Here is a 113,450-nt window from a genome sequence, read left to right as displayed (position 1 = left end):
AAAATTTTGCGAGAGTCGCAAACAATCCACCATTTATTTCTACTGTTTTTTACATAAAATTTTTCTTTTCTTTTCTTTTCTTTTTTTTAAGGAAAAACTTTAAATGTCACCCACATGATTTCACATTTTCTCATTTTAGTACTATGTGGTTTAAAATGTATCACTTTCGTACCCTGTGATTTTATTTTTTTATTTTTATTATCCCCACTACTAATTTTTTCGTTAAATCAGTAACAAAATTAAACTAAATGGTACTAAAATAAATATTCGATAAACCTAGGTGGAGTATTTAAAGCTTTTTGTACATGATTTAATGAAATATTAACGGAGGGGTTGACGAAAAGAAAAAAATGAAACCATAGGTCCACAGGGTACTAAATCGATACGCTTTAAACCACAATATAATAAAGTGAAAAATGCGAAACCATAGAGGTATTCGAAGTTTAACCTTTTTTTAATGAGCACAGTGTAATATTCTATTAGACAAAGCCCAAATGGAGAGCTAGATGGGGACCAAACCATGGCCCGTAGACCTACAATGAGGCCGAGCAATTAGATAACCCATTCAACCTGGTCCAAAAAAAATAAAAGTGTTTTTTTATTCGTAAACGAAATAAGTAAAAACATAGGGAACTAATCCGAGCTTGAGTAATTTAAAGTAACTATCTAATCTGTAAAATTTTAATTTTATCTTCCAACTTTTCAATTTATTTGATATGATTTATTTTTTCGCTCTTTCGTTTGTTTTTTCCTATGTGCCTGGTGCATCTACGCATTCCTGTACCACGCCTTCGTCTGTGCTTTGACCCATCTGCTTAATTAGTTATAACTTTCTATATTACCGAATTGAATGGTTGAAATAAAATAAAAAGAAAAAAATGCATGAGGGATAAACAAAATTAAGCAAAAGCATGATGCATACACAATAATTTTTTAGAAACCAAATCAAAAAAACGTGATAATATAGGTAGTAAAATCAAAAGTTTCAAAACGTAGATTTTCATTTCCAAATGTCTCCAAATCTCCAATAGGTTCGTTCTATACATTTTTATCAACAAAAATGATGACTAGCTCAATACACTGATAATACCATAAATGAGGCGCAATATAATGATACCATATAAGTATAATGATGACTAGTTCAATACCATGGTAATCCAATGATGAAAGCTAATATGCGCATCTAGTTTGAAAAGCACTTTGGTTTTTCAAAAAAAAAGAATGAAAATTTTGAAAACTACTAATTAAGTGTTTGCAATTGAATGTCTCTAAGGCAGATTCTAAACAATATTATAGCAACAATGAGTAGAAAGTTCGTAGATTTGAATTCAAAATTTTCTACTTAATTTTATGTCAAAACAACTAATTAATCTGTCCAATAAAAACCTGTTATGAAAAGGTCTAGGATACACTATACTTAACATTGTCACCTAAAAGATTTTTTAAAAAAAAGTCTTATGATGACCCAACAATTTTGTACATTATTTTTTTTCTTAACCGATGAGTAGTATGTATTGAATCTGATCATAATGTGCTTGATACGAATCACTGAGCTCGACATGAATGATCCAAACCCTGCAGCGGATGCAACGAACGCACCTCGAATTACAAGTAAAATGACCAGAGATATTTGCTACTATGAACTATAGATATTTGCAACAAAGGGGCCGGAATGCATGGGTCATTGTCCATCCATTTGAGAGTATATTCTTGATGCACCATTTGCTCTATCATTGGTAGAGTTGTTAATCATATAGTACCATTCTATTGATAGACCAAGATTGAAGACAAGGAGCAACCATTGCTGTCCCTGTTGAGTCCCTCTCAAGCACTAAGCTATGATGGCCTCAATTTCATGGACCACTTATTTATAAGTGATCACTAAAGTATGACCATGTTTATGTGTCTTAGGCTTTATTTAGTTGTCTGAATAAGTTATTTCATGATCTGGTTGAATAATATATCTTACATGTAAGATAATGTATCTTATTCTAAAAATATGGTTGAATAATATATCTTACATGTAAGATAATGTATCTTATTCTAAAAATATGACTTGAAGGCTGAATGTGTTACCTAATCGAGACGGTTGATCATACTCCTCCTCTATTAAATACTACTGTTTTTTGATTAAATCGAAGAGATGTATCAAATAAAATATTCATGTAATATCCAAAAAGAGTTTTAATTTTTTCATAAACCTTTCCTTATGCGTCTTTTTCAGATAGGAATGAGAGTGAGGAAAGGTTTTTTGAGAGATTAGATAGCACGCTACCCGCTTCATTTATTTCATTTAGAAATAAACTTAGCTTGAAATGTGAATCAACTAGAATTCGAATTTAGGACCGCAGGTACCAACCACCAAACCCTTTGCCACTTGCTCTAGGGACGGTCGGTGAGTGAGTGAGGGAAGTTCAAAGCAAGAATAATATACATTTGCCTCTTCGGCACACCCGAAAAAAAAGAAAAAAGAAAAAGGGTTCTAGTACTAAATTACTAAAATATCCCCAAATATCTTGTAGCTGCTATCCTTATATCTTAGTCTTTCATCATCACCCAATTTTGTTGCACTCTTTCATAACTACCAATTATGAGCAAATGGCAACATGCGCACCATCCAAGCCTTATCCAACTCTTATCCATTTCAAACCCAATCCTTAAAATGTTCATTTAATGCATTGTTGTCCATAAACTTGCGGCTTATGACATGTATGGTTTATGTGGCCTATCACAACAGAAGAAATTTTAGAAAAAAAAAAAAACCACCATATGGTAGTCTGATTAGTAGGTATTTTTCCACTCAGGCATTAAGTTTGAGTTCAAATCACGCTACAAGCGGAGGTCACGTCTGTACATATAGTCTGCAAGCTAGTTTCCCCCAAAAAATAAGACGGAAACAATAAAACGTAAAACTCTGGAAGAGCTTCAAAATGTCCTCAATTGGTATAGCGCACTTACAGTTTATTATTCTCTTATTTGAATAACCGCACCATGCTCTCTTTAAAATTTTATTGTAACTCTCGGTAAAAACTTTTCTCAAAATAAAGTACTTACTTTATAAACCAAAACATAATGAATTGTAGATGACAAAATTAATGATAAAGTGCAACACATTACGACCGTACCATTTAATATGCTATATTTTACTTTTTTTATGAATAACAAATTCTCACGACAAAATAAACTGAAAATTGTAGAAGAATAAAGCGTTATGCTTTGATTGCATGATAATAAACTATAAATGCACACGCTACGTGCTGATGTCACTAGGAGCTTTTTAAAAAAATTAAAAAGCTTATAATATTATTCATTTCTAAGATCCCCATTAGATGCTAGAAAAGGAAAAGTTTTAGAAATTGCTAAGAAAATATTTTGAGAAGGACCAAAAAATTTCTCAGAACCTTATGGTCTTTAAAAGTTGTGAGCTCAAAGACCACACAATATGATTTAAATTATTAATATTTTAAAACTAATTTTTTTTAGTAGATGTAATTAATAATATCTAAAAATTATATGTAGAACAAATTTATTCTTTTATAATATATAGGATTTGGAAATGTCACTGAACACGTCCTTATTTGAGGACTCTAATAGGAGTTTTTGCTTTTATACTAATAACAATTATACCCTATATCATATAAGATATATTTTTAATTTTATTTTATTTTTCATATATGATGATAAAAGTTTAATAAAAATAATAAAAACATAATTTTATATTCAAAGAATCGTTTGAGTATGAAAAAAAGAAGAAAAAAGGAAAAAGTTTGGATTGTGGGGCCCAGTTAATTCCATTCGGGCCACTTGGACCATCATCATAACAAAATAAAATAACATTTACAGTTAACACAGGTATAATAATTTTTTTAAATATCAATTCACTATAAAAGTATTATTTTATTCATAATTAGAGTTTTGATTAGATTTTTGCCCATTGACATTGCACTGAAGAACAATTTGATTAGATATAATTATAAATACAATATAGTTGAAAATACATACAATTAAAAATCCACTATTTATAATTATTAAATCTTATTTGATCTAATAGAAAGAGCTTTAGCTATAAATAAATTGTTTAACTATAATATCTATAAAATTTTATTATTTTATATATTAGATTGTGAGATTACTCTCTAACTGTTGTGTCTAAATTTACGATTAGCTCGAATGTACTTTCAACTACTGTGCATTTGAGTTACCTTATATTAAATATATTAAATTAAACAATAATTTTAAAATTATATTAAATTAAACATTTGTGTATAGTTATTTATGTAATTAAATGGTATCTGAAATTGATTGTATTCTCTAATAAACTGTTACAAAGTTTTACAATAAAGACATTTTCGAAAAGGCCATGGGAGACCGATCGTCCCTAGAGCAAGTGCCAAAGGGCTTGGTGGTTGGTATTCGAGACCCAAGTTCGAATACTAGTTGATTCATATTTCCAGCTAAATTTATTTCTAAATGAAATAAACGAAGCGGGTAGCATGCTATCTTTCTCTCTCTCTCTCAAAAAAAAAAAAAACGAAAAAAAAAAAAGAGGGAGGCCATGGAGGTGATGTTCGAACTTTGGAAGATTCGGTCCACCTGGGAGGTATTTAATGCCGACACCTGTTGCTGATTCGTTGCGGTGTACGGCGGATGGGATGCGGTGGACGTATTTCCGTTGCCGTAGAGTCTTACGTTGCAGGGGCGTTGTGGCGGTTAGATTCGTTTGACGTGGCGGCATGCGAGATGCCACCTCCCTTATCTTCGGACAACAAGTTTGCGAGGAAACGTTCATTCCGTCTCTTACGGAGTTTTTTTTTTTTTGTAGAGTTTTTAAATCCGAATTAAGAGCATAGTAATGTTCTTAAAACGGGTCAAACAGAGATTCAAAAGTATTACTAATCAAGAATCACTAACTCCAGTAAGTGAGTCGACCACTTAAATTGAACAGCGACGAAAGCATAACTTTATAAATATTTAATTAGATTTATCTTTTATTGTATAAAAAAATATGTATGTATATTGTTATTAAATATCCTACAATATACTTAATAATAAATAACGAAGCGTCAGCTTGGTGGTGGTACCGAGGTCCAAAGCTTCGAATTCTATTGATTCACATTTCCAGCTAAGTTTATTTCTAAATGAAATAACGAAACGGTGGATCAGCTACCTATCTACTCAAAATATATATATATAATATTATATATATATATAATATATAACTATAGATACTACCAGTATACTGATTTCAAACAAAGTAAAGTGGATATAGGTTTTTAAGTTTTACTTTTTATAAGACTAATTTGTGCTAATAGAAGCCATTAGATTTTAATACGACTTGATAAAAAAAAAAAATAGGCTGGCCGGTTTGATTAATCGGACCGGTTAATTGGTTCGATGGTTGAACTGCCGGTTTGAATGGTTCAAAATGATTTTTTGTCTTATCTAGTTCAAATGATTGAATCGAACTATTTTATAGACTTGGTCACTGTCAGACCGGCCCATTCGTCCTGATTTTTAAATCATTGGATAATGGTACTGAATAAACGTCTTAGCCAATAGCACTAGAGCACCTGAGATGTACTAATGGCCATCTTAAATGGACTCGGGACTTCTTGTTTCGTTAAAGGCGCAGATCGGATTGAAGTAAATTTTGGAGATGAACTATAGTTCAGAAAAAGAAAAAAAAAATACTTCTCTTCTGCTCTTGTTTGTATATCTGTGGAACTGAATAATTTTCAGTCTGAATGACTAAAAACTGGCAGTGTGAGAGGTGAATTAATAGTTATTATTTTTTTCTCACTTTTCTCTTTTACTTAATAGACTTTAATTTGGGGTGGGTCAAAATCAATTACGGTATTTTAAAAAATTTAAATTTCAACACAACATAAAGTCTGATCACATAAATGTACGTATTGATACTGTTTGTTTTATACAGAAACAAACAGGATAGGTTCTTTTCCTTACTACACTTTGTTAATGCATATTACACAATCTTTTCACACAATTCGGAATCTAGGACTCATTGGTACGAGACAAATATTCTTTCGGTGACTAAAAATTCTTTTGCCTGATGTGGTACGCAACACTCTTGCCAGGTGGTTTGGCGGGCGTTTATGTGCGTGATGCTTTTAATGACCTCTGCATCGGAAGCCTTTTCGAGTAGACGAGGGGTGTAGTGATCTGGAAGGGCCACACATATAATTAAACAGCTATGTGTCAAATGTCGAGTATTGATATAAAAGTGAGAATACCAAGACAAAAGTCAAAAAGAATGGTGGGTTGCGGACAAACATGATTACGTGAGATCGATCTCAAACTAATGCGGTTTGAGACAGGATATCTGCCGTACACGTCGACTTGCAGTAAAGTCGTGAGGCACAATCATGCATGAAGATTCAGTTTGGAACCGATCCGGTATCGTTGTTGTTACAGTCTCGGTTCGTGTTTCACTTATTAAATTTTAAACTGAAAAATTCAGCTCAGATTTAACTTATTTATTAAACGAACGATCGATTTCGAATTTATTTCGAGCTAAATGTAAGCTGACTTGCAGACAACGAACTAGATTGTAAGTCCTAAGTGTGACTAGTAAAGACACCCCATTCATTAGATGAGTGAAAAGTAAAATAACATTTAGATGAATGGAGCATATGGTCTGCATTAAAAAATTAAATGTATAAGTAGTATTTATCTTTTAATATTCTACAAAATATTAGCCAGACGCTTGATTAAAAATATATATATATATATATATATAGCTTTTGATATCCTAATTAAAAAGCTATCAACGTGTCTTAGTTCTCGCGGTTGGGTACCTACTTTATTGATTATTCAAGTAAAAAGGGTAGTCCCCAGTCCCCTTGATTTGTAAGGGGGTGACCTAATTACTTTTTTTAAGTATATATCTTTGCTGGATGATTATTTGTATATGTACATGGCCAATCCATTCGATCCTCATGAGCTGATTTAGTCGAATCAATATTTCTTAGCTACCTCTCTATTGTGAATGAAAGTGCGGACGTTAGATGGCAAAATGTTTATTTATAACATTTTCTCTAGAGCAAGTGGTAAAGGATTTGGTAGTTGGTATTCGAAATTCAAGTTCGAATCCTAATTAATTCACATTTCTAGCTAAGTTTATTTCTAAATGAAATAAACGAAGCAGATAACGTGTTACCTATCTCTCAAAAAAAAAAAAAATATTTTCAAAGAGAGCGATAGTATGTTACCAGCTTCTAAAATAAAAAATAATTAGATTTTAAATTTAGAATCTCAAATACTAATCATCAAATTTTTTGTTACTTGTATTAGAGCCGGTCGATAGGCAATAATAAGTTTTAAGTTCAAATGAAGAAGATCAAATAACTGCACGATGAAAATATTAGTTAGTGAGCATTTTAGTACCAGTGACATTAGAATTTGGCACATCTGGCTCATGTGATGAAATTGGAGTGACCATCACGTACAGAAATGTGGGGGAATCGTTAGAAATGCAACTTTCTACTAACCGACTGTCCCTAAAGCAAGTGGCAAAGGGCTTGGTGGTTGGTATCCGAGGTCCCAAGTTCGAATCCTAGTTGATTCACATTTCCAGCTAAATTTATTTCTAAATGAAATAAACGAAACTGGTAGCATGCTATCTATCTCTAAAAAAAAAAAACAAAAAAACTAGTGTATCTTCCGGACCTTAAATAAGATAAATTACACTCTTGATTTTTGAAAATCATAATCAGGCTAAAATTTGAGCCACTTATTAGGATGTGTTTGGCTCGTAGTCGGAATCGACATTGAAATTGAAGAGAGAATAAGCTGAGAATGGAATCGGAATAATTCATTACCTGCATTCTGTTTAATTCGCCACCTGAATCGAAATCGGAATCAGAATAAATTATTTTTATTGTCAGTGTTTGATTTATATAGATATCAAAAACATAATCAAATTAATATGCTAATTTTATCTTTCTAATATATTAGTTTAAATTCAGAATGAAAATTAAATAATAAAAAGTTACTTCAAAATTTTTAAAAAATGTTAAAATTTTAAATATACTTTTTAAGAAAATTAAAATTTGAAATTGAACAGATAATTCAAAATATAAAACCAAATTTCGATTTATTCAAATTCAAACTTAAAATATAATTTCAATTTCAATTTGAATCCATAAATTTAATTTAAATTTCAAATGAAATTTGAAAAAACTTTAAATTTTAAATTAAATTTAAATGTAAATTTAAATTTATTAATTAGATTCAAAATGCTCGATTGAATTTTAATTTTTAATTTAAGTTTAAATTTAAATTTAAATTTAAATTTAAATTTATAAATATAATTTTTAAACTTAGACTTATATTTTAATTAAAAAATAAACTTAAAAAAAATAAATTTAATTTAAAAAATTTTATTTCGTCCGAATTCAATTTCTAATCTGATCTTCTATACCGGATTGAAAAAATGGGTAATTGAAAAGATTCCAATTTCGCTGGGAATTGAAATCAGAATAAAAATTTCGCATATAATTTCAGAGTGAAAAGTGGGCTAACCAAACATTCCCGTAATTCACGTGTAAATATGTGAATTAGATTTTTTTTTTCTTTTTTTTTATGAAATTATGGAAATTCACAAGGTCATTAATCCCACGTGAACCGGGAGAACCGGTCACACACGCTTGCGAATTGCCGCCAAAAAATCGGCCCCGGTCCGACCAATCTCCCGCCTCACACGTGCGAGCCGACCGGTTCCCCCCACCCGGGGGCACGTGGGAACACCTCCCCGGGGATCTCTCCCCGATATTTGTGGCGCTCCATTTAATTAATTATTAAACTAAAAAAAAATTAAATAAAAAACACGTGATTTTTCATGTGGAGACGAATCCTCCGATACCTTTACTCCCCAATTTCCGTTATCCACTCCTCGGAGAAGCGCTACCCCGCCTTATATTTGGCCCGTACTGAGTAGTGCACCGAAAAAATCCGGAGTGTAAATATCAAAAAATCGGCCATAAAAACACGACACAAGTCAACTCAAAATCCAATCACTTTTTGACACGTAATCCTAGGTAGTTTGAAGAAATTGTTGGTTGGACCATGTTTAATATAAAATTTTAAACCAATGTTTGTAGTTTTTTTTTTTTTTCTTTTTTTTTTTCTTTTGTAGTCTATAACATGTAAAAGATTACAATACATAATTTATAAATTGACCACTTTTCCATGAATGATGAACAATACTTGTTTTAACACAAAAAAAAAATTATGTACAGATTAGTTATTCGATATAGCATAATTAAACCAATATTCATAGTTATAAATACAGCATTAAAAAATATTTATTTATATTGTATTTATTTGACAATATATTTTTAAGCATACTGTAGTCTAATAATTCTTTTTTCCTCTTTGTTTAAAACTATAGCATTTCTAATTAAGTTCAATTTGGATATAGATCAAAATGCATTAGTTGAGCCTTTATTTGCAAATTGTGCAACAAAATTTAACTTGCATCAGACCGAAAAAAAAAAACTTGTTGATAATTATAGTTACATTGTCTCAACAATTATAGTTACATTGTAGCTTGAAGAGTACAAAACGAAAGAAAAAAAAAATCTGTTTTTTTATAAATATTTCAATCCTGAAAACCTGACCAAATTTTTATTGCCATTAAATTTCTAACATTTATTATTACTTTAATTAAGTCCTATCATCAATAATGATGAAAACTCTAACTAATAGCAAGATTTTGTACATAATAAATATCTGTTGACTCTAATTAATATGACTAGTTGAGTATACATGCAAATGTACGCAAAAATTATTTAATTTATTCCAAATCAATATAACCTTTTTACATCATATTTATCAAAAATGTACAATAAAAATTATATTTTATAAATTTATATGTTATATATTATTAGAAAATATGTTATATTCTATTAAAAAAATATTTGTAATAATTCTATATTATTTTTTCAATATATACATTGAATATTTTTATATATTTTTTGAAGTATGATAAATTTAAAATAAATTATATTATTTAAACTAAAAGTGTCAAAATTTAATTCACATTTACTTTGAAATTTAAAATTTAATTTTGATTCACTGTAAGTAAATATTTTAATTGTTAATTCAAATTTGATATCCAAATTTCTAAATTTTAATTTGTTAAAAATTAATTTTGATCCACTGTAATTAAAATTTGTTAATTGTTAATTCAAATTTAAAATTCAAAATTAAATTCAATTATGATTTAAACTCAAATTATAATTTTACTGTAAACCTATGGATTGGAATGCTATTTTTTAACAAATTGATCATAACCGTTCGTTTTTATTTGAAATATTTTTTAACAAATTAATCATAATCGTTGGTAGAAAATATTCTTTGAATTTCTATATACTTTTATATATAGTATATATAAGTATGAAGTGTAAAGTGAATTATTGTTAGATAAAGTATTAGATAAGATAAAATATTATTAAATTAGAAGATAGGATACAGGTATAAAAGGTGGAATGCAATTTAGGTAAAAAAAAATGACAGATACTTAATTTATCTTAGATCAAATAACTAAGAATTAATATATTTTATAATAATTTGAAAATAAAATAAAAATTTTATGGTTGTGATTTGTACCCATAAAAGTTGAATAAATGATATTGTTAGTACATAATTGAAATTATATTAATAGATAGTGGCATTTTGGAAAAAAAATAATAAATCTTAGTATGGATAATTTTCATTAGCATTAGTGATGTTAACTCTAATAACAACTTTAACATGGGCATTACTCAATATTCACTACTATGTAATGATAGCATATTATCATGCTTTCAAAAAAAATATTTACCAATCAGTGAAATGTCCATGTCAAACCTTACCACATAATAATTTTTATTAAAATTAATGACATATATTAGCAGCAAAAAATTAATTAAAATAAATAATAAAAATTGGGAACCTCATGGCAAGAGCCAAAAAAAAAAAAAAAAAAGTGGCGAGTAAACGGTGCAATTAAAGTATCCCTGAAAAATATTAAAAAAGGAAAAAAAAAAAAAGACCGGTTCAGGACTAATGTGGTGGACCGGGTCTAACGAGTAAAGATTAATCCTAGTCCAACTCGGATTTGACTCGGCCTAAAAGTTGGCTCGAACTCGGAGGGTTCTCCAAATCCTCCTTTTATATGCTTCCTCTTCTTTTATGTTTCATTTGCTTTTCTCTCTCTCTCTCTCTCTCTCTCCCCCCTCTTGCACACGTATACACTCTCTCTCTTCTCTCTCTCTCTCTCTCTCTCTCTCGGAACAACGACATGGGTAGCTGCTACATAGCTTATCGCGATGTGGATGAAGGAGATGAATACGCAAAGCTCATTAGGAGGATGAACCCACCCAGGTATGTTTATGGCTTCTTCTGTTTTTCCTTTTTTTTATTTCTTTTTTTGTTGTTCTTTGGGTGATTTATTGGGTCTATTGATCTTTTCTTGCAGTTTTTTTAATCTGGGTTTTCTTTAATTTTGCTGTTAAAGTTGGTTCTTTTTTCGTTTCTTTTTGGAGTTTTTTGGTTTCATGTGTGGCATGTTTCCTGTAATATTGGATTTGGGCACTCCCCTGTTTTGGTTTTTTTTTAATTTTCTTTTCTTGGTGTTTGATTTGGGTTTATGATGCATGGGATAGAAATATTTTTCTAAATTTCTGCAGTACTTTTTTTTCTTTACTCTGTTTTTTGTATGAGATAGATATTTCGTTTCATCTGATCTTTAGAATTTGCAGTTTTTCTATGTACCTTAGGTTTCTTTACACTGGGATTGGTTTTTATAATTAATTTACTGAAGAAAATAGGGAAAAAAAAACAATCTGAAATTAATGTTCAATTCCTTTGAGTTCTTGCCCAATTTTATTTAACAACCTCTAATTCTTTTTGTTTTCTCCCTTTTTCGCAGGGTTGTGATTGACAATGATGCTTCTGATAATGCAACAGTAATCAGGGTAACTCAAGCTTCTTCTTCAATAATTTCTACTTATTCCTTTTTCTTTTCTTTTTTTTTTGGCCCCAGTAATTTTTCTTTCTTGAAAAAACAAAAATTTACGAAGAAAAGATGGTACCTTTTTATAGAATTATTACTAATTTCATTTTAATTTTCTCTTCAATTAGGTGGTTAGTTCCAACATGCATGGGACTCTTCTTGAAGTAGTCCAAGTGATTACTGATTTGAATCTTATCATCACCAAAGCTTACATTTCCTCAGATTGTGGTTGGTTTATGGATGGTAAGGATATTAAATAACTTAATTCAAAAAAAAAGTATATATAAATATATACAATTCAAACATGAAATGCAATACAATTAACATAATTTTTCCTTGGTATTTTTTGTTCTTTAGTGTTCAATGTGACGGATCAGGAAGGGAATAAAATTCGGGACAAAACAATCATTTCGCAAATACAAGAGGTAACATATTTACCGAAGTTTGCTTGTGACATATTTAAGTGATCAGTAATAATCTAAGCACATCTCAATTCATGTCGAATTTGCAGACACTGGAATCAGATTCTTACTTCTTCCCCGCAATCTGTAACTCGGTCGGCGTGATACCCTCGAAAGAACACACGTCGATCGAGCTAACCGGCACCGACCGGCCCGGGCTATTCTCCGACATAACCGCCGTGCTCACCGATCTCGACTGCAACGTGGTGAACGCCGAGGTGTGGACCCACAATGCCAGGGTTGCGGCGGTGGTGCACGTGACCGATAACCGCACCGCGGAGCCCATCAAAGACCCTGCTAGGCTCTCCACAATCAAAAGGCTCCTCAAAAACGTTCTCGAGGGGGACAGCGAATCTGAAGCCGCGAAAACTTCGGTCTCGATGGACTTGACCCACACTGAGAGGAGGCTGCATCAGATGATGTTCGATGACAGGGACTACGAGAGGGTTTGCGTGGCAGATGATGATCAGAGCTCCTCCACTAGGCCTCAAGTGTTGGCACTGGATTGCCCCGAGAGGGATTATACGGTGATCATACTGAACTCGAAGGATCGACCGAAGCTGTTGTTCGACACGGTTTGTACTCTCACTGATATGAAGTATGTCGTGTTCCACGGAACGGTCGGCACGACAAGTGAAGGAGCATATCAGGTGTTGTGACATGTTCTATATGTGTGTATTGAATGATCAGTAAATTTGATCTTGAAATTGAAATTTGTATCCTTCTTGTTTTCAGGAATACTATATCAGGCATGTTGATGGGCACCCGATAAGTTCTGAGGCCGAAAGGCAGCGCGTGATTCAGTGTCTTGAGGCGGCGATCGAGCGGCGGACTTCAGAGGTATGTAATTTATTTGAGCAACACATCATCTGTTAAGTAGTCAGAACAATAAATTTTGAAAATGTGAACTATATTCTCCGCTGTTTCTCGAAAAATCTTAGCACTACAATAAATTTTTTTTCCAGGAAAGAATGTTACTAAAAGTAGTAATCTTTTGCTGCTGCAGGGATTAGAACTAGAGCTGAGAACCGAGGATCGGGTCGGGCTTCTTTCGGACATCACCAGAATATTCAGAGAGAATGGCCTCACCATAAAAAGAGCTGAGATATCCACAGAATCTGGCAAAGCAGTGGACACATTCTACGTCTCTGATATGTCGGGGAGCCCGGTTGAGTCCAAGACGGTGGAGTCGATTCGGACCCAGATCGGCGAGACCGTCCTAAAAGTGAAGAAAAACTCTGCTTCACCCCCACGATCACCCGATGAATCGACTAACGTGGGCTCTCTCTTCACCAGCTTCTTCAAGGGCCACTCGTTTCAGATTTTTCGGCTGATTCGATCACACTTTTGAGGCCTTTGGAATTATAACATGGCATAGATAATATGTAGAGAATCATTTTGTCATTATACATTACATTCATTACCTGTGTACATACATAAAGAAATAGGATAGGGTAGGTGTCTTATTACTAAAAGCTCTGGAGCTTCTCAAACTGTAAACATATGCTGCAGATTGTGCATTACTTGGTTATCCATTGATGCCATTTTGTTACTTTCAGAACTATTGCAATAAATTCTACATTATACAGTATGTTGACATTTGATTGTTTTTATTGTACTTTTACCACCTGCATCTCTTAACTAAATTGGACCAGATTCACAATTATTGTACTTTAATTTTACACTAAAAAAGAGATCTTATTTCAACAAATGAAAAAGAAGTTGATTAGTAAGATGACCATAATCTTCAAGTGTCCAACTATGTATATACATATTCTACATTTTTCTACACAGATTGTCAAACTTTGGACTTGATAAAGGAAAATAAGATAGCCAACAGTATAATGAAATATGAGGAGTTCTCATTCAAAGAGAATTCCAAATGCACAAGTCAGAGGTCAATGAGGTCACATTCAAAGAAAGAAAATTCAAAGTCCACAAAGGCTTGACAGCTGATTCCCACAGGGCACATAAGAAATGACCTTTTATGTACATGATGATGATGATGATGGATTGGTTTCTGAAACTGCTTGAACATTAATACTTGAGAGTTTGACAACAAATTGTAGGAAACTTTTATTATCGCAAAAAGTTGAAACGAACTTTTTTTCGGAAGTTTCTGTTTTTTCTACGATTTGAAAGATCTGATGAAAATATAAAGTTCTTAGTTGGTACCGTTGTCATCTTTCTAATTTTGAAAACGCAAACTCAGTATGATTGGATGTGTTGACGGATGAAGTTCTCTATTCTTTTTATTGTTGGCCAGCTTTCCCAGCAATCCAGCTGCACATGGAACAACAACATCATAATCATCATCTTCTCTTATTCAGATTAAGAAACTAAAGAAAGTTGCAAATAAGTTTTTCTTTTCTTTTTTTAGTGCCAAATGAAGACACTTCATCGCGTGGAATTTTAGTGTTCTTTAAAAAAGAAAAGGCCAACAATATCAAATGAGGCCTACACTTGCTCATTTGAACAGGTTAATTAATCGTATAGTATTTAGAAAAGCTCAAGCGTGATCAAATAAACTCTTAAACTGGCATATTTCAAGCCCATCCGCCTAAACCGGTTTCAGGCAGAGTTTCTACTGGGCTTATATTTCATCATATGGCCTGGCCCAGCCCATATTTTGGGCCGGGCCCAAACCCTAACTGGACCTATTATTAGGTCAGGCCTTGTTCTTGTCCATATTAACCCAAGTCGAATTCTAATGTCTGGTTTGCAAGTGGCTTTACTTTATCCATAAAAGTTTTCAAGTATTTTCCTGGAACCTCTTTCTAGTGTCTCCACACCCTCACACATTTGGTTTGCATGATGTTGTCCCATGAACTACCAAAGCTTTTCTCTTTTTTTTTTTTTTCTTTTTCTTTTCTTTTGTTTTTCTGATTTTTTTTATATTATTATGTCAAATATTATATTTTTTAAGTTTGCCTGTAGGCTCTACCGCGCGAATCCCCTAGTACACCATATGATTATTTTTTTTTTCACCGAAATTTTTTTTCATAGTTTTACGTGGAACCAAACACACTCTAAACCATTAAGTGTAGGCTTCTTCTAGAGATAAAAAATTGAGTAATGCTTCTATACGTGTTATTTTTCAACACCATTCATTCATTTTTATTTAAAGGCTCAGATTAATTTTTTAAAAATTGTAACATACAATAACATATCACTTTGAGAAAAGTACTGATTATCATGTACCCCAAAAGTATTATCAAATCTCTCCACCTTCCTTGTTTCCTTTTTCTCCCTCTACCTTTCCTCTTTATCCATAGTAAAGATGTAAAGAGGTTGGATTCGGGATGTATTTTTAAAAACCTGAACTTGAATCTAACTTTTCAAACCTGAAACCCGAACCCAAACCCAAATATGAGGAATTTTAGAAAATCATATTAACACTTGTACCCGTCGTAAAATCCAAAATCCAAACCCCTAACCCAAACCCCGAAAATTCGAACCCGAAACATTATTTCTCTTCGGGTTTGGATTTGGTTTTAAGTTTCAAATTTTTGGTCAGATATGGATTTTTGAAACCTGTCAATTTTGAAAAAAGGTTTGCGAACGATAGTTGGGTTCGAATTTGGGTCTTTAACCATTTTTTTTTCAGACCAATAATCTTAATCTTTTTAATCATTACATCTAAAATTTTGTTTTAAAATTTTTATCATCTCGAACAGTTAAAATATCATTATATTTAAAACGTCTATTATCTCTAACGGTTCTAAATTATTATTAATATCATTCACTTTAGTGTGTTGAACTACGAAACTTGACAGAACAGATTACGATCTGGTCGATTGAATCAATTATCTCAATCTAATTTTTAAACTATTGATACTAATTTAATTAAAATGAATAATACAAATTAATAAGCTAATTACAAACCAAAAGGTAATAAACTAAAATTTTAAAAATCGACTAAAAGTTGAAAAATTTTAAGGGTAAAAGTCAAAATCAACTTAATAAATCCAATCAATTAGACTGATCAATTTTATAACATATACAAATAGCCTAGATTTATTCCATATAAATTTGTTTAATTTATCTACATTTCAAATTTTGTTTATTATGATAAAACTTTATGGTGGAGATTTGTATAAGCTTAAATTTTAAATTATATAGTCTATTTTTATTTATTAATAAGTTCCAATTGTACTATACTATTTATATTTATAGAAGGTTTTTATATACTTTTTAGATTCTGAACATCAAATTTGTTTTCATTAAATTATAATACATGATTTAATTATTTAAAAAAATCAGTTTTTACTATTAAAATTAGAATTAATTATGTCCATACAATTCTATTCTAAGATAAATTTGAATTTATACCCTATATTCCTAATCAATTACCCACATTCATTTTTTTAAAAAAAATTGTAATACAAAATTAATCTCTAAACTAGAAAAGTTCTAAAATATTTTTAAACGTATTAATATGTTGAATTTAAATACTTACCCGCATTCAATTTTTTTTCAAAATTAGTGATACAAAATTAATGTCTAAATTAGAGGAATTCAAAATTTTCTTAAGCATATTAAATATGTTGAATTTAAATATTTACCAATATTATAAATTTTTTAAAGAATGATACCAAATTAATGTCTAAAGTAGAGGATTTAAAATTTTTTTTAAAATATATTAAATGCGTTGAATTTAAATTTTTAGCTTGTATAATTCTATTCTAGGAATAAATTTGAATTATACCCCATATTCCTAATCAGTTACCACATTCAAACTTTTTTAAATAGTGATACAAAATTAATATCTAAATTAGAAAAATTCTAAATTTTTTTAATCATATTAAATATGCTGAATTTAAATATTTACCCACGTTCAAATATGTTTAAATTAGTGATACAAAATTAATGTCTAAACTAGTTGAATTTAAATATTAATTACCAACATTACAAGTTCTTTTAAACAGCGGTACATAATTAATGTCTACAGTAGAAAATTTCTAAATTTACAACACATTAAATACGTTAAATTTAAATAGTGCTAAAAAAAATTATAATATATTAAATACATTGAATTTAAATAGTGCTACAAAACATTAAAATTTTTTTTTACCAACATTCAATTTTTTTTATTTTTGTGACACAAAATTAATATCTAAACTAGAAGAATTTAAAGTTTCTTAAACAAATTAAATATGTTGAGATCACTATTATCAACATTAAATTTGTCAAAATAGTAATACAAACTTTCTCTTATTTAAATTTAAATTCAACATATTTAATATTAAATATTTAAATTCAACATATTTAGAAATATTACTATTTCTAAAATTTCTAAAATTTAAATTAATGCCTAAATTAAAAGATTTCTAAAATTCCTAGAATTAATNAATAATATTAATATATATAATAAAAAATATATTAAATATTTTTTTTTTTTTCCTTTCAACCAAACAACCGTCACGGAAAACTATTTTTTTTTCCTATAAACAAAAAAAAAACAACGTAAAACTTTTTTCCTACCGAAAATTTTTTTTTCACCGAAAATTTTTTTTCCACAGTTTTACGTGGAACCAAACACACCCTAAGTAACTTTAGTAAGAATCTTTGCAAGAATGGAAAAGGTGAAGAAATGTGGAGCATACTCGGGGCACTTCTAGAGATAAAAAATTGAGTAGTGCTTCCATACATGTTATTTTTTCGATACCATTTATTTATTTTTATTTAACAGCTTAGATAATTATTTTAAAAATTATGACATACAATAGCAGGTCACTTAATTTGAGAAAAGTACCGATTACCAGGTACCCCAAAGAGAAATATTTTAATCTTTTAATACATAAATAATTTAGTAATCTATCTTTACTGTATTATCAAATCTCTCTACTTTTTTGTTTTCTTTTTTCCCTCTACCTTTCCACTTTATCCATAGTAGAGATGTAAAGAGGTTGGATTCGGGATGTATTTTCAAAAACCTGAACCTGAATCCGACTTTTCAAATCCGAAACTCAAACCCAAACCCAAATATGAGGAATTTTAAAATATCATATTAACACTTGTATCCGACTTAAAATCTAAAACCCAAACCCCTAACCCGAACCCCGAAAATCCGAACCCGAAACATTATTTCTCTTCAGGTTTGGATTTGGTTTTGAGTTTCGAATTTTTGGTCATATATGAATTTTTCAAACCTGTCAATTTTGAAAAAGTTTTGTGAACGATAGTTGGGTTCGAATTTGGGTCTTTAACCAATTTTTTTAGACCAATAATCTTAATCTTTTTAATCTTTACATCTAAAATTTTGTTTTAAATTTCTATCATCTTGAACAGTTAAAGTATTATTATATTTAAAACGTCTATTATCTCTAACGGTTCTAAATTATTCTTAACATCATTCATTTTAGTGGGTTGAACTAAGAAACTTGACAGAACAGATTACGGTCTAGTCAATTGAATAAATTATTTCAATCTAATTTTTAAATTATTGATACTAATTTAATTAAAATGAATAATACAAATTAATAAGCTAACTACAAACCAAAAGGTAATAAACTAAAATTTTAAAAATCGACTAAAAGTTGAAATATTTTAAGGGTAAAAGTCAAAATCAACTTAATAAATCCAATCAATTAGACTGATCAATTTTATAACATATACAAATAGTCTAGATTTATTCCATATAAATTTGTTTAATTTATATACATTTCAAATTTTGTTTATTATAATAAAACTTTATGGTGGAGATTTGTATAAGCTTAAAATTTAAATTATATAGTCTATTTTTATTTATTAATAAGTTCCAATTGTACTATACTATTTATATTTATAGGAGGTTTTTAAATACTTTTTAGGTTTTGAGCATCAAATTTATTTTTCATTAAATTATAATACATGATTTAATTATTTAAAAAATCAGTTTTTACTATTAAAATTAGAATTAATTTAGTCCATACAATTCTATTCTAAGATAAATTTGAATTTATACCCTATATTCCTAAATTTGTGGGGTACTCCACCTGTACCAATTATAGAAATTAACTAGTAAGAAAAATTCACATTAATTCCTCTTTATAATAAGCTTTAAATTTGTCATTAATCTTTCAATATTTGTTGATGGATTGAATATAGTATATATATACACCAAAAAATGCTTGGATGATAAGTTGTCTTAACAAATAAAGGGTATATAGAATATTGTACTACAAAATTTGTTTTCCAAGTTTAGTAAATTAGATTTTCTGCCACACCATTGAGAGAACAATACATTCCCCTATGAAAAAATAAATAGAAACAAAATATTGTGATATATTGCTATAGATTATGTTTCCTTCTGATACAAAATTTAAGTACCTTCCATAAAAGTAGATGAATTAGTGGGCTAATATTTTCCTATATAAACTTTTCATATCCCATGTAACACAAGGCAAATAATAAATCGAAAATATGACAATCATTGCCAAGCTATTTTCTGCTTCTCTTATTCTTTTTTGCATTTTTACAACAGGTTCTCCCTCCTTCTCCTATATGCATGTTTATTCTCTCTCTTAGATCTTCTGATATAAAATATACCCCAAAGATAAGAGGGTTTGTGAATATTAAAAATTGGAGCTCCATTTTAAGCTTCTGTTTTTGCTACAATAAAAACTCGTTTAAAAATATTTTTGTAAAAAATAAACATATATTACTATTTATTTGGAATAATTCTCTATATTAAATCAACAGACTCCAACTAGACCAAACTGCCTAATAATCATCTACTAAGTTATAATCCTAAATGCAAATAAACACCCTTTTCTTTTTAATGTTTTTTTTTTTCAGGTTTTGCGCAATGCACACTATCAAACATCATAGTATCTCAATCCAAAACTGGGAAAATAGTGGAGGGAAAACCTGAATATGAAGTGGTGGTGAGCAACAACTGCATATGCTCTCAATCAGAGGTACGGGTGGATTGTAAAGGATTCAGCATTCGTCGAGGACGTCGATCCGAACGTGTTCCGTCAGGACGGTGATGATCGGTGCACCGTTCACAACGGCCTACCGGTGTTTGAGGACGATCCGATCAAGTTTAACTACGCTTGGGAGAATCCATACCCGTTGAAACCTGCGAGTTCGCAGATCAATTGTTCTTGAGATTGAAATATGGATTTTGTTTTTAGTTATTGAATGGAAAAGAATAATGTTATCTTTGCATGAACTCTCTCCTTATGTTAAGACTAGAAAAATTTATTCGCTTGCACATTTAATTATAAAATGTGTAAAACTCGTCAGAATTATGGATCATTTTGATTTCACTGTTTAATTCTTCAAAGTATTTTATTTTAATACCATACCTTTCATTCATTTAATGATGCTTTTGATACAATATTTCAATTGATATTTTAATAAATTTATAGTTATATAAATTGTATAAATATACTAATTAAATTCATAAATATAAACGAATTATTCAAAATTTGGCATTTAAAAATTATTTTTTTTGAGAGAGAAAGGTAGCACGTTACCCGCTTCATTCATATAGAAAATGAATTCAGCTACAGAAGTTGAGACAACTCGGCCTCGAGTAAGATACAAGCCACTATACTGAAAAATAAAATAAAAAAATTAATAATAACAAATTAAAAAATAAAATAAAGAAAGTAAATAAAATTAAAAAGTAAAACTAAAAAAGAGTTCACTTAGTGAAAATCAGCATTTAGAAATTATTAACATGCCCAAATCAAATAAATTAAAAGATTAGAAGACAAAATCAAACATTTCAAAGATTGGATAGTTGTGCAAACTGGGAGATTGTTAAATAAAATCTATACATATCTTACCCCTGAAACTATTATTAAAAATATTAATAAAATTTTTTAAAAACCAACAAGCTCAAAGGATGTGTTTGTTTTATCAAAAACTGACAGCACGTAAGTGGTTTCAATCATAAATACTCATTTCGTTGTTTGATTTTAATGGAATTTCACTTTCAATAAAAAATCAAAATTTTTGGAGTATCGTAATTAATTTTTACTAGTTCCAAACCTAAATAAATTATAAGAAAAATGATAAAAAAATATAAAGTATTATTTATTTTTTTGCTCCTTGGGCTTTCAAAGTCACTCGTTTTTATTTACTTTCTACGAAATAAAAAACAGAATTAAAAAAGCTTCGGTTCTACAGTTAAAATACAAACAAGTAATAAAAAAAAACTACTTTTTGTCCGAATTCTAGTTCAGAGGTCCGAACGTCCACTTCAAGCTCAACCTGACCTACACAACCTTCATGGCCGCTAGAAATTCTACACTGTCGTACTTGCACGGCTTCATTAATAACAAATCACTCGTATTTTTTTTTTTCCAAATAAAAGCATAATAAAATTATTTTCTTACAATTATGATGGAATATATATAAATATATTTTAAAATAAGATATTTGATTGATTTGGTACGCCACGTCAGTAATATACTCCGTTGCATCAGTTGTATTCTAGAATATTTCCAAGGCCGCCGCTGCGCGCCGCCTCGCCGGCACCGTCCTCGCAGCGTCCAAGCCCTCGCGCTCCTCCCCCTTCCCCTCCCTCGACCAAACCCTCCGCCACCTCCTCCCCCCGGACCTCTCCCCCTCTCTCGTCGCCGCCGCGATCGACCCGCATCTCCTCCGCCGCCGCCCCCTCGCCGCCGCGCTCTTCCGCTGCGCCGTGCGCCGCCCCGGCTTCGCCCCGGACCCCGACCCCTACCACGCCCTCCTCAGCTCCCTCTCCCTCCCCCCTCCGCGCCCCCGCGCCCGCCCCATCCTCTCCCTCCTCGCCCACGCGCGCGCGCGCCGCGTCCCCCTCCTCCCCGCCTCCTACCACCTCGCCGTCGCCGCGCTCCTCGCCTCCGACGCGCCCCGCGAGGCCCTCGCCCTCTTCGACCTCGCCACTTCCGACGCCGCCGCCGACCTCCCCGGCGACCTCTACAACTCCCTGCTCGCCGCCGCAAGCGACTCCCTAGCGATCGCCCGCAAGGTGTTCGACAGAATGCTTGAAAGAGGCGTCGCGTTTAAAGATGTCGGCTTTGGTTGTTTTATTGGTAAATTATGTAGATCGGAGGTATTAGGTGAGGTTTTAGGTTTGGTGGATAAAATTAAAGCACGAACCGAAGGGATTAATGGGTCGATTATGGCCGCTTTGATTGTGGACGGGCTTTGTCGCACGGGACGGATAGAAGAGGCATGGAGGGCTCTAGGGGAGCTGAGGATGAGAGGGTGGAAACCTGATTTTATCGCGTATAGGATTGTTTCGGAAGGGTTTAGGTTGGCGGATAGGAAGGACGAAACGGCGACCATACTGAAGCAAAAGAGGAAGTTGGGGGTGGCGCCAAGGGAAAATGATTACAAGGATTTCATTCTTTCGTTGGTGTCTGAGAGCAGGATTCATGAGGCGAAGGATATCGGCGAAGCCATTGTTTTGGGCGATTTTCCAATCGAGGTTGATGTGCTTAATGCATTGATCGGATCGGTCTCGGCCGTTGATGTTGACTCTGCATTGTTGTTTTGCAATTACATGATCGAAAAGGAGAAATTTCCGAGCCTTAAAGCGCTAGGTAACTTTAGTAAGAATCTTTGCAAGAATGGAAAAGGTGAAGAAATGTGGAGCATACTTGGGGCACTTTTAGATGAGGGGTTTTTCGCAAGTGTTGACCAGTACCATGTGGCGGTATCATTCTTATGCGAAGCCGGAAAAGTTAGGGAGGCATATGATGTACTTAAGGAGATGAAAAAGAAAGGTTTAGATCCAGATATTTCGTCTTATAATTCTTTGATCGAAGCTTGTTGTAGAGACGACCTTCTTCGACCGGCTAAGAAGTTGTGGGATGAGATGTTCATCAATGGCTGCTGTGCAAATTTACAAACTTATAACATACTTATTGGGAAGTTTTTGGAAGTAGGCGAGGTTGAAGAGGCCCTGCGCCTATTTCACCTCATGTTCGGGAGGGGAGTGAGTCCAGATAAAGTCACATACACAATGCTCATTTCTATGCTGTGCCGAGAAAAGAGGTCACAGCAGGCTATTGAGATCTTTAACAAGTCCGTGGATCAAGATGCGAAGCTTGCTAGTGTAATTTTGAGTACATTAATCCTTTCACTTTGCAAAGAAGGTATGCCCTTCAACATGGATAGTTTATCATTGTTTTTTCGCGTTATACTTTCCTCATTAGGAATTCTATAGCAAAATTGGGTAATTCAGTTTGTGTTAATATACTATTGTGTATCTGCTATTTTTGTTCTTTTGCTTTCTCTATCAATTTCTTTGCTACCCCAAAAGGAAAAACTATTGTAACCATAATTCTGCATACCAAATCAGTTTCACTTGCACAAGTTATTACATTCTATTGTATTACTAACTACCTGAGTATTTAAATTGTTTTTCTGATCATGTATCAAAAGTTAAAGCTTTACCTTGAGTCAAATTTACCTTTTTTAACTAATGATTCAGATATGAAAAAAAAAAAAAAAAAAAACTCCCCAAGTCAACAGTTTTGACCTTTCATTCTAGTCTGATATCACAACCAAAAATTTTGATTATTTTAATGACTGACTGGTCTTATAACTTTCATGGCAAGTCTCTCTCTCACTCTCCCTCTCCCTCTCTCTCTCTCTCTCATCTGATTTTGTTGTGGGCAAGAATTGGAACCAATTTGTGGAGGGCTGAAACCAACTTGATAGGTATTCAATGATAATAATGATTTTCAAATCCCTAGAATGTTAGACCAAGTCATTGTCGAACATGATTCTAGGTATCATATGCAAGACATAGTTATGGACTTATCGGTTTTGATTACTTAATAGTACAGCTAACTTGAAGGCATGAGATGTATAGAGGATAGGTTAAATTTATAGATGGCCGCTACATACATATGACATAGTAATGTCCTGCAAATTTGATATGTAAATCTAAAATTCTCTCAATTTTTTTTTACGGATTTATTCTATTTTACCATCCAGGAAATTTGGTGGCAGCTTCTGATGTTCTATCTAGTGTTCCTTCACATATTGAGAACTGTGATTCACATGTCATTCTGTTAAAGAGCCGAACAGATGCCGGAGAAGTTGAGATGGCTATTGAACACATAAAATGGATCAGAAATAACTGTGGCTTTAAACTACAGAAGACATTAAGCGAACTTATGGCTTCTCTTTCTACCACTCCCAACTTTGAATCAGTTCTGAAATTGCTTCAAGGGATGCATGCTGAGGGCCTCCTTTTTGATGATGGTCCATGGATGAATTTGTTGGGAGATCATTATGCATGAACAATATATTTTATATTCAGCTTCCTGATATCATCAGCCAGGTAATATAGACGAGTACTCACACACCTTAATTATTCATCATACCAAAATCTTAAGGTTACATCTGTCAATTACTCAACTATGCTTATTATGTTGAAATCTTTGTTGGATACATAATGGTATGCTTGCTTTTCATATCTGTTGATCCTATAATTGCTATACTATTCTCTTTGTATTATCTTACCATTTTGTAGCATTTTATCCCCGTTTTTGGAGTTTGTCATCCATGTTCTATAAAAAAGGTGCTTTATTGTTCCCATAGAAACAATCATGAGTTCTGAATGTCAAAATAATAAACAGAAGTGTAAGTTACCTTACTTTTGCTCTTTTACCTGAATGTCATATCTAATTTACAGCAGTTATGTAGAGCTCTAGCTTGGAGTTTCTTCTCTATGTTCTTACCCTATACACAATGAACTGCCTTGCTTACTGAAATAGATTACCCGACTTGTACCCTTGGACATGATACGGACATCACCACCCTGAAATAGTGTGAATTAAGTCATATTAAGTTTCATCCATATTTTTCTCTGAATATAGTGCATGATAATTTCAGCTATTCCCTATTATCATCCTTATCCTTTTTAATTTTTTTTTTAAAATTTTTTCCTGAAGGGCTGCAGCACGAGGAGTTCTGAAAAGGTCACCCTCCCATAGTGTTCTTGCCCAAGCACAACGAATTCAGAGTTCTGATCGGCTCTGTTGCTTCAATGCTGTTACGAGGACACTCAATCACTTTCATTTGGAATACAACTTCGACTTGCAAATAATTCGGTGTTCCGATAAGCTTTGTTGCTTCATGTGCTGGTATGTGGACATTCAATCACTTTCATTTGGAATACAACTTCGACTTTTGACTGTGTAATGAAAGTTAGTTTTTTTTTTCCAAATGGTCTATTATGACATTATGACTGCTCTATCTTTCAGTGCGTCAATCTCCACCTAGAAATGGTAATCAGATAGCCTGAATATCTCGTCGGTGTCGGCATAACAAGATGAGACAGGTTTCATCTAGGCTTGCCACCACAACATTTAACTGGTGCTCTTCTTATGTACAATATCATTTTGCAGTTTGGCTGGTAACTACATTATTTATGTATTTTTGGTTAGCATACAATTTATGAATCTTGAGATATTTTGTCTAACAAATCCACTTTTAACTTTTAATGTGGACAAATTATGGTTGAAAGCTTAGTTTACTGATCCTGGGTTGGTTAGTACTACTGTAATCATCTATTTGTTGGCTTGTGACTGCTTTCTGCCTTGTTAGCTCATGCTCATATTCCCAAGGACTCGTGATACATGGGTTAGGTCTAACCAATGACAATTAGATTTAGCAATAATGTTTTCAAATGTGTCAATTAATTTATAATTAATAATAATGCTTTTAAATATGTCAATTAATTTAAATATCGTAGTCTAGTGCTAGGGCTTATTAAATACTGCATTGACTTATTAAATACTGCATTGACTTATTAAATAATTGGCTAGATCAATTTTTTCTTGACTCCATAGAATTTGATTTGTTAGTTATGTCCAAAGATTGCTAAACAGGAAAAGTTATCGCTCAGGAAAAATGAATTAGCATGGCCACCTTAATCATATTCTTGTGAAAATCTTCATATTCCCTGTTGATCCATAATATTCATAATCCCATGTGAATCACCATTTTGTTGGAATCATTTTAGTGTTGGTATTTGTCTCAATATTTGTCGAAGAACTTTAGTCACCTGACTGAACTTATTCATGCTTTTTGACCCAACATTTGTCATTCTCTCTCCTTTCCTCCCTCACTCTCTCTCATGAACAAGATTCATTTTGAACAGTTTTTATAAAATTACTCTCTTAGCAGCTCTCTGGTAGTGGGTACTCCAATTGAGATGTAGACTTAGGTATGAAAACGATGATGGAAATTAATAATTTAGAAAGACTAACTAGCTTTTGGGAAAGAAGACTTAAGTTTGTTGGTGGAGGAGGTAAAGAGAGTGGAAAGGGAGTTCAAACATGAATGAGACAAGATGAGTGGACTGACTTAAAGACTTCAGTTGTGGTCTGAGTTCTAGGAAGTGTCATTTTCTTTGTGTTTCCTTTGTATGGGCCCAGATTTAATTCGTTGGCATGTTCCTTTCAAAATTCTTAATTTCATTTAGACTTGGAATAATTGTTTTGGGAAAAAGATATTTTGTACATGACCTGCAAGGAAATTTCTGTTTATCTTCTTAGAGAAATGTAAGGCATGGGTCTAATACAAAAGGGAAAGTTACTTTCAAATGGGAACTTATAGGAAACTAAGGAGTAGGTACTCTTTTAGGAGGTTTGGTAGTTGTTAGTGGGAACATTTCTGCAGAGAATATTCCATGTCTCATGTCTATACCGATAACACTGTAGGCGTTAATAGGTTGGATTATATCCATATCCATAGAGGATCTGAAATCATATTTGATAAATTATCGGGTGCAAGTATCCAACTAAGAAACTCATTAAACCAAAGATATAGAATCAGGTTTAGGTCTAGTGAGTTTTAGCAAATCCAAAAACCAGACTTAGTCCGAATTGATAAGCTATTAAATCCAATTTGTTAAGATCGGGACAAGAAATTTTGGGTCAGATATAATCTGTTCATCGGGTTATGAGGCCTGATCACACCCTTAACCAAGATGTGTAGGGTGCAAAAAGAAGGAAATGATTTGTACTGTAGAGCAAATAATATGTGCTTATCTTTGAGCTCCAATTTCCTTGATGTTACATGGAGATTCTGGACGTTGACTAGTCCTCCTTTTGTAATGTAAACATTTCTCGATTTGACTAATCAGTCAAAAAATCCAAACAGATTCCTATCTCCATAACTACGAAGGATAAGAGCCACATCAACATCTATGTAGGACATGCATCTTGTATAAATACCTAGTAGAAGAGGCTCCAGTAAGCACCTAGAAATTAAGAAGCCACATATTAACCATGGCACATGCTCTTAAACTCCTCTTTGCTCTCCTCCTCTGCATCTTTGTACAAGGTATCCCTCATAACTTATCTCCATTTTATTGATGCTCGGTTCAATTTCCATAAAAACTTCTCTATTTTGAGAAGCAGCTGTCAAGTTTCTTAGCAATAGAAGCTCGAAAGTGACACTTTTGCTTTTGATGTAGTAGGAGGCTCAAATAGAAGTTGTGCATGAACTTATTTGTTATTCGTCTTTTTGTTTTTGTTTTTGTTTTTGTTTTTTTTTGTTAAGCTCTTTTGTCATAAGGTATAATTGCGTTTGTTTTAAATTTTGAACTAGGTAAGAGCGACCCTTGTGCTCTCTCGAGCATTGAGGTTCAGCAGACGAACACGGGACAGATGGCAGGCTATGATCCGGTATTTGAGGTGGAGGTGAAGAATGGATGCAGATGCTCAGTGGCACACGTTTACCTGTACTCTCTGGGATTTGCGAGCTCAACGCCCGTCGACCCATCACTATTCCGGCAGGACGGGGTCGGCTACCTCGTGAACAATGGGCAGAGCATCGCGAGTGGTGCATCCGTGAAGTTCCGTTATGCATGGGATAGGGCTTTTCAGATGGGTCCTGTGAAGATGCAGGTTGAATGCTGATGAAGAATAATAGTAAAGACGACGACAACGACGACGACGATGATTATGATAATTGCAGTAGCTGTTGTTAGAAGTAACTAGAGTTGCAGTAGAAAGTTGAAAAGTCTGGTGTGCAAGGTTTTCGGATGCAATATAGTCTCATTAATGGTATAAGTGGGTCATGGCATCTTATGTTCTACATAATAACTAGAGTTGCAATATAGTCTTATTAACTAGAGTTGCAATATAGTCTTATTAACTAGAGTTGCAATATAGTCTTATTAATGCAATATCATGGCATCTTATGTTCTACATAATCGAATGAATATGAGAACAAAACTTGGGTTACGTATCATAGTCTTTTTTGGTTTTGTAATTAATGGTATAAGTGGGTCATTATGTAAAAAAGAAAAATTGTGAATGATAACTCCAGGGAGATTGAGATGTCGTATAAACGCTTTATTCCTTCGGAATTTCGGTCTCTCCTCTCTCTTTCTATTCTGCAAGATTGGATGCCAAACAGTCGTAGCACATGCGTTGAAGATTCATAGTATGAACGTCGTGATATGTTAGCTCCAGATTAGTGTTATGCTCGCGTATTCGGATATATGATATATTTTTAGAATTTGAAAGCCAAAAATTTTGGATTTTTTTCTTTTTCTCAAGAAAAAATAAAAGAGAGGAAATTTGTTTGCTATGGGGGGTATCAAGCAGGAGCAAACATGAGCAATGTAACAAACAATGCCGAATTAATTAATGGAAAGTTGAAAATTACTAATTTTTTTTTTTTTTTAAGAGAGATAGGATGCCATCATTTTATACATTTAGAAAATAAACTTCGCAATAAGTTGAGGCAATCAGGCCTCCTCGGGACACACACACACACAATCATGTTTCCTTCTATTTTCGGTTCGGCGAGCCGAATGCCTTTTCTGTGGTGACTGTTGGATGTTGATTATTTTAAAAGTAAACTTAAATTTATCTCGCTGTGATTTAGCTTATTTTTTAATTTTACCCATGTGATTCCAAAAGTTATACTTATAAGTCTCATTACGTAGACTTGAATTAAATGGCAAGAAGTTAATAATCTACGTCATGAGCCTGGCAAACAATCTCGAGTCCAGACGTAAGAAAAAATGTTAAATATAAAATATATAAACACTGTTCTTTAATAGCTTAACTTTTTATAGTACAACGGTTGTTTCCCAAGCTGCAACCGGGCTTCTTTACTTTTTCATCATTCGCCTAATTTCCGCAGCATCCTCATATATACCTATTAGCTTTAGAGTATATACACGCTAGCACATTATATAATTTGCGCAACTCCGTGGTTCGAGCTTTATCAGATGGAGAGCCACCTTCTCTCCTAGCTTATGGCTTCCATGTATCAGACAAGCGCTAAGCAAAGATGTCCAAACTAAAGAGTAGGTATTCTTTTAGGAGGTTTAATTGGTAGTTGTTAGTGGGAATGTTTCTGCAGAGATTTTTTTTTTTTTTTTTTTGAGAGAGATAGGTAGTACGTTATCCGCTTCGTTTATTTCATTTAGAAATAAACTTAGCTGGAAATGTGAATCAACTAGGATTCGAACTTGGGTCTCGGATATCAATCACTAAGCCCTTTGCCACTTGCTCTAGGGACAGTCGGTTGCAGAGAATATTCCATTCTCCTGTCTATACCGATAACACTGTAGGTGTTAATAGGTTGGATTATGTCCATGTCCATAGAGGATCTGCAATCATATTTGATAAGTTATCGGGTGCAAGTATCCAACTAAGAAACCCATTAAACCAAAGATATCGAATCAGGTTTAGGTCTAGCGAGTGTTAGCAAATCCAAAAATCAGACTTAATCCGAATTGGTAAGCTATTAAATCCAATTTGTTTAGATCGAGACAAGAAATTTTGGGTCAGATTCTAATATGTTCATCGGGTTATGAGGCCCGATCACACCTTTAGATAAAGAAGGAAATGATTTGTACTGTGGAGTAAATAATATATGAGCTTATCTTTGAGCTCCAAATTTCCTTGATGTTATATGGAGATTCTGGACGTTGACTAGTCCTCCTTTTGTAATGTAAACATTTCTCGATTTAACTAATCAATCAAAAAACCCAAGCAGATTCCTATCTCCATAACTACGTTCGAAGGATAAGAGCCACATCAACATCGATCTACGTAGGACATCTTGTATAAATACCTAGTAGAGCAGGCTCCAATAAGCACCTAGAAATTAAGAAGCCGCATATTCACCATGGCGCATGCTCTCAAACTCCTCTTTGCTCTCCTCCTCTGCATCTTTGTACAAGGTATCCCCCGTAACTTACCTCAACTTTATTATTACTCTATTCAATTTTCATGAGAACTTCTCTACTTTGAGAAGCAGTTGTCAAGTTTCTTAGTAATAGAAGCTCGAATTTGACGTTTTTTTCTTTTGATGTAGTAGGAGACTCATAGAAGTTGTGCACATGAACTTAGTTGTTATTCTTTTATCTTTCGTTAAGCTCGATCTGACCTAGGTAAGAGCGACCCTTGTGCTCTCTCGAGCATTGAGGTTCAGCAGATGAACACGGGACTGATGGCCGGCTACGATCCGGTATTCGAGGTGGAGGTGAAGAACGGATGCGGATGCTCAGTGGCACGCGTTTATTTGTACTCTAGAGGATTTGCGAGCTCAACGCCCGTCGACCCATCACTATTTCGGCGGGACGGGGTCGGCTACCTCGCGAACGAGGGCCAGAGCATCGCCAGTGGCGCATCCGTGAAGTTCCGTTATGCGTGGGATAGGCCTTTCCAGATGGGTCCTGAGAACAGGCATGTTGAATGCTGATGAAAAATTATAGTAAAGACGACGACGATGACGACGACGACGACTATTATGATAATTGCTGTAGCTGTTGTTAGAAGTGAGAAACTAGGGTTGTAGTAGAAAGTTGGAAAGTTTAGTGTACATGTAAGGTTTTTCGATGCTGTCAACTCCTATAATATCATGGCATCTCATGTTCCACATTATCAAATGAATTTGATAACAAACCTATGGTTATATGTCATTTTCTTGTTTTGGTTTTGTAATTAAAGGTAAGGATTAAAGTGCGGTGGCATAGAAATGTGTCGCTATTTGTCTGGTACGGTACAGTATATATATGTTTTCGTGCCGACATGTGGCAAATTTGTGTACCGATGAATATGCATTGCCTACTAATGACACATTTTGATATTGACTTATTTTAATTTTTTTTATTCTAATAAGCTCTTATAATATTATTTTGAAAGATTTAGTCAAATAATTATAAATATTAATTATATATAGCTTGTTAAACTTACCAATTAATATATTATTTAGCTTTTTTATATGTAAAGTACAATTATATTGGATAGAGAATAAAAATTAAAATACAATTAATAATAAAACTCATAAGTACAATTGCTAAATTGATCAATATTAATTCGATGAGAGACTGCATGATAATTAGATTAACTATAATAGAACCGCATTTCGATAACTCCTTTCATTTGAATTTTTAAAAATATTTATTAAACATTTGAAGAAAATTATTTTTTTATTAATATTTTTTTAAAAAATGATTAAATTTATCCATAAAAATTTAGGAATAAATTATATAACAAATAAATTAAATAAATTTAAGTATCAGTTGATTTAATTTAATTGTTAATTAATCAGTATTTTTAATCTTTTAATTCAAAATTAGAATTTTATATTAGATGTATCTAGAAATTTGATTATCGAGTTCAATTTTGTGCCTCTTATTAGCCGCAAGTTTCGCGGTGCGATAAATTTTGAAAAATAATTTATGAAAAAAAAAAATGCTTGTGGTGGAAGTGAGGGGTGCAGGGAGCAGAGCCCCCCGTGGTGCAGATCAGATATATAAATTAAAACTTGCCCTTATAATAATTAAACCAAGTAGATATATTTTCAACTTTTTATAAACTATAAGTTGTCTAATTTTATATTTTTTTCAAAAAAAAAGCTTTACAAATTAGAAATATTCAAAAAATATAAACAAAAAATTAAATTATAATTTTATATACTTATCTAATAAGTAAATGTTTAATTTGCAATTTCTTTACATCTTCTTTAAGGGACTGTTTGATTGTATGAATTTTCAACTTTAGTACAGTTGGAAATGTATGTATCTATTAAATTTTTTTTTGGTTTGGTGTAGTTAGACCCAACTGCTGCAAGTGCATCCGCATAAGAAGGCCTACCTGCAACAGTTGGTACTGTAGCCAAATTGTCTGCAGTATCAACTGTAGCAGTTGGGCCGGAGTCGACTCACCTATTAAAAAATATAAAGTGTGTTTTATTTTTCATACGCNCACGAAAGTTGCTAGGGTTCAATAATATCTGCTAGGGTTCAATAAATTTTCTTCATATGCTTTTTTTTTTTTTTCAATCTGCTAGTTCAATAATATTTTAATTTTTGTTTTGACCAAATCTATAATATGTTTATATTTAAAATTTATTAAATTCATACATAATTTTAGAATATGTAAATTATATATATATATATATATATATATATATATATATATATATATATATTAATAATTAAAAGATTTCATGATTATGTTATATTCAGAAGAGGTAATCTCATCTTTCTATCTAAAAAGTGACAGGATTTACAAATACAAATTTTAACTGCAGCCTACCAAATATAAAAAATCTAACTGCAGTAGTTGCGACTGTATAAAACCAAACAGATTGAGTGTAGTTACAACTACAGCATTTATAACTATATGTACTTCCAACTATATTGTTTCTATAATTACATCCAACCAAACGGTCCCTAAGTGATGAAAATAGTAAAAAATAGGAAAAGCTCCGGCCCAATACAGTGCCGTAGTACCCCTGCTGTACCCCTGCAGGTATTGTGTGGTCTCACACGACGACACGATACCCGCAGAGGTACCGCGACACGGGAGGTCCTGCGAGACTCCCCTTTTACCATCTTGGGGGTATGGTACCTATCACCCGGTACCATATGGCACGGGCGGCACTTAAAATCTCAATTAAAGATATTATGCACAACCCTATGTGGCACTTAAAATCTTGATTAATTAAAGGTATTACGTATGGCACGGGTCGGCATTTAAAATCTTGATTAATGGTATTACTGGGTCATTATCTAAAGAGAAAATTTGTGAATGATTAATGACTCGGGCGAGATTGAGATAGCATAGAAATGCTTTTCTCCTACGGAATTTTGGTCTCTGCTCTCTCTTTCTATTTTGCTAGATTGGATGCCAAAAGGTCGTCCAAGTCAATAAAGGCATGCACGTGCAATTCTCATTAATGTAGACACGTGGCGATACTATGTTAATTTGAAGAATTAAGATCACCCAAATACCATGTAAACCGGAAAAAAAAGGAAATTATTAGTTAGTATAAATGAATTCTCATTAATATTGTAGACACGTGGCGATACCGTGTTAATTTGAAGACTTAAGATCACTTAAATGCCATGTAAACCGAAAAAAAAAGTATTAAATTCTAGATCTCTAAAATATAATAATAATATTTTATTTTTTTTCAAAAAAATTATAATAATCTTAAGATAACAAATTAGTTATCAATAACTAAAAAAAAACAGTGCTACCTATGCACCCCTTATAGGAAGTGTAAATCTTACACTTATAAATCCAAAGGTCATATAGCTATTTGAAATTTTAGAAAAAATAATAATTATAGAACGCAGCGAAAATATTCGTTTGAATGTAGAACGCAGCAAAAATATTTGTTTGTATCTTTTTCGAAATGACTCGTGTTAGAACGCGACAGTTCCGAATCGTAATGGTTGATTCACGTGTTTTCAGATCGTCCACGAAGGTCTCCTAATACTCCAAAGCCGTGACAAATCGAGCTACGAACAAGCTAGACATATAATTCACCGTTCAAGACCCTCTAGAAGTAGTAGGTTAATGAAAGCGGCTCGTGTTAGAACGCGACAATCCTGAATCGTAGATGTTGATTCACGTGTTCTCGAATCGTCCACGAAAATTTTTTAATGCTCCAAACCCATGATAGATCGAGCTACGAACAAGCTAGACCTATAATGTACCGTTCAAAACCTTTAGAAGTAATAGGTTAATAAAAAATGTGGTTTTACTTTTTCACAAAATAGTTCACAAATTTCTCACAAACTTAAGAGTATTTTTTTCTATTTCTTCTTATATCTCTTTATGAGAGAATCGTCCGTATATTTATAAGAAATCTCAACACCCTAATCGATAAGTAAAAAATAAGATCGACTCGATTTATAATTATTATTCTAATATGGCTTAGCCCCAAGCCACTGCGTGGATGCTGATCTTCGTGAGCGAAAAACAAAAGAACATGACCGAACTCTTCTCTTTTCTTTTTTTTAAACTTACATTTTGTATCATTCTCTTCAATATGAATTTAGAGCGACTTACAAACCACACTTGACCTATACCCGTAAGTTTGAAAATAAAGATTTCGCTTATCTTGGTCGAGAAAAAACTCTTTGTACTAATTTTTTGCCAGATATAAATTATTAACTTATTATTATTATTTTAATTATTATATCTATTTAATTATTTGCTTCTATTAAATTAATCCGCTGCAACGTATGGATAACTACACTAATGAGTTCATGATATGTTAGTTATAGAGCAGAACAGTGATATGCTCGCGGATTCGGATATATGATACATATTGCAACTTTAGGTCGTGAATTTTGGATTTTTTTTTTCTCAAGAGAGAAAAGGAAATTTGTTTGAGAAATGATTCGGTACTTTTTTTTAAAAAAAATAAAAAAGATCTTAACCGTTGATTAATAGAGGGTAAAAATGTAACTTTAATACTTAGCAGGTAAAAAAATTATTTTATTCAAGGTTAGTTTGGTAATTAAATAATACAATATTTAAAGAAACTTTTAATTGAGGTCCTAAATTTATGCATTAATTAGCACTAATTTAGAAAATTAATTGATTAACCAAATTTATGCAATTATTAGCCATTAATTTAGGAATCTACTTTAAATGTTTTAGTGTTTCTCAAATTATGCATTAATTTAAATTATAGAAATTTTAGAAATAGTTTTATTTCTAATATTATGAATTTAAATTTTAAAATTAAATATTTAAAATTAAAAGTGAAATTTAAATTAGAGGAGTTTTATATTACTATTAAAAACTAAAATTCTACCAAATTTAAAATACAGTTTATTGCACCAGTTTAAAACATAATGCATAAAAAACTTAGAGAGTAAGATTTCTACAACTAGATTTCTCTAGAGGAATTCATATTACTATTTAATTTTAAATTCAATGACTTAAAAACTAGATTGAACCGATTGATTTGACTGATCAGACTTTGACCTATTCTATCAAGAATCTGATTTTAATCTATTGAACTGAATAACATTAAGAACAATTCGAACGGGTAAAGATAATAAATATTTTAAACAGAATGATAATTTAACTGTTAGAGCTAATAAAGATTTTAAATATAATTTTAAACATATAAATTAAAAAGATTAGAATTATTGGTGAGAAAAAAAAAAGTTAGGAATTTGAATTCGAATCTGACTAATAATCATAAAACTTATTTCCAACTCGACGGATTTCAAAAATCCATATCAAATTCCAAACTGACCAATTTTTCGAAACCCAAAACCAACCTAAACCAGAAGACTAGAATTCAAACAATTATTTCTGTTTACCATATTTCAAAGTATTTATATGAAACTTAAATTTTTAAAATATAAATTTGAATATAATATTAAATTTAAATTTAAAAGTGAAATTTAAATTAGAGGAATTTCATATTTACTATTTAAATTTAATATTCAATGATCATATTGCCAAATCATTGAAAATTTTCTTATATGAAATGCCAAATTATGAAAGAAAAGATAGAGAGAGAAAAGGGAAACAAGAAAATAAATAAATTTGAAAATATAGTAGATGTAAAATGACTATATTACTCATATATTAAAAGACAAAAATATCCTTTTTTGAGTACCTGGTAACGGTACCTCTCCCAAAGTGACCTACTATTGCAGTCACAATTTTAAAAACTAAATCTGAGCCTTGAATACGCGTGAATGAACGGTAACAAAAAAAAAAAAAGAGTATAGAAGCATATACTCAATTTGTTTAGCGTCTGTTTGGATCCAGTAAAATGAGTCCGAAAATTTTTTTCAGTTGAAAATATGTTTTCCATTGTTTGTTCTTTGTAAAAAATTTTCTCGGAAAATTTTTTTATGAATAGGCGAAAAATCGCGTTTCGTTTTCCGCTCGGACAGAGCGGAAACGAAAAGCTACAGTAAAATGTCGGGGCTCACAGGCGCGGCTCCATCCTTTGCGCGCGGTCACGAGGTTGTTCACCTCGTGGACGAGAGAGAGAGAGAGAGCAAAGTCGGGCTCACAGGTGCGGCTCCATCCTTTTGTGTGCGGTCCACCAGGTGTGCTTCACCTCGTGAACTGAGAGAGAGAAGAGAGAGCACAGTGAACCTAGCTCTCTCCCCCTTTTTAATTTTATATATATTATATAATATATATATATATAATAAATATATATAATATATAATATATTGCTATCGAAGCACGGAGCCTTCCGTGCTTCCAACCATTTCGAATGCGACTTTTGAATTTGTCGATCGCTCCATTAAACTTGATCTAGAGTATATTGAGTACCTAAAAAATAAATTTAGGAAAAAACTCAAAAACCCCCTCTGTGGTTTCACACTATTTTTATTTTAGTACCCTGTGGTTTAAATGTATCAAGTGTACCTTGGTTTCTCACTTTATCACTTTAGTACCCTGTGGTTTAAAAGTGTATCAAGTTAGTACCCTTGTTTTGCATTTATCACTTTAGTACCCGTGGTTTCACACTTATCATTTGATACCCTATAGTTAAAAACACAGGTACTAATTTGATACAAATCAAAACCACAGGTGCGTAAAGTGATAAAATGCAAAACCACATGGTACTAACTTGATACACTTTAAACCACAGGGTACTAAATGATAAAGTGAAGAAACCACAAGGTACTAACTTGATACATTTTAAACCACAGGGTACTAAAGGAAAAAATTGAAACCACATAGGTTTTTGAAGTTTTCCCTAATTTTATTATTTTCGATAGCATTTCCTAGTGATCGAATGGCTCAAAATCAACAATTTCAACGGCCGTAGTGAGCGTTGCAAGTTAACGGTGTAGAAATATCCAAATCACTGTAAAATTTTGATAGAAATTCTTTATACTATATAAAACATGATCAATATTTTATTAAAATTTTAATGTCATATTATACATTTTGTAAGATTTTATTTTCAGCCGTTGATTTTGAGCTCCTTCGTTCATAGCAAATGATATCGTAAATCATAAAATTTATTTTCTAGGTACTTCAAATACTCTAGATCAAGTTTAATGAGGCCGATCGATCGATTCGAAAGTGCAACATCGAAAATGAGCTGGAAGCACGGAAGGTTCCGTGCTTCGATAGACATAGGGTCTCACTCATATTATATAATTTTTTTTTTATATAAATTTATTATTATATAATATTTTATTATAAATATATAATTAATTATTAAATATTAAATATATATTATTATATATTATATTACATATTTATTATATAATATATAATATAAAAATTATAATAATTAAATATATTATGATAATTATTATATATTGATAATATATAATATATAATATATATATAATTAGAGAATATATATAATAATTATAATATACTAATAATATATATAATAAAAAATATATTATATAGTTTTTCATCTACTTTTTTTTTTCTTTCAACCAAACAACTGTTACAGAAAACTACTTTTCTTTTCCTACAAACCAAACAGAAACAACGTAAAACTTTTTTCCACTGAAAATTTTTTTTCCACAGAAAATTTTTTTTCCACAGTTTTACATGGAACCAAACACACCCTTACTGAGGCGAGCATCGCGCAAAAGCAAAATAAGCAATGTAATAAACAATGCCGAATTAATTAAAATTGAAAATTAATGGGAAAATTATGTTTCTTTTTATTTTTGGTTCAGTGAGCCGAGTGTCTATTCCGTGATGACCAGTGGATGTTGATTATTTTAAGAGTAAACTTAAATTTACCATACTGTAATAAGAGTATTTTTTATTTTGCTCTCATTTAGATCAAAAAATTATACTTAATTACTTTATTATTTAGCGCAGTTTTTGCTAAACAATAAGGAGATTGATGTTCCCACAGAGAAGCCGTTGCTTGGGTGGCTGGGATTCTGTTTTCGTTCAAGAATCAAGACTCTGCCTTCGTGTGAGAATATGTATCACCGGAACCAAGCGTCTCTAGAGTAAGTGGCAAAGGGTTTGGTGGTTGGTACCCGAGATCCCAAGTTCGAATCCTAGTTAATTCATATTTCTAGCTAAGTTTATTTCTAAATGAAATAAATGAAGCGGGTAACGTGCTACCTATCTCTCAAAAAAAAAAAAAAATGTATCACCGGAGTTAAACTTTAGTGGAAAGTGTGAAACAACCGTGGTGAGAACGGTATTTATATATTTTTATATTTAATACTCTTCCCCATGTCTGGATTCGAAAAAAAAATTTTTGTAAGGCTCATGACATAAAGTTGAATTAAATGAGAAAAAATTAATAATGTGAGGAGTCTGACGTACATGTGAAGCAAAAGTTGTACTCTAAAACCTTAAACTTTTTAGAGAACGGTGTTTATATATTTTTATATTTAACAGAAAGCTCTTCGGCAATATTTCGTTAGGGAGCTTTGGATCCACTGTCACGTGTTAATTTTGCCGATATTCAATGATTTGTCAGATGTTTTTAATACTAAAATTCAAAATAAATATTTAAATTTTAAAAGTAAGAATTACAGCCCTTAAATAAAGATAAGAGTGGCACGTGGCGACTGATTGGGACTCCCTCAGCGGGGCATCACTGGGAGCTCCCCACTCAAGTTTTTCCTCTACTATGTACAAGCTTCCCATGCTAATAAATAACAACATAACAATCACCTGCAATAAATAAGGAACAAAAAAAACCTTATAAATGTTAAAAAAAACTCCCTTGTAAAAGAACTCCCTTGTAATACCCTTTTGCCTTTTTTTTCCTTTCAAAATTTTAAATTGCTGCACGTTGCCCCCACCCCTTTGTAAGAGTTCCGTCACAGTTTCGCCTATTTTTTATAATTTATATAGAAAATAAAAATGATAGAAGTACGTTAATTTTGTTTTTATAGAACCAGCAAACGTACACGTGCAATAAAATTTTAATGAAAATTATATAAATATAGCATACTCAAGAATATAAATAAATTTATAACGAAAATTATGAATTTGAAAAGTTTATAAGCTTTGATCAGATTATTTTTCAATTTTTTAAAATTTATAAAATTTAGAGTTAATTAATTTAAATTATTTTTAATTTATAAACTTAATTTATATAACATTTTATTTTTAGATTTTAAAACTTAAAACTTAAAAATTTAAAATTATATAATTTTAATATTTTTATTTTTTGAATTGTTTAAATTGTAATTCAATATTCCTCAATTTCTTATGTAATTTCAACAGATATTATAGTTGAAATGGACGAATTTAAATGATAAATTAAAAAATTACAAATATTAATTTATAAGTTAAAAAAAATAAAATTAGTGAATTTTAAACTATACAAATTTAAAACATAAAAGTAAAAAATTAGTTATGGTTTAACTACATAATAGTAAGAAATTAAAAAATTTAGTTATGAACATATTAATTTGATGTTTAAAAAAATAAAAAATTTAGTTATGACCTAACTAATAATAAGAAGGAATTTTAAAATTTAGTTATGGGTTAATTATATAATTAAAAAAAATGGACGGATGAAATGATGGAATGGGCAGGAAAAATGAACGGATAAGCTGATAAGGATGGGCAGGAAAAAAGAAAAAAATTAGAATATAGTTATAAAAAAAGATTTGTTTGATTTTTAAAATTTATTATAATTTATGATTGAATTTAATAAATTTAAATTACTCAAATTGTATAAATTTATAATTGTTATAGTTGAAATGTACAAATTTAACGATAAATTAAAAAAATTATAAATTTTAAAAAATTACAAATATTAATTTATAAGTTTAAAAAATAAAATTAGTGAATTTGAAAAATGAAAATAGTTAGAATATAGTTATAAAAAAGATTTTTTTGATTTTTAAAATTTATTCTAATTTATGATTGAATTTAATAAACTTAGATTACTCAAATTGTATAAATTTATAATTGTTATAATTGAAATGTACGTATTTAAATGATAAATTAAAAAAATTATAAATTTTAAAAAATTACAAATATTAATTTATAAGTTAAAAAAAATAAAATTAGTGAATTTGAAAAATGGAAAAAGTTAGAATATAGTTATAAAAAAAGATTTTTTATTTTAAAAATTTATTCTAATTTATGATTGAATTTAATAAACTTTAGATTACTCAAATCGTATAAATTTATAATTGTTATAGCTGAAATGTACGAATTTAAATGATAAATCAAAAAAATTATAAATTTTAAAAAATTACAAAATATTAATTTATAAGTTTAAAAAATAAAATTAGTGAAATTTAAACTATACAAATTTAAAACATAATTTTAAAAATATAAATTTAAAAATATTAATTTTGTAAGTTGAAAAAAAAGTTAAAAAATTAGTTATGGGCTAATATAATAGAAAGAAATTTAAAAATTTAGTTATGAACATATTAATGTTATGTTTAAAAAAATAAAAAAAAGTTATGACCTAACTAATAATAAGAAGAAATTTTAAAATTTAGTTATGGGTTAATTATATAATAAAAAAAATGGACGATGAAACGATGGAACGGGCAGGAAAAATGAACGGATAAGTCGATAAGATGGATGGACGTATGGAATTTCTTAATTGCTTTTAAATCTAAAAAATTCAAAGGTTGAGTTTTTCTCTCCATAGAAAAAAAAAAAACTAACCTACACCTCAAACTTATAAATATTATAGCAAGTATAAATATATAAATAAGGAAGCATAATTGGGTTATTTCCTTTTTTCATTACCGCCCTAATTTTTAGAAGTACTTTTAAATGTAGTCATTTTGTCCGCTCTATTAAATCAGTAATTTTTAAAAATATTTCTAAAACTTAAAAAAGGACAAAATGTAGATTTAAAAGTGAAGACAAAAAAAGTGAAAAATGTGTATTTTCCAGTAGGTTTCGTATTTTGGCGCAAAAATAAGAAACAAATAACAAAATTTGTCGAAAGACAAACATACACAAACAAGAAAAAGCAGTATAATCTTGCACCCAAAGCAATACAATGAACAATTTGCAGGAAAATGATAGTATACAAGTATAGGCATTCTTAAGATTTTTGGTAAGAACAAATTGGTTGGTTATTGGATCTCCTGTTATTATTCTCCTTTGCATCTGTGGGTGCTTTCATGCTCCAAATTAACCAAACTATACACAAAAAATGATCATCCCATTTACCCTAATAACTGATCAACTAGTTTCCCGGAAAAGCTAGTTATATAATCACACAGCAGAATCTGATATTTGGTCACCAATAATCTGAGCAAGAACAAGATCCTTCATTGAAGTGGTGAAACCGATTGCAATCGCGTACTATAACCTGCCTTTTGTAGTGATTCGATGCCAACTTCATGAACAAATGGCAATCCTCGCAAATGCGAAGGTTCTTCGCGATTCTAATCGCGGCTCCGCTGTTCGTACTGATCAACCCGAATGCAAGCGCCAACTTCTCACTGTGATGAAGCAAAGCTTGTTCCTTTCCACTCTTATCCACATCATGCAAAGCAGAGAGAAGGCATGGCTTGTATCCTTCCCTCTTTAACCTCGAAGCCATTCGATCCAACATCTCGTATGTCTCCTTGCACCGAGGATGGTCTCGATCTCCCGCGAAAAATTCGTAAACCCTGTTATCGATCTCAATCGAGCTGCAACCGGGCTTCTTTACGACACCGTTCTCCTTCATCATTCGCCTAATTTTCGCAGCATATTCATACCTATTAGCTTTAGAGTACATATTCGCTAGCATTACATAATTTGCGCAACTCCGTGGTTCGAGCTCTATCAGATGGAGAGCCACCTCCTCTCCTAGCTTATGATTTCCATGTATCACACAAGCACTAAGCAAAGATGTCCAAACTACGGGAGGCGGCACCATCGGCATTCCCAAGATCAGCTCACGAGCTTCTTCCAAACGCCCAGTTCGACCGAGCAAATCCACAGCGCACCCATAGTGCTCAACCTTCGGCACCAATCGGAACTCGGTGTTCATCATGTGGAAGTACTTCAGTCCGGTTTCGACCAATCCAACGTGATTGCAAGCCCTCAAGAGCGCGATAAAAGTAACATCATTCGGATCGAACCCTTCACTCCTCATATAATCAAACACCTCGAAAACCTTCTCTACCGCCCCATGCATCGCAAGAACCTCGATAATCGTGTTATACAGGAACACGTCCTTCTTCGCCGCATGGTCGAATAGCCTCATCGCATCCTCTAAGCTTCCGCACTTACCGTACATCTCAACAAGCGCGGTTCTTACATGAACGTCCATCTTAATCCTCTGCTTTCGAATGTAGGCATGAATCCACCGCCCAATATCTAATGCACCCAGATGAGCACAAGCAGGGAGTACCGCAACGACGGTTACTTCATCGGGCTTGACATTCGATTCCTGCATCGACCTAAACAACTCCAGTGCCTCTGGGAATCGCCCGTTGCGGACGTAGCAACCGATCATGGCGTTCCAAGAAACAGAATCTCTTCGCGGCATCGCATCGAACAACTCGCGGGCAGAGTCAGGGTCACCGGCCTTCGCGTACCCGCAAATCATCGCGTTCCACGAGACCACATTTCTCTCGGGCATTTCGTCGAACAGGTTTCTCGCGGCGCGCAAGTCGCCCATCTTGCAGCACATGTCGACGACGGTGTTCCACGAGGCGGCGTTCCGCTCGGGCATTTCGTCGAACAGATCGCGGGCTTCGGAGAAGAGGCCGCACTTCGCGAGGCCGGCGAGCATGGTGCTGTAGAGGACGGCGTCGCGGCGGAGGGCGCGGTCGAAGACGGCGCGGGCGGCGGCGGGGCGGCGGAGGGAGGAGTAGAGGGCGACGAGGGCGGTGGCGACGGCGACGCGGCGCGCGGCGAGGCCGGATTTGAGGGCGAGGGCGTGGGCGGCGAGGGCGGCGGCGAGGCAGGGGAGCGCGGCGGCGGAGCGGAGGAGGGCGGGGAGCGCCGAGGCGGCGGCGGCGGAGGAGGGGGCGACGGCGCGGCAGCGGAGGAGGGAGTAGGAGAGGAGGGCGTCGAGGTGTGCGGAGGAGCGGGAGGAGGCGACGACGAGGGCGGGGTAGAAGGCGGGGTGGAGGGCGGCGGCGCCGCTCTTCACGGCGGCGGCGTGGAGGGCACGGAGGTGGGAGGGAGGGAGAGGGGAGCGGGAGCGGAGGGTGGAGAGGATGCGCTCGCATTGCTCGGCTGGGGACGGAGGAGAGTGGGGCGGAGGAGGAGGAAGCGAGGCAGTCATGGGCTTCACTTCCTTAGAACCGTTAGCTTAAGTGGTTTCTGCGTAAAATAGTTTCTAAATTTATTTTTAAAAAATTAATTTATTTTTTTCAAAATAATGCAAGGGTTGCGTAAATTTCACACTTATTATAGTTATATATTTAATTATTTTATAATTTTAATTTTATTTTACTGTGAGAATTTATTATCAAACACTAATCAGCTCTTTGTTTGTAACATAGTTAGTTAATTCGGATTCCGCAAAAATTCGGTACGGGTATAATTCGGATAAAATTCGTTTTTAAATTTTTAAATTCGTTGAAAAATACGGCTAAAAAATGGGCTCGGTAATTATTCGGATACGTGATTTATACGGATATAATACGTTCATCAATTAAAAATTCGAGATCAAAAATTCGGCTATATAATAAATATATAATAATTAATATACTATATATATTATTATTATAATTTTTATATATAGATTAAATATAATATATATATATTTATATATATAGAGTCCGGCTACTATACTATTATGAGTATGATCGCCCTCGTACTCATAAGTTGTTTTCGATGATAGAGCTTCCGAATCGACGATCCACACCGTTAAACGTTATCTAGAGCATTTGAAACATTTAGAAATCAAATTTTATAATTTTTTGACATTATTTACCTTACGATCAAAAGCTCACAAAATTGATAATTTTTAACGGCCAGTATNAATATATATATATATATATATATATATATATATATATATATATATATATATGAGAGGGAGGTCCACTGTGGACCTCCCCTCATGCGGTCCACGAGGCTGAAATAGCCTCGTGGACTGCGCACCATCCAGGCTCCCAAAAGTCCCGCATTTTTACTATTCAACTTCCATTTTTCCATAACGGCATCGGGCGAGGAGATGGGATCCGCTGCCGCGGCCCTTGCTCCCGGCGCCGGCGAGGGCGGCGGAGGACGACGATGATGCGAACGGCGACGAGAGCGGCGGAGGACGACGATGATGCGAGCGGCGACGAGAGCGGCGACAACGCGAGCGGCCACGAGAGCAGCGACGACACGAGCGGCGACAAGAGCGGCGACGACGCGGCCCTCGGCCGCGAGTCCGCGACCGCGATCGCCGATTTTTTGGGCGAAATATTCGCGAATCGCGAATAATTCGCGAATAATGATTTTTGAGGAAGAAATCGAGTTTTTTTTCGAAATTTCGGAAAAATACGAAAATTGCCGTTTAATTCGTATGTAAAAAAATCGCCGTTTAATTCGCGTATTAAACACGAATTAACTAACTAGGGTTTGGAATGGCTCATGGAACTTGAGTTCACTCGTATGTTAGGCAAGGATGTTATGGGTGTTTTTGCATAGGATTGATAGACGTTGCAATTATGCGGCTCTTGACAGCTTTTGATATCGTTTGGTTCGGGAATAAATAAAAAATGGCTATTTCAAAGATAGGTATAAATTGAGATATAAGTGGGGATTAGATCAATTTTGCATTTGGATGAAAATTAGGTTATTTCTGGGAATAAGAAAAATTACGTTTGATTAGATAAGATGGAATAAGAAAGATAGTGAATAGTTATAAATAGAAAAATAAAAAATAGGTTTTAAATACTTCAGATTTAATCACATTTATCCGAGCTAAAGCGGGGCTAGGGGTCGGCCCGGCTCTGTCCGGTTAGAATCGGAAGGTTTTATTGAACACTGACCTAGCACGGCCTCTAGCCCGGATGGCACGGGTCGTGTCGGGCCAGGTCAAGCTCTGGGCTGGCTCTTTAAATATTTTTTATTTTAAAACTATATAAAATATTTAAAAATAAAAAATAATTTTTTTCCTAATATGTTGGCTAAAAGATAAAAATTATTAAAATACTTATAAAATATTAAAATTTTAAATAATTTTCAAAATTATTATTATTTTTTTTCCAAAGAAGAGCAGGCCCTATTTCCTCAGCCTTGGGACCATAGGAGCCAAGCTGGCTCCCCAGGTCCCAAGGTTCGCCTTGGGAGCTGGGGATGGTCCCCAACTCTCTAGAAGCCCACAAGACCAGGCCGTGCTGGCCCGGCAGGCACGGCCCGCCGTTCAGGGCCACACACTAAATGTCTGCCCGGTACGGTCTAGGCCCGTAAATGGCCGTACCATACCGGGCTGACGGGCTCGATCCTCTTGGCCCAACATGGCCCGTGATTGCTGGTCGGGCCAGCCTGGCACGAACTCGTTACTACTGTGCTATGCCTAGGCCCAACCCGTTTTACATTCCTACCCCTACTTAGGCGTGTCAAACCTGCGGGGCGGTTTGTGGACCGCTCGGCCCGGCACGAGAGCGGGCTGGGCCAGGCACGGTACGAGCACTATAGCACTCCTGTCGGGCCGGCTCGGCCAGTTAAACAGGATCGTGCTAGGCCTTGCTCCTGCGGCCAGGTGGCCCGACACGACACGGGCATGAGTCGTGCAGGGCTTGAGGGGATGCCCCGGCCCAGCCCGTGTGGCCAGTGCCTCCCGAGCCAAGCCCGGGCATAGAGTTGGGTTGTACCCAACTCCCAAGGCCCCCTATACCACCCCAACTCCCAATGCTTTGGGAGTTGGGTTTAGGTTTTGGGGCTCTCCCAAGGGTCTGCTATGACAGACCCATGGGAGATGGGTCTATTGGACCAAAATGCCCTTCTTAACAGCCAAAATTTTGACTGTTGGGAGGGTATTTTGGTCAAAAAATTTTAAAATTTTAGAATAATTTAAAAATTTTATATTTTATAAATATATTTTAAAAATTTAATTTTGTTTACTTATATATTATTTTTTTAAAAAATAATAATTTTATTTTTATTTTAAAAATTTTTTAAATAAAATTAATAAAATAAAAAAGGGTTGTTCCGAAGTTTGGCCCAGCATGGCACGGTCCGTACAGTCTGGGCCGGGGGCCGTGCTGGGTCAGGGTCCAAGAACTTTGGTCAGGCACGGCATGGCCAGGCCGTGCCGGGCTGTCCTGCGGCCCGTTTCAGCCCCGACAAATGTGGGCCGCGCCGGCCCGGCGCACATCACATTCCTACCCTTGCCTCCTACCCTTCTAACCAAATGCGGAGATGGAAAAGCGCGGGAAAATGGCTTAAAGCCCCTCACCACTCCCGAGCGTCCCGTCCAAGAGCATTTAGGGTTCTACCCCGATCTCGATCTCTCTCTCTCTCTAGGCGATCGCCATGAATGGCGAGGGGAGGCGGAGGGAGAGGTTCGGCGCCGCGAGGAACGCATCGTCGAAGCAGAAGATTCGCCTCGGCGCGGAGGAGGTCATCGAGAGCAAGCTAGGGTTCGCCCTCTTCACCGAGGGCGAGAGAAGGCTCGGGTGGTTGCTAACGCTAGCTCCGGTAAGCGATCTGCTTCTCCTCTCCTTTTTCCTCAGCCCCTCATTCCCATTTTGATCTTTGAAGCTTGCAAATTCTCTGTCTTTCTACTAAAATCGTGTTATTTGCGCCGCGCCCAATTTCATGTTTAGTCGTCTTGGGAAGATCAGGACACTGGGAAGATCTACAGCTGCGTCGATCTTTACTTTGTTTCCCAGGTAAAGTTTGTAATCTCTATTTTTGCTGTGCATCTAACTATATAATGCAGAATATGTTTGCGTTTAAAGAACAAAGTTTTGTTTTTGGTTGCAGGATGGATCCACATTCAAAGTGAAGTACAAGTTCCGACCTTACTTTTATGCTGCCTCGAAGGTGAGGAGGACACCTGCGAATACAAAGATCTCTTGCTAAATGGTTGGGGTGTTCATATTTCTTTTTCCCGGTCGATCTCACTTATATTAGCATGATTCAGGACAATACGGAGTTGGAAGTCGAGGCATATCTCAGACGGCGGTATGAAGGAAGAATAACTGATATAGAGATCGCGGAGAAGGAGGATCTGGATTTAGTAAGATAGTGCCGAATTAACTTCACTTCATGCCCAATCATGCTGTGTTTGTTAATTATTTTTATCACCGGGCATTGATTACAATATTATTTGGTTTATAAGATGGCAATTCAAATATTTGATGTCATTTGTCACTCTTTCTATTGTGCCATATGTTAGAGAAGATCAAAAATCAGCATTGTGATGCCATTTTATTTGCTTTTGCATGTGTGGATTAGTTTATGGAGCCATCTTGTAATTCAATGCAAGCTTTTTGTTAATTACTATTTTTTTTCTTGTTATTCATTGTATTGTTGGTCATTAGGGATTAATGTGCCCTAATACTGGATTCACATTGAAATTTGTTATTTTCGTTATTATGATGCATTTCTCTTTAGTCTTTTCATGTTTTATGTTTATGTAAATGCAATTATATCTCCTTTACTTTTCATAGGGCAATACTAACTTATATTGGGGATTCACAGAAAAACCATCTCTCTGGTTTGCATAGACAATATCTAAAGATCCAGTTTGACACTGTCCAACAATTGATATATGTAAGGAATGAACTACTGCATGTTGTCGAAAGGAACCAAGCAAAGTTGGATGCTGCAGAAGCATTTGAATCCATTTACAATGTAAAAAGGTAATCTCATATTATGCCGGTTTTGTTTCTAAACTTGCCATTCATTCTGCATTATCTTGCCTTCTCAGCATCTTTGAATTGCTTTTCTCTTAATGCTTTGCTTGGAATTTGTAGTCCTTCATTAAACTACTTTTGTACTTCTGTTAATTGCAGCAGAGAAAGGCCACAAGATTATTTTGATTGTATAGTTGATCTGCGTGAATATGATGTTCCCTACCATGTCCGCTTTGCTATTGATAATGGTGAGCTGTTGCTCTCAATATTCAGTACTTTACCATTGCTTCTCTACCTAGCAACTTGTTCTCTTGCTATTTTCTGCACCCGCCATGTCTTATTTCTCTGTTTCTCTCATGTCAGACATTAGATGCGGGAAGTGGTATGATGTTGGTGTATCTAGTTCGGGTATTTTGCTTGACGAAAGGGACGATCTTCTTCAACGTGCAGAAGTTCATGTTTGTGCATTTGATATTGAAACAACCAAACTACCACTGAAGTTTCCAGATGCTGAGTATGATCTGATAATGATGATATCATACATGATTGATGGGCAAGGGTTCTTGATAATCAACAGAGAGGTGTGACGAAGTTCCTGAGTTCCGCATTTTTGTTTCTTCAGAACCCAAAACTTTTTGAATTGCTGAGGCATAGAACACTTGATTCTTATACAAGAATTTGGTTTTTCTTCTTTTCGTTCTTTGGTTTACTGGTGTCCCATGTAGCTACTAGATACTTATAGAATGTAATATTGCAGGACTAGTATGGATAAATACTGCTAGAAAGTCACTGGATTCTCATAGATTGGCATGTCCAGTATGGATGATATTATATGTATCAATACATACATGATAATTTATTATGCTGATTTTATATGTATCAATACATACATACATGATAATTTATTATGCTTCTTCTCATCATACTCAACATCTTTTGCACTCAATGTGGATAACTGAATTTCTTTTTTCACTTTATTTATTTATTGCATTTTTTTTAATAGTGTGTAGGGGAAGATATCGAGGATTTGGAATATACCCCTAAACCAGAATATGAGGGGTACTTTAAAGTTAAGAATGTGAAAAATGAGGTAATCTGTAAAATCTATCTTATCAAGTCAGGTTCTTTAATTTCAGTTCCCATTACTTGAGAATATTAAGAGCAATCCCATTACTTGAGAATATTAAGAGCAACTCCTACTTTCTTTTACTTTCTACTGTATTGTTACAGGAAGAGCTACTTAAAGCATGGTTTTCCCACATGCAAGAGGTGAAGCCTGGTATCTATGTTACCTACAATGGTGATTTCTTTGATTGGCCGTTCTTGGAGAAACGAGCTGCTCATCACGGAATTAAGATGAGTGAGGTATACTGTGAGTTTGTCAACTCAGCCATCCATTAAATAATTTCACATTCTTAGCATTGTACCAGAAAGATTATTTCTTCTATCTACTGTATTACTTAAACCAGGTTATTTAGTGCTATGCCTCTTGATATTTGTTGTTTGCTGTATTTCTATTACCACTATACTCGCTGTATCTACTTTGCATCGATCTACAGTTTCCTTATTGTGTTAACCAGCACTGTGTTGATGGGAATGATAAAGCCTAGTTCATTATTTTTGCTGTATAGCCAAAATAATTTCTATAACTTTCCTCCTTAATTTGGCAGATAACAACTATGTGAAGATATGATTTACTCTAGGACTGTCTGTGTGTCTTGATATTCAGAATATTGGAAGTGACATAAGCATGAGACTAAAATATTAGACATGCTGCATGTGCAAGGTTCTAAACTTCTTGCAACTAAAATAGAACGGCTGGAAGCAAGTTCTTGGCCAATGCACTCTGCGCTTTCTCATTATATTTTGTTATTCTCAGTCAATGTGACTGGATGCAAGGGATGCTACTACATACTGCACATTCTTCTCCTCTTTTTTTCCTTTCAAATGGTTATTTTACTTCTGTTTGTGCAATTCATATAGAGAGCTTGCTTTTATGTTGTCCTTCCAGGAAATAGGTTTCCAGCATGACAGCAATCAAGGAGAATGCCGTGCTAAATTTTCTTGCCATCTTGATTGTTTTGCTTGGGTCAAACGTGACAGTTATCTTCCTCAAGGGAGCCATGGCCTAAAGGTGAAATGATCACGTCTCAAGGAAATGCATGAATGCACTATTTTCTTAATATTAATTGTAAGGTGCATTGTTTTCAGCTCTTGTTGCCATATTTATTGATTATTTCTTATCTGTATTGGGTGCTTTAGTACTTCTCTCTAGCTTCAATATTATGTGCTATGGAAATGTGCTGTCTTCTAGTATGTCTATTATAATGGTCTGCTAGTTGTCCTATCAGGTGACACTTTGCAATGCCATTTTTAGTTTCATCGATTCCAATCAGGCTACTCTGGGAGTAAAAATTCCACATATTCTTTTTCACTCTATCTGTCCAGTTAAGAATCCCATGTTTTCATTTTCACTCTGTCTGTCCTATTATATGATTTCAACCAAACGTTATAGTATAGCTCACACCCTTTTTTAGATGCATTTCTTACTATGTAGCAGAAAAGTTTCAGTATTTGAATCAGCATCTTTATCATTTTTATTATGATTAGCAAATTTTAAGGGCCACCATATTTTGAATGGCTTTTCTGAATATACTTGTTGTAACATACCGCTTTTCGTTGGTTGGTACGTGCACTCTATACATAGCTATGGCTGGATATTATGATTCTAGCTCTGCATTCTCTGTTCTATAGCTTACTGAGCTTCTTGACCTTTATCATCTTTTGATGAATGATCAAATTGTAGTTACTTTCCTTTTTCTTCTATTAATTTCTAGGCTGTTACAAAGGCTAAGTTGGGTTACAATCCATTGGAGGTGAATCCTGAAGACATGGTCCGCTTTGCCATGGAACAGCCTCAGGTAACATATTATAATCTGATTTCTAACAGTATGTAATATTAGGGGGTGGAAACGAGCCGAGCTTGAGCTAGCTTATCTTAGCTCAAGTTTGGCTTGAAATTAATTTCGAGCCTAAATTTAGGCTTAAGTTTGGCTTGAAATTAATTCGAGCCGAGCTCGAACGAGCCTAACTTCGAATCGAGCGAGCTCGAGTCTTAAACGAGCCGCTTGAAATTCTTAACATCATGCAATCTATAATTTAATTTTTATAGATCATTATGTAAAATTTGATACAAAAATATGTCTAATAGTTCAACATACAAAAATAAATGCATGAAATACGGTGTTATAATATTAAGAAAAATAATTTAGGGGAAGCGACTTTGGGAGCAAGTGAAAGAGAGGGAGAGAGACAATAATTAGAGTAGGGATTTGCTGGTTTGTTTTTGTGGGCCAGCAAATATGCCCAATAACCTAACTCTGTATGCATATAACTAAATGCATTATATATATTATTATATATAATTAAAATATATATTTTATATATATATATATATATATATATATATATAACCTAATTCGAGCGAGCCCAGTAATACTCAAGCTCGGTTTAAAATAAATTTCGAGTTTTTTTTTTTCCTGTTCAAGCTCAGCTCAGTTAATTTCGAGTCGAGCTCGAGCGAGCTGAATAGCGAGCCGAACACGAGCCGGCTCGCTCATTTGCCAGCCCTATGTAATATGCTGATAGAAATAATGTATTTAAACCTGCTTCAGAAATGCAAACGATCAAGCATGTGAGAACTATGTGCCTAAAGGCCTGTTTGTTCCGCTGGGGCTTTGTTAGAAGTGTTATTTGAGTAGAGCCGTTCAACAAAGCACCAATTTTTTCTTCATTAAATTCCTCCAAATGCAACCTGTTGTAGCAGAAGGAAAAGTTCAAAACTAGAGCTACTTTTCTGGCCTAGAGATTCCCTTTGGGTTTCCTGCCTCAACAGACTTTCGAGCCTTTCTTTTTGTCAACTGTCTGGCTGCTACTTCTAGGAGTAGGGAAGTAATTTCAAAAGCTAGGTCAAAAGGCACATACTTTGATTGCTACTTGTTCTAGAAATGTCACCAACTGCCTGACTTTGTCATTTTACAACTTCCCTATGAATTTTCTAATGTTTTACATTGATTTCCTTTCAGAAAATGGCTTCTTATTCTGTATCAGATGCTGTAGCAACGTACTACCTATACATGACATATGTTCATCCATTTATTTTCTCTCTTGCAACTATAATACCTATGCCGCCGGATGAGGTCTTGAGGAAAGGAAGTGGAACACTTTGTGAAATGCTTCTCATGGTCCAGGTGATTATTAAACTAATTTACTATGTTGATGGCTATCACCCACAAAGGTTGCTAATGTACATTTCTTATATGCCATTGATAGCTCAAGAAGCTCTTTCCTTCTTTTTTTTTCATTCGTTGAAGTTCTTCTATGTTCTACTTGACAAGCTTGGGATCCTGTTCTTTATTTTGTTTGCATAGGCTAATAAATAGTTGAGCTGGCATTCTCAAAGGAGATTTGTTTATACCTTTAGTCTGATATATTAATATGCCTGTCATTTTTTCACTTTAATTTTAATGACAAAAAGTAAAACACATGCCCTTTGTTTAATTTTTCATTTCATGTTCACTGCTTTATGCTCTTATGATTTGTCCCTATTTATGGAACAATATAGCATTATAATATTGAAAGAAAGTACCCACAACACCAGTTTCTGGCTTTTTTATCCTCCTATTTTAGTTGCATTTTTACACCTTTGTACTCACTGTGATGCACTTGTTTAAATTTACAGGCGTATCAGGCAAATGTTATTTGTCCTAACAAGCACCAAGCTGATCCGGAGAAGTTCTATAACAACCGGCTTTTAGAAAGTGAGACATATATTGGGGGCCATGTAGAATGTCTTGAAACTGGCGTCTTTAGATCTGATCTTCCTACAAAATTTCAACTCGATCCATCTGCATACGAGGTTATTTTACCTTGTAGCATTCCCTCATTTTTTCTGGACTTGTTTATTTCCAAGATGTCATGTCAGAAATTTAAACCTCTGCATTAGGCAGACATATTCACACGACCAGAGCCAAATACACCAGCGGGTGAGGGAGTGGGAGATCCCTATCCATGGAATATATAGATACCCCCTCTCACCCGGGATAATTAATGAAATTCCCTGTTAAAGTAAGGGCAAATATATCTAATGTAGAAGATGCAGAATTGTAAACCAACAATAAGGTGAAATTAACATGTATTAATAAGAAAAAGCTCAACATTACGGCATAATATTTTGTCCCTCCCGCTATAGAATTCTGGATATGCCGCTGCATCTTCAAACTAGGGACTAATGGTATCTAGGTTTCACATGCCAGTCTATTAAGCAGCTGTGGTCGGTAACCAGTTAAAATATTTTATTTTTGTAAATTATATGTAATGACTATTTTTGGCTAGGTCAATCCTTATTAGGCACATTTGTATGGCAGTAATTAGTAGTGATTGGGCATATATAATTAGCGAAAAGCTAGTTAGCTTTCTCTGCTTGTCTGGTTGCTGACTTGCTTGCTCCTCTACTCTATTTGTCTATATAACACATCATAGTTGGATTTTACCTTCGTATTTGTCAAAGTTTCAATCCTGTCTTTATTTTGCTACCTCTAAGCTCCCATCCTCTCTTTGTTTTGCTCCATGTCATCCTGTCTTTGTTTTGCTCCATGTCCTTTCTGCACTGCACTTCCCTTGAAGTATGTTCCATTTCTTTCCGGTATCATTGAGTTCTCAGATGTGAACAAAAAATACTTGGCAGAGGCAACAATTAAGATTAAAGAAACTTCGTTACATCAGCCACAAAATTTAGCATTGTGGTGTACTCGTATCACCTCATTGGCTTCCACATTGGCATCCTTTATCCATAGCTTTACATATAATGAAGGTTATCATTTGGCAAACGTCATAACGTCTCCTAAATAGGTAGACATTGTTCATACCTTTCCTTAACGGTTGCATGCTTTGTGCTAGTGTGTGTTTGTGTGTTTCTTTTTGTGTCCACATAACTTCATCTGGCAGCTGATTTTTCTGACATTAATGTATTGCTCTTCTTTCAGCAACTGATCAGCAATCTTGATCGTGATTTGCAATATGCAATAACAGTAGAGGGGAAAATGGATGTTGATTCTATCTTGAACTATGAGGATGTGAAGAATGCCATATTAGATAAGGTGATTTAATAACTGTTATCCCTTCTAAATTCCGTATACGAAAGATCTTAACTTTTTAATCCTGTGACACTTTAACAAGAAGTGAAAAACACAAAGTTTGACTGTACCAAACTTTACTAATATAACTCATTCTACTTCAGATTAAATTACATAAATTCTGCTCTATACAAGTATTTTATTAGTTACAACTTATCCCATCAAGTTTCTGCAGTTCTTAGTATAAATTACAGCGAATCCCATCTAAGTTCTGCAGTTCTTACATCTTAGCTTGATAGAGAGTATTTATCAAACATTGAATTATATTATTTTCTACGTTGAAAAAATAGGTGAAGTACTCTATATATTTAACTTGTTTTACCTACGAAGCAATATTTTGGCTAAGCTGTGTACTTTTTGTTTTATCTGGCAGCTCATGTTATTGCGGGATCATCCAACAAGGGAGGAGCACCCTCTCATTTATCATCTAGATGTTGCTGCTATGTATCCAAACATTATTTTAACGAACAGACTACAGGTATGGCCATGATTTTTTACATGCGTGTCTCTTCCGTTTGGATGGCATCGTTACATCATTCTATATATATATGACTAGGCCTTTTGCTTACACAAACTTCCATGACTTTCAAAAGAAAAGCTATCCAAAAAAACTTGGTAGCTCTCTATTATTATTAATAAATAACTTTGCTTTGATTGGTGCTGTAATGTATAAACTGTCACATTTATTTTCAAATGCGAATCTATGCTGCCCTGCTTTTTTCTCCTATGAGAGACTTTTCTCCATAAATTCAATATATTTTTTTTATTATTAGTTACATCAAGGTTGTATACAGTCCTATTTACTTCGATAACGATGTGTATAAATCTCACCTGTCACTGCAGCCACCATCAATTGTTACAGACGTCGTCTGTACTGCTTGCGATTTTAACCGTCCAGGAAAGAATTGCCTTAGAAAGCTTGAATGGGTTTGGAGGGGGGAGACATACATGGGAAAAAAGAGGTTTACATTTACTGTTTATTTAAACTTCATGGCGAGATAAACTTGCACTTTTCATCGTACTAATTTATTACAATTATCCCTTTCATTTTAGTGATTATTATCACATAAAGAAACAAATTGAGTCAGAGCTAGTAGACAGTGGTAACAGTGAGTCCTTGAAGCCCTTTCTTGACCTCTCAAAATCAGACCAACAGTTGAAGTTGAAGGAACGGTTAAAAAAGTACTGCCAGAAGGTAAGCAAGCACCTACAGTAGAACAGTTTCATCAAAGAGCCTCTTAAGTGCCCTAATAATGATTCAAAACAGGCATATAAAAGGGTTCTTGACAAGCCAATCACAGAACTTAGAGAGGCTGGAATATGCATGCGTGAAAATCCTTTCTATGTGGACACAGTCCGAAGGTTTACCAACTTTTAATTCCCTCTACCTTTTAAAACCCTTATTCTGATCTTGTGCTTTGCATTAAAGTTTAACCTTGTTTTACTGTTGAATTTCAGTTTCCGGGACAGGAGGTATGAGTACAAAGGTCTTAATAAGGTATGGAAGGGAAAATTAGCAGAGGCAAAAGCAAGTGGAAATTCTATAAAGATTCAGGAAGCACAGGTGCTATGATTGTCTCCCTTATTTTGAATATATCAGCGTATGACTATTCTCATTAGATTTCCTAATACCCCTCTTGCAGGATATGGTTGTTCTCTATGATTCTCTACAGCTTGCTCACAAATGCATCTTGAATTCCTTCTATGGATACGTCATGCGCAAGTGAGTTTCATTTGAATGATTTTACTTTTAACCTTACATCTGTTATGCTTGGTGGATAGGTATGTAGGGACTAATAAAGTTTTTACTTTGGCTTTCTAAAGGGGTGCAAGATGGTATTCAATGGAAATGGCTGGGGTTGTAACCTATACGGGTGCGAAGATAATACAAAATGCACGTTTACTCGTTGAGAAGATTGGAAGGCCACTTGAACTAGATACAGATGGCATCTGGTGTGCTCTTCCTGGTTCTTTTCCTGAGAATTTTACCTTTAAAACAAAGTGAGTTCATTATTTATCCCTTAAATATTCCTAATCACTCATCTGAAGGAAGACATTTTATTACATAACACATTTTAATTATTTTGGCTTGTACTAGCGTAAATAGCTTATCTTCTGTTTTGCTGTCTTTCTCTCAGAGATGGATATAGAAAACTCACCATCTCATATCCATGTGTAATGCTTAATGTCGATGTGGCAAGGAACAACACTAATGACCAGTACCAGGTAAAGGAATGACCCAGGAAATGTATTGTTGTGGCCAGTGTGCTTCTATTCTGATTCCTCTCTCTACATTCATGCAGTATCCTCTCATTATATTAGTTAACTGAACCTACCTCACTTATATATTTGTTTCTTGAGCCTCCTGCCAGACACTTAAAGATCCAGTTAATAAGATTTACACTACACACAGTGAATGCTCCATAGAATTTGAAGTTGATGGGCCATACAAGGTAAAATTCTTGCAACAAAAGTTCCTTGGTAAAATTCAGAGTTTTATGCATTTTTCTCGTACATTATTTCCAAACTGTTGTGAACCTTTATGCTAGGCAATGATACTCCCAGCTTCAAAGGAAGAAGGAATTTTAATTAAGAAGAGGTATGCTGTTTTTAATGAAGATGGCACCCTCGCAGAGCTCAAAGGCTTTGAGATCAAACGTAGAGGTGAGCTGAAGCTTATAAAGGTTTTCCAGGTATGTCTTTGTTCTATGTATGTTCACTTCTGTTCTGTATAGAGGTACTGCAAATGTAAAAAACAGTGGTTTCTTGAAAATGACCTATATAATTTACTTTGTTCAATCTGATAATTATTAATGGTAAATAATATAGTTCATTAGAGTTGCACATTCAACAACTAAATCAACTTAAATTTGTGTTAGATAGTGTCGGCGTGCTGGTTTAGACCATAGTGCACTTCCAACTACCTTGTGATCCAATATATCATTCAAGAACTCTGCACTATAATCCAATCACAATGGACTGCAAATCAAATTGTAAACCGCCTGAATGGAATCTGGAACATCTAAAACATACATATTTGAAATTATAATTTTCTGATCCTATTTCCTGGTCATCAAGTAGTCTGAAATATCAATGGTTTAAAAAGAGCTATTGCTCGATGCATAAGAAATTGATGTATTAAACTTGATATTTTTGTTATGTAGCCTTTTAGATGTTTTAGGGCACATCCAATGGTTTACATGAACATGTTAAGGTTCCTGAAGTTAAGATTTACAGGACCTGTCCATGAACGATCAGGTCGAGGCAACACTTTCTCATGTTTGAGGCCTTTTACCCTTTTTTGCTGTTGATATACTTCCATAATGCTGCTCACAAGCTTCAAATAATGAATTTCATAATGCATTTAAATATACTCCTCATTCCTAATCTTCTTTCTAATTAACAGGCAGAGGTTTTTGACAAATTTCTCCATGGGTCGACCTTAGAGGAATGCTATGCGGCTGTGGCATCTGTTGCAAACTGCTGGCTAGATCTTTTGGATGTAAGAAGTCAATTCAGAGCAGCCTTTTTTTTAATAAGTTGGTCAGACAGTCGATTCATGTTATACTAAACATGCTGCTTATCTTTTCGTCAGAATCAAGGAATTGATATCGCCGATGGTGAGTTGCTTGATTACATCTCAGAATCAAGCACAATGAGTAAGTCTTTAGTTGATTATGGAGAGCAAAAGTCATGTGCTGTAACCACAGCAAGGAGGCTTGCTGATTTTCTTGGGGATGCTATGGTGAAAGACAAAGGACTGCATTGCCAATATATTGTTGCTCGAGAGCCACAGGTAAGCCATTCTTTTTTGGTAATTGGACTATATACATCTCTTTGAATGATTAGAATATGTATTTATTTCTACTAACATTTTACCTCTAAACTTTGAAAACTTGCAACATATATCCCTCCCCATCAGTTAGCAACTGATATTTGATCATTTCCTATGCAAATGACTGTCTTAACCTTGCAAGTTTGACCATTTTAATCTTAATTCTTTCTCTTCATTTTCCATCAAATATTGACTATATTTTAAAATGATATAATAGTCGTTTAGCTATAAATGTTCAAGCTTCTGTGCTTAATTGACGGGAAGAAGTTTATTTGTAAACTTTTGAAGTTTCAGGGGATGTATATTATATGTAAACTTTGCTGGGTCAATATGTAGGTCGTAAGATTTTTTGGGATGTATGTCCAAATACCCTTTCTTTTTTGAGCTATTATGAATTTGCAGAGTTGCACCAAATATCTGTTTTATATTTTATTTTTAACTTATTGCTCCAGAGCACTATCTTAGTATATATTGGTCATGGAAGAGAGTACAGTTAACAGCTATCTCTCTTCTCTAGCATTTGTACCATCAGGCCATTAGTTAGTCTGATACGTCTTGCTCTTTTGTATGGATTGGAGAGAGAAACTTTGGTTGATTGATCTAAACAAGTTTATTGAGCATCTTCTTTACCCCATAACATTCAGCTATTAGGATGAAGCTAAAGATCGTGCTACATCACATGGTTATTCATATGATCGTAACAATTGGCTATTTTTATTGCTCCATATTGTTTTTCCTTGACCTTTTCTTTCTGATCATTGGCATATCTATGGATTTGTCCTGTTCATGCACCTACCTAACATATTGATATATTTTGCTTTAAATAGTTTATAGTTGATTTACCTTTTTTCACTAATAATGTCAAGAAGTCTCAAAATTTCACAATAAACTTATGGCAACTGCTAACTTGTCCAGGGCACTCCAGTAAGCGAACGTGCTGTCCCTGTTGCCATATTTGAAACAGATGCTGGTATGATACTATTTTTATTGTGTGTAAAATTGATACTTTATCATTAGTTTAAATTTAGGACCAATCTGATTCATTTTCATTCATTCTGGCTATTCATGTTGCAGAAATTGCAAAGCACTATCTACGAAAATGGTGCAAAATTTCATCAGATGCAGGCATTCGATCTATAATTGATTGGTCCTATTACAAGCAGCGTCTTAGTTCAGCTATTCAGAAGATCATCACAATTCCTGCTGCAATGCAGAAGGTTGAAGCCTAATTATTATCTGCTAGTGTTCTGAACAAGTATTTATTGCCTGCAAGCTTTGCGCCACATCAACCTGTGCACTGCCGGTGATCTACCTTCCATTCTACCTTACACTTTGAATCCAACTATCCAATATTTTTGGAATCAAGGAAAGGCTACTACTAACTCAGTAGTGGGCATTGAAGTAAGAGATGGGATAGAAGGTGGATCACTGGTGATGCATGGGTTGGCAAAGCACACCAGGTGCAGGCTATAGTTTCTACTGTACTGTTTGACTTACTTTCTTATTTTCTAATTAAACCTTAGGTTTCTAACCCTGTTCCTAGAGTGGCCCATCCTGATTGGCTGCACAAGAAGGTCCGTGAGAAAGAGGACCGATTTCGGCAGCGTAAACTTGTTGACATCTTCAGTATCTTGAGCAAAGATGCAGCAATGCAAAACGAGAAAGATCTCGGAGATGTCGAAGACTTAGTCACCTCAAAGGCTCCTTCAAGAAAAGGGCATAGGCCTATAGTTCATAGTTATGAAATAAATAAAGAAAACTATCCAACTAAACAATCTTTTATGGGAGCTGAGCAGCAGCAAAATGGTGCTGCGTGCAGGTCAAATGAACCACTCATGTCGCTGAAGAAAAGCAATGCCTCTGCCGAAGTTATTGACAGAAATATTGATTATCAAGGATGGCTTGATGTTAAAAAGAGAAAATGGAGAGAAACCCGTGAGCAAAAGAAGAGACGCAGGTAGTAATTTGCAGTCTTTTGTTTTATTACAGTAGTTTATAAGCAAAAGTTTTGGACTTGGATGTAATCCTGAAGGGATCAGTTTCATGATCTGGAACATTTTGGCTTGAGTTTTGCATAGATTAGTTTGACAGAACAACACCCTTGTTTTGTTATACACAGGAAACAAAGATGAACAAAAGGCACCTACTTTTTTTCTCGTGGACTATTGAATCAACAATAGTCATCATTTGTTCATTTTGTTGTGACTCATTTTTCTAAAATCAATGTGATTCCTTAAATTTAGGTGTTTATGTGAAAACTCAATCCTTTAGGCATATCTCTGTAGTTCTAGTAATCAGATTATGTTGTTGAACAATGGAGGAGTATTTTTACATATGAGGCCTGTTTAAGGCTTGACGATCTATTGGTTGAGAGAGATGAAGGTACGTCAAGATTTTTGACCCAAAGTGTGTGCCATGCACATGAATGATCATGAATTATATGTGAAATGCATATTAAATGGAACATATATGTATATATATATATATATATAGAGCAAGGCTCCTGTGCTCTCAGGAGCATGGAGGCCTCCGTGCTCCTGAGCCGTTTTCGATGATGGAATTTTCGAATCGACGATCGGCTCCGTTAGACTTGATCTAGGATATTTGAAGTTTCTAGAAAATAATTTTTGCTATTTTTTTATATTATTTACCTAGTGATCGAAAGGATTCAAAATCCATAATTTTTAATGGTTGATATTTGCCGTTTTCAAGTTTAACGGTGTAGAAGTATTCAAATAAGATGAAATTTTGATACAAAATTCTTTATACTATCTACAACAAGATCAATATTTCTGATCGAAAATTTTAGTGCTATATCACCACTTTTATAGGATTTTTATTTTCAGCTGTTAAAATTTATTGATTTTGAATCCTTTCGATTGCTAGGTAAATGATATCGAAAAATCGTAAAAATTATTTTCTAGAAACTTCAAATACGCTAGATCAAGTTTAACGGAGCCGATCGTCGATTCGAAAACTCCATCATCGAAAACGGCTCAGGAGCACGGAGGCCTCCGTGGTCCTGAGAGCACAACAGTCCTTCTCTCTCTCTCTCTCTCTCTCTCTCTATATATATATATATATATTCTTTTCCAGTACTTTCTAAATATTAGTGAATAGGCTCAAATTTCTTTGTTTGCTAATTTTTTAATGTGACAAATTAATTTTCAATTGGGTTGTTAATTGAATTTTTTTTCTTTTTTATGGTTAATCTGACCAAACTCTTACCAACACATTGCCAGCTGAAGTACTCTGTCCCTCTGCTAGAGTTCTTTAGTGCTGCTTGTATGGAATTTGTAAGGCCCCAATTTTCCCATATTGGATGGAACATGTTGTGTGTGGATATATATAGGAGGACTAAGTACTGTGGTACTAATAACTTGGGCTTAGGCATATTGCTCCGGTGGCTTAGGGCAAGAAGTTACTAGTACTAGTGGGCTGGGTGACTGGGTCATCACGGTAATTGTAGCCTTCAGGAAATTGATGTATTTTCTTCTGAGCGAAGATGCTTCTTTACTGTCAAAAAAATATTTAAGCTTCACCCTATTGGGGTCAGATATATTGCTGCTGAGTGCTGATGAAGGGCAGCTGATTGTTTTTTTGCTTCCTTATGTGTAATTATGCACTTTTTTTTTTTTCAGAATAGGTTTTGGTGATTCAAAGTTATCTGCCTCCATGTTCAATCGTACACATGACAAGGGTAGGAATCGTTTTACTTCATTTTTCAAGAGCCATGAGTTGGCTCTTGTTAGATCCCATTGGCAGGTAGATAAATTTTTGAACCAGCTTCTTTTGTAATTTCTTGCCTTAGTTTTGTTATCTTTTTAGGTCTAACATTTGTACAATGATGCTTGATTCGCTCAAATGATTTGTTGGACCAGATAATACAAATTGTTGCAACCCAACAGCCTGGGCTCTTTTTTGCATGGGTTGTTGCAGACGGGTTGATGGTCAAGGTCCCAATGAATGTCCCAAGGGTGTTCTATCTCAACACCAGAGCACCTATTACAGAAGAATTTCCTGGAAGACGTGTTAAAAAGATTCTTCCTCATAGAAAACCTTGTTATAATCTCATTGAGGTTTCATGGTCTTTCAGTTTCTTTAGATTTCAAGAGCAATGAGTTGGATCCATTAGACTGCACTTTTTAATTGACTAAATTGCTATATGTTACATTCTGATGCAGGTAGTAATAAATGAAGATCAATTCAGGGCTGAAAGCAAGAAGCTTGCAGCTCACTTGGCAGACCCGGAAGTTGAGGTAAACAGTTTGTGACAATGTTGAGAAAGCGAGAAGATCAATTCTGGTCTTTTCCTCTGCTAAAAGCCTAAAGCAATGAAGTCTAGTAATTATGTTTCGCATAATAATTCGGTTCCTTTTTTTCTTTATTGGAAGATCCAATTTAGTAGAATCTGCAGCTGTTTTGTGCATATTTCTAGTATATAGCATAATGTGGATATGTTTCCCTATGAAGCATGGATACTTCAAATTTCATGCCGTACCCGTATCGGATATGTATCGGATACCAATACGCACCCGATACGGGCCCGATACGTGTCCGATATAGGAATGAAGTATCCGGCATTTTTAAAAAATAAAAAAATATCGGATACGGCTTAGATACGTCAGGGATACCGGGGGGGGGGNGGATACGGGAGGATGCGGGGGGGGCATGGCCAGATTCTTTTTTGGTCTAAAATGATCGAAACTTAAAATTTTTTTAAAAGCTCACGTCCGAACCTATTGGAAAGAAGGAAAAGAGTGAGAAAAACGTCAATTTCTGTTCAATTTGTCATTTCTTCTATCATTTTGCTCTTGAATGGTAGAAGGCGTTCCCTTTTGTTCTATCTCCACAGTTTTTACTCTCTTTCATCTAATTTGTCAACCTAGCATTAAGCAACAAAGGCTATAAAGAATATGATTTTTTTTTCCTTTTCTATTAAATTGTTAGCATATTTTTTTTATTACTATTTAATAATAGAACTAACAAAACAGACATATATAGTGAATGACTAATTATCTAGTTTGTGCGACTACGTATCTATTGTTATCATTTGATCAAGTTCGATGATAGTTGGTTTGATACTTTTTGAATTATTATTTCATATGATTGATTATTTTTTTTTATGAACAGATGTAAAACAATTATACAAGTTAATGCATATTAGAATATGTTTCTTAATATAGTCCATATATCCTGATTGTTCTCAATATATCATTACATATAATCAACATATATTTAAATATATTTAAAATAATATTTTATTCAAGTATATCCCACATATCGTATTCTAGAAGTTTTAGGAATTGTTGTATCACCGTATCCGTATCGTGTCGTATCCATATCCCTATATCCATATCTGTGCAACATAGATGTTTCCTCTGTTCCTTGGAATTTCAGTTGGCCAAAATGACCAGATACAATAGCACGCTTTTATTTCCCAAAAAAAAGTTTTAAGTGGAAGTGGTAACTGTTGCAGCTAGGCATAACTGCCTTCTTTCTTTAAATAAAGGCGTTCTGAGCATGCTTATGAGAGTTTACATAGAGAGTAATACCCTCATTCAGGTTAAATCCGCCACAAAGGAAGGTAGAAAAGGAGAACTTAATTAGATCTTGAAATGAAAGGTTCGTTAGAGGAATTACTCTTAGTTGGCTAGAGTCAGTGGTAAATTGCTGAACTTTAAGGTGAATTAGTTTACAAGACGGTCAATTTTATTCTTCATATAATGCTTCATTTTTCATTACTTATCACATATTAAATATTAATAGCTGATCAAAAGATTTTCAATTCTCTTCTGGTGCTTTATGAAGCTGAGGATGCAGCCTAGACAACCGGATGTTGTCTAGCAGCATTGATTGTGATTTAGTTATCTAGAATGGTATATATTCTTCTTACTGAGGGCATAGTTTGATTTTATTTTCCTTTTCTTCTAAGTTTCCTATCTAGTCCATGTTCTAATATTTGAATAATGTTGCAGAATTGCAAAGCCTTTCGATATTTTTTTTCATGCTTATGTATTGATCTTGACTCGTTATCGTCTTTCTTATTTGAACCTCTGATTGACTGAATTATGTTTTGAATGTCACAAGGGAATATATGAAACAAAGATATCACTAGAGTTCAATGCAATCCTTCAGATTGGCTGTGTGTGCAAGGTGAAAAAAACTGCAAAAGTCCGAAATGTTCATGATGTATGGAATCTGACTGAGCTGCAGATGAAGACTACAGCTGAATACTCTTATCTGGAACACGCAATTTCCTTTTTCTATCTGTACCACAGGTATGTAATATACTTACACCATGTTTCAAACATATTATGTTGAGGTTTTTAATTCTAAAACCTCAAGCTGTTATGTTTTGATTCTTTATGATTTGGTCCTTATACATGTTCTTCCTGTAATTTGTACTTGCCATATCAACATTATTTCACGATGATAGCCTTTTAGAGACAGAGAATTGTACTACTTGTTGACTCCATTCAGATTCGTCTATGCTTAGGGATGTCCACTGTGTGGCATAACTAAATATAGATATACATAGATGGAGCTTTTGCATATTTCTGCAATTATGCTTGCAAGATCAAATTTCTATACCCTATAAAATTGCAGTGTAGCTTGGAAAAAAATTCCTATTTTAAGTAGGGTACTCATCCTCTTTAGGCAGGAGGGTTTCATAGTATTTTAAAGAGGGGCATTTTTGTAAGCAAAATGATACATTAAATTGAGAGGGGCATGTAAATTTCAGTTTTTATAGTGGATGTATATGTTAATGAATAGTTATTCAGTTTTTGAAGGTCTAGTTTGTGTCTGCAAATGTGCATTTAAGGCACGGGTAGTTACAGTTTGGCAATATTTTTCTTCTCACATCAAGGACATAGGCCCATTAACATAGATATTTATTTGGGTTTCTATTTTCAATCTGGATTCACTGATGTCTTTTCATTTAACCTTCATATTATCCTTTTAAGTAAGATACAAAATTTTCTTTGACACATTTTCCTTTCTGTGTTGTTGCCTAGCTCATCTGATGGAAGGGCTATCTATGTTCTATACTTTCCTGTCACTTTGACAATATATGCCGTTGTTATTAATCCTTTCCAAAATAAAGAATTGTCTTCAGCACTTCTTGAGAAGCAATTCCGTGAAGCTTGCCAGATGATGTCCCTTGAACCTCCACAACGTGGAAATGCTACATTCAAGGTGTAGTAGTTTTTTATTTGATAGAATGGAATTTTTCCTCTATCCTGTCCATTTCTAATTCCTCTTGATGTTCACTGGTATTCAGGTTGAATACTTCAGATTGAATGATGCTGGTATTAAGTTTTTGCAAAAGACTTTAACTGACTACAGGTTTGTCATTGTCATGTTTTTTTCAGTTGCATATTAAACATCAATTACATTAATATTTAAACTACATGACCTGGCCAAAGAATTTTGCCTATAACTAATATTTTATGTGTTCTCTTCCCCTTTATTTGTATTTGTGATCTTTTAGTTGCTTGAAATGTTTTTTTCCTCATCTGTTACATTTTATATGTTTTAGATTTGCTCTTCATCTATTGTATTAGTAAATGTTTTCACCTTTTTCAAATCACTTTCTCAAAAGCTTATTGAACATTCTTTGTAGGCATCAGCATCCTGGACCTGCTATTGGTGTCATAGAATGTCCGAACATTCAAGTTATAACATCAGCGATACGAGCTTTGGATGACTTTCCATATGTTGGCATTCCTTGCAATACTCGGGACAGCAATTATCAGGTATCTTACACCATCCATGATATCCTTTGGGGACCGTGATAAAGGTCACCAAGACCTGCACCTGGACCTAAAACTGAAATACTAATGGTATAATCTTGGACCAATATCTTGCCAGCATGAACTTGGGATCCGAGTCAGGACTTGATTGAGATTGTAGAGTGCTCATCTGGCTGGGAAAAACCGGATGAGCGTAAAGACCAGTTCTTTTTTATTTTGTTAAACTGGGACCTGCATGCAGTTCTGGTTCATGGATTTATAAAAACTTTTCTTTTTCCAGCATGGTGCCAGTTTTTTTTCCTTCGTAAAACTGGTTGATTTGAACCAATTTAAGCATGAATTCGATCTATTCACATCCTTGTATTTCCAAAATAGATTCACTTTTTGTATTTCTTTTTGAAAAATGTTAAGAGAAGGCATAACAAGGACATTTTGCTCATACATAGATAAGAAGCATGGAAACACTATTAGTTTTGTTTGGTGCTGGAAACAGTTAACCAACATCCCTTACCCTTTAAATTTGTTCAGAACTGAAACTGAAAAGCAGGTAAAAGAAAAACCGGTCTGTCAATCAGCACAAGGTTTTCGCGTACTTGTTTAAACTGGTCCAGGATAGAAATTCTTAAACTGCTACAGTTAACTGTACGGTGAATGCCTTATGGGCCCCAAGTGATAACTGTATTGATAGTTAATGATTTCATTTATGCTAGGTTTTCACATTAATTTTTTCTATCTAATTGACTTCCCTTTTAAACTCAGGCTCTTGGCTGGCAAGTCACAGCCGGCAAAACAAGTATGCAAAGGTGTGCTGCATCATCCCAGTGGTTCAATGAACGAATTATGTTGTCTAGATATGCACATGTAAGATTTCTCTCTTCATGGAATCTATGCCATTTATAACAATATGATTTATTCATGTAAAAATAATTCTTGCCCCTCATGCAATAATGAAACAGGTGCCTCTGGGAAACTTTGAACTCGACTGGCTTCTGTATACTGCTGACGTCTTTTTCTCTAGGGCATTAAGAGATCAGCAGCAGGTTGACTCTTCTATTAGTGCAAAGCAACATGCCTTTTGTCTGAGTAATATATTTGAATTTTTAAGAAATTCTGTATATTTGAATTTTTAAGAAATTCTGTTTGTCATGAATAACTAATGGCCAATAGTCAATATCAGTTATAAAGTTGCCAGTGGTTTAGAGGCTGAGTTTATATTAACAGCTTATAAAAGAGAAGGATCCAAATTGTCTCCCTTCTTAACCATTTCGTTAGTGCTACTAAGGTGATTTGAATTTACAGAAATAAGACTTGAAGAATAATCCAAGAAAAGTGTTTTTTCCAGAGTGGTTTACATTTTAGTTGTCCACTATTGTGAGAAAACCTTGAGGAAAGTTTGTGAAAGCCCTAGATTCTGAATAGAGATAAGTAAAAGAGTTGCGAACATGAACAGTGCTTTGTTGCGAGGATTCTGTTGTGCTTTTGGGAGATCTTGCAGGGCCTATGAAATTGGCGACACAATGTTGATGGCTACATTATTGTGTTGGATTTCACCTGAAAGCCTCATATTTATATCATAATCATAAAGTTTCTTTTGCTTGTGTTTTTCATATGCCTTATAAAGCTATATTAGAGTTATTGTTCTCAATTTCATTCAATATGAACCCAGATAACCAAATGGTTAAAGGTTTTGAGTAAGTGGTTGGTGTTGTTTGTTGATGATTGTATCAAAAGTTCTCTTTTTTAGCGAAAGGGCATTAATTCATTCTCTGCTCAACATCACTGGTCTTTCTTGTGCAGATTCTTTGGATATCTGATGATGGCATTCCAGACATAGGAGGCATATATCAGGGAGATACTTGCTTTGCTGATGAAGTAAGCAGCTTCTTTAAGATTGTATTGCTTAAAGATTTTCTTCTAGCAGTTGGTACTGCCCGATCTCTTGTGAGAGTTCTTATGTTCTAACCCAACACAATGTGGTGGTAGTGGCAACAAAAAAAAAAGTGAAAAAAAAGAGGAAAGAAAGAAATTCCTACATATTGTTGCTTTCATTTTACCTTGGTGCATACATTGTTTTACTCATTGGCGATTTCTTGCCTCCTCTTCTCCCTAAAGGTCAACCAACCAGCTCTTACTTATCCCGGGGCCTATAGAAGGGTGGCAGTTGAACTGAAGGTCAGAGCGTCATTCCTCATCCAATATATTTACTTCTCAATTGAGATACTTCCCATACTGTAACGGAACAACATATGCATGTATATTGATGTGCAAAATGCTTGATGTTGTGCAGATACATCACTTGGCTGTTAATGCTCTCTTGAAAAGCAGCCAAGTGGATGAACTAGAAGGCGGAACTCTTTTTGGATATGACCATGACACGCCTCATGCTACTGAAACTGATTTTGACAATGCTAGTTCTTGTGCACCTGCATTTCAAGTACTAAAGCAACTAATACAGAGATGTATCTCAGATGCAGTAACTTCTGGAAATGTGTTTGCTGATGCAATACTTCAGCATCTTTACCGCTGGCTTTGCAGGTGGAAGTTTGCACTTTCGTGCCTTTCCCATTGAGGATTGGATCAATTAATCATTTATATGTTCTTTACATTTCAGCCCACTGTCAAAACTACATGACCCCTCTCTTCATCAAGTTCTGTACAATGTAAGTTCTGTTTTATTGCCAGATTTCTTCTTAATAATATATTGTGCTAGAAAATCTTTTGACCTATTTTGCTTGGCCGGAGTTTTTATAAAATGCTATTTAAGTAGAGCTGTTTGAAGAAGCACTAACAGCTTCTATTTAAAATCTTCTTGACACTTTCTCACCGCAGCTAAAGTAGAAGCTACAAATTTGAGCTCCTTTTGGAGTGCAGGAGCTCATTTAGCTTCTACTGTAGTAAAAGGTCCAGAGTTCTTGTTAGCGAAGCACATGGATTTTGGAAGCTTCTGCTATGTGGAGTAGAGAAGCTATTCCAAAATCCTGGCTAAAAAGCTGCATAATGGTTATTAAAATACAACATACCATTAAGAGCTTAAACTTCTTATAAAAATCAAAAGCTACACGTCGTATTCCTATTTAACTTCTTTCCCTTCTTCATACATGGTTCAAAATTGACAGGTCATGAGAAAGGTGTTCGCTTTACTTCTAGCAGAGCTTCGAAAGTTAGGTGCTACAATTATCTTTGCAAGCTTCTCTAGGATTATTATAGACACAGGGAAGATAGACTTGCCAGCGGCTCATGCTTACTGTGATTGCTTACTGAAAACATTACAAACAAGGTCTGTTGCATAGTTATTACTTGGCAACAACATGAACAGCTTGAAAAATTCAGCTAGACAATGAAGTTGTTTGTCGTTGCTTCTATTTAGGGATCTTTTTGAGTGGATTGAGCTGGAACCTCTGCACTACTGGCATGCATTACTGTTCATGGATCAGGTTAATCAATTCTGTCCTTAGTAAGATTAATCTGATTCTCTATCAACGCAAGCTATTTACCAACTTCTGATAGACGTGATCAAAATAGCTATTCCTGTCATCTGAGTTTTATAGCCAAATGCTGTTTTGTGCTAAGGACAAGGTTTTTGATGTTTCACCCTCATATCTATTACGTACTTGGAGTTTTAATTTTGCAATTTAGTTCTTGAAGTCCCAAAAATAGAAGCCATATATCAACATTATTGTACAGTTTGCTCATATGGTTGTTTCGTTGAGATTGTCCCTAACAGTTTACTCTAATTCTGACACTGGTGTGGCATCTTTTTATCTAGAGTAATGGAAGGATTTGGTTGTTTCGTCTGACAACCTTTAAGGACTAAAATGACGGAATTGAAACTTTTGAATCAAATAAAATATGGGGATTTGAATTTGCAGGGACAAAATTTGTTGTCAACCCTTCTGTTAATGAGAATGTAAGAGATAATGTACTCAAAGTGCCTAAAGTTTGATTCTGCTGAATTTTATACATATGTTTCAGTATAACTACGGAGGAATCCAGGCTAAAACCCCGACTGGTCCTGCTGACAATGTTGCTGATAGATCTCAAGTGGACATTGTTTCTAGCTGGAATATAGCAGAGTATTTGCCCAAAGCCACTCAGGTTAGTTTCCATAGAGAAATGTATACATGTATAGCTAGAAAAATTTGAATGAAGGGGCCTTGGCCTACTCCTGTTTTCTTCCTTTAATTTCCTTTTATCTTGGCGATCTTGCTGCCTCACTCTTCATTTTACTTAATGAAGTGGGTAGCATGCTACCTTTCTCTCAAAAAAAATACTATATATATATATATATGGAGAGAGAGAGAGAGAGAGAGAGAGAGAGTAGGACTGCCTTGCTCTTAGGAGCACAGGCCTCTGTGCTCCTAAGCCTTTTTTGATGATGGAATTTTCGAATTGACGATTGGCTCCATTAGACTTGATCTATTGTATTTGAAGTATCTAGAAAATAAATTTTGGATTTTTTCAATATCATTTAACTAGCGATTGAAAGGGTTCAAAATCAACGGTTGAAAATAAAAATCTCACAAAAAGTGGAGACATAATACTAAAATTTTCGATCAGAGATATTAATCTTGTTGTAGATAGTATAAAGAATTTTCTACCAAAATTTCATCTGATTTAGATACTTTTACACCGTTAAACTTGGAAACAATAGATATCAACCATTAAAAATTATTGATTTTGAACCCTTTCAATCGCTAGGTAAATGATATCGAAAAAATCGCAAAATTTATTTTTAGATGCTTCAAATACGGTAGATCAAGTTTAATGGAGCCGATTGTTAATTAGGAAATTCCATAATCGAAAACGGCTTAGGAGCACAGAAACCTTCGTGCTCCTAAAAGCACAACAACCCTGCTCTCTCTCTTTCTCACCCTCTCATATATATATATATATATATACATAAGAGACAGAGAGTAATGTTACTATACTCTTATTAGTACGGACTACGGAGCTTTCGTACTCATGAGTTGTTTGTGGTGATAGAGTTTTCAAATTGATGATCCATACTGTTAAACATGATCTAGAGCATCCAAAGTTCCTAGAAACCGAATTTCGTAATATTTCAAAATGATAATAAAGTCCATCAAATGGGTACAAAATGAACGGTCAAAATCAAACAACCTCCTAAAAATAGTGTGACGCCCCAACTTCCCAGGGGGTCACCCATTCTAGGATTACTTCTGTCCTAGCACGCTTTACTCTCTTAATCTCTTGAGTCTAACTACCGTCCAAAATGCTTAAGCTTGGTTAAGAGTTTTAGCCCTATTATATCTTATATATAGGACTACCTGGGGTCTCACAAATAGAGAATCAGATCAGGGGTTTTTTTTTAAATTCAACATCGGAGTTATTGATCTTGATCTAAATAGTAAATACAATTTTTTATAAAATATTCAAGTGATTCCGATTTTTCTACACCATTAAACTAGAAATCACCGCACACAAGCCTTTAAAATTGTCAATTTTTTAGGCTTTTTGATTGTAAAGTATATAATGTCAAAAAATAATGAAATTTTATTTTTAAAATGTCTAAATGCTCTCAATTATGTTCAAAAATGTCTAAATGCTCTCAATTATGTTCAAAAATGTCTAAATGCTCTCAATTATGTTTAACGGTATGGATTGTCGATTCGGAAATTCTATCAACGAAAACGACTTATGAGTACGAAGGTGATCGTACTCATAATAGTATAGTAGTCAGACTCTATGTGTGTGTGTATAGAGTAGGACTAGTGCGCTATCTCCTAACAAGTTTTTGATGATGGAACTTTCGAATCGACGATCGGTTCCGTTAGACTTGATCTAGCATATTAAAAAAAGTATCTAGAAAATAAATTGTGGTTTTTCGATATCATTTACCTAGTGATCGAAAAGGTTTAAAATCAACAATTTTTAATGGTTGATGTGTGCCGTTTACATGTTTAGCGGTGTAGAAGTATTTAAATCATATGAAATTTTGATAAAAATTTTTTTATACTATCTACATTGAGATCAATATTTTCAATCGAAAATTTTAGTGCTACATCATAACTTTTTTGTAAGATTTTTACTTTTAGCCGTCTATTTTTAGTCCTTTCAATCACTAGGTCAATAATATCGAAAAACCATAAAATTTATTTTTTAGATACTTTAAATATGCTAGATTAAGTCTAGCGGAGCCAATCGTCGATTCGGAAGTTCCATCATCGAAAATGGCTTAGGAGCACGGAGGTTTCCATGCTCTTAATAGCACACTAGTCCTATTATATATATATAAAAAGCACACTAGTCCTATTATATATATATAGAGAGAGAGAGAGAGTCCGGCTGGGGTGCTTTTAATAGCATCAAGCACTTGATGCTACTAACTTTTCCACCGTTAGATTTATCCCTTTGACCATATCCATCCGTTAGATCATACTATTCAACCAACCACCCACTCAACCCTAGGGGACCACTATCATCCTAACCACACACTCTATCTAAGGGCCGAAAAACTAACAGCACCAATTCCATATATATGTTCCATATATATATATATATATATATATATATATATATATTCGTGACACATATTTTGTCTTACCATTTTATGTAATTCAATTTGAGGGCATGATTTAGCCCNATATATAGACCTAGGCTGGGATACTATTAATAGCACCAATGACTTGGTGCTATTAAGTTTTCCGCCCTTGGATTAAAAAATGTGCGGTTAGGATGATGTGGGCCCTTTAGGGTTGAATAGGTGGTTGGTTGAATAGTATAATCGAACGGATGAAAATGATAAAAAAGATAAATCTAACGGAAGAAAACTTGATAGCACCAAATGCTTCGTGCTATCGATAGTACCGGCTAGGGTATTATCGATAGCACCAAGAGTTTTCCACCGTTAGATTTAACCCTTTGATTATTTTTACCCGTTAGATTATATTATTCAACCAACTACTCTCTTAACCTTAGGGGGTCCATATTATCCTAACCATCCGTTTTTCAATTTAAGGGCTAAAAAATCAATAGCACCAATAGCTTGGTGCCATTGATAGTATTCCAGCCTAGTTCTATATATATATATATATGGAATTGGTGCTATTAGAAGCATTCCGGCCTAATTTTATATATTTATATATATGTGCGTGTGTGTGCGTGCGTGTGTGTGTGTATTTGCACGCAGACAGATATCATGCGCTCACACAGGTTGGAGCATGTTTATACGTATATATCCCTAGAAAATCTGAACTGTCATGTACGCCCTTTATAAACTCAAAATCTTATACATACTTTGTGCTGAACAAAAGAGCTCTTTAATTTTTACTCGTCTTAAATGATAATCCAAAGTAAATACATTTTGAATGCCAAGCAGGATCATTTTGTCTTGATTGTATCCGAATTCTTGTATATCCCTTGGAAATTCTTAGACGAACAAGTTGCCGCTCGGACCACTTTAATTGATGGCAGCAGTTGTACTCCATCAATCACTGTTACAGCTGCTGAGACTCTTGAAGCTTCTGTCACGGGATATCTTAAAGACCAGGTAATAGCATAAAAAATAACTGATATCATATGAAAGTTGACTTGCGTATCGTCCTACTCAGACCTAGCCAGCACCGCCATGTTTTCACTTCATCAAAAGCACTTTTGTTGGCAATGCAGATCAGCAATTACTTTACCGAGAAGCTTCTCAGGATTGTATGTGATATACTTCACCACTTCAAGGGAAAGAACAAAATGGAGGGCGATGAAACTTCAAATCCTGGTTCATCTAAACCGCTCGATTCCCAAGTACATAAAGGAGATGCTGCACTAGAGTTTATCAAGCACGTTTGTGCTGTTCTTGCTCTCGACCAGAATGTACAACATGATATTCTGGTATATCCCATATCTAACTTATCTCAAAAGTCAAAACTAGAATAACGGACTTGTGATTGCAAAAATAATCAAATAATAGGGAATTTCTTTTGGATGCGTCTGAATCTATGAGCCAATAACACATTGAGACCCCCCCCCCCTCCNCATTGAGATTATTTATTTATGTTTCTATTCCCCCCCGCTTTCACAATGGAATATAGGAACTAGATATAAGCAGATTCGTTTATCCAAACCTGATGCATATTTCCAATGCAATTTGAAAAACACTTCCGATTAAAATAGTCCTATTGATAACAGTGAGTCTTCGTAAACATGGGGCATTCCAGGTAGAGATGCTTTCTGTTGGTAATGATTTAGAGCATTCAGTACACTAGTACATGTATGCTGTTTACAGGGCTAGTCACAAATCAGGAGGAAAATTCTGAATTTTAATTTCTTTATTTGTTTTTTTGATGTGAATTTTAAATGGTAGAACACTTGTAGCTTTTATATTTCTTAATTTGGAAACTCTCTTGTAAATTACTAATGATCCTCTTTCCATGCGCCATGACGAAATCCTGACTGTAAACCCTCATCATGTTCACATCCCCACGCCTAGTTATGTTCGTTTGAAATTTGTCGCTTTCTATTGAGACCCATGATTTATAAAATTCTTTTTCATTACTGATTTAGCTTTTGGATGCGTAATTTCAATGTTGGTCATGGACGGCTAATTATATTTATCTCCTCTCTGACAGAGGATGAGGAAGAATCTGTTGAAATTGGTTCGGGTGAAAGAGTTTGCTCCAGAAGCACAGTTTCGTGACCCCTGCCCATCATTCACTCTTCCCAATGTGATTTGTAGGTATGCAACTAAAAATCACTGTACTACTTAATTGTTAGCTGAATCTTACTACTGCAATTCTCTGGAAAAGTTTTATTTTGGAGAAACATTAGTTTATTGCTTGTTAAGAAAAAAGTGCAGCAATGCTACTGAAACTTTTTGCAAAGTTTCAATCCCTCAACCTTTCAATTTTAACAAATGTGGATATCTTATTTTGTTCTCTTCATTTTGACCATAAATCAGAGATTCTGATGCCTACTTAATTATCATCTATCCACCAAACAATCAACTGCTAGGCTCCGCCATTTAGAACTTAATTTCGACATAGTGCAAAGGATATATACCTTCATTTTAACAAAAGAAATTTAAGAGGCCACGGACCCAACAACGAGAATTGAAAGGTTGAGGACCAAATTGCATATCCTATAAAAGGTCAAGGACAACTCTACCCTTATCATTTCTCCTATTTTGAGCCACCCTTGTACACAGTTATTGCAACGACTGTCGCGACCTCGATCTCTGCCGTGACCCGACTCTGCTAGATCAGGAGTGGCGGTGTGCGGTCCCGCAATGCGGGCAACCGTACGACCGCGAGCAGATGGAGAACACGCTCCTCCAGATAGTTCGCCAGAGAGAGCGGCTTTACCACCTTCAGGACCTGGTCTGCGTCCGTTGCAGGCAGGTCAAGGCGGCGCACTTGGCAGACCAGTGTGTGTGCGGTGGCTCCTTCAGATGTACGGAGGATGCTTTTGAGTTCCTCAACAAAATGCGGGTCTTTTTGAATGTTGCGAACCACCAAGGGTTCCGCCTGCTGCAAGACTGCACATCATGGATTTTAGAAGTCAGATGATTTATTCATTTATTTATTCTTTGTGGGCCACGTGAATCAGAATGTTGTGGCCGACCAAGAAAAAACGTATCAGATTTCTAACACTAACTGAAGAAACAGAAATTATCAAATTGAACATTTTGGCTTTTGTATGTAATCCCATTCCTATTGAGAATTATTGCAGGCCTTAGGTTTCCATGCAATAATGTGTTATATACGTGTAATTATAATAATGCTATTACGTGTAAGCAAATATAATGCATGGGAATCAGTTTCAAGCTTTAGAAAGGCAAGTTTGTAGATGATGTGCTAATTTTTCTGATGTTAATATTAGTAATCATGGTATAGTTATTCCTGAGCCCAGTCAAGTAGACTAGGCCGGAAAATACTGGTTAATTGCTAGAGAATGTAGCTAGAATGAGTAAAATGTTCAAACTAAGGATACGAGTATCTAGATCGACAATAAGATCTGCAGGTCAATTACTTAAGCTTTGATCCTTGAGAAGCTAAAAAGGTATACTCTGTGTGACAAATGGCAAAAATCTTGGGCGTTGTTGCTTAAACTAAGATAACCTAACATCCAATAATCTATTTAGATATAATTTCCAGAAAGAAAATCCACCCAAAAGTCTAGGGCAACTCTTCTGTGGATGAATAACGGCCATGAATATTCCAGCATAATTCACGGCAAAATGTCAGTACAGCAAAGATCAATAAAATTGAAGCCTGAGGTAATATCATAAAGAGGAATAAGCCATTCATTTCAAGCAAAGGATGTAAAATAGGCGGGGCAGCCCGTGGGCTGGCCAGCCCGGCAGGAGCTTGGGCTGGGCCAAGGCACGGCAGGAGTCCTGTAGCACACGTGCCCGCACGGCCTGGCTTGATACATCGGGCCGTGTTGGGCCGCCTCCTGATGGCACGTTGGCTCAACACGAGACGGCCCTAAGGGGAGGCCTCGGCCCGGCCCTTGAGAGTTGGGGACACCTAGGGGTGTATCCGGTCCGGCATGACTCACATTAATTGGTTCGAAACGGGTTAGGGGTTGTCCCAGCCGAGTCCAGTTTTAAATTCGGGTCGAGTCGTGTCGGGCCGAAGCTAACAACCCTTTGACCCAGAACTGCCTTCTGGCCGAAAAGGCACGGACAATGCCGAGCTGGGCCGTGCTCCGAGTCAGCAGCCCCTTAAATTTTATTTTTTTTTAAATTTTTTTTAAAAATAAAAATAATAAATTATTTCTATTTAAATTAGTATATTGATAAAAAAAAATTTAAAATATATAAAAATAATTATAACAAAATTTAATTTTTATAAAAAATATGTTATTTTTTTTTTTAAAAAAAAAGGTTGAGTTTTTGGTCCAGTGGACCAAAATAGTTTGGTCCATTGGACCAAAAAGTACTCCCAAAGTCTGCCTCTCCAGACATTGGGAGGAGAGCTCCTGGGGACAAGGGCCGAGCCGTTCTCCTCAGGAGCTCAGACCCCTCGGCCCAAGGGCAAGATGCCCTGGGCCGTGGGGTCTGGGCCGTTATGGCCTGGCTAACTCGGTTCAAGCCCTCGGCCCGACTCAGGCCCGTAACAGGTCGGGCCCCTGGGCCCTAAGAGACTGGCCCTGCACGACCCTAAAGTTTGGGTCGGGCCGGGCAGGCACAGGTGCGAGTGCTATAGCCCGACTCAAAGCCGTGCCGGCCGGGACGGCCCGTTTTACGGTCCTTAGGCGACACCCCAACTCCCAAAGCATTGGTGGTGCTTTGGGAGCCAGGCCTCCCGCCACCCTCTCCAAGATATTCTCCAACAGTCAAATCTTTGACTGTTGGAGTTGTCCTACCCAAAAATATTTAATATTTTAAAATTTTAAAATTTTAAAATACATGAAAATTTAAATGCTTGTATAAATGCTTTTTAAATTTTGGAACATTTTCACTTATATATCTTATATATTATTTTTTAAAAAATAGTATTTTAATTTTTAATTTTTCAATTTTTTATATTTTTAACTACAATTAAAAAATTAAAAAATCCAGCCCGGCCCGGCACACCCCGTGCCGTCCAGCCTGTGCTGGACCGGGATCCAAGACTTTCCGCCCCGGCTTTAGGGCGGGGCCAGTCTTCAGCCCATTTTGGCCCAGCTATGCGGCGTACTGGCCCATCACATCCCACATTAGACCCCCTGGAATTCAAGCACACAATCTGGATCTTTATTTCAAATGCACAAACAGTATCAAAGTCGTGTAGACTCCATGTAGGTCGGGTGGCGCGCAAATAACATTGCTATATACTGTTACATAGTAGTACATTATAGCACAATCCTCAACACGAAGCAAAGAACCAAGCCTTAAATAGAGAAGGGAAATTTCATACATAATTCATTCGTTTAGGAAGACTAATGCCTGCTCTTTTAAGAAGGTCACCAGCGGCTTTTACAGCCAATGGTATGACTTCCTCCTGCACCATGAAAGGGGAAGAATGAGCAACTCTTTAATACAGCAAATACCTGATATGAATGCATTATCTTCAATTATGCGAGCTAAGCTAAGCTTGTGGATATTTTAATGAAAAAAGTTTAAATGCTTTTATGAACCGCTCTCTAAAAGCACTTCCCTGGAAGCTCCAGGGAGGACAAACTTTGTGCCCTAATAGTAATGAAAGAACCAGTTTGTTATTAAGCCAAATGACAGCACTAAACAAGAAAATCAATCCAAAGATAAGTATATTAAAATATTGTTTTCTTAAAGAATTTTGCTTGATTTTCTAATCCACGACGAAAAGACAATTAGGTCAGAATACCTCATTGATGTTCAAGATCTTCTGATCCTTCATAATCCATTTCCCATTACACATGACAGATTCTATATTCTCTGTGCGCATGCAGTAAACGAGGCTAGAAATACTGCAAAATGGAGCAAAGAAATATTAGCAGTTTTTTTTTTCGCAGTTCATCTATTGATAACTTCTATATTCAGAAAAAAAGCTAAAGCAGTCAGTATTCTTGTGAAATCCAGTTGATTCAAATTTAATGCCCATCTAATCTAATAGTAATAGAAGCTCCACTTGGATGATAAATTGTCACTCATTTTCATGCCGACTATTTTCCTCTCTTCCGACCTCCTAGTAACAACTAACATGTTAGTGTATGCGGCTTCCACTAATGGCAATCCAAGTTGCAAATATTTCTTGAAGCCTTGAAGATTGAAATACACATTCGTCTAAGAAATTAAAAACCGCGTCTTACATCTCTGCTGCTCGGTGTGATTAAATTAATACCCTTGCAAAATTATCAAGTAACATATATGATCCATCAAAATCTGAATTTTCATAGATATCTCTAAAAAAGTAAACTCAAATTCTTGCACATTATCATCGAAATGTTCCTCTTTAAAGAATTAGTGTTGAATGCCAAACCAACTTTTTCAAAGTGAACTGGATGGCATTGGAATAACAATATGAGAATACAAATTTACAAATAAAATAAGAAATTCATGTGGGTTACATACCAGTCATGTAAAGGAACCATCGACCAAGAAAAGGGATTCACAACAATCATGTCAGCCTGCAAAAGAGGAAATAATTCAGAGGCCATTGATAATTAACAGGCTTTCTTTATTCCGAGACTCCAAAATATCTCTAATGCTTTTTGTTTCTGTTTAGTATCTAATTGATCTCCATTCTCAAAGTTGAACTAGTTTTGTTCTGGACTATTTAAAGGAAATTAATAAAGCCCAACTCGTAAAGCTAGTCCAATAATCAACTAGAACTTCACCTTTTGAGGAAGAGAAGTAATTCCAAAAGCTAGGCCAAACAAGCATTAAGTGGATTCAGCACTCAACACATCAATCACTAAGAAAAAACGGGTATAAGGTAATAATCTCACCTTTTTCCCAACTTCAAGAGACCCTATCTCATTGTCCCACAAAACTGTTTCAGCACCATTTATCGTTGCCATCTTCAGTACAGTTTCAGCAGGGATGGCAGTTGGGTTTGTTGTTCCAGTAATGTATGACTCCCGTCCTTTATTGATAAGAGAAGCTAGATACATCTCATCAACTGGATAAAGTAAAACAGGGATTCTATAAATATCAGCAGAGCTATTTTCTCCCAAAATAAAAATTGAAAGATGTACAATTCAGACATCGAAACTTCTATGACACAATAAACATCTTCTGCTCTTCGTTTAAGAGTAAATGAATCACCATATGCAGTACTTTTGAGCAATGTTACTCACATTCGTAGACCATAGTTCTTGGCAATTGCAAAAAAAAACTCTAATTACAAGCTCTACAAAGGGAAAAGAATGATGCTTATCGAAATGAAAATTTAAGGATCCTGAAACAAACCAATGCTCATTCTATTATTGCTCGGTGCTCCGTCGGTACCAAGAGAAACACAAACACCATTCTCAAGCATTTCCTTTATAGGAGCAAATCCCAGCATGCGCATCGCAGAGGCAGGGCAATGAGAGACCTTAACACCAGCACCGGAAAAGAAACCTATCTGCAAAAGATCAAATGAACGATTAGTCAGCTATTAATTTATAGCACATTTCGGCAGATAAGGTAATAAATCAATATTCGGAAGTTCAGGTAGCTATTTCAAAGTATGCAATAGTTAGGTAAGGTCTTTACATTTCAATCATATTTTAACGAAATTTGATATTTCCATGGACACATTTGATGTTTAGGGACAAGTTAATTACACTCACAGCTTGGGACTTCCCGTATGATCTTCCCAAAACAGTTTCGCTGTCACTAAACAGTGATTGTTGAAAGCTTACAAATAATAATATGCTCACCTCAGCATCATTCAGCCAAACGGAATGTGCTGCTAATAGATTGCTCCTTAGAAATCCTAGTTTCTCCAAGTATGTCACTGTACCATGCTCAACTCCTTTTGTATTCACGATGAGCTGATTTTCGTAAGGGATTTCTGCAATATGCTGCACAAATATCAAATAAATGCATTGCGTTGACAACTAAACTGTAATTATAATTATAAAGCTGAGTAAAACTTTGTGGACAAAAATGATTATGATGAATGGTCGGTGCAAAATCAAACAGCACAAATATTAACAGAACTTGCCCATCCACCAGGATTCAGGTAAACAAATTCTTAGACTCTTCAAGCACCAAAGAAAATAACATGCAAAGAATGATCAAATCAGTATAAATTTCCCAGAGAAAGAGAAATGCACAAGTGCTTCGAAAGAAAGAGGCACTTTAATTCTAAACTCATGTAATAAACATTAGAAAAGAAAGCTTACAAAGTCTAAGAGACTTTATGTTACAAATTTGTTCGAGTGATAACAACAGCTGTTATTTGAAGAAAATGAACATTTGTGGGGAAGAGTAACAGAAAAATGCTCTATAAATTTGTATCAAGCAATAGCTACTATTTTATACTAACAACATTTTACTTCAGGTGTTGAAATCCTAATACCAATGCTTGAATTGAGAAACAAAATATAACTTTTTTTTTTTTGAGAGAGATAGGTAGCATGCTACCCGCTTCGTTTATTTCATTCAGAAATAAACTTAGTTAGAAATGTAAATCAACTAGGCTTCGAACTTGGAACCTCGGGTACCAACCACCAAGCCCTTTGTCACTTGCGCTAGGGACAATCGGTAAAAAAATAACTTGTTAGCTTAGACATGTAATCTTCCATTTTATTGCAGTAATCCAACATCTTGTCCTCAATTTGTGAATAATAGAAAAGATTATGAGTGTTCTCAAAAAGAAAGTAAAGAATTAAGAGCAGATTATAGGTATGAAAATGAGAAGATAAGAAGCAAGCAATTTCTCCAAGCTAACAGTGATACAGATAACGAAGTTTTGCCTTAGATGGCAAATTATTCACAAATAAGCTTGTGATTTGCAACAGCATATCATGATAATTATCGGTAGTCAAAATAAATTACCAAGAAGGTTACTACGAGTATGCTTTATTAGATCAGTACCATATGGATGCCTGTCTTTAGTTCCTGAGTGATATCCCGAGTTTCAAGTAGCAACCGATCAGTCGCGTTCATGATTTGTCTTATCCCAAACCAAATCCTGATACGCCCATCGGCTGTATTATGGTGCTTTTCGTAAAGTTCCTTCTGAGACTGTAATAAGAAAATGAATATTCAACCTTTTCAATACATACATACATACAGGATTCAGTAGAAATCTTGATTTTCCTTTACTAGTTTCTGTCAAATAATTAAGCGCTACTTTCCAAACTACAATTTTCACTAAAGAACTCTACATACAATTTACCATATAAAGCACAATAATTGTGGCAAAGAACAAGGGGAGTCTAGGCATTTTCTTTTTAATCCTATAATGTTGAAAAGAAATATGTACCACTTAGAAAACATATTCACGTGTAAATGAGCCAAAATGCTTCTAAGAATTGCATACCTCTGCTTAACAGTTCTCATTAGTGAACGTGGGAGATACAAGAGCCTAAATCAAAAGCGTGAGCGTGCACACACAAATACACAAGAGAATAAGTCGGAGACAAAAAGGTGTGGTGTATAAGATGACCTGAATGCAATAATCAGTAGAGTGTGAGCTCCAATTTGGAGGCAGACCCTCACCCGAGTCCATAGTTGACTGGGTCAAGCATGCACGTAAACCCAACAGCTCAACTGCTCTTGCCATCTCTGAAACATATTGCCCTCCTGCTTCCGCAAAGCACGTTACCTGAGTCAAAAGGTCAGACATACAATTAAAGTGTGCTTACGGGAATTCAAAATTTACTTTTACATAACATCAGCAACGACTGTATATCCAACATGATATATAGTTTCAGAATAAAAAGAAATTAAAATTGCCAGCATAAGAGCAAAACTCTGCCAAGAAACCAAATCTGTTTGTTATTACTTAAGAATATGAATAACCTACAAAATTATGATGAACTACTCAAGTTTCTTCTAGAGAGGACAGAAGGTCGCTCCTGTTAACATAAAACACCAGCAATGAGTACTGGAGCAAAACTAATGAAATTACTTTAATATGTAATTGCAGTCACCGGAACAGAGAATGATATGCAATTTATACTCCAAATGTGTGATCAAGATGAATGGCGCAAAAAAAAAAAAAAATCAAACTTCCAGAGATATCAAATTGTTCATCAAGTTGAAGGAGCCATCTAATGAGGGCAGAGTAATACAACTATATGAGACACTATGGAAATTTTCGTGAAGGAAAGATACTAACAAGTATTATGCACATTCAAGCAAACTCAAGCTTTTTTTTTTAACCAATACACATATTTGCACAGGCACCCAGAACAAGTATTACGCACATTCAAGCAAACTCAAGCTTTTTTTTTTTAACCAATACACATATTTGCACAGGCACCCAGAACATTAATTACTATAGAAATACTTTTAAGATGGCTCAGAACTGAAAGATTAAGAACATACGCATACCAAAAGCATGTATTACATTAACCTTTGTTTAGGAAAAGCAGTAAATATTAAAGCTTCGCAATTAACTAAAACTGAAGTACCCGAAAAAGCTTTCAGATCAGAGAGAAAAGATCATATATGGAGAAGAGTCACCACTCACTCCGGAGTGAATGAGCTCAATCCCACAGAGCAGGGTGGATAAGTAGGAGTCTTCCGGGGTCATGTGGGATTCATAAGGCCATATGCGTTCGTGGAGCCACGTCATCAGGTCCACGTCGTCGGCGATTCCCCTCCCCAGCTGCTGCGACGTGTGTACGTGGGTGTTCACAAACCCTGCCACCCAAAATAACCCCAATTCTTTCTAAACTTTATAAAGTTCAGCCTACGTCTCAGCTACGTTCTTACATTCTATCATCTTTTTTTGACTGAGAATTTACATCAATATATGTTACATAAAAATATGCAAAAATACGCATCAATTTCAACGCGAACTCTTCAATGTCTCATACAAGTAAAATAACACCAATTACCAATTACAAAAGAAATTACATTAATTTCAACCACGTACTTCACAGTTGTCTTAAATAGACTCAAAGATATCACGTGGCTTCAATATCTAAGCATCTATTCATAGAACAACTTACAAAATAGATTTAGAGCTATCGAAATTGACAGTTCAATAGACAATTTACATAATTTAGGTGATTGTACTCGAGATTTATATACATAATACACCGCTGTTCTCCGATAGCTTAAGCTTTTAGAGAAAAGCGACTGTTTCATATTAGTTAACACGGTATGGTATTGGAACTGGAAGGTCTAAGTTCGTTGCGTTGAATATAAATTTTAAAAAATATTGTTTGCTTTAGAGAAAGATCGTTGAATATAAATATATAAAAATAATACTATAAGCTTTTAAAAGAAAACACTGTTATGAAGTAGCTTAAGCTTCTAAAAAAAATTCACCGGAATTCAATAATCATTCCAAATTTATAGATAAAATATATGTTGAATTGGGGGAGAGAGTGGGAACCTGGGAGGACGACGCGGCCGCGGAGGTCCACAACTTCGTGGGCGAGATGGGCGAAGTCGGCGAGGATCTGCGGGGAGGCGCCGATGGCCTCGACGCGGTCGCCGGAGACGACGACGGCGCCGCCGAGGAGGACGCGGGACTCGGCGTCCATAGTCACGACCTCGGCGTTGTGGAGGACGACGACGCGGGGTCCCGCCGCCAGAGTCTCGCCGGAATCCGCCATTGTTTCCGACGATAGAGAGAGAGGGAGGGAGGGGGGGAAGAGGAAGAAGGAGAGAGATGGGGTTTTGGTCAACTGGGAGTGGAAATGGTTGATCGTCTAGGGCAGTGTGCCAAACTAGTTAAAATGTGGGAGTAAAACCTACAGGATTTGGGGATTATTTTGAATTACTGCACACTTTTTTAAAATTTTAATTTTATTGTTCAATTAATCTTTTAAATTACCTCAATCAACAATATTTTAATCTTAAAATTTAAATTAATTATTTAATTTAATAAATGTATAGTTATGAAAATTGTATAATATATATTATCTATATATCTCTAAAGATAAATGATGCTCAGATTTTTAAAGTTAAAATATTATTGACAGAGTAAAATCAAAATTTTATAGGTTGGATGGCAAATTTAAAATAGCTTGTAATTTTGGTAATTTTTGTACGTTTTTATTAAAGGTGGGCTTCAGTTTTGGATCAACATTTTGTTTTGGTACCGATATCTTAAAATAAATTTTGCTGAATGAATGTTGTTAAAAATATAATAATTATAATTATATATATGTTATTTAGTTGGATATAGAAGAAAGTGTTGTAATTAGAAATAATTTATTTGGTTGTATGCAGTTGAAAAATATATTTTTAATATTTATTATTTTTATATATAATTGTGAGATTATCTCTAATATAAATAAGAAAATATTTTTTTACTAGCTTAAAAAGTAGTTATAAAGATAAGTTTTTTTTTTAATTAAAATTGTCCTCTCTCTCCAACTGCTGCAATTAAAACTACAGTCAATTTATATGTAGTTCTAACTACTGCAATTGAGCTTCATGCAATTTTAATAGCAGAAGTTGGATTCAAATCGATCAAACTAAGCATCGATTTGAATCGGTATTTAGTTATAACTATAGTGCAATTACAGTTAAATGCAACCAAACAACCACTTGTCTACAAGAAGACTTATACAATATATGTAATTTAAGAGACTGGCGTGAAATTCACATAGATAAAGTTGAATCACATGGTATGTATTATTTTAGCTAATAACTTTTTTAAAAAAATTCTACATACACATATGATTTGGGAGGTATAACATTTTTTTCTCAAAAGGATAGTGGACTACAATTCCCTCAAAAGTATCTGAATTTTATATTTATTTTTAACAGGTTTAAGTGGAAAAAAAAGTTTCCCTAAAATTTCTCCATTATTCTAACGCCCATTCAAACAAGAAAAAGGACTGGGAGGTCTTTTGATTGAAAGTGTTAATATAAATTTGTGGACTTATATTTTTACTATATTAATTTTTTGTTTGAATAATATGGTATTAGTATCGATTCTATATTCGTTTGTTCTGTGAAGTCGTATGTTTAATTCTTATCTTCGATATTTAATAAATTAATTTCTCGCAACATATAATGGATTAAGTCAATTTCTATTTTCTATCACATCTGTTAAGTATAAATTTTCAGCAAGCTTGATTCAGCTTGTCAACTCACTAAAAAAAATCGAAAAAATCTCTATTTTAGAAAGAATATCAAAAGTCTATAAAATCTACAGTATGAGTGATCCAGAGTGCCTTTCTTCTAAATATATATTAACAAAAACCATTACTGCTATAGCTTACTAAGCATATTCACATAAAGAACATGGTGTGAGAAAGCTAAGTGTGCGTTTGTTTTGCCGGAATCCAAAGGGGCTGGAGCTTGTGATTTTCAGCCGTACATCCGATTTTGACTTCGCCTTGGTAGGGATAAAGTCGCGATTTCACGCCGTACACGAAGTCGAGAGAGAAGCTTACAAACTGTATGCGAAGTTCACAAACCATCCCCGCATCCAAATCTGCAAATGTAGACAGGACCTTACAAACCGTATGCAAAGCTCGCAAACCATCTCCGCATCCAAATCTCCAAATTTACTTATTGCTTCCAAATATCTGCACTTGCGGTTTGAAAAGGTGAGAAACTTCTGCCCTGAAGATTAGACAAAACAAACACGTCCTAAAGTTATTCTCTCGCAAGCTAATGAATTGAGATTGAGGTTGCTCGAAAAGTATTTCATGAGTCGAGTTTGGGCTCAGCCTTTACAAGCTTGATCAATCGAGTTTCGAGCGGAACACGAGTAGACCCTGAGTTACACAGCTAAAATTATTGGGTATGGAGGTATTATAATTAGTCAACTAAGGGACCGTTTGGTTTGGAGTAAGTGGAAGGTTGGAACTCAAGTTCCATCACTTTCCGTGGTTGTTTTCGTATAAGTCAAAAAAATATATATATAACTCAAGTTATATTAAATTTTTACTTTACTTATTTTTAACTTCCACCTTTAGTGCTGAACTCAAGTTTCACCGCACTCAATTTTTTCTAAAAAGTTAATTAAATATTAAAACTTAAACTTTACTTTACAATGAATTAGAGTTACCTGTTTACAATGGGTTAGAATTATCTTTAAATAATAATAGAGAATTTAATAATTTAATATGTTGGATTTTGTGTGGATAAATTTATCACTATATTTAAGAGATAACTGGATTTATTTACTTGCATCAAAAACAAATAATCGAACTTAAAAAACTAGTTACACTACTATCAAGTTACACCAGAACAAACTAAAAAAGTACTTAAATTTAATTTTTAAAATATATAAGTTACATCAAAACAAACAAGAAAAATATAATTGTACTTCAAGAAAATTTCAACATTACTATACTTGAGTTACATTGAATCTAAAGATTCGTGAATCCAAGCTCCCACTAAGTGATAGCAGTGAAGTACGTATTATTCATGTATAATAGCAGGGAAATATATATTATTCATTTAAAATGTATTATAATAAAAAAATATTTTATTCCTTCCATTTGTCAACTCCCCGGATTCGTGGACTTCTAACTAACAATAACATAAGCGAATCGTTAGTAGATACACCAACTTTTATTAAACAATTGTTGACAGAAAAGGAAAAAAATGATTTAATATGGTGCTAGTTAACATATATACGCATCATTTTGAAAACAGAGTAAAACTTTCATTTGTTGAGATGATTAAGTTCTTGGTTTCAAACTAAAATCACGAGCTCCAACTGAAATTTCTGATTTTAATAAAAAAATGAAATAATTTATTATAAATACTTTTCTAGATTTTTTAAAAGACAGATTTTATTATATATATATATATATAGAGAGAGAGTTGAGCTAGAATACTATTGATAGTAAGCGAGCTTCGTTGCCACCCATATATTTTTGATGATAGAGCCTCCAAATCAACGATCAGTACCATTGAACATTATCTATACCACTTGAAGTGTTTAGAAATCAAATTTTAAATCTTTTCGACATCATTTGCCTAATGATCAAATGGTTTCAAAATTTGTAATTTTAATGGTCGATACGAGACGTTTTCTCGTTTAACGGTGTAAAGATATTCAAATCAATTGAATTTTTGTTAAAAAATTCTTTAAACTATTTAAAACAAGATCTATACTCTTGATCTTGATTACAAGATTCCTATCATTATTTTTTAAAAAATATTTATTTTCAGCCGTTCATTTTTGTGTCCACTCGATGGATAAGAGAATAACGTCGAAAATGCATGAAATTTGATTTCTAAACATTTCAAGTGGTATAGATCATGTTCAACGATTCAGATCGTCGATTTAGAGGCCCCATCATCAAAAACAAATGGATGGCAACGGAGCCCATTTGCTATCGATAGTATTCTAGCTCAACTCTCTCTCTCTCTCTCTCTATATATATATATATATATATATATAATTTCTATTTTTTAAATTATATAAGCAAATAATTTTGTGGAACATAATGTGCATGCTAATGATGAGCTGCTTACAGTAAAAACATCTATTGAATTTATTTGGCAACAACAAACAAATTTATTAGTTTTTTTATTACCTCTTTTTTCAAAGATGTTTTTGCAGCATTCAGGTTAAATTATAGTGCTAGCTAGCCAATACTAGAGAAAAAAAAAACCATCCATCTACATGTTCAATCATATTGAATTAAGTTTCTGGTATCTCAAATGAGTAGAAGCTCCACGTGTATGAAACAGTGCCTGACACCCTGATTAATCATCTATTCCAAACTTGGTGCGTAATAGGATAGGATATAATCTTTTTATCTGTAATTAATATCCCTTTTCTTATTATGTATGTTTGCGTTTTCAAAAAATGTTTTAGAAAATAGTATTTGGAATCTTTTGATTGAAAAAATAAATTTTCGTTCATTTAAATATTTTTAAAAATAATTATTTTGAAAAGTGATGTTTTTCGTTTTTTCAATGCTTAGGCTTAGTTTGGTATTGAAGCTTAACAGACGCTATTAGATAAAATGGTGTTAGAATAAAAGCATGTAGAAATATATTTTTGCGTTCTCCGACTGGACCGAAGAAAATATATTGCAACCGATTCATCGCAATGTGCGAAATTCAATATTACAAATTAAAATAAATAAAATATGTTTTTATCGTATTTTTTCATCATCACACGTAACGCAATTTCAAACGAAATCTTAATATAGAAAAAGGCCGGTTGTGGAAAAAAATATATTTTTTCCACAAAAACCTTTTTTATTTATTTATTTTTTCCAAGAACCGTTTTAACCCCGAGTCTCAACCTCACGTGCGTGTCACGTGCTTTGCCAGGCCCATCGACATCATATTATGTACTTTGGTAACCATCACAATTCATGAGAGGGGTACACCACTTGCACCATCTTGGGCGGGCCACCTATACTCACCAACCCCGCAATAAAGTATCCTAAACCAGCATGGTTTAGTAATGCACCAGTGGCCAACCCCAACTAAAGTGACAGGGAGAGGGTACAGTGAAACTCACATCTCTCCCCTATGGAAATCTCATTACTCCCTAACACATGCTTCCCCGTCTCTCTCTCTCTTTCTCTAGATCTTGTGAAATTATTGATTAAACTTAGTCCACCGTGTTTAGTCGTGGGCCGTTAGTTGATATGCTCTTATCTTGTTTTTATACTGATGATTGTTTAGTAAGAAGGATGTTAAAATTAGTCAAATATAGCTATTATATTATCGAAAGTATAGAGAATCTGGTGCTTACAGCTTTTTAGCTCTTAAATCAGTCCCTTTAATCATTTCTAATTTTTAGATTAATACTATTACTCTGTGGGGACCACTCAATCTTAAGAGTATTATTCAATCTTAGAAAGGATCGTAATCATTCCAATCGTATAACTTTTTATCAAAGAATCAAAAAATCAAAAGCAAAAAATTCTCTATACTTCCGATAGTATAGTAACTCTACACAAATTAGTTCATCCTATATATTACTTGTAATAATTACGTGTTTATAGAATCTTCACAATTTTAAGACGACCTGACAGTTAATAATCGGCAACTATATAAAAAGAATAGAACAGAGTTCGACAGAAACAAGATAACTGAAACAGATATTAAAAGTTAGATGATTCAACTACAACCACTTGAAAGTAAAGATTGCAATTTGTAAGAAATTTTAAGATTTAGTATGGAGAGAAAATGAAGAGCAGCACTGGGCTGTCTAGGGATGACATGGCGGACTAGGTGCATGAGTTTTCTCCCTTAGTTCTCAAACATTAATGCATGGCTGAAACTCCATTTTCTCCAATAGCTTTGGTAGGCACACATACTCCTCCAAACCCCAACAACACAGCTTGTCCCTTTCATTCCTAATCCTACATACTTTGTTAAAACAATTCTATCTTTACAAGCTTATGTCATGAAGTTAAGGATTCTCCAGTACTTCTCTATTTATACATACAACTCTTCCTTAAGCTTCTCCTCACTGCAAAATCGCTTCTTCCACTACCCCTCAGAAGCACTTTCTCTCTCCCTTAATCCATTCAACATTCAACATGGTATAACTTATTTACATATAACCTATAAGCTTTAACTCTTTGGAATAATATTTTCATGTGGGTATCTTAATTTTTACGTGTTTAAACAGATTGCGGAGTTAAAAGAGTCTTCTCTCATCGGGAAGGAGCTTATTGTCAAGCAAGGAGAGCCCACACTTGTCCCCCCAGCTGAGGAAACACAAAAGGGCTTGTACTTCCTCTCCAACTTGGATCAAAACATTGCGGTGCCTGTCCAAACCATCTACTGCTTCAAATCAGATGAGAGGGGGAACGAAGAAGCCGCTACAGCGGTGAAGGACGCGCTTTCGAAGGTCCTCGTGCACTACTACCCGCTCGCGGGGCGGCTTGCGATAAGCGCGGAAGGGAAGCTCATCGTCGACTGCACGGGCGAAGGCGCGGTGCTCGTGGAGGCCGAGGCCGACTGCGACATGGAGGATGTCGGCGATATCACGAAGCCCGACCCGCCGACTCTCGGCAAGCTTGTGTACAATATTCCGGGGGCGAAGAACATCTTGGAGATCCCTCCTTTGGTGGTTCAGGTAGATCCTACGTGCTTAGACTCTTCCATGCAAAATAATTTTTCTACTATAATTTCCAAACTAACTACCATGTTTTTATTAGTTCATTTTGTGTTATTAAGCTAGCTAGCTAGGTATGCAATTTGAACGAGCACATATTTACATATTTGAAATGTAAAATAAATGATTTTGTATAACATTTGCTTATATATATAAGTCTAACCACTATATTTTATTTTACAGCGTTTCGAAAGTATTTTAGTTCAACTTTATATAAAATAACATATTTATTAGTTCTTTAATGACACAAAAAAATCTTTAAATCTCCGTTATCTTGTTATTTTTTTTCTTTCAGAAAATAAAAAAGCATAAATTTGCTTATACATCAATTAAGTAAGAAAGAAAAATTGAAAAAAAAAATATTTATGCATGAATTCACGTACGTACGTTGTTTGTCCATCAGGTGACGAAATTCCGGTGCGGCAGCTTCGTCCTGGGCCTGGCGATGAACCACTGCATGTTCGACGGCCTCGGCGCGATGGAGTTCGTGAACTCGTGGGGGGAGACGGCCCGCGGCCTGCAGCTGTCGGTGCCGCCAGTCCTCGACCGCACCGTCCTCCGCGCCCGCGACCCCCCGGTCCCGCGGTTCCCCCACCACGAGTTCGCAGAGATCGAGGACCTCTCCGACACCGCCGCCATCTTCAACGAGGAGCTCCTCTACCGCAGCTTCCTCTTCGACCCCGAGAAGCTCGACGGCCTCAAACGGAAGTCCGCCATGAAGTGCACGTCCTTCGAGGCGCTCTCCGGGCTCGTGTGGAGGGCGCGGACGGACGCGCTGCGGCTGCACGGGGAGCAGCGGACGAAGCTGCTCTTTGCGGTCGACGGGCGCGCCAAGTTCGAGCCCCCACTACCCAAGGGGTACTTACGCGCATTATTCTGAACATCACCTGACTTCTAATTGTTTACTTACTGATACCGTTCTCTATCAACTTAAATTTTTAGAATAATACGTTAACTACTTTTACAGATATTTTGGGAACGGGATCGTGCTGACCCATGCTTTATGCGCGGCGGGGGAGCTCCTCGAGCGGCCGCTGTCGTACGCGGTCGGGCTGGTGCAGGACGCGGTGAGGCTGGTGACGGACGAGTACATGAGGTCGGCGGTGGATTTCTTCGAGGCGACGCGGGCGCGGCCGTCGTTGACTGCCACGCTGCTGCTCACTACTTGGTCTAGGTTGGTAAACAACCTTTTCTTTTACTATAAATTTAAGCTATCAAAAAATAATATTTTAATATTTTACGTGAATATATATATATATATATATATATATTTTGAGGGGATTATTTTGTATAGAAGGTTCGGTTACTCAAATATCATTTTATTGGCTAGAAATACTATACTCTTATGAATATATAGTTCTTCGTACTTAAAAGACGTTTTCAATAATGGAACTTTTGAATCGACGATCCACTCCGTTAAATATGATTAAGAGTATTTAAAATTTTTAGAAAATAAATTTCGTAATTTTTCGAAATCATAATATAGTCTATTGAGTAAGTGTAAAATGAACGGCCGAAGTCGAACGACGTCCTAAAAATACATGATCAGATTCTTCAATTTAAGATCGGAGTTATTGATCTTTATTTAGGTAGTAAATAGAATTTTTTATCAAAAATTTAACCGATTCCGATGCTTTTACACCATTAAACTAATAAGTATCTTATAGCCGGCCGTTAAAAAATGTCAATTTTATGACCTTTTGATCGTAAAGTAAATAATGTCAAAAAATTATAAAATTTGATTTCTAGAAATTTTAAATATTCTAAATAACATTTAAGGATATGAATTGTCGATCCGGAAGCTCTATCATCGAAAACGACTTATGAGTACGAGGGCGATCGTACTTATAAGAATAGGATTCCATTTTATTAATAAATATGTCTCTTAAATATCTTACACTCCTTAAAAAATAGTATTTTTAATATCTTATATTTGACACAGGTTGGCATTCAATGACGCAGACTTCGGGTGGGGCGAGCCGGTCCAGTCGGGGCCCGTGACGCTCCCGGAGAAGGAGGTGGTCCTCTTCCTCTCCCACGGGAAGGAGAAGCGGAGCATCAACGTGCTTCTTGGCCTGCCCACTTCTGCCATGGTGAGGTTCCAAGAGATAATAGAGGAGATATAAAGTTGAAATTGTTGCGTTCGCCCGGTGCGCCATGTCGGTCTGTGCACAATCTCTGATTAGCCTTTCATCTTATTTCATACTTCAATTTTCACCATTTAGTGACGGTGGAATAGAATGAAGGACAAATCATAGGCGGTTCACCAGCTGACATGGTACACTAGGTACGAACAATAATTTCTCAATATAGAATAAGGAGGAGAAGGAAACCTTTGTTTTAATTTGGAGCGTTATTACATAAGCTTTGTGTATGAAAGGTATTCGTTATTTTACTGCTGCTGCAGATACAATAGATAAAATAATTTGTGTAGTTTTATTTTATCAGTGCTTCTCTGTCGGCAACGACGGGGTGATATTTAGTGAAAACAGTTAAAATTTGGAAATTTCATGAGGTCGATTGTAATTGTATGCTTATGAATTAGATATGTGGGCGATTGATTGTTCTTTATTATAGTAAGGTGTTAATTTGTTCGCAAATTGTAAAAGAAATCATGTTTATGAATGATAAATATGATGTTATGTACGATTTAAATAAGAAATTAAAATAATTGCCTGTGACGTTGTCGTTTTTGTGGAGTCCTAAACAATATATGTTAGTTGTTTGCTTTTTGTTGTTTGGTTAATTAATTTTGAAATAAAAGTGCCCATAGATTTCTACGATGCTATATATATTCATAAAGAATAAATATTATTGAATTATTGGTATTTGTTAGCTTATAGAACTAGACTATACTATATATGGTTCCTTTTGATTATATGTCTCTATCAATTGAGTATCTTAACCCACATCCTCTTCTAATTAAATGGTAATTTTTATGACAGTGTGATGCCCAAGTTTCTAGGTGGGTCATCCATTCTTAAGCTACTCTAGCCCTAAAATATTTAATTCCTTTAACCTTTTGGTCTAAGCACTGCCTAAAATACTATAGGTTCTATAAGTGTTATATTTCTCCTTTTAAGTCTTGAGGTTCTCGTCAGGTTCAAACACATTCATAAATATTAAGCGATGTAAAATTTGTCTTGCTAATCTAAGCTGACCTTATAGAGAGCCACGTTCTACAACGATTATCAGTCGAGGAGCCGCACTCTATCCGCTGTATGACCCTAGCTCAGCTAAGACTTGTCTCACACTTTAAACTGGTGATTGGCTCTTATATTAACTATGATATGTGCACATTTTGGGGTATCTTTGATTTCGATTTGAAAAAATAAATTACATTTTTCATTATTTTCCGATAAAAGAACTTACAAAAGAGCCATAAGGCGCGACACATGGTGACGGCCGGGCAGGGTTAGTGGTCAAATTATCCTATTAGTTAGCTATAATTTGAAATAACAACAAAAAAAAAATAGAGTGGAAAGAAATGTTCCTAGTTTCTACAATGTTCAGATGAAATCATGCTCCTTACAATTACAAATGTTTGAAACTGTTTCGTTTCCTATGTACACTATTGTAGTTGCCACTGCAGTTAAAAGTATAAGTGGAAATAAAGAAATATGGATGCCAAGCTAACATAACTGTAGTTAAAAATAGAACCCGAAATAAAGAAATACCACCATAGGAAACAATACAAGAAATCATTTACTATCGGACTCTGATACCATATTGTCCAAAATGATTGATGTAATAAAAGATCGCCTAAATATATATTTGATAGGAAAATAAATTTATGCAAGCTAAACATATATATTTGATCGAATGTTATTACTTGTACGAAGAGTTTGGTATATAAGAAGAATAAAATGGGCCGAGTGGGCCTATTGTAGGTTGGACCCTGCATGGCCCATGATTTGGTGGCCCATTGGGCCGATGGCTAGTCATCGTATGTTTCTTTCATCTTGTAATTTTTATAATTATTATCTAAATTAAAGAATAATATAAGTAAAGTTAATGTAAAAACTAAAAAATAAAATTGATTTTCTTTTTTAATGCTATATTGGACAACTTCCAAAACAGTTTTAACCCAAAAAAAAATGTGGACGGAGCATGGCACGCCACAATTGTACGGCTATAAAGAAAAAAACTTTTGAGTCTCCCATAATATTGCTATTAAAATATTAAGATAAAAACGTACAAAATTTATTTGAAATCATCTGAATTAGCTATGCAATATTTTTAAATTTTAAGTTTTACTTCAAAATTAAAACTAATTACTTATACTAATAGATTTATAGTCGGAAAAATTTTATAAATTATATTAACTAAATATATAAAAATAAATGATCATTTAACTTTTAAAGTCAACATGTGTATGGCTGATTAAAATTAAATAAATTAGATGATAAAAGTAAAATTTTAAAATATTAGAAGTCAAAATAAAATTGTTCATAATTTTCGCTAATAAAACGTTCTTATTAATCATTTATTTGTTAAAAAATATTATATAACTGCTCACGTGCGTGGCCCATAGCGGCGGCGCCGCACGTGTCTGCGATGACCACGTGTCGCGTACTCCGTGTAACGGTTAAACATCACGCCCGTGGGGGCCCACTTGAAATTTGTGGGTCCCACATGTCGGGGTTGTGATATGCAACCGTTACACCGAAGATCGCGGCTACTGTGCGACGACTCAGGAATGTTGACCGCTCCGACCAATCAGCGCCGTCCATCCGTAGGAGTCGCGTACGAACCGACCATTATCGGGATAGCCTGATATTACCCTTTTATATTATAAAAATATATTTTCAAACAAATTTTGGTCACTTTTTTTGTACTATTATACCCTTTTTCCTTTATTGCATAACGCAAAATTTATTTATTTATTTATTTTTTATTATAGCCAAACGAGAATAATAATTTTATAATAATTTTAAAAAAGATGTCAAATAAAGTTAGAAAAAATTCACCGAAATTTTATATTTTGTTACTGCATGAATTATCCCAATATAAGCAATCTTCTAGCTAGCTACTTCTATACTCTTTTATATAGAAATTTTATTTATAGAAAAAAAATGTTAATTATGACAGCGAAGAATGTCTTAATTAAATTTAGACGAAAGAAAGAAATAACTTCGTTGGAATTTATTTGAGTTCTCTAAAAATTTTTTCTTATGTATTATCAATAAATTTATATATTTTTATGATATTTTCATCGTTGGAGGTTTGAACAAATTAGAAAACTAAGTACTGGGGATTCACAAATGACATGACAGTTTCATAGAGAATTTAGGGATGAAAAAAAAAAATTGTGTAGAAGTTTTTAAATATTAGTTTTTTGTATGCTTTTTAGGAATATACTAGTATTTATCCCTTTTTTTTTCTCGGTGTCTTTCAACTTCTAATTTTTTTTTATAAAAAATTGTATTTAGTTACATACACTTTTTTGTCAAATTTTATAATTTTATAGCAATTAACAGTTAGTTCATCTAATTTAGTTTTTTAAAGTAATTAAATTTAATAAATTATTAATAATTTTTAAAAATTTATAATTTTCTAAACTAATATTATTTAGCCTAAAATGATTAGAAGTTGATGAGATTTAGTTAAACAAATAAAAGTTGAGAGGCCTATGGCCATATAATTTTTATATCTACATTTAGAGCCTAATTTTTTTTTTTTAAGGCGCAAAGTAGTATTAGTATGTAGATCTATTTATACTTATATATGAAAGCTCAATTTTCTAATGCTGATGTGGAGGCCTTTACTTGTTTTGGGCTAATAAGTGGAACTCATCTTCAACCAAAACTTTTTTTTTTATGTATATGTAAGACACTTTTTGGCATGCTTCATTCTTAAGCCTCTTTATCTTCTTGATATATCCATTCTTACGCCTTTTTCTGTCTCTCTTCATTTTTTCTCTATAATATTTTTTATAACTGTCCGCCACATCTTATAGGTTACTATATTAGTTAATATAAAGACTAGATATGTTTATACTTTGATATTCAAATGTAAAATGTAAAATATTTAATATAATATTCACATTTCTTTTCGATAACAATAATTTTATCAGAGATATACATGCGGTTTGAATATTTTACAGAGGACTTTTTCCTGGTCGAACCGGGATTTCGCAAACCGGGTCCATTTCGCACTCTTTTCTGAGCCCATTCTCCGACCGGGCTAAGAGAACCGGTTCATCCGGACCGGGAGCCTATATATACCTGCTTCACCCCTGCGCCTCGCTCTCTCCCTAGACAAATAAAGCTAACCCCATATATTTTTCTAGAGAGAGAGAGACAGAGAGACAGAGAGAAATCACTGTGTAATATCTCCTTCGATCGCTCCGCTCACGCTCCTCGACGCAGATTGTTCCTTCCCGTGCACTGTCCCAGGTTCGTCTCTCTCTCTCTCTCTCTCTCTCTCTCTCTCTCTCTCTCTCTCTCTCTCTAAACTCTAGAATTCTTCTTCTACCTCCTACACCCCGCTTCCCAAACCCTAGGTTCTTTTTCCTTTTTTCGGCGATTTTGATCTTGGATTGGAGCTCGGGAGATCGCGACGATCACTCTGAGCCCTCTTTTTGCCGTTTCCGTTTCCATTCCGGGGCGATCTATTAGCGTAGAGGAGGAGCTCACTTCCCCTCAGTGGAAACCTCGCGTCGCGCGCCCCACGAGGATGTCCGTGGTCTCCGCGACAAGGGCACGGTGTTGAATCGTACTCGTGAAACCCCTCCTCCATCTCCTCGCTTCCCGAGGAGAGTAAACCCTAAAATGGGAAGCGCTCCGTGGAGTAGGAGCGGGTCGACGCGGGGCGCGCGCGTGGGCTCTCGATCAGACCCGTTCGATCGCGCTTCCTCTTTCGTGATCCGGCGCCCGGATCGAGGAGCTCCCCGAGTCAAACCCTCCCTCTTTATTACCCTCCTCTCGATCCAACTCGTGATCTCTCCTTCTCGTTTCAGGCACCCATTTCGCGGCGCTCCTCCCGAGGCTCGATCGATAGAGAACACCCCCGCCCACCCCATCCCCCCCTCATGGAGATCTAGAGGCTTCGGCAACAAGGGTGCGATTAGGGTTTCGGATTAGGGTTTCGGGGCCTACGTTTCCTGCGATGACGAGGGCTCTCCCCAGCTGGCGCCGCTTGTTAACGGCCACAATTACGGCGGTTCTCCTACTCGGCTTCTACTCCTGTCGCTGCAATGAACCTGGTATTATTACCTCTTCGTTTTTTCTTACATTTTTTGGCGGTGTTTTAAAGATCTTCGGTCGATTCTCTTTTCTCATATTTTCCTGTTTCTCTCGCCCCAACATACGACCCCCTCTCAATCTCAAACTTTTTTAAAAAAACATTATTATTTTCTATGTATCTTATTCCAACAACGATCCAAAGCGAATAAAAAAATGGGGGAATAGTTAGTGGAATAATCGTTGAATTCGCGTTTTCTTGTTATTCCAGGATCTAAGTTGCGCCGTTCCGTTGCGTCCGTACCGCGGGAATCCCGTTCCGTCGCCGTTTCCCACCGCAAGCTTCTCGAAGAAGGTAACGACGCCACATCCTTTTATTTACTGCTCCTTTTTTTCGAAATTCCCGATCCAACGGTGGGGATCGCGTCGCGGTTGTGATCTCGTGCCGTTGAGGTGCGGGTCCCACACGTACCGTTGTTCGTTCCTTCGATCTTCGCTTCTATCCCCATTCCTTGTTCTCAGTTCTCACGCGGGAGCGAGCTTTTTATTTTTAGTTGCGTGGGTGGTGGTCCCCACCTTTAGTAGATGCTGCCAAAAATAGTGGCCGCTTTGCGGAAGTTTAAAAAAAAAAAAAAAAAAAAAAATGGTAGGGTAGGGCTTAGGCGAGAAGATAATATTGCGTGCACCTGGTTTATCTCTTTATTGTATACACGGAACGTAAGGAGGGTGAGGTTCATGAGATTCAGTAGTGCACAGGGTTCACGCTATGTTTGTTTAGGGGTGCACGTGGGGCCCATTAGGTGATCTGGTGCGTACGGTCACGACGCCCCACGACGCCTGCGGCAGGAACGACCCGACCGGTACAGGGCCGTAAGAGAAGAAGCGCATGTCGGTCTCTCTCTCTCTCTCTCTCTCTCTCTCTCTCGTAACTGATCACTGCAATAATAATATTAGAAGGAATCAGTTTCGTCACGGCGCCACTCTCCTCGCCTCTGTGCTCTCCTGACGCTGTTCCCCTTTTCCTCCCCCCACGTCCTTTTCTGTTATATACCCTGCCCACGTTGTGGGCTACGCGTACCCCACCGCCCGGTGATCTTATAATTAGGCGCTCAAATTATAAATATTAAATAAATTTTTTGATCAATTAATTAAATTTTTTTTTATTTATTGGAACGATGGAGCAGGGCGGGAGCGGGCGAGGGAGGCGGAGGAGACGGATCGGATAGGGGAGGGGTGCAGCAAGGACGACATCGTGGTGTACCAGGGGGCGACGGCGCCGCTGCCGAGCGGGATCCCGACGTACACGGTGGAGGTGCTGAACGTGTGCGCGCGGGGCTGCGCCATCGAGGGGATCCACCTCCGCTGCGGCTGGTTCAGCTCGGCCCGCCTCATCAACCCGCGCCTCTTCCGCCGCCTCCGCTTCGACGACTGCCTCCTCAACGACGGCCGCCCCCTCCCCAACGGCGCCTCCCTCTCCTTCCAATACGCCAACTCCTTCCCCTACCCCCTCTCCGTCTCCTCCGCCTCCTGCCTCCCCTCCTCCTAACCCCCCTACCTCCCCCAACACCAATCGTACTCCCTATATATCTAGTACACCACCAAACACCAGTGTTTGCTTTTCTTTCTTTTCCCTTTTTGTCTCGAAACTGTAGTTAATGGGGATGAGAAAGGAATGATGATGGAGCCGCGGTGGTGATAATAGGGACGGGGTCACGTGTATATAAATGTAGCTAATTTTGGGACGAGGAAGGCGGAATGTCTCCTGCGAATCCTCTCTCCTCTCTCCTGTCTCTCTCTTGTATTTTTGATACAGCATCATATATGATACATTTAGTTACACGAGAGCTACGGGGCGATACTTCTTTTGGTAAAAAGAGCAGGTGGCCTGTTGAACATGCATGTGTACTCGCTGCTGCGTGCTTATTAATGACTTTGTTTTCCTTTTGTTTTGTTCCTTTTTCGTTTTGCTTGCTGTGGCGTAGTAACACGTGTTTAATTATTATGATGATCTAATTTATTAATATTTTGCTCCTTTTCTCTGTTTGTTCCTTTTTTTTGTTTTTTTATTGTGAGCAGTAGTGACTAGTGAGGGCTAGGTAGTCGCTAGAGGTAGGCCAGTTGAGTAGCTCCCCCGTACGTATAGAGAGGTGCGACGCACTTAATTTCCGGCTGGTCCACGACTATGCGTTAGCACTCGTACTATATATGGGCGCGGGCCTTTTCTTTTGCGGTGGAAGAAATAGTACCTACTGATTAAAAAAGAAAAAAAATGGTACATGATGCTTTGGTGCTTCTCGTACATAATATTAATTAAATGTGCGATTTGATTTTGGTTTTGTGGAAGCTATAAACTTTGTTATAACTTTTTAGTTTTTAGAATTTTTTTTCCTAGAATATTTTAGAAATATGTATTTATGATCGTCTTCTTTGTAAAACCGGGGGGCATTAATAGTCCTATTTAGGTTAGAGTGAGAGAGCTGTGAATTTGTGCTTGACAATAATTTTTTTCTCTACGGTTATTCATATAAACTTATAATATACAATCAAATATTTTCATATTACGTAAAAGTATAGGAAAATGTTTTTGTTAGAAATATCATCTGAAGATGCTATTTTTACTATGTTTCTGATTGAATTTTTTTTTTTCTCTCACTTGATATATGATGATAGATTTGAAAGATATATATATATATATTTTTTAAGAGTAAAATTATATGCTACTAGCTTTTATTTTTCAAATAATAAATTTAACTGAAAATATAAAATAATTAGATTAAAAATTTGAGACGTTGAACATTAATCATTAAATTCTTTATTATCTACGTTAGGGACATTCGGCTGATTATGTAATATAATGCAACTGTTATATTAAAAATATTTTTTCGCTAAACGTTAGTTTGTAAGAGAGTGTCGGCCCGTGCTTGTGAAATGGAGGCAAAAGTGGGGTACTCTTTTCTCAGTTCTTTAATATATAATTAGTTTATAATAATCAATTAGAGAAAAAATTATTATTATTATTATTATAAATGTGAAGTTACGACTTACGAGTTACAACTTACGAGTTACAACAATCTTTTTATGACCGTATGTTGTCGGTGACGTGGGATTGGTGACTTTGCTTCGCCCAAGAAGTCCGTTCTGCCACGCGTCGCAATTTCATTGATGGGCGGGCTCCAGCTTTGTCTTGGAGAGTACGTTTCCGAAGAGTTGAAAACTCTGTGCGGGCACTTTGGTTTAGATCTATCCTTTTGTATAGCCTGATTATTATAATCTTATGGGTATAATTTTTTTGTATTTATAAATTTTTAAACATTAAATTTATTATTTTGATTATTTTTATTTGTTAAATTATAATATTCAATCAACCGTCTACTCAACTCTAGAGCATCACCATTAACTTAATTCGAGATTGCTATTATTCTAACCGTATATTTTTTTATTAAACGATTAAAAACTTATATATATATATATATATATATATATAATTGAGCTGGAATATTATTGATAGTATTTGGACTTTTTTGCTATTGAGTTTTTAACTTTTGGATAAAAAGTTGTAGGATAAAAATGATAGTGATCATCTAGAATTTAGTAGTGGTCCTCTTAGAGTTGAGTGGGTGTTTGAATGAATAGTATGATTTAAAAGGTGAAATTAATTAAAGTGTAGATCTAATGACTAAAAAATTAATAGTAAAAAAGTTCAAATACTATTAATAATATTCTGGCTCAACTTTCTCTCTCTCTCTCTATATATATATAATTATTTGGCTAGAAATTGTATGTGCAATCATCAATCTGAATATTTAAGATCCGACGGTTCAGATTGATCTTTCCGTGCATACGCCGATGAGATCATTTCATGTTCAGAAAATTTTGCTATGGGCAGGCAACTACTGACAATTGAGTGGTGTTGTCTGTACATTTTATATTTTCTTTCACGTGAAAACTTATTTTTTTTTTTTTTTTTTAAGAAATAGGTAGCACGCTACCCGCTTCGTTTATTTTATTTAAAAATAAACTTAGCTGGAAATGTGAATCAACTAGGATTCGAACTTGGGTCTCGGGTACCAACCACCAAGCCTTTTGCCACTTGCTCTAGGGACGGCCGGTGAAAACTTATATTTTCAGTACTGTAAACTGTAGATCATTTTAGTTTGGCTATTTAATTTTTAAAATTTTTGATTTTATGCTCATTTTTATGATTTGTTTGATTTACGTTATCTAATGACTTATTTGTTTTAAAATTTAAGCTATTTACATACTTTAATTAATTTATGATTAAATAAGTTACATAAAATATATTAATTAAATCAATAAAAATAAATAATATATTTAAAATTTAAAGTTAATTAAAGAGTCATTAATAGACTCTAATGAAATAAATTAACGGGTTCGATAGCAAAGTCGGAATACTTAAAAGTTAGATAGATAGTTCAATATAGGTGATAGTTGAGATAAGTTCTATATATTATTATCTTTTTTTAATATTAATTTTTTAAAAAAAATTTTAAAATATTGTGTAATTCATGGATAAATTGAATGAGAGATTTACACCCGGCTTTTAAATATACAAATAGTATTTCTCTTGAAAAATATGAACCAGCGTTTCGGCTTTCCAACCGGATCTTTTTTAAGAGAAATAGTTTAGATCTTTAAAAATATGACTTCATAAGCTGATCTTACCATTGGATATGAGAATTAATACATCCAAAGCAAAATTTACTATTGCTAGAGCAAAAAGATTCAGCTCACTACTAGATATAATGTATCTGCTCTGACAATATCAAAAATTGCTCTGGATATATCAAACCCTTTAGGATAGGCGGAAAATCCGGAGTGGTTTAAGTCTCGTCAAATTGAAGTCAATTAATTTAGTATTTGAGTGTCCATCATAAACCTACAGCTCTAATCTGAAAATAACATTTTGGAATGGATGCTCTAAACCGAATCACTTCCTTGTTTAATATCAATATCAACAAATCGATTGAGTATAAGTACCAACACATCAACACACTAATCATTGGTGTATTTGATGCGGCAATTGAAATTAAAGATAAGATCGATGGCAGATCACTAATGCACTACTATGGGCGCTGCTGATTAAGATAATTTTGCTTCGTGGACACCCAAATTTTGTACTTTATGCGGTTTTTAGAACATCTCTAGCTGACCTAGCCTTTAGCTTTGAAAAATGTTACACATGAGGGTTTAATGCGTGCTAGCTAGGTTTGGTAACAAAGCACTAGCTAATAAACATTAAATCCCCTTAAGAACTAAGAAATTTCAAGCGAGAAATCACCAAAACAAGAAATATAACAAGAAATTTTTTGTAAAAAAATTTCAATGTTTTGCGAGTAATGCTAGGAGCTCAATTCAATGGATTTGTGCCAAATTTGAGATTAACTAAGTGATTTATGTTATTAAGTAACCACATAAGGATGCATTAGCTGTTCCAATCTCATCCAACAAGTATTGGTGTGTTTGCTAGGAATTGAAACATCATGCTCATTTATAAAAGTTAAGAAGTTTGGTAAACGGAATCAAAGCTTTCCTCGTTTCCAACCAAATTTGGAGTTAGTTGCTAATGAGTTCATTTACTAATAAACACTATTTACATAATCAATCCTGTGGTTTCGCGACTTTAGAGCACATATCTTATTCTTCGGTCTTACGACTTTACATTACAGGCTATTTTTACTCTTTCATAAACTAGACCAAAAACCATCTTGTGTTTCACCACCCTTAGATGAAAAATGAACAAGAAACTCCAAAAGAGATTTTTTTTTGGATAGAATCTCCAATTGCTATCTCATCTAGAAGATCATCTAAAATATATAATCAAGAAAAAGATGCAATGCATTGCATAAAGCAAATGAAGACCCTCTTGTTAACAAAGCTGTAGTAGGGTTGACAAATTGGTGGAATGAAGGAGACAATTACAATCACTAACTCAAAAAAAAAAAAAAAGAAAAAAAAAAAGAAAAAAAGGAGACAAATATGATGGATGGGGTGGTTAAAGATGAGCATAATGGGCCCAAAGAGCCCTCCTTTAAAGGTGCAATTTGTGACCCACATGCTTTTTGTCTTGCCCTAAATTAAAATTAAAGATCCCCACTATGGAGTTGGGGCTCTCAACCACTCCCACCTGCATATATTTCATGCATGTGTGTATACAATGGTTCTCATGATCTCCCACATCTCTTAAAATACTTGGTGAGAAGATACACTGGTTGGTAAAGATATGGTGATTCATGCTATTGATTTTTAAACAAACTAATCTTTTTAATCTCTCACATGCCTCTTATTTTAGTCGATCGTTTGCGAGGATCATTGGTGACGTATGTGACTATCGTAGGTATTAGGAATTCACGCATGAATACAAATTCTTATCGATTAATGATCAGAGATGATTGATATACTCTGATGAGCTCAGACTCACAAGCTTAAATTTTGGGGATTGGATAAGATTCGCGGTGGATTGAATCGGAACTTAACAATGTAAATAGCCTAGTTTAAACACACTTACAGTAATTTACTCTGCTCAAAAATAAAAGATTGGTGGTCAATCGGAAAGAACAAATTATTCACTTTCACCAAATTTAAAAATCAGTTTGGTTTTTGATTGAATTACAATTCAAACATAGTCCACTCCTTTGAAAAGACCACTTAAACTTGACTTCAAAATAAATGAAGGTGAGAAACACGCAGAACATATCTGAACTATAAATCATTTTGAGTCGGCTGCATGATATTTCAAAATTTTGATTTTATTACCCAATCTTTGAATTAGTTTGATTTGGGTCAGCCAATAGTACTTTGACTTCAAAATTTAGATGCGCCATTTATTTTGACAGCTTTCGTTTGTATACTTTACGTAATTTTCACAATTATAAATTTATTAATATAAGTAACTAGTTTAAATTTTAAAGACAGAGTGCCATTAACTTCTGAAATCAAATAAAAATAAATAGGTGGACAGGGAAATCAAAATTTTAATTGGTGGAATAGTCGATTCAAAATAATATATAATTCAGATAAAATTTTATACTTTTTTTTTTAAAATAAGAAAAAAAGAAAAAAGAAAAAGAAGAACCATCTCAATTGGTTCTTTTTGGGCTTATATTGGTTCCCCCGACAAGGTGGAGTTATTTAAACACAAAGGTTAGAAAAAAATATAAAGGGGGGGAGGGGAATTGTCGTCAAAAGTGGCTCCAAAATCAATTCATGTCTTTTTGAAATCTTTGTGAGAGGAGAGAATAGTGGGTTGGTGACTTTTTATTTTATTTTATTTTATTTTTACTTTAATACTTTTTGTGGGTGAGGGATCGAATTTTGTAGTACTTCAAATGTTCTTATTAGGGTTCTGATTCACCATGATACTATTTTAGGAAAGCAAAAAGGTTTTTAAAAAAACACTTTATTTCTATTTCCCTTAAAGGCTCTGTTGCTTTGTTATGTAACCATGATGGAGAGAATAAGATGCAGGTGGATAATGATTTGGACCTTCCAGTTTGATAAAACCCGGTCCGGTTCAGCGGTTCTCCGGCGAACCGCTTCGGTCGACGATTTTTTTTTCTTTTTCTTTTTTTTGTGGGTTCGATGCGGTATAGTGAACCGGAACTTTTAGCTGGTCAAGTGATCGACTAGCTAAACTGACTGATGTGATGCAAAATTTTCAAATATCGACATTCGTACCTCACTGTTGAAAGGCTTTCCGACTTTACATTCGCAATACTATATATATATTTTCTTTTTTATTTATTATAATCTTTTTGATTTTCATAATTATTTTGAACATGATACTGTTGACATTATCATGTCTGTCATTCTAATGTTTTTTTTTTTTTTTTACAATATGCTCTCTGCAATCAATCCATCGATCGATCAAAATTTGGCGGTCCGGAAAGAAATTTCAAAATTTGACCTAGTCCGGTCCAATAAATTTGGGCTGAACTTGGGCCTGATTATGTACATCGGCCGAAAAAATCTGGGCCTGAAATCAGGCCCATTTTTCTGAGCCTGACCTGGTTTTAGATTTGCTCAGGTCTAATTTGCTACTGCCCAAATCATGATTAGATAAAATGTATGTAGCTCTGATAAGAGTAAAATCTGCTTCGATAATATCGACCTTTATGCATAAAATTAGAAATCACAAAATTGTAAGTGTGGTCTCCAAAAATTCTCATTCATTTTTACATATATATTTCATTTGTTTTCTTAAAGTGATAGCTCACTGGGCCAATCACATTAGTCTAGTCAAAATATGATTCATATGCTAGTACTAAGGCTTCGTTTGGAATTGCGGGGATATTGCGTTATGTGCGAAAAGAAAGTACGATGAAAAAATACTCTGTTTGTTTCCGTACGTAATTTTACGTTCTGCATATTGCGATCAGTCGGTTATGATATATTTTCTGCAGTCCACCGGAGAACGCAGAAGCATATCCTTATATACTTATATCCTAACTCCATTTTATCGTCAAATAAACCTCAATACCAAACTAAGTCTAAAAACATAAAAAAAAAAATATCTCTATGTGCTTGCACAGCAAATTCTTTTGGTTCAATAATATTAAACAATTCTCAATACCAAACAGATCCTAAAATACAGAATTTTGAGATCATCACAATAAAGCTTAGTTCAGCATCATGATCCTTTTAAATTTTTTTAATAAAATTTTTATAAGAAGTAAAATTCAACACAATAATGATATACATACACTCTTACATTTTGAGATTTTATTTTCGCAACAAAAAATGATCGATAAGAACTGAGAAATAACTTTTTTCTGCTTCTAAATTTTTTTTAAGGAAGCTACCATCAATCAGTATGTTACAGATTAATTATTGCATCAAATCAAATAGAATGAGTGCTTATAGAAAATTTTAAAAAACTGCAACTGAGGTCTCAAATTACTGATTTGATAGGATACAAATCTATGACAAAAGAATAATAACAAAAAAAAAAGGGGCTAAACACCAATAATTGGAATGAGAGGATCGATCATCCCAACATAATTAAAACATGGGAGAAAATCCAAAAGCTACAAACCGAAAATCTGCGTCTCACGTGTGGGCTGGTCCCAAAGATGCCTAGTGTGGGGGGCTTGCATTAATTAATTAATTAGGGACCTACAAGGCTCTCTTTTTCCCTAAAATAAAATATTTATTGGAGATCAACACGGGCTTTGTTGTTTTATTTTATTTCAATAATAAAACCACACTCTTTCCATAGTAGAGATCATTAATCCACTTGTCCTTTTGATCTTTGTATACAGTAATTTTTTTTAATGTTTTTTTTTTTGAGAGAAAGCTTGCATGTTATTCGTTTTGTTTATTTTTTTAAAAAAAAAGCTTAGTTGGAAATGTAAATCAAGTATGATTCGAATTTGGGATCTCGAATACCAACCACCAATCCTTTGTCACTTGCGCTAGGAATAGTGGGTTGTATACAATAAATATTAATGGTAAAAATTAAAGGAGACCCCTTAACTCTAGGCCATTCCGAAACAGACTCGTGGACCATATATATATATATATATTTGTTAAAATGATGATATGCATTAACTTTCAATTTGTTTGATTCGTATCATTGCAGTCACTGGAGTCAGAAACTTGGTTAAAATATAACGACTTAATTTACTAGCAAGTACTATAAAATTGACAAAACATTAAATAGTTAACAAGATTTCAACAGATAAACTTTGAAATGATGTTTTAGGACCTGTTTGGTATAGAGAACTATCTAATTCTCTTAGATAAAAAAAAAAAAAAACTATCTGTGTACACAATTAAATATAATTTTGTATGTATTTTCTTTATAATGCTATTTGTAGGTATATATAGAGTTAAGGGGGGCCACCCCAAAAGCATCTTTCACCTATATTATTATATTAGTACACATTTTCTTTGTAGCCGTGAAAGGAGAATAAATAGGAGACAAAGAAGAGCGTGAATTAAAGGGAGAATAATTAAATAGGAGACAAAGAAGAGAAAGGGAAGATGCCGCCTAAATAGAAAGGCCTTCAAGGGACACATGCATCCAAGCACTTCAATCCTTTGCCAAATCCAAGGCTTTAGAGGCGGTATCACCTAAGCCCTCTCTCTCTCTCTCTCTCTCTCTCTCTCTCTCTCTCTCTCTCTCTTAAAGCTGTCACCTCTCACCTGTTGTTATATATGTAACGGGTAAAACAAAGAACATAGGGATGGTCATGATATATAGAGTGGTAATTCGGGTTTGTGAGTTGTGTTCGTGTTGTATAATTATATTAATTAATCATAGGAGAGATGGAGAGAGAGTGCGGCTTGTATATATAATTTTGAAATTAAGTATGAAGGTCTTTGTATTTTCAAGTTATTTTTTATGATTGAACATCTGATTTGACGATCAAACTCCTTATATACATAATCTACGCTATTGAAACTGTTTAAAAACCAAATTTCATAACGGAGTTGATAGGATACAAATCTACTCTCTCTCTCTCTCTCTCTCTCTCTCTCTCTCTCTCTCTCTCTATATATATATATATATTTTTAGAATTAGACTAGAATACTATTAAAAGTATGGAGGATTCGGTGCTATGAAGTTGTTTTTTATGATATCGCATTTGAAACAACTCTATTAGACATGATCTATATTATTATAAATACTTATAAGTCAATTTTTATGATTTTTTAAAATTATTTATCTTTAAAATGAATGGTCTCAAACTAAATGGTTGAAAATAAAAATCTTATAAAAAATAAGAATAAAAAACTTAAATTTCTAATCAGAGATACCGAGCTTGTTCTAAATAGTAAAAAAAAATTCTATCAAAATTTTACTGGATATAGATTTTTTCACACTATTAAACTTATAAATGTATTACATCAGCTATTCAAAGTGTCAATTTTGAGACATTTTGATCACTAGTCTAATGATGTTGAAAAAATATATAATTTGTTTCCTAAATAATTCTAATAACGTAGATTATTTTTAACGGAGTTGATCATCGATTCGAATATCTCATTATTGAAAACAACCTAGTAGCTAGTATGAAAGCATCCATGCTAATAATAGCATACAAGTTGGACTCTCTCTCTCTCTCTCTCTCTCTCTCTCTCTCTCTCTCTCTCTCTCTCTCTCTCTCTCTCTATATATATATACAATCATATTTAAATCGTGCGTATGGTACTCAATATTGTAGAGAAAAAAATAAAATATTGTTGATTGTAGAAAAATAGTATTTGCTATCTATTTTTTATCCTTCGGTAGAGTTTATTAGTTGCTCGCAATACTATTATGGATCTAGAGACTAAAATGTTAATAGCAAATATTATTCCTCAGCTAGAAATAGTGCCATAGTTCAATTCCAAAATTGTGACCCCCTAATTGTAGTATCTTTGGTGTTTAGTGATCGACTGTGCCCTTTTATGTTTAACTTAAAATTTTTAAAGGCCCTAAGCTTCTTTTTTTTGAGAGAGAGAAGGCCCTAAGCTTCATTTCTTATGAGTTTCAATTGCATAATATGTGGCCATTTAAAGAACCTAAACTAAGTTAACTCATGTATATTAGCTTCAAACATTTTTTTCCCATAAAATAAACAGTTTAGTGTTTGTTTTGGATATTCTAAAATAAAGAAGTCTTTTTTTTTGTCTTGTAAAACCTAAAATAGGAAAGTCATTTTAAAAAGAATAAATTGTTCATATTATGGAGTAATTATTCATGCGTTGAGTCAGGTGAGACATGTGATTTGAATGTTTAAATGCACAATTACTTACAATGGATGAGAAAGTTTGAGAAATAAAATATTTAGATTCTGTTTGAATACATGAACATTTTGTCTAGCATATCTTTTTAATTTACGCAAAAAGTTTATAATATTTGGTAGATGAAGAGTGGAATAAAATGTCTAGGAATTGTGCAACAATATTATTAATAGTACATAAATAGTATTTACCGTCTACTTTTTGACCATCCGATGCCTAGGGTTTAGTGGGGAGTTGATGAAATAGTAATAATCCAAGGATGAAAAAGTGGATAGTAACCACTATTCATATAATATCACTACAAGAAAATTAATTAATATTTAAGGACGTTTTTTTTTATTTAACAATGCGTAAAAGCCTCCCAATATAGTCTAACATCATATTTGAAAGCGTCGGTTAAAACATTAGTAAATGAATAGCCGCCACGTATATACAGACGCTTATGCCCAGCGTCGGTAAAATATATTCTGACACTTTAAAGCATCAGAATTTTTTAAAATTCTGAAGCTTTAAAGTGTCGAAAAATTAAAAATAATAGTAAAATTTATTATTTAATAAATTGATTTGATACAAAAGATATTTTATATGACGATATTTTTTGATGTGTCAATATTTGCTATATTATATGAACGCTCGGGGACGTTTCCTCCAAGCGACGTCTAAAAAATTCTCTTACATTGAAATTTTCTTAATAATGTATTAATTTTATCCTAGTTGAATTTGATGTCCAAATTGATATATCATATTTAGCCTTCAAGTTGTTTTCTCTAAATAAGATAGACCACCTCATCGGTGAAATATACTATCATCTCAAGCTTCTAGCTTCTAATCATAAAAGAAAATACTCATGCCGAATAAGTTATTGCATGATAACTTATTTCAACATCCAATTGGTCCTTACATCTCGTTTTTTCACTCAAGGAGCATACAATAATTCGCAAATAAAGCATACAATTAGATATACACAATATCATACTATATCGGACCTTTAATATATTTTCACAAAATAAGATAAATCACTCTCAGAAAAGCTACACAGAAGAAAGTTCTATCCCTATATATATAGAAGGTCATTAATTATTTGTGCAAAAATGCATAAAGATAAAGTTCCCAGAGGTAATTAGTAATTAAGTTCCTTCGTATATATATCACAAAAGTACATGAAACATTCGTGATTTGTGCAAAAAATTCACGAAGATAAAGTTCCCAGAGGTAATAATTAAGTTACTATATATTATCACAAAAGTACATGAAATATTCGTAATTTCTGCAAAAAAATGCATGAAGATAAAGTTCCCAGAGGTAATTATTAAGTTACTATATGTGTGTCACAAAAGTACATGAAATATTTGTAGTTTGTGCAAACATGCACGATGACAAAAGCTCCTAGAGGTAATTATCAAGTTCCTAGATATTATATCACAAAAGTACATTGAAATATTCGTGTATTAATTTTATGCTATATAACAATTAATCAAGCTTCGTCATCTTCTTCTTGGGCCGGCCTATCCGTTTGTATGTCCCCTCATTATCCTCCCCCTTGTGTTGGACATTACAAACGAAGCTCCCCACTCCCCCAAAGAGAACAAACAAGCCATCATAAAGAGACAAAATAAACGCTTTAGCAAACACCGAAGGGCCCCAAACACTTCAATTCACAACTAATGAACAAGCTATTGTGTTGCACCCGGGGTGTACAAGCAAATCTCGTGTATCGCGCACTCAAATTATAATTTTATGTTGGGGGTTTTAAAATTAATTAGAATCCAACTTGTTGGTTCTGCTCTATGATATTCGAATGACTTACATGTAAAAGATTATATGCCTACTGATATTTTTAATTCTACTTGATGAGTAGGTAATATATTTTTCAAAATTTGTGCACCTTCTTATATGTCTTTTATATGTTGTAAAATTTGATTTTAAATAACAATTAATCATGAAATACTAGGTGCGGTGCGAGTAAAATGCTATATTCTGGCCGAGCATTCCTAGCGCAAATAGCAAAGAGCTTGATGGCTGATATTCGAGATTTTAAATTTGCAGTTTAGTTGCTTCATATTTTCCGCCAAGTTTATTTCTAGAAAAAACAAGTGAAGCAAATAGTGTGCTACATTTCTCTCTCTCTCTCTCTTTCTCTCTCTCACACACACACACACACACACACACACACAAAAGAATAAAATAAAAATAAAGAACATGCTAAGCAAATGGTTTGTCCAACTAATGAGCCCTTGTCACCAAATTCTTTCCCCCAATCCCTTCACAGAAGCTGGAGAAAAAGACAATTCTCTCCCTCATTTTCTTTTTCTCGTTTACGACTATTCCTCTTATACTATAGGCCAACTCTTGGTCCCACTAACCCTAATGCTGCTTCTCTTCTTCTTCTTTCTTCTTGTTTGTAGTTCTCCTATATTTATTAAAGAACATGGCCACAACTCTATGTGGGAGCATGGGAGGCTTGAAGAGCTCCGGAACCAGCTCCGTCGTGAAGCAGAAACATCCCCCGGCCTCTCCGACGGCCTCCGTGTCGGAATCCAACATTGTCACTTCGTCCGATCCCGAACACCTGCAGCCCGATCAACCCGAACGTAACGACGCGATCGCCATTCCCGAGCTCAAGTTCGAGCTCGACCTAGGCCTCGAGGTCCAGTCGCCGGACAACGCGATGTGGGACTCGTTGTTCGCCGATGTCGCGGGCGCCGACTTCATGATAGAGTCCCCTAGAAGGGATTACATGGTATGCTCCCCTAGGAGGGATTACATGGCGTGTTCTCCTAAAAGAGAGAATGTTACAATCTCTTCGCCTAAGAGAACATTCCTCATGAACAACAATTCCTATAGTAGCTATCATAATAACAACTACGCCTATGTGTCCGGTGTGCATGGCCTCTTTGGGTGCACCACCCAAACTACGTACCTTTCACCCAACCATAACAAGGGCAAGTCCCTGAGTCCGCTACACAAAGTTTTTAACTATTCTTCTTCCTCCTCCACATCTCTCCTTCCATTGTACGCTTCGTCTGCGGAGTTCGTTCGCGGGGATGAGAGCTTGCTGTTGCCCGTGGTGGACGCGTTCTTGGACGAATACAAGGAGGGGAGTAACGCGGAGGTAGGGTTTGACGTTCCGGGATCGGCGGCGACGTCCGCACTGCCGACGCTTCTGGAGTGCCTGTCGATGCCCGAGATGAACCAGTACGGAGAGGACGCGGTGGCGGCGGGGGAGGCGGCGGCGGGAGCTCAAGGCGGTGGCGAGGGTACTGATCATGTGTATCAAAATTGGGAGTTACAGCAACTAGCGAGCTGCGGCGGCGAATTGGCGGATGTGGCTAAGTCCGAATGGGCAGACCCTTCCTATCAGGACGTGCTGGGTGCAATAGTTCCCCCTTCCGACACTGAGCAGGTATAGTTCTTAATTTCTACGTATACATGTACATAAACATACGTATTCATGCATATATACCAATATGCGCATATTTGCATATGTACCTATGTATAGTACGTACATGGCTACATGCATTTACGTACGTATACGTTTGTGGATTGGGATGGAGTTGCATATTTAAAGTAAAATAGTTAATATATAATCTTTGTAATCTATAAATTAAATACATGTACTATACGTATAGAAAATAGAAAATACCGAACAATTAGGACGAGTTTCATTTCGTGTATGTAATACACATCAAGCATTTAGTCCAAAAATTAATGGACTCTCTAGATTTATCTAACAACATAT

At 34.8% G+C, this 113,450-nt stretch overlaps 10 protein-coding genes across 12 annotated transcripts in view; 8 read left to right on the top strand and 2 right to left on the bottom strand.

The window, feature by feature from the left end:
- On the top strand, positions 11,210 to 14,074 carry LOC109723596 (ACT domain-containing protein ACR6-like). Its single transcript, XM_020252028.1, has 7 exons — positions 11,210 to 11,385; positions 11,933 to 11,978; positions 12,145 to 12,259; positions 12,374 to 12,441; positions 12,528 to 13,127; positions 13,213 to 13,317; positions 13,484 to 14,074. Exons 1-7 carry the CDS (start codon positions 11,303 to 11,305, stop codon positions 13,826 to 13,828), a joined length of 1,362 nt encoding a protein of 453 aa, XP_020107617.1. The 5' UTR covers positions 11,210 to 11,302; the 3' UTR covers positions 13,829 to 14,074.
- On the top strand, positions 21,703 to 28,795 carry LOC109723371 (pentatricopeptide repeat-containing protein At5g14080). The gene is made up of 7 exons (XM_020251708.1): positions 21,703 to 21,762; positions 21,911 to 23,558; positions 24,406 to 24,754; positions 25,368 to 25,559; positions 25,680 to 25,831; positions 27,583 to 27,765; positions 28,033 to 28,795. The coding sequence occupies exons 1-3, from the start codon at positions 21,703 to 21,705 to the stop codon at positions 24,711 to 24,713; spliced, it is 2,016 nt and encodes a 671-aa protein (XP_020107297.1). The 3' UTR covers positions 24,714 to 24,754; positions 25,368 to 25,559; positions 25,680 to 25,831; positions 27,583 to 27,765; positions 28,033 to 28,795.
- LOC109723370 (TPD1 protein homolog 1-like) lies at positions 27,711 to 28,343 on the top strand. Its single transcript, XM_020251707.1, has 2 exons — positions 27,711 to 27,765; positions 28,033 to 28,343. The coding sequence occupies exons 1-2, from the start codon at positions 27,711 to 27,713 to the stop codon at positions 28,341 to 28,343; spliced, it is 366 nt and encodes a 121-aa protein (XP_020107296.1).
- On the top strand, positions 30,559 to 31,519 carry LOC109723281 (protein TAPETUM DETERMINANT 1-like). Of its 2 annotated transcripts, none has more exons than XM_020251604.1 (2): positions 30,559 to 30,628; positions 30,824 to 31,519. In XM_020251604.1, the coding sequence occupies exons 1-2, from the start codon at positions 30,574 to 30,576 to the stop codon at positions 31,147 to 31,149; spliced, it is 381 nt and encodes a 126-aa protein (XP_020107193.1). In that variant the 5' UTR covers positions 30,559 to 30,573; the 3' UTR covers positions 31,150 to 31,519. The 2 variants fall into 2 exon arrangements, with proteins under 2 accessions (XP_020107193.1, XP_020107194.1); XM_020251605.1 differs by having other exon boundaries at positions 30,562 to 30,628; positions 30,839 to 31,519.
- LOC109722796 (pentatricopeptide repeat-containing protein ELI1, chloroplastic-like) lies at positions 41,611 to 43,525 on the bottom strand. The gene has a single exon (XM_020250940.1). It carries the CDS (start codon positions 43,384 to 43,386, stop codon positions 41,899 to 41,901), a length of 1,488 nt encoding a protein of 495 aa, XP_020106529.1. The 5' UTR covers positions 43,387 to 43,525; the 3' UTR covers positions 41,611 to 41,898.
- Positions 46,983 to 75,966, top strand: LOC109722720 (DNA polymerase epsilon catalytic subunit A-like). 2 transcript variants are annotated; one of them, XM_020250836.1, is made up of 49 exons: positions 46,983 to 47,237; positions 47,366 to 47,431; positions 47,526 to 47,585; positions 47,686 to 47,781; positions 48,246 to 48,406; positions 48,560 to 48,648; positions 48,764 to 48,981; positions 49,404 to 49,490; positions 49,631 to 49,765; positions 50,412 to 50,534; positions 51,238 to 51,321; positions 52,486 to 52,650; positions 53,142 to 53,318; positions 54,445 to 54,558; positions 54,968 to 55,072; positions 55,438 to 55,556; positions 55,648 to 55,789; positions 55,862 to 55,956; positions 56,053 to 56,158; positions 56,238 to 56,317; positions 56,419 to 56,595; positions 56,733 to 56,820; positions 56,967 to 57,047; positions 57,144 to 57,287; positions 58,001 to 58,096; positions 58,190 to 58,390; positions 59,345 to 59,399; positions 59,504 to 59,646; positions 59,953 to 60,386; positions 62,071 to 62,194; positions 62,311 to 62,508; positions 62,614 to 62,688; positions 64,520 to 64,710; positions 65,449 to 65,629; positions 65,715 to 65,779; positions 66,057 to 66,189; positions 66,946 to 67,047; positions 67,143 to 67,226; positions 67,984 to 68,058; positions 68,299 to 68,358; positions 68,474 to 68,721; positions 68,798 to 68,846; positions 69,303 to 69,463; positions 69,554 to 69,620; positions 70,159 to 70,281; positions 73,526 to 73,696; positions 73,816 to 74,031; positions 74,769 to 74,875; positions 75,344 to 75,966. In XM_020250836.1, the coding sequence occupies exons 1-49, from the start codon at positions 47,073 to 47,075 to the stop codon at positions 75,702 to 75,704; spliced, it is 6,597 nt and encodes a 2,198-aa protein (XP_020106425.1). In that variant the 5' UTR covers positions 46,983 to 47,072; the 3' UTR covers positions 75,705 to 75,966. The 2 variants fall into 2 exon arrangements, with proteins under 2 accessions (XP_020106425.1, XP_020106426.1); XM_020250837.1 differs by lacking the exons at positions 46,983 to 47,237; positions 47,366 to 47,431; positions 47,526 to 47,585; ... (5 more) ...; positions 49,631 to 49,765; positions 50,412 to 50,534 and adding an exon at positions 50,544 to 50,591.
- On the bottom strand, positions 77,857 to 84,429 carry LOC109723499 (5-methylthioadenosine/S-adenosylhomocysteine deaminase-like). Its single transcript, XM_020251884.1, has 10 exons — positions 84,108 to 84,429; positions 83,235 to 83,407; positions 82,206 to 82,364; positions 81,632 to 81,781; positions 80,470 to 80,613; positions 80,015 to 80,171; positions 79,552 to 79,724; positions 79,175 to 79,230; positions 78,468 to 78,570; positions 77,857 to 78,125 (listed from the first exon to the last, which is right to left on the bottom strand). Exons 1-10 carry the CDS (start codon positions 84,328 to 84,330, stop codon positions 78,036 to 78,038), a joined length of 1,428 nt encoding a protein of 475 aa, XP_020107473.1. The 5' UTR covers positions 84,331 to 84,429; the 3' UTR covers positions 77,857 to 78,035.
- Positions 90,070 to 93,428, top strand: LOC109722688 (omega-hydroxypalmitate O-feruloyl transferase-like). Its single transcript, XM_020250799.1, has 5 exons — positions 90,070 to 90,201; positions 90,291 to 90,740; positions 91,183 to 91,637; positions 91,747 to 91,953; positions 92,722 to 93,428. The coding sequence occupies exons 1-5, from the start codon at positions 90,199 to 90,201 to the stop codon at positions 92,903 to 92,905; spliced, it is 1,299 nt and encodes a 432-aa protein (XP_020106388.1). The 5' UTR covers positions 90,070 to 90,198; the 3' UTR covers positions 92,906 to 93,428.
- LOC109723568 (protein TAPETUM DETERMINANT 1-like) lies at positions 97,783 to 99,564 on the top strand. The gene is made up of 3 exons (XM_020251996.1): positions 97,783 to 97,986; positions 98,235 to 98,318; positions 99,148 to 99,564. Exons 1-3 carry the CDS (start codon positions 97,890 to 97,892, stop codon positions 99,507 to 99,509), a joined length of 543 nt encoding a protein of 180 aa, XP_020107585.1. The 5' UTR covers positions 97,783 to 97,889; the 3' UTR covers positions 99,510 to 99,564.
- LOC109723161 (DELLA protein RGL1-like) overlaps positions 112,138 to 113,450 on the top strand; it is a 4,890-nt gene continuing 3,577 nt past the window's right edge. The window contains 1 exon segment of the mRNA XM_020251418.1: positions 112,138 to 113,114. Coding sequence (XP_020107007.1) covers positions 112,140 to 113,114 — 975 coding nt within the window. The 5' untranslated portion in view covers positions 112,138 to 112,139.

The sequence above is a fragment of the Ananas comosus genome, linkage group 17 (assembly GCF_001540865.1).
Source record: "Ananas comosus cultivar F153 linkage group 17, ASM154086v1, whole genome shotgun sequence".
NCBI lineage: Eukaryota > Viridiplantae > Streptophyta > Magnoliopsida > Poales > Bromeliaceae > Ananas > Ananas comosus.
This window is presented reverse-complemented; position numbering and strand designations above follow the sequence as displayed.

Bases quoted from the DNA above. Each gene is read 5' to 3' on its own strand.
- LOC109723596 (XM_020252028.1), top strand. From the start codon at position 11,303: ATGGGTAGCTGCTACATAGCTTATCGCGATGTGGATGAAGGAGATGAA. The intron at 11,386-11,932 runs GTATGTTTATGG...CCTTTTTCGCAG, and splicing joins AGGAGGATGAACCCACCCAG to GGTTGTGATTGACAATGATG. The intron at 12,260-12,373 runs GTAAGGATATTA...TTTGTTCTTTAG, and splicing joins TTGTGGTTGGTTTATGGATG to TGTTCAATGTGACGGATCAG.
- LOC109723371 (XM_020251708.1), top strand. From the start codon at position 21,703: ATGGCCGCTAGAAATTCTACACTGTCGTACTTGCACGGCTTCATTAAT. The intron at 21,763-21,910 runs GTATTTTTTTTT...GTTGTATTCTAG, and splicing joins TCATTAATAACAAATCACTC to AATATTTCCAAGGCCGCCGC. The intron at 23,559-24,405 runs GTATGCCCTTCA...TTTACCATCCAG, and splicing joins CCTTTCACTTTGCAAAGAAG to GAAATTTGGTGGCAGCTTCT.
- LOC109723370 (XM_020251707.1), top strand. From the start codon at position 27,711: ATGGCACATGCTCTTAAACTCCTCTTTGCTCTCCTCCTCTGCATCTTT. The intron at 27,766-28,032 runs GTATCCCTCATA...ATTTTGAACTAG, and splicing joins CCTCTGCATCTTTGTACAAG to GTAAGAGCGACCCTTGTGCT.
- LOC109723281 (XM_020251604.1), top strand. From the start codon at position 30,574: ATGGCGCATGCTCTCAAACTCCTCTTTGCTCTCCTCCTCTGCATCTTT. The intron at 30,629-30,823 runs GTATCCCCCGTA...TCTTTCGTTAAG, and splicing joins CCTCTGCATCTTTGTACAAG to CTCGATCTGACCTAGGTAAG.
- LOC109722796 (XM_020250940.1), bottom strand. From the start codon at position 43,386: ATGCTCGCCGGCCTCGCGAAGTGCGGCCTCTTCTCCGAAGCCCGCGAT.
- LOC109722720 (XM_020250836.1), top strand. From the start codon at position 47,073: ATGAATGGCGAGGGGAGGCGGAGGGAGAGGTTCGGCGCCGCGAGGAAC. The intron at 57,048-57,143 runs GTAAAATTCTTG...CCTTTATGCTAG, and splicing joins AAGTTGATGGGCCATACAAG to GCAATGATACTCCCAGCTTC. The intron at 68,722-68,797 runs GTGGAAGTTTGC...TTTACATTTCAG, and splicing joins CTTTACCGCTGGCTTTGCAG to CCCACTGTCAAAACTACATG.
- LOC109723499 (XM_020251884.1), bottom strand. From the start codon at position 84,330: ATGGCGGATTCCGGCGAGACTCTGGCGGCGGGACCCCGCGTCGTCGTC. The intron at 80,614-81,631 runs GTACTGATCTAA...ATATTTGTGCAG, and splicing joins TAAAGACAGGCATCCATATG to CATATTGCAGAAATCCCTTA. The intron at 78,126-78,467 runs GTATTCTGACCT...TTCATGGTGCAG, and splicing joins AGATCTTGAACATCAATGAG to GAGGAAGTCATACCATTGGC.
- LOC109722688 (XM_020250799.1), top strand. The intron at 91,638-91,746 runs GTACTTACGCGC...CTACTTTTACAG, and splicing joins GAGCCCCCACTACCCAAGGG to ATATTTTGGGAACGGGATCG. The intron at 91,954-92,721 runs GTTGGTAAACAA...TATTTGACACAG, and splicing joins CTGCTCACTACTTGGTCTAG to GTTGGCATTCAATGACGCAG.
- LOC109723568 (XM_020251996.1), top strand. From the start codon at position 97,890: ATGACGAGGGCTCTCCCCAGCTGGCGCCGCTTGTTAACGGCCACAATT. The intron at 97,987-98,234 runs GTATTATTACCT...TTGTTATTCCAG, and splicing joins CTGTCGCTGCAATGAACCTG to GATCTAAGTTGCGCCGTTCC. The intron at 98,319-99,147 runs GTAACGACGCCA...ACGATGGAGCAG, and splicing joins CCGCAAGCTTCTCGAAGAAG to GGCGGGAGCGGGCGAGGGAG.